The following is a 140,918-nucleotide window of genomic DNA, read 5'->3' on the forward strand; positions in this document are numbered from 1 at the left end:
TGGGGACACCTCACTTTGAATCGTTATGCAAGATAAAACGGTATCCAAAACCCAGCTTCCAGCAAAGCGCTTTATGTTTTGGTAATTCCGTTGAAGTTTCACACCAAAAAAAATCATTCATAGATAAAGCAAAGTAGCTATTTGTCTTGAAATAGTTATTCTAATAAAACCCTAAATAACACCGCTTTACGACGCTGAAGCAATAATACTCAAAAGAGAGTATTTTCTGCGCCGCAGACAATTTACAGCAGCGGTGCCCGGAGCGCCCCCGCCGCCAGCCCCGCCCCGGAGCGCACACACACCGACCGCCCCCGGGGCGGGGGGACCCCGCCGCTCCCCGCCGCTCCCCGCCGCTCCCCGCCGCTCCCCGCCTCACGGGGCCGGCGCTCGCCTCGGGCCCGCGGGGGGTGCGCCGGACCCGGCTTCCTCCGGCGCCTGGCCCGCGCGGCACCGCGCCCCCGGACAAGACGTCGCCTTGAGGGCGGCGCGGGTGAGCGGCCGGGACGGGGGCCGGGGCGGGCGGCGGGTGCCGGGGCGGGGGCTCCCGGGAGCGTGGGCGGAGGCCGCGGGGCCGTGGGCTGCCCCCGTCCGCGCTCCGCGGCGTTTGTCCCGCTTCCGCGTTACCCCCGCGGGGTCGCGGGCGCCGCCCTCCGGCGGAGCCGCCCCGCGGTGCCGGAGGCCGCGCTGCGGAGCCGCCGCTGCCCCCCGAGCCGGGAGGCGGCCTCAGAGCTGCGGGGAGGGAGTTCGGGGTGCTCCGTACAGCGCTTTCCTTGAGCACAGCGCGCTGCCCCACCCGGGCTAGTGTTTTTAAATACGCGTCATGTGTAATAGTTGTTTCTGCTGAGTACTAATGTTCTGCTACATCAAACCGCCGGCAACCTCCCGGCTTCAGAGCAGAAGTTATTCAAAACTCGGGTAGCACCTTGTTTAGCATTTACACAGGCCTTTCTCTGGTTTCCCATGTCCAGAGTCACTCACAAGCCTGAATTAGCCAAAGGGCCCTCTTCAGCTCTCCGGGCAGCGGTGGTGGTGATGGTGGTGGTGGTGATGGTCCGCTGCCCCAGAGCCATGGAGCCTGGCCACGGGTCCAGAGTGCTGCTGTGGCAGTGTCAGGGAGGAAAGCAGTCTCTATCTGGGCCCAGCTGGTGTTTCATAGATCAAAATCATGCTTTTGACAAGGCAAGCTGACAGTTAGTCAATGCCCACCATAGGGCATTGGTGTTTCAGGTTCAGCCTCCTGACGCGTTAACCCCAGCAGCAGACTGCTCTTGACAACTCTCTTCATGTTTGTCCTGAGTGATGTGAGGATCAAGGTTAGTGACCTTAGCTTATTGTTGTCCTATCATTTTCTGTGATGGGCAGCTTTTTGAACAAATTCCATAGTTCTTCTGGGATTAAGGCAATAAAGATCGCATCACTTACATGTGTAACCTTGTCCCACCCTTTTCCTGGCAGCAGAGTATTCCAGTGTTCGTCATGCCACCTTAGCGATCATATTTCTGATGGTGCCAGAGCTTACGCAGTAGTGCCAGGAGGTGCAGTAGGAGTGACATCCGAGCATCGCTAGCAGGAGCTCATCACTGAATCCACTGAACCTCCCTGCTCCTCTGGGACAAGCAACAGGGAAGTTGTCAGCTTAGACAGATGGTCACCCAAATTCTTCTTACATGTGGCAAACCATGATCCTTTGTCACTTGGTCACTCACACAACTTCCAGGTATGAATCCAGGAATCCCAGCTGTCCAGTTTGTATTTCTGTTTGTGGGGGGAGTGTTGAGTTTTTCCAGAGTAACCCTCGGTGTTTACCTTGCACACCTTCTGGTACAAAACCCACAATAGACGTAAGTTCTCGACTATAAATGTGACAGCATCTTTCGTATAGGTTATCACTTTAGTTTGAATTCACTACTTTTTCTAGTGTAGGCAAAACTTTCTGGTGGCAAAGCTGTGTATGATTTTATCAACAGCTGCTCCTTAAAAAAAAAAAAAAAAAGAAAGAAAGAAAAAAAAAATTATTACAATGATCTGGCTTTTTTTCAACCTTGTCTTTTTTCCAGATAAGGTATAAAACATTCTGGAGGACTGAAGTCTTTCTAGATGTTTGTTGGTGTTTTTTGTTTATCCATACAAGAATGGTAGCAGTAACACAAAACTTAGCAAGATGCCATTTTGCAATGTCCATGGCTTGTGAAAACTTGAATAATATATTGCCTACTGGACAATGCCATCCCAAATTATTAATAAGCTGACGGAACAGTTCAGTGCTCAGCTGTGTCATGGCCTCCCCCTTCTTCTACGCCCGGCAGTGATCTTTCTGCGTTTCAACTTTATAGATGTTTTCAGTGTCCTCTGGAAGTGCTTTTTTCACTGTGGTGTTACCCGTTATTGCCTGTGTTCTTCTTGCTTCTTGAGGTGTGACTTTGTAACCATCTCCGCATAGCATTCTTATTTATAAGAGCACAGTTACCTACCACAACTTTATTTTGAAGTTACTTGTTGCCTCCCCAGCGTGTAACTTTCTGTAATGTCCTTGTCTTCTAGAGTTTCCAGTATAATTTCTGTGAGATTTTTGCACTATTATGATTAATTCAATCTTTTTTCAATGTTATGAAATAAGTGACTGGTCTGATCACGCTTTTTTTTTCTTTCTACATTTTCAAATAAGAAGCCTTTACTTAGTGTTTAGGCTAATTTGTTTTTGCACAATATTGATTTGGGTCTTTCTAGAAATTTATGCAATCAATATTTTTCACTTTTTTTTACAAACATTTCAGAGATTCATAACTATTGAAGGAGGAAAGAGAATAAAACAACCTTTTAAAATCAAATTCAGACATGTATTTTCACAGTGTTAAGGCATTCTGAAAATACCTGTAACAATATTTGTGTGCACTAAACTTAAAAAAGCAAGGAAAGCACTTACAATAAAAAGAATAAATTTGTGATAAGTATTAGGAAGAAAAATAAGTTCAGTCTGCTGAGTTCCGTCCTATTTGCAGTATAATAACAATAATCACTTCCAGTGTCCATGGCAGCAGCTTCTTAAAAGAAGGCAGACATGAGTCTGGGACGTTACCGAGATATTCTGATAGATAGGGGTTAATAGGTAGGTGCTTCTTAAAGTCTTGCTGCGTCTGCACGTAGGTATCCATTGCATACATAGAGTATTCGCTAGTGGGCGAGAAAATCAGGTTTGATGAGTGTGTGTATAAATGAAAGAAATATATATTGCTGTGTCTCTGTGAACACTTTAATTACGCTCAATTGTTTTAAAATTATCAATCGTGCAATACTTGTAAGTGTACAGGGCAGTTCCCTCGTGCGCACAGCTGTTGAAGCCCCGTATTCCCGACCGAGCTGCTGGTTCGTGGGAGCTGATTTCACGGGAACGGCACTTGAGGGAGCCAAGAGTCCTTTTAGCACTGTGGTATCTGTTAAATACTGGACATGATATCATTTCTGAAGAGGGATTTTACATTTCAAGTTGTGCTGTGGTCAGGCTAGCAGCTTTGGGAGACTTGAGCTGTAAAGATCTCATGCCTCATATGCTTTTTCTCTTTAGTGAACGCTTCAAACCATCGCGGGGTGTGGGTGGAGGTTGCGTTCTAGTAAACCTGCTCCAACTTACGTGTAGGCAAACCTGGAGCTGGCTTTAGCTTTGGTAAGTACTACAGTTTTTGAAAGAAACATAGCAATTCAGGGCAAATTGCAGAGTTAAAAAAAATAAAATCCTTTATTACAGTTCAACATGAATTTAAAATGAAGGTGCTATTTCTAAATATATTTCTATTCCTATAAATAAATGTTCAAAAACTGAAATTACTTTCTTCCTCAGCTCAGGCAAGTCAGGTATGCCTGTAGTGTTTGTAAGATTTTCTTCTTTTTTTTAACTCATGTCTGTCTTAAACTTTTTTTATTGCCAAAGTGCTTTGAATAATTATCTCACATTGCTGCTTACAATGTTAAAGTAACTAAATGTAGTCATAGTTGAACTTGGTTATAAAGAAATGGTATAGAGAAATTCATCCTCATCTTGGCATATTATATGCATAAAGCAAATTATAAGGGGTCGGCAGCTAGATGTTCAAACTGAATAGCCAGGACCCTCAGACAACATCTGCCTCATTCTCCTAATTTTAGGAGTATTTTCCCAGGAGGAAGAGGAAACTGAACTTTTTTTGCTTCCTGGAGAGGCCCGAGAAGTGGTGGTTTGGGTTGTCCTGGAAGGACACACTTGTTTTCTCTTTTCTCATAGTCTGACAACTGGCAAAATTAAAGATAGTAGAGAATTTGTGACCTTTTTCTTTTCTTTTCTTTTTTTTTTTTTTTTTAATAGAACTTACTGATTAACAGAAAGAATTTCAAGCTGCTGCTTGTAAATTTGCTGTGGAGGAAATTATTCCTGTTGCTGCACAATATGACAAAACTGGAGAGGTAAATCTACCCTGGTGCAAGCAAAAAAATAGACTTTTGTCTTAACCTGCATACAATTTAAAGTGTTGATTGTGATGAATCAGAAGGTGATTTTTTCCCTGTCTGTTTCAGTATCCCTTTCCACTTATAAAACGGGCTTGGGAACTTGGTCTTATGAATTCACATGTACCAGAAGGCTGTGGTAAGTAAACATTCTTTTTATCTGTAAAATGAAACAAAGAAAAAGCATTAGGTGAGATCTATATGTGTAATTATGGGTTCTGTATAAAATAAACAGTTGCATACTTGAATAATCTAAATTTAATCAGTAGGCAGGTTGACACACACAAGTGTTACTAGGTGTGGATGTAATCAGGAGACAAATTAGACAGATTATGATTTAGTAATTTATGATCAGATTTTCCTACCATGATTACAACTGCCTAATGTTTCCCTGGTGCACCGTGTCAGCTGATTAGGCAGAGAAATTAGAAGGTCATATTTTGTTCTAGTCTCTGACAGAGGCTGGAGCAATTTAAGAGCTTATTCCAGAAGGACAGTTTTTCAGTTTAGATTAGGTGCAGTACGGCAGTGCTTTGGCAGCATTTAGGTAAATGAGTAATCATGGGGGAAAAAAAAGTTAAATTATTTTCTTTTTTGCATTTGTATTACCTGAAAAAGCAGTTAGGGAAGTGTCTGTAGCAGACCCCTTTTTTGCAAGACTAATCAGAGGGTCTATCTTGTATCAAAAATTTAATAAACGAGCTTAAGGAACAAAGTGACAAAAGAAGCAATTGTGAGGACTCGATTTATTCAGCCACGAATTCTAGAGAAACTAAAGCCTGAAATAGCTGGATTACTGCTGTGTATAATCACTTGGTTATCAAATGACAAATTACAAGTGGCAAACTGGACACCACTGCTTTAAAAGATCTCCAAGGGAGATCAGGGAAAATAAATACTAGTAAGTCTGCTATACTGTATAAATTAAGAGGATGTAAGATGAAGTACAGAAATAATGGACACAGGTGAACATGATATGCTGGAGAAGGGTTTTTGCGAAAGGAACTCATGCCGCATGAAATCACTGGAGTTCTCTGAAGCAGCTAATAAGCGTGTGAGCGAGGGATGTTTGCCTGGTATACAACGCTTGAACTTCCAAAATGAGTTTTAAAAATCACCAGGTTTCATAGTGGAAAAATTAGCAGCACAGCCTTGCTGAGTCTTGTGCTGTTTGAATAATATCATTATCCATCTAAAAATGAACTGGAAAAAGGGGTCAATACTGAGGTGATAGAGTTTACTGATAATACGAAGTTATTCAGTGTAGAAAAGACAAGGCTGGTGCAAAGAGCTGCAGGAGGAGGTCATGAAACTGAGGGACTGTTAAATGGCAAATGCAATTCCAAAAAGGAGAAGTGATGCACATGTGAAGGGAAAGAAGCCATCCGAACTTCACAGAGAAATGGTACCTTCTGAACTAGATTTTGGTGTTTATAATACACAGTTCTGTGGGTGTCAGCGTAATGCTCAGAAGTGATCAAAACCATAAAATTTAAGGTCAGAAGAGACTTTTAAGGGAATGAAATAAAAAGCAGAAGGCATAATTATGCTGCTGCTTGAATCCAGATTGCACTTGCTTTTTTAAGGTAGTAGCTTCATTAGGTAGTCAGATCCTTCCATCTCAAAAGAGTATTGTGGAATAGGGAAAGGTTCCTAAAAGGATGACAAAGATTATAAAAGATGTATCTTCTGTGTGAGATGTAGCTTCTGTATGAGAAATAACTAAAATATCAGTGTCATGGAGAGTATGAAAAGGGATTGATAGTTCACTATAACTAGAAGGCATCAAATTAGGCCAGTAGATGGCAGGTTCACAATAAATGAAAGGAGATGGTGAAATTTGTGAAACTCATTGCCCCTGGATGATATTGATGCTAAAATTTTATGTAGGTTCAAAAAGAGACTGGGCAAATTCATGTAAGAATTGTCTGTCAAGGGTGAGCATAACAAAGACACCAAAGAGAGGTACCTCTTTGGCTGAGGAAGTCACCTGAAGGCTCGGGAAGATATTTTTGAGCAAGTATAGTTGTGCTGTTATTGTATTTGTATCTACTTCCCCAAGCGTTGGCTTCTGTCAGAAACAGGTTACCGAGCTGGTGGTCTGACTAATATGGACGCTTTTTATTTTTTTCCCCGAGGTGCTGTGGTGGCTCGGGAGCCCCTTCTCTGCTTCCTAGGAACTCTTAATTCTCAAACGTAAAGTAGTCAAAAAATTTGAGTGGCGCATTCTTGCACCATTGTGCAACTTGTCCTGCGTTAATCACACGATAAACCTGGAACTGTGATATTTAATTTTCAAACCACCTATTGCTCTTCTGACAAAACTTTATTTAAAAAGCTTGTATGACAGTGTCTAATCAAACACAGTACACAATCAAATGTATGTGGGGGAATACGCTTTTGTTAATTAATTTGTGTAAATCACAAATATGTTACAATTTAAACCCGTTTTAGTAAATGAAATATTTCACCTGTAGGTGGTCTTGGCCTTGGCAGCTTTGAAGCATGCCTTATTATGGAAGAGTTAGCATACAGATCTACGGGGGTTCAAACTGCCATCAAAGCAAATTTGCTAGGGGTAAGTTCTGTCTTTTCCCACATCCCTTAAACTGGAATCTGTGCCCTTTCAAAAGATGGATTAACGGTCTAAATATTTTCTTTCAGCAAATACCAGAAATCATTGTGGGAAATGAGCATCAGCAGAAAAAATACTTGGGAAGAATGACAGAGGAACCAATGATGTGTGTAAGTATAACTGCTACGCTGCAGAATGCTCCTAAACCATATTAATCACTACTACTTTTTTTTTTTACTTTTTTTTTGTCTTTTTTTTTTCCCTAGGGAACACTAATATGTACTCACAACTCAGTCCACTTTGCTTTGTAAATAAACAGTGCCGTTTACTGAAAGTCAGAGAATAGCTAATGAGATACATTCAATAAGCAAATAGAAGATATTACTTGGAAAATTGTCACCATCCTAAGTCACTTACCAAAAATTAATACCTTTTATTTCCCTTTCAAGAGGAGGTGTAGGTGTTTAAGAAATATACGAGGTCTGTATAAGGAGAAACTCAACTTGGATGGGTATTAAACTCTACTTGCGGTCTTACTTACATAAGCAGTACTTGTTACATTGAACGAAGTAAAGATTCATGTACAATGCATTAAAATCTGAACAACTAAGCCTCATAAAATGAAGGACATGGTAAATATAAAATGTTACTCAGTGCTCTTATTTTCAGATTTTAAAGATCCTCAGCTTTCACATCAGAGTTTGTGAAGCCCGAGGAAGTGATGACTGAAGGTTACAGAATGGTTCTGTTTGATTAAAAGACAATTTTATGTATTATTATTACAGATTTATAAAGAAAATTAACCCATATATGTTTGGATTCTTGCTCAGACAGCTGCTGTGGGGGGGTTTGGGTTGGGTTGGGTTGTTTTGGGGGTTTTTTTGATTTAATGTTTTGGCTTTTACTGTACAGTTCACTTAAACCTTCTACAGATCAGTCTGATGCATATAGTCTGCAATAATTTGTGGTTACCTTAAAATAGAACTTATTTTATTTTCTCTTAGGCTTACTTTGTAACAGAGCCTGGAGCAGGCTCTGATGTGGCCGGTATAAAAAGAACAGCTGAGAAGAAAGGAGGTGAATATCTTGTTAATGGTCAGAAGATGTGTATCACAAATAGTGGGAAAGCAAACCAGTGTGTTTGTTAACTCACATTATATTTCTGTTGTTACGCTATATAGTGGCTTCCTCCCCCAAAGTTAAAGTCTTTAAAGATCTGTTGTAAATCTGAATGTTCATGGTGTTTCAAGACACTGCACTTTAATCTCTGACCAGTTTACCAGTATATAAGAATGCAGTCTCAGCGCTGCGCAAAGCCTGAAAAGGAAAATGAGCGATGACGTGACAGCTCGCCACTCAAGAAGGCCTCTCCAACCTTGCTGCTATCAAGCAGAATTAATGTTGCTTTTTCTTCAAGGCAGAACAGCAACGGTATGATTTAACTGACAAAGTACTCCAGAGACTGATATGACTCGCCACCTTCCTTTGTGCTGGTGGTGACTGGGATCAGTCACTTCCGATTCTACTAGAAACAACTCTCACTTCTCGTGAAGCCAGGAACATGTCGGAGGGTGGTGTTAAATTTCATTTTCTTTTTTCATTTTCTTTTTTCATTTTCTTTTTTCATTTTCAGCTGTCAAAGAATTCAGATACTGCTGTGGTGTCTATGGAGCATGCGTTACGATATAAACCTCTTTCATTGTGTCTCGCATCACACCGATTCGCAACACACAAATTCTTCTTAATTATAGTGGAAAAACTTTATATGTTTATCCAAAAGCTGAATTTTCTAGTTATTTATTTTCTTGTTCAAGGCAGATCCATCAAAGACAATCAACCAGATATCTTTTGACATTACTGAACACCGTAAATGTGATTTACAACTGTTTAATTTCTAAGAGAAATACTTATTTGCAACTTATACTTAGAAGAATAAAATTAAGATCTTTGAAATCGTGTGATAACATTTTGCATGCAAGAATGTATTTCCTAAGCATTAATTTTTATGTACGTGCTGTGAAGAGGTTTCCTTTGTACTATTAATGAAGCTGATAATATCATAAAGACTTACATGGAAAAGGTGGAGAATCTTTGCATGTTGATCTGAAGTAATTTTATTGAATTTTATGAATCTTGAATCTTTAAAACTTCCTCTCTTTTGGTCCCTCTCAGTTTATTTTTGGGAGGCTCAAGAAAAAGGTGTTGTTAACTTACAGATAGAGTTTATTATATGGAAGAAATGCATATAAAAACATTAAAAATGTTAGCTAAAATAGTATCTGGTTGTTAATTGTGAGGATAAACTGCATCCCTTTTCTTTGTTTTACACTGGGTACTTTTTGCTAGCTCGCACCAATCCAGATCCAAAAGCTCCTGCAAGCAAAGCCTTTACTGGATTCATTGTGGAAGCGGATAGCCCTGGAATCCAAATTGGAAAAGAGGTGGAGACTGTATCTCGTATTTAACAAGCCAGAAATTGTTCTATTCTAAACCAATAATGCAACAAATCACCATTAAAGAAAAAAGATTCTTAGTCAACTGACCATTTTCATACACTCATGTACAATGATCTTTTCATTTTCACAACGTACAGAAATATTAATTCATCTAAGGAACTATTCAGAATGGTCTAAAGTAAGATGACTTTGAACAGCTGCAAAAGAATCTTTGAGAACTATTTTACTGACAAGTGCCAATAAATGAGAAGTAGTGTGCCTTGAAAGGATAAGAAGCAAGTTGGGCAATTATAACCATAAATACACACATAGTGAGTTTTAATTTTTGCTACTGCTGGTTGAGGAAGGCACCTTGGAGACTCTGGTGCTATTCTCTCTTCTTTTAAAAACAAAAAAGTACTGTTTTTAGTAGTAGGCAAAACTGGATGTTGAACATTAGGAAAGGAATCCGAAAACCTGAAAAACTCATTTATTTATTTACTTGTAGTACACCCAGTACTGCCTGCATATTAGATTAGTTAATTTTTCCACTCCCATCTCAAAGCATATAGTTGAACCAGAGAAAGACAAAAAGACTGATTACAGCTACAGAACTGATTTCATATAAGGAGGAAGTAAACTGCCCAGCTTGGACAAATTAAGGGCGTGCTGGTCTGCAAGTGCAAAGCTATTATTTGTCATGCGTATGGTCGTTTTTGGATTAAGTGTTTTGGAGAAAAAAAACATACTTTATGCTTTGAGTAAACTAAAGAATGAAAACGTATCGTACCTTTGAATAATCCAATTTAGTTGCACCTCTGTAAATTTCCCTTTTCAGGAAATGAATATGGGTCAACGCTGCTCAGAGACAAGTGGTATCGTCTTTGAAGATGTAAGAGTCCCGAAAGAAAATGTACTAATAGCTGAGGGAGCTGGCTTTAAAATCGCAATGGGAGCTTTTGATAGGACCAAACCACCTGTAAGTATCAGAAATAACTTATTTATGAAATATATCAGGAATTTCTGATTTTTTTATTCTTTGCTGTATCCAATTCAGGTAGCAGCTGGTGCTGTTGGATTAGCAAAAAGAGCACTTGATGAAGCTACTAGATACGCTTTGGAGAGAAAAATCTTTGGGAAAGCAATTGCTGAAGTAAGTGGGGGGAGGAGAGAGAGAGAGAACATAAATAAAAGCTACGCTTTCACACCAGGTGTACGCTACTGATTTGTCATGGTTATTGCTTGATTTCTTTAGTTCCTTCATTTTTGTATTATATCTCTGCCATTTTGGGGTTTCCAAGTATATGAGTCAGCACCATTTAAATAAACTTAGCTATGTGGTAACTTCAGGAATTTTTCTATAATTTATCAATGATAATAGTAAAAGCTGAAAGAAAACTCTGCCCAAAAACCTGAAACTCATGTACTACCAGGACATACTTAAATTCTTCAGTGCTAATAAACAGGGATTTTCAGGAAAGCAAAAAACCTCTGAGGTATGTGAAACAAGATGCATGGTATTATTAATAATATAATTCATTTCAAATCACACCGCTTAGCAGTTTTAAAAAAATATGAATAAACAGCAAGGTAAATACCCATCTCATAAACAGTAAAGAACTACTTCTTAATTCGGTATTTAATCCCTCTGACTGTATGGATTTAAGAATTGGAAACTTAAAAGTCTAATTCAGCATACAATTAGGAGAGCCTGATCCATATTCTGTAGAACCCCTCTAGTACAATTTACTGAGTTTGTTGAAGAGATCGCTGTATTAAGAAGATTGTATTTTTCTGGGTTGTCATAGAGTTTTAAGCTGGCAATGTTAACCGAGTTTACGTCCTCATTCGTAGCACCAAGCGGTGTCTTTCTCGCTTGCTGCAATGGCAATGGAAGTGGAGCTGGCTCGTGTGGCGTACCAGAGGGCTGCCTGGGAAGTGGACGCTGGTCGCACGAACACCTACTACGCCTCCATCGCAAAGGCATTTGCTAGGGACATTGCAAACCAAGTAGCTACCGATGCAGTACAGATTTTTGGAGGGAATGGATTTAATACTGAGTATCCTGTAGAAAAACTAATGAAAGACACTAAAATCTACCAGGTAAGAAAATGAGAGACTCTTGTCACCCGCAGTCCCCAGGGTTTTTTCTGCAGTGTTACTGACAAGAAGTTATTCCATGTTATGTCATAATTCTTCTATTAGCATATACCATGCTAAAATTCTTTATTCAACACCAATATTTTAATAGCGTTCAGCAAAACCAGTAATCTTTGTTGACATTATGACATTGTATGACATGAATAGCGACTAGATAAAATATATCAAAGTAGATGATATCGAGAAGTGCATACGGACCGTGACCTGGAATGTTAGTTAGCTATAACACCTGTCATTCTTAAGATTCTAGGTAGTTAATATTTATCTTACAGCTGTCTTTAAAATTAAAACTATTATTCTCACTAGCCAAGAATTTATTTTTCTCTATTTAAGGAAAGACAACCACTATTTTGGAATCTAAAGGTTCTTAGAACTAATTGCGCTCCTGTGAGTGAGGAAATGAATGATTAATTGAACTTTATTATGATTGGGCTTTTTTCCTGTCAGGTTGCATGCTTTTCTGGAGAAAGATGGTGCGAGGGTTAGAACTTTATTTGGAAGCTGAGAGTGATTTTACAGGATCCCAGATACTTAGGTTTTCCATTACACTGATGCATCACAAATGCATGGCTAAGTAGGTTGGATTTTTTTTTAAATTGTTCAGATTAATCAGATTTAGTATTATATTTTTGGTTTTTTTTCTGTTCTGCTTCATCCCTAAAAGAATTCAGGAAAGGCTTTTGATTCTACGATTATTTTGTCCATGTCTCTTGTTTATACTTTGCACTTCACTGTGCTTTACTGTATTGCTGCCCATTTCCAGCTGGTATAAGCTTTTGGCCATGTGTTTCACATACAAAAACTTGGTTTTCCAACTTTTCGTCCATATATTTGATCTTTTTCGGTATTACACAATTCTGTGTTTACTGGTAACATTTTTACTGTCCTTACTCCGCTCTAGGTTTGTCTGGCTACAAGTCTAGGCTAGTCTGGTAGAAACTCTAACTTAGTTTCCTTTCTCAAATATGGAAAACTGCCCTTCTTTAATTGTCAATGATTCTTGAAACTATTTCCATTGAAGCCAATTTCCATTGGCTTATAAACCAAAGCCTTTCTTGTTAGTACTTAAGAGTGAGTTTTGTGGGTTTTGATGTCTTTACGCTTGAGGTCCCTGGCTGTCTTCATCAACAGGTAATCCAGTGCCGGTGGCGTGGATCGGTAGATTGCAGGAAGGGCTGCCGAGGCCCCACAACTGCCCCAACAAGGCATTTGGGCAGGTTGAGTGAACAGCAAGCCTCTTTGGTCCCTTGGACTCTATGTCCCCGATATGCACGCCATTGCAAGGGTGCAGCTGTAGGCTTGGGCCATTATGTCTTCGTCAGGGCTTGATGGGTGTTTGGTACACAGAGAAAGCAGAGTTTCCATTCCAGTTCACTCCAAAAGGCATTGAGTATTCACCAAACACAATCTGCCCTACGCACCAGGTCAACACAGGGTAAGCAGCACCAGTCGGAGAATTTGCTTTGTGAATGATCAAGTTCTTCTGAACCAAAAAACTAATGTGAACACAGGTTAGAGCCTCTTTATTTTCAAAAAAGCTTTGTAAGGTTCTTGGGAAGATTATTCCTATAAGTGAATGATAAAGTGAATTTGAGCAATTTGCCAAACCAGGTTCTGGCATAACTGGGCGCTGAAACACTTAAAACCCCTAAACTGTGTTGCCTCAGCCCTGGCATTACATCGCAGTATACCTGTGGAGCATCCTTCTGCATGAGAGCTTCCTATATGCCTTGTTGCCTACCTTTGACTTTGCTGACAGCAAACCAATAGAACAGAGGAACGATGCAAACTGTTTCTAGAAGAAAATGCAAGAATGCGTGATTAAAAAAAACAAACAAAGCTGTATGAGAGAGAGCACTAGTTAACAAGAAGCAATGGAAATAAATGGATCAAAGAGAACATTGGTATGACCTTGAAGGGCTAGTCAAAGGAAATACAGCAGTTTCAGCACAAGTCACTGCCTCTCGTCCACCTATTGTTCGAAATCCTACTTTGCAAAACCGAAACTATGAATTTTCTTCCTCAAATAAGAAATTTTCCTCATCCTTTTTTACTCACCATGTCTTTTTTCATGAGAACCTTATTGAGTCCAGATAAGAGCACCTAAGAGAACAAGGCTGTCTCTCGGTATCTTGTATGTGATCTATTCCATTTAGCCCACTAGTTACTCTGTCACACTGGAATTTTCTGTTTTTCTGTGTCTTTCTGCACATCCTAATCCCCACTGGATTAGTGCCATGAAGGTTTAAAAGTGTAGATCTGTTAAAACCTTTTAAAAATCATCAACTAACATTATTGCAATTCTTGTTTTCAGATTTACGAGGGAACTGCTCAGATTCAAAGGATGATCAAAGCTCGTGAACATGTTGGCAAATTTAAGGCTTAAAGTGTGTCTGGTGCTGCTGTAGTGTCCCGTCTTCTCATGGAAGTGGATTTTAGTGCATTTCTCAATAGAATTAAAAAGGCACGGAGGAAAAAAAGAAACCTTTCCTTCAAAATGTTTTTATTCTGTACATTATTGAGCACTACCTCTGTTCTCTTTGTCCACTTTCTCACTTCATTCCTGACTAACAAAGCTGGTATTTTCAAAACATTCTGAATTCCAAAGTGATTGGTTGTTCAAATACAAAATGGGAAAGGAGAAACTCACACTGCAATGTTTTCTCACTATAGAGGATCAGACTGTTATTCCTGACAGTTGTTGCTGCATTCTAATAAATTTTTTTTAGGAGGTGTGGTTGGTTTTTATTCATTTTTCTTGTCACATCACTTAAATTGTATTTTGGGTAAGTTGTCCAGTGTCTGAAATACGTGAATAGCTGTACTTCACTTCCTACTCTGCCTTTCCAGTTCAGCCGTATGAAGGCCTGTGCCGCTGTTGTTGGCATGCGTCTGTTCCAAGGACTTAGATGCTGCCCAATAGTAACAATATCGCTTGAGAGAACGTGGCCTATTACGCTGTTAGACTCGCTTAAGCAAGTAGATGTTCAGTTAGGATGATTCACTTCAAGTGAAAGTGTGTACCTTTTCCTTAAGAATAATTTACAAGATCATGTTTATTTCAGATCCGGTATATTTAAGTGTATTATTCCTTTCCATCAGTGTATATACTTAACTATGTTTGCAGCAAGAACAGCTGAGAAGAAGGAATTGTAAGATCATTTTTTTTCAAACTTGGATAGACACTTCTTGTCAGTGCTGGCAGAACGGACGTTCCCTGGACCTCCTAAGCAAATTCCTTGGCACTGGTGAGGCTGTGCCTGCAGAACCGTGTCCAGGTCTGGGCTCCCCAGCACAAGATAAGGACTTAACTGGAGGGAGTCCAGCACAGGGCCACAAGGATGATTAAGGGCCCGGAGCATCAGTCACGCGAGGAGAGGCCGAGACTCTTTAGCCTGGACCAGAGAAGGCTCAGGGGTCATCTCGTGTGTGTGCATAAATACCTGATGGGACGCGGTGAGGAGGAGGGAGCCAGCCCCTCCCTGGTAGTGCCTGCTGACAGGAGAAGAGGCAACGGGCACAAATTAGAACACATGAAATTCCACTGGAACACAAGAAAACACTTTTTTTTTTTATCGTGAGGTTGTGGGGTCTCTGTGGAGATACTCAGACCCCACCTGGAGGCGGTCATGGACTGCCTGCTCTGGCTGACCCTGCCTGGGCAGGGGGGTTGCGCTCGATGGTCTCCAGAAATCCCTTCAAACCTCAACAATCCTGTGGATTCATTTGCAATTTCTCACCAAAACGTCCTTTCATTGCTGTGGTCTCTTTCCTCCATCATCTGAATTTAGTGCTGGATGGCACAATTACTGTCATCAGGTATTAGTTTTGCAGAAGTCTCAGGTAGGCCACCTGGGAAATTAGCTCTTTAAATAGTGTTTAATCACTATAAATCACCAACCTATTTACCTGCAGGAAGACCAATAATGTAACATCCTTGATAAGTACTTGACACATGTAAAAAATAGACCTTATTTGTGACAGTTCTATGCAAGCCAGCATTATACCTAATATTTCTTGTATGGAATCAAAATGACGTTCCTGCCTGGCGTGGTTCCATGGGGTACGTGTGCCAGCATCAAATGTTGGTAATCAATAATATAATCACCCTAGACAGCTTTAATTGGGAAGCAAAGGGGTTTTTTTGAACGAAAGGACAGTAATTCTTACCTACTCTGTCACTAAATTATTGTATTTGCTTTTCCATAGAACTGAGGGGAGAGAAGGAAACCGCGGCTACTTCTATAGTTGTCCGGTTTGCTGCCGTCCCGCACAGCCGAGTCACCGCCCTTTACGTTACCCCTGGCCTGTTCCAAGACACCCTTCAGCTGTGCCCGGCCCGAGCCCCCGCGCACCGCCAAGGCTGGAAGCGGCTCCTCCAAGGGTCCTGCCCGCCGCCCGGCAGCTCCAGGCGGCCGGGGCTCCTCCGGCGGCCGGCGCCGGCCCAGCAGGCTCCCGGGCCGAGGCCATAGCCGCGGCGAGCCGGGCTCCGCTTCCCGCCCCGCCCCGCCCCGCAGCGCGACGCTCCTTCCGGTGCGGGCGGCGAAGATGGTGGGTGCCGCCGGGCGCGCCGGGGACATGGCCCGGGCCGGCGGGACACGGGGCCTGCGGCGCACAGGGCACCGGACGTGGAGCCCGGCTCAGCGGGCCGGGGGGCGGCCGCGGGCCGGGGGCTGGCGTCCGGGGTCCGCGGCGGCCCGCGCCGCTCCGGCTGCAGAGCGGGCCCGGGGCGCGGCTGCCCTGGGCCGGGCCGGGCCGGGCCGGGCCGGGCGGTGGCGGGCGGCGCGGTGGCGGGCTCCTTCGCCCGGGTTTTCGGTTTGTTTCTGGCGAATCGGTGATTTTTGTCAGCCTCGCTGAAAGGTGCCGTTCGCAGCCGTTCCCGGGAAGGGTTTAGCCGGAAAGGGCGATGTGAGACCGAAACCTGCCCCGCGGTCGCGGCTGACAGAGATGTGTCTGTGTCAGAGGCACCGCCACCAGCGCTGACTGAACTGTGCCTGCGCACGGAAACCTTGAACTGACACCGCAACTGACGTTTCCTTGGTGCTTTTTACAGGGGACACCACAGAAGGATGTTACGATAAATCCCGATGCCCCCAGCACGCTACTTTTGGAGAAGCATGCGGACTATATAGCTTCCTATGGAACAAAGAAAGATGATTACGTAGGTATTGATTTGATTCAGTACAGCCGCGCCTTTATTTACTTGCTCAGATAAGGGTTAGATGCATGTTTGCAATTGTTCCTTGCCCTGCAGTCCAAAGTACAAAAGAAAGATGTCTTTGTTAATTTTCCTAGGTCCATGATGAGTTTTGGCATGTATTATCTGAGTATAAATTTGAACATTATCAGTTTAGCTCTAGATTTACTCTGAAACCTGGGAAATGAGCTACTTGTTGCGTCTTCCTCCACTGGAATGCACAAGGAGTATCGCTGCATTTCCATGCTGCTCTTTGATGGGACGACACACAGAACCTCACCGCAGCACTGCTTCATGCTTGCTAGGTTTGATAAACGCTTTAACTAGCAGCAGTCTTGTAGTCGTAGGTTATCAGATGTAGCCCACAGCAATAGGATTCCAGTTCCAGCAGGTGAAAAATGTCAATAATTGCTTATGTCTGAAGAAAAGTTGCAGTTCTCTTTACTGTCCACAAAAGAGCTCCGAGCACTGTTGCTTACGGTTGTTGTGCTTAAAAAGTACCACCTGTAGAAAATAATTTTTATGGGTAGTGTGGGTGATGTGATCAATGTAAGAGAATTCAATACGAGATTTCACTTCCCAGTGCAACTTTAGATTGTGTCAGTTTGGCACTTGGATGAAAGTTTCATTAAATGTTAGACTTGTTATTTTTGAGACTAGTTGGGTTGGTAATTTGAGTGGTGGTTCGGATGCCAAGATAATAACTGATGATCTGAAGTGAATTGGTGCCTGTTTACTTTTACGTGTTGAATTTGACATCGAGCTTGATACTTTGAACTGGGAAATACAGGGGAGGAAGGGAATGTAGCACGTGCAGATGTCTGTGTGTGCCTGCATGTATGCGTGTGTATATGTATACACACGTGCGTGATGCGCAGAATATTTGTGGGTGGCTGATACATAGTAAGATGTTAATGGGATGGAAGATGGTTGACATATTACAAACTGTTTGTAAATGTTAATGAATGTATTTTCATTGCTCTGTATTGATGATGTGCTTAACTGATTAAGAACTAAAATAATGCGCTACTTAGGAATACTGTATGTCGGAGTATTTGAGGATGAGTGGTGTTTACTGGGGGCTCACAGCGATGGATCTCATGGGGCAGCTGCACCGAATGAACAAAGAAGAAATTCTGGCATTCATCAAATCGTGTCAACACGAATGTGGTGGAATAAGTGCCAGCGTAGGTCACGATCCTCATCTTCTGTATACCCTCAGTGCGGTCCAGGTAAGTGTAACAGGGTAATTTTAGAAAAAAAAAACATTTGTAAGTAATGGTTTTGATGATTGCAGATTTACAAACCGGATACTGTTGGATGCCCGTGGCAAAAACTATTTCAGTCCCTTATTAAAAAAATAAAATCTAATGGACGAAACTTTAGGATATAGCTGTATCATTTCCTAAAAAAATTGTCAGATTTGGGAACGTTGTGCTTTTAATGATCATTTAGTGGTGATTCTATTCTTGATAAATTTTCTAACAGTCGTCTTGAAATAATTCTTAGCTACAGGTTTTACTGGATTTTTTTTCTAAATAATTTTGGATTTTATAAATTCTTAGTGTACATTGAGGTGAAAGATATGTATGAACAGAATACGAGTAGTTTTTGATTTTATTTTTTAATGAATATATTAGTAGCTATTATGATTGCTATATATTATAACATTAATAAATAACTATGTAACATTTATGTAACATTTATGCAATACATATAATTATGTGTAGTGTGTTTACACTTTAGTACTGTACAAAAGAACACAACAAGAACTGGCTGCTACAGTGTTTCCTCAAATCTGGGGTTTTTTTGTGTATGACTTAAAAATGGTACTAGTCTGTTGAGCATTTTATTTGTTTATTTGGTGTGTACTCTTCCCCTGACAAAACGTAATTCTCAGTCTTGTTTTTTCACCATAACTATCTCCGTTATAGATTTAATTTCTCGCTATCTCTTGTGTATGAGGCTTGGGTTGTTTTTGTTTTGGGGTTTTGGGTTTGGTTTTTTTTTGGTGGTTCTTCTCGTTCAAATGGTCATGTAAAAAAAGTACTGAAAAGGCTCATATGGTTCTGAACAATTGCTTGATTGCTTGCATAATGTATCTCTAGTCCAATCTTATGGAAGAAATATATAAATAGTGTTAAAAATAAATAAGATAGCATCCTGTTTTAGGAAGAAAGTGTGTTGGATTTTAAACCCTTACGCAGGACAGGAGAATGCTGTTTTCTTGGTGTTGGCTGTGATGAGTGTTGGCATGTATTATGTGCTCTAAAGTTAATATTTATCACCACTTAAGCTCTAGAATTATTCTGAGTACTCTCAAACCCAGGAAACTAAAGTTTCGTTAGGCTATGACGTTTGAGCTTTTCCAAACTTTCCAATCAAACTCCTTTCACGAATTCTAATCCAGTTTAAGGAGAAGGGGGTGCAATTTGAGGTCGTTTGTCTAGGAAATATTTTCACGTTAACTGCGTGCAGCTCTAGATGTGCAAAGCTGAAAAGTGTTAGCAAGTGCTGATGTAAAATTTTTGTGTTAAACTTAATCAGCATGTCTTAATGAGCATACATGTTGTTAGTGAACAAATACCATTTAGTCCTATCTACATATCCAGAATGTTTAAAGGGTCATGTGACATCTTCCTTTGATCACAATTAAGAGTAATTTGTTAAGATTTGCTTTTTAAGGAGCATGCTGTGATTATATATTTTCTGTTGGAGTTGTACATTCTTTTTTGCATTTCTGTAAGACTTAAATTTTATCTAACAATTTTTCTAACAATTGAAAGATTCCAGGTAACTCTAGGTGTTCAAAGACATAGTTGTTAGTATTTTTCGGGATTGACACTATAATGTTGCTTAGTTTCAATTGTTCTTTCTATTATACTATTTGTAATAAATTCTTAATTATTCTCTTTACAGATTATGCAAGTTATGAGTAAAATACAAAGCCAGCTGGGGCTCAGAAACAGTATTTTTTTTTCACGTGACATTGTGTCACGTGGGTTTACTGTTCAAGTCAGTGCTAGCTCAGAAAACTTTGTATTCCCTACTATGACCTTCATTTTTCTTCCAGGATGTATTAGCTGTACAGTTTGTGTCTAATCATATTGTTCATACTTTTTCTTAAATTATTGCAATTTGATTCTACTCATTATACTTAAAAATTGAATGTAAATAAAAATGTTGTAATTCAAAACTAATCATTGCTGACTGAAACTAATCATGGCTTGGACCACAAGTGGTGTTAGTAACTAGCTGCTTAACTTACGCTTGCACAAATCCAAGTGGCAGCAGCGCAAAACTACAAATTTGTAAGTCTACGATGTCATTATCCCATTACAAAAGTAACCATAATCAAAACTCTGCTCGACATAATGCTAATGTAAAAATAAATAAACCCAATTATGCTTTCGAAAGAAGAGCTTGAAGTTGGAAAGTAACAAAGCATGAAAGAGTTAAGCTTGAATTGCCTGTATTTTCATTTGAGATTTTCTTAAAGTTTTTAGGCAGAGATAATGAACTGCAGTGAATGAAATCTTGTTTTAATAAACCTTACCAAATAGTATTCGTAGTCAATTAAATAAAGTCTTTTATGAATCTAGGATTTTTTTTAAAGAAATAACTTTTAAAAATTTTTGCCTCTCTGATATTTACTATGTCTTTTTTTTCCCCCCCAGATTCTTATCTTATATGATAGTCTCCATGTTGTTGATGTAAATAAAATTGTTGAATATATACAGAACTTGCAAAACGAAGATGGATCATTTGCTGGAGACAAATGGGGTAATTCTTAAATCTTTAAAATTTAATGACTAGGTTGACGTGTGTACGTCAGTGAACATAAGTTCCCTTGGGTGATCTTTTTGCTTATGTATTGTAGGTGAACACTCTTATTTTCTGAGTTATGAAAAAGGAGGTTTTGTGAAGGACAGAGTTGTGTTTCATTCCTTTCATAAATATTCTAAACTTCAGTTCCATTCTTGTAGTAAAAATAAATTGTCCAGCTCTTAAAGATGAAAACCTTTGTCCATTTGTAACTTGACAGTACTTTGATATGCTAGAGAAGCTATTCCATAAGGAATGTTTTATGCTTGCTATTGAATAGCAGGCAGTTGTGATCATTATCCATGTGGGCTCTGAAAGGATCTTTCACTATAAGGGAATGAGGAAAAACTGGTTTTGTACTCATGAACTTCTGTTAATACTGATTTTGTTTCTGCACATAAGTTCTTTATGAACAAAGATGGTATTTTTAAGCTGCAGCATAAATATTTAGTCACTCTAAAAATACTTATCTAAGTATTTAAGTGTGTAAGTAATACCTATCCAAGTAAATACTTAACTAAGTAAGTATCAAAGTAAAAATACTTATCTAAAAATACATGGAATGCTTAAACTCTTAAAAAAATCTATTGCATATCAGTCATGTTATTGTTCTAGTAAAATTCAGCAATCAACATCATGGCAGTATATGTCTGCTACCGTAAAGGCAGCAGTTATGCGTTAAAATGGTTCGTAGTTTGCTGCATCCTTTTTGTTGAAGTGTTGAAACAAATGTACTGAATGCACAATGGATTGGCGTTATTTCTGAAAGTTAGTTACAGCACAACTGGAGGAGTGCGATACCTGACGTAGTACAAAACAGTGCATGCATGGTTTATGTGTTTCAGCTTGTGGGTTGCTTAAGAAGAAAAGTCTTACATCAGTTTGACCAAAAAAATGAATGTTTGCAGCTGGGTTCAATTTTAAATTTTGACTTCAAGTATTAATTGCTTGGAGTTTGTGCTAGGAGAGTTACATCGGTATGAACTTCCTGAGCGATGATTCTGATGTGGGTGGAGCGGTTTTTGTGTAGGTTCCAGGTGCAAGTATGCAAAAGAAAACTTGCAAACAGAAATGGCTTCTTCTGCCTGAATTTAAGGCAGATCAAGAGTTGCGTCCAAATATTTTTGAGTCCACTGCTCTGCAGTCATCTAGTAGAACATCACAGATAAACTCTAACATTAAATAATTACTTGTAAATTACCACTAGTTGAGTTGATTTGGATATATATCTGACTGTACACCAGCTCAAAATGAGTTGTTTGCTTTTATATGCAGTAAACATACAGATTGCTTTAGTTTTAATGTACGCTTTCTACATTACTGAAGAAATAATCCATAGGCTGGAAAAGGAAACAGCATAGGCACAGTTTTTGGCTGATTTTTGTTGTTCAGGGTAAAATCTAGTATTTAAACATTTTGTTCCATATTTTCAGTGGTGATTTAAATATATTTTTGTTGTTAATAAAAACACTCTAATTTCATTCCCTACCCTCCATATTCCAGGAGAAATAGATACAAGGTTCTCCTTCTGTGCTGCGGCAACTCTTGCACTTCTGGTAAGTCCTAAATCATTACTTGCACAAGTCAGAATCTCCTCTTTGCTACTGCTGAAGCTTCTGTAGTTAAAAAGCTTGGTAGAGTTTAAAGTGCGTTAGTTACTTTCCTGACTTGCAGGGAAAGCTGGATGCCATTGATGTGGGGAAAGCAGTAGAATTCGTTTTGTCCTGTATGAACTTTGACGGAGGATTTGGCTGTAGACCAGGTTCGGAATCACATGCAGGACAGGTAACTTTTTCTTTATATGGCGATGTTTTAAATCAGCAGGCATCACATACTGCCTATAAATGTTTCTTCACAACATCTATCAGTAATGTCAATGGATATACCTTTCTTGTTTCCCAAATGCCTGATTCTAGTACCTTAGTTAAAATAAATGAACAAATAGGGAGGTAAATCTGAGAAGATGAGTAGAGACTTGGGAGGTTATAGTCTGGCCGGGGGGGAAGAAAAGATTGTAAGGGAATAACTTTTAGGGTTGTATTTCAGTCTTCACATAATGTTGTTGGAATAGAGTAGCCTGAGGACTTTTAGAGAATTTCAAATGGGTATTAGTGGAGACATTGGACAAGATCCATCACTGCGTCTGCTACAAATCATAATGAAACAAAGGTCAATTATATAATACGTTTGATGCTTATCAGCTGATGAACTGAAATAAAAATGAGGCGTGAACCTTCTGAAGGGGGAAGCTTGGTTAATTTTTTGAGGACAGTCAGTTTTAAGATGAGATGCCTAACTCAGGCATGGGAACATTTATTGTGTTTTGTTGTAAGCACTAAAGAGTATTTTACTAGTGACCATGAATTCTGAAAAATGCTCAGTAAAATCTAGTTGAGAAGAGAATGCAGTAGTATAATTGGAACAAATGAAGGGATCTTTCAAGGAAGAGAATCTCAATGACTTCTTTCAGCAGAAAATTTACATAAAAACTACCTTTCCTATTTTTTTTTTTTCCATGGAAGGGATTATTGCACTTCACCTGAATTTATTAATAGAAACCAATTAATAAAGTATTTTAATGCTGTTGCAATCACCTGTTTATTTTGCATAATTATGGTGATCAATGCCATAGCCAGGATTTACCTCAGCACGTGAAAATACTAGAGGTATCTTGTTCAGAAAAAACGTTGGGTTTTTTCCTGTCCCCCTCCCCTTTTTTTAAATTGGGGGCGGGGGGGGAAATTAAACCTTGTACCTGTGCCTTACCTTATGAGTTTTATCTACAATAGCATTGCCCATATGGTCTAAATGGCTGGCCCATGGTCTAGCGTTCAAGGGAGAGAGATAAGATAGCTGAACCCCCTCTGTCTGCAGATGGCGTTTCCTGGGAGGATTAGGTCTGATGCGCGTAATCACATACTCCTTAAAACTTCTTCACCTGCACAGTAGTTCAAAAGTTTTCTAGCAATGTCACATCTATTTTGCAGTATTCTTGGGTGGGCACATCCCTGTTGATGTGTGCTTTTTGTTGTCTTTTTGGGGGGGGTGTTTTATCAGGAAAAGATGATTATGAGCAGGCTTCAGTTGACATTGCGGTTTCTTGCGGTTTGTGCCTGGCTGCTTTCTTAGTGACCACATGAAATGTGATGGGAGTATGCTGTTCCACTCTACATGTTATTTCCCAGGAAAAAATAAACAGGGATTAATCTGCACATACGTTGCATGGCACATTGAAAGTGAGCCTGACATGAGTAGATGTACGTGGGGTTGCCAGGATAGTTAATCAGGGTGATCAGGGTGAACTTGTTTCTGCCAGAGAATTCATTTGGTCTTCAGTTTGCTCCCCACAAGAAGGGTGAGAGGCAAGTACAGGAACAATCCATCGCCTGGATGCAAAATTGTCAGAAAGGTCATATCCAGCCTGCAGAAATAAGTTTGCGCACTCTGGCTTGAGAGTCTGTGTTTTTAACATAAAAATGTATGGGTCTGCCTGATCTTTTAGGAGCCTTTTCCAAACCTTGCATTACTGTCTTATGATAGTAAAATCTTACTGTTCTGTAATCATGTTGTGTACTTTTATACAAAAGCAACTGTAACAGTAACGTACTTTTCTAATGGAAAAGTAAAACTAATTTGAAACTAAAAGTTGAAATGCGTGCTTATTTTGTATTGTGTTTGCATGACTGTATTCCTGCTTTGAGATCTTCCTGCATTTAGTCTGCTAAACTATACTCAGTTTTTAAATACACAAAAAATTTATGTCTGTAATTTTAGATCTATTGTTGCACAGGATTTCTGGCTATAACAGACCAGCTGCATCAAATAAATGTTGACTTGCTGGGTTGGTGGCTTTGTGAACGTCAGTTACCTTCTGGAGGTCTCAACGGACGACCAGAGAAGGTATTATGTGGCTGCTTTTGTTTGTTCAAACGTCAATAGAGAATATTTTTTCTAAAGCTGAAGTACTTCGGAAAAACGTCATGACTTCTGTGAAATATTTAGTAAACTTTTTGAAGAATTCAGGCCTTCGTTTTGATTCTTAATTTTGTCACTAACACTTGCCATGTAGTCCTTTGCTGTGCTTAGTGTTAGTCCTCAGTTTAGGAAAGTACCTGTACTGAAGTATGTCCTGCTGACCACTTGAACCAGTATCCTGTTAAATCAGGGCTTCAATATTTTCTGACATTGGGAATGATCTCTTCTGTAGGATTTGTACAACAATTACTTTTTTAGTGGGTGTAAATCCTGGGTGTAAGTGTGTTCCGCATAACACTAGGAAACTGTGTAACCTCAAATAATCTCCACTGGCAAATAGATAACCAACCAACAGATTTTTTTTTCCAAAAAACTGAAAGTAGTTGATAAGAAGTTCTTTGTACTTCTGAAAAAGATGCTGTGTTCTTTTAGCCTCTACCATGGAAGGTGAAAGCTCTTTCAAAATTGCATTCTTGTGGTTTTGTTTCTTGAAGAAGGAAATAGGTTTGAAAAAGAGACTTTCCCTTCCTGAAAAAGGGAAACCCTCTGAAGAGAGACTGTATCCAGGAGCTTTCTTCTCTTTTATCCCAAAGAACGCTCTTTAAGTGTTGTTTCTCTGCAGTAGTATTATGACAGCATACCTAGTAATTTTCAAAATTGCCAATAAAATTTGCAACAATGTTTTCATGTTTAAAACAAAATGAAATAACAATCTGCTTCTCTGCTTGCCAGTTACCTGATGTATGTTATTCTTGGTGGGTGCTAGCATCCTTGAAGATGATTGGTAGATTACATTGGATTGACAGAGAGAAACTGCGCTGCTTTATTTTGGCTTGCCAGGATGAGGAGACTGGAGGGTTTGCTGACAGACCAGGAGATATGGTAAATAATCCTTTACTAAATAAAATATACTTAATTGAAAATTTCAACTGAATAAGTAAATTTTCTCATTTCAGTGTAACTGAACTCGTGATTCAGGTATAAGGATTTTGCGGAGCCTGCAGTTTACTTTGAAGGAAAGAACGGGGTAGATTTGCTTTCGAAGGCTTACTTGGGGAGCACATGTTTTATGTTGCACTGGCACTGTAGTGTCCCCACTGAAGTCGGTTGCCACTCCTTACAAATTCTGGCTTGGTTCCCATAACACATACCACACAAATAATTTCTTACAAGACCACTTGGAAGATCTCTGTAAAAACACTGGGTTTGGTGGTGGGCTTTTTGGGTTATATGGGTTTTTTTGGGGTTTGTTTTGTTTTGTAAAAATAATACGCAAGCTAGAGTCCAGCACAGGTTACATAGTCTTCAACTCTCTTGGTGTTTTTGCCTGATCTAAATGAGTCATAAGTTTTTTATTAAGAATACACTAACTTTTGTTCTGTGCCAGCCCAGCCACTGAATAAATCCTCTCACTGGCATTTGTCTAGATGAGGGAGGAAGAAGCGTTTGTGATAACATTACGAAGAGGCTGGTGGTATGGATTTTCTGCTTGGTTGAGAGAGCAATTATGGTTTAGCTGGTCTGTTCTTTCTGATTTCGAGGGGAAATAATTGAGAATGTCCAGGTAAAATGGCAAATAAAGTTTGGGTCTTTCAAGGGTGCTGGGCAGATAAAATGAAAAGTATTATGAGACCTCAGTGCAATTCCTATAGAACACCTAGCCGCTTATTTGTCAAAGGTCGGAGGGAAGTCGTAGCTGTTTTTGTTGTAGCTGACCATGTCTTCACCTTCCTCCACAAGCACAGTAAAAACTGAAGTAGCTTTCTGTTTCTTTGCAAGCTGATACATTATTCCCACTTGGGCGAGAAATCTCTACTCTGGTCTGTCATTTGGAAAGTGTTTTGGTGTTCTTAAAATGGGAAGGTTTTCATATTTCTAAGGAGCCCACAGAAGGCCTTTTTCCCTTTTCAGAATTCTCCAAGAAAAGCCTAACACTTAAAGTCTTAATGCTTTTCTGGCTTCAAGATTAAACTTGTACCTATCTCTGTCTTGCTAGAAGAGCAACTTTGCAGAGCCTTTCCTCTATATCTAATTCAGGCACCTTGGGAAGATTTTTTGCATATTATGTTAGCAGTCATTTCATTATTTTTTTTTTTACTTCTCATCCACTGCTGAAGTGGCCACTGCCATAGAAATGTTGACACCTACAGGTTTTTGCTTTGTTCCTGCAGAAACTCATTCCTGACAGACCCTGTTGTTTTAGGGGTTCTGCAGGGGTGGAGGTTTTTTGTTTGTTTGTTGGCTTGGGTTTTTCTGTCTGTTTGGTTTGGGGTTTTTTTGGGGGGTGGTGTGGTTTGGAGTGTTATTTTTTTGTTTGGGGGGGTGTTGGGTTTGGGGAGTTTTTTGAAGTTTGGTTTTTTGTGGTTTTTTGTGTGGTTTTTTTTTTTTTACTTAGTTCTAGGTTCTAGTCTCTTGATTTGACATTGTGATTGTATTTCAGGTTCTGAACCACTTGACAATAAGACAGCTCCATCATCTTTTTTTTAAAGCAGCTGCTTTTTTTCCAAGCAGCTAGTTCTTGATAACTTAACTTACTAGCTGTGCTTTTTAGTTCTTAGTTGTAATTCAGTAGGTTTTTCCTTTTTTATTTGCTTTAAAGAAAATTGCAGAAAAAAGCAGACAACATAGCAGTAGATAGATCTTCTATAAATCTGGGTTTCTCTGAACATACGTACTGTTCATGAAGAGGTTGAATATGTAACTTGCACACTTACCGTTAGGCACCATGTGCCCTTCTGGGCCGGTCCTTCTGTAGAAGTAAATTCTGTCTTGCCATTCCTAAAGTGTACTGATTATTATTTTGCTACGTACTTATTTATTTTACCCCTCCTCTGATGGCCATGTTCTTATTCTGGGAAGGAGCAAGCAACATGTCTTGAGTTTGATCACACCTGTAGTGTGGTTGCCAAAGCATTGAGGAGCAAGGCTCGCTATGCTAGTGTGGTTTGAACCTTCTAGGCGGTCATCAGCGGTTAGAGATCCTGTGTATGGCTATAACGTGGTAATTCAGCTTAGTTTACTGCAGTATAGAACCTTTGCCGTAAGATCCAGAAGTTCCACTAATGCAGAAAGGATGTACGCTGCACCAGACAGCACAGGTACTTTTGGATAGGATTTGTAGAACGGCTAATTAATGCCACTGACAGGGTGCTTATGTCATGAGACTTCATAGCCTATTGCAGTTATGTGCTGATACATGCTTTTTGGGAAGGTTTGCACTGTGAAGGAGTGCTTGGATACCAAACAACTGCTCCTGTCTCTTCTGGGTTTTTTCTTCCTCACATTTTTTCCTTTCAGTTTTCTAGCACAGTAAGTTGCTGCTTTCCTCTCCAGATTTTACAGCCCAGCTCTGTGTTCAGAGACCGTTAAAGAGCATTCTAACATTGCTGAAGAGCAAACAGGGACTTTATGGAAGTGGTACTTGTAGATGATGAAATTTACTTTTAAAATTTTTATTCTTTGCTTCTCCTACCCTATGACATTGCCTGCTAATGGAGACACACGAGTGCTTCCTGGCAAATTCAGAGTTGAAAATCATCTTAGCAGCAGACAATCTACAAGCTTCTCTGAGTAAATCGTAGTATTGTAAATGCATGCTGGGGAAATTGTCTTGCCTGTCACACGTGTCAGCACAAATGAAAGTTTGTTCAGTTGCATTGTCTTCTCCAGCCATGGAGATTTGCTTGCTAGCAAATAAAAGCTTCATTCCATACAAATGAAATGCTAATTGATTTTTGGAAATGGACACAAACTTTCTTTCTTCTCCCAGGTGGATCCATTTCACACCTTATTTGGAATTGCTGGACTATCTTTATTAGGAGAAGAACAAATTAAGGCCGTCAATCCTGTCTTTTGTATGCCAGAAGATGTCCTTCGAAGAATAAATGTACAGCCTGAGCTTGTGAGCTAAGCCTCGTAGAGACAGAAGGATGGTGTGACCAGTTGCTTTGGGTTTACTGATTTAAGTCATCTCATCTCTGAAACTGTTAGCATAATCTTCTTTGAGATGCGTTTACATTACGAACGTAAAGCAAGAGCTTTACTGTGGGCTTTGTCACTTTGTAAACTCTATCAGAACAGGCTGGTTCTAATAATCAGAGTGTAACATGTTCTTTGGTTGTATATAAGAGATGTAGAAACATTTCTAATCTCTAGCTAAATATATGGGCCTTTGCATTTTTTTTAAATATTCAAGTCAAAGCAATGGTGTGAATGCTTAATTTTTGTCCTTCTGTGATATCAACCATGCTAGCATCTGCCTCTACACAAGCATGTTTCGATGGTGGATCTCACAAAGCACTTTAAAAGAATATGAAGAAAAATCCCAAACAAAACCCTACTTAAGCTACGCACTTACTGCCACACACTTGAGTATTTAATTCTTCCTGTTCATGTTTGCCATCACTGTTATATACTGAGAAACAAGCTTTTTCTTCTGATAGGAATTGATACCAGTGAAAACAAAAATTATGGTTTTATTAAGTATATAAATGTCTTCCTTTACTGATGAGTCCCTTAGACAAAATTTCGTTGATATTTGAAATAGAGCATACCTTGAGTAGCTGTAGAGAAACTTGCTAACATTGAGCATTTTAGAGAAGATCTCTATAGGACAGTGATGTGTAACTGAATATAGAGTTGATCCTAAATTTGTTGCTGGGTTGAAATCCTGCTTTTGTAGCTTTTAAGACAATAATTGCCAACACTTGATTATGGTGTAATTGAGAATAAAACAAGCTGTGGAAAATACTTGTTCTCTGAAGGATGGAGTCCTCTTTGTCTTCACAGAAGCCCTAAAATTGCCTCTTAATTTACGTTCCGCACACCCTGGCTGAGACTGAATGGTATTCCAGTTGAAATATACAGTAAAAGGTAATTGTGAAGGGGAGGAAGTCTTTGATAATCTCTGTGTTTATGCTTAAGGAAGGTCTAAAGTTGTTTCAAACACAATTTTAAAAGCCAGCTGATTAGTTTTATCCAGCCTATTCCTGTAAATAGAAAGTAAGATAGAACTGGACGAAGTAACTTTTTGGTAGACTTTTACTTGTAGAGAATTTCAAGGAGAGAATGTGTATTTGAATGCTGAAGTATTTCTAATGATTAAAAAATCATTAGGCTTTTAGATAAGGTAAAAATGCTATTCTTTTTAGCTGTCCAGTTGCCTGATAGATTCTTTGGTCAAATCCTGGAGTTAATTTATTTTTCAAGGTTTGGACAAAAGTTATGGGAGGATTTGTGTTGAGTGTGAGGGAATGAGAGCCCTGATCAGGTTTTTAATCTAACTGTAAAGTTCAACAGAAAATTTTAAGATAAATTTTTCTCATTCCAGGTTACAGTAGCAAGTGCTGCTTCTTTTCCTCTAAGGAAACACTGTTCAGTACATGGGAATTTGCGATTTTTTTCTGTGTTGTGGAGACAAAATGGAGTCCTCTTCAGAATTTCTAGTTTAGTGTAGACTGAGACACCCTGGGAATCAATAGGTGGGTGATATTGCATGAGAGTGTAAAATGTTTCACTGTAGGTTGAAATCCTATTAATATTATTGGAGTTTTTCTCTGAAGATGGTCTGGTCAACTTCATTTCCGAAATCGGCTGTGATTTGTAAAGGTCTTACGAGATTATAGGTTAAAAAAGGGGTGAGTATGTGCACAAACTAAAAACTTAAGGATGTTCCTCCATTCTTTACATCAGTTTTTTAAAATACTGTATTTGTAGAAAGAGAATCATCACAATTTTTCTTATGCAAACAAAATCACACTTTCTGTTAAACATACTGTGGAAAAAAATTAGTTGCCTGGTTTCTCTATGTTAAGACTTCTGTCAATTTGATGCAGAATACATTGTTACCGTCTACCTCTTATTTTGTTCAAAGTGCTGATAAGATTTTTTTTCTGAGCTTACATAGTTAGAAACTTTGCCGTAATTAATCTGCTGTTCTCAGTCTTCAGTTACAGGTCCTTTATTAAAGGCTTTCAGAAATTTGTACTTTCCTAACTTTTTTTTTTCCCTGTGGAAATCTTTATATGGATACATCAGACGTTTTCTTAGTACTTGATTTTAAGTACTGTAGTGTAGCCAGCACTCCCAGCAATAAATTTTGCAAGATCCTGTATGAGAATTTGCGACAGAATAATGAATAATGAATAATTCAGGTACATAAAATTGTGTGTCTGGATATGCTTATTAAAAGAGAATGAGGGAAGGGGTGGGGAACCGACAGCCATTCTACTCCTTCTCAGAACATGGTCTAGACCAGAGGTATGTGCTTTATTCCAAAGATGCTTCCTTTTGGTTTTGTTGAGATGGCTCGGTTAGGCAAATTCAGCCGTATGATCTGTGAGTGGAAGGAAGGAGGGTGGAAGATGGACGTTCCTTTTGTTTCTGCGTGGCCCACTCCCGGCCAGGGCCCAGCAGTGCTGGTGTTGTCCGAAAAGTCGGATCCTTTCCCCTATCTCACACGCCAGGATCAGACATTTATTCAGCACAAGGCTGGGTGCTCGGTGGTTTCCACAAATCAAGAATACCCATCAAGACTCTCCGTGCGATTTTTATACACATTTTACAAAGTCATTATAATATTAGTACCTCCTATGTATATTTGATTGGTTAGTAATTTACATACGATTACACCATCAAGTTACAGCTACCATGTGTGCTCAAGGGAAGGGTCTTCACCTGGGCAAGGGTCTGCTTGATCTACGGGCATGATTTTTAGTAGTATGAAGGTAGTTCAGCTTAGGACACTAAAAATTTTCACTTTCCTGGCAAGTTGGCTAAACTTCTCAAAACGTGTAAATTAGTCCCATCTTCAAGGTCCTTATGCTCATATGTTCCAGGATGTGCCTCCTCGAGAGTGATGCAATACTTGCCTCCGATTAGGAGTTCTTCCATTAGCTCATGCTTGATAGATTCAAGGATAGAATCCTCATTATTCTTGAGAATACACGTATGGCCTTTCAATACTAGTTACTAATAATGTTTCAAGGATATGCTTTGGTAACAGAAGGACATATATTTAAAACAATTCTACATCTAAAGTTTTATGGTTTTTATTGGGACCTTTTGGTATTTAAACTTGAGCAGGGGGAAAACTTCTGTGAAGCTCCTGCTAAAAGAGTCTCTGAATGTTGAAGAATGGATGTGGGACATACTGTGCTTAGATACTTTACTCCTGTTTTAAAGAGCATAGCAGACCATTTCTTTGTGTTCCTGTGTCACCGTTGTATTGTCTGTAGTTGCATATTTATAATGACACTCGTTGCGTGCCCAGCAATGTATTTACTATTGAATCATTTGTAGTCGTACTAGTAACCACAGCTTTACGCTTTTTTTTTCCTTAAAGCAGAGCCCCATCTCGCCATGAGGCGGCGCCGCCGCCGCGCGGGAGCGAGGGCCGCGTTTGCCGCCGTGTTGAGGGCAGGCAGGCGGGCGGACAGCGGCCATCGCGCCTCAGGCCGGGCCGCGCGCGGCGGGGCGGCCATGCTGGGAGAAAGCAGCGAGGGGAACGCGAGCGGGCGGGCGGCCGCCTCAGAATCCTATACGGGCCGCGGCTCTTCCACCTCGGTGCAGGGCGGGCGAGTGGAGCGGGTGCCCCGCTACACTCTCGGGCTGCTGCAGACGCCGCACAGCTCGGCCGACAGCACCGGCGGCTGCTCCAGCGGCGGCGAAGGCCGTGCTCCCGGCCGGGCTCCCTGTGGCAGTGGGGCGAAGCCGCCGGTTCCTGGAAGAGGAGGTGGGGTGGGGTGGGGTGAGGCGCGGCATTGCCGTCTCTGCCCGGGTCTTTATCCCCTTTTTTTATCTTGCTGCCCTCTTTGCTTGGGTCAGGCTTTGAAAGAGCAGTTGCAAGCGGTGCTTGTATTGAGAAGGGGAGAGCAGTGTCTCTTTGTCTTGGCCACCTCTTTTTTTTTTTCATTCATTCCGTCAGAACAATGATAGTCGTTCGTCACATTCCTTAACTGTATCACTTTCTTCATGTAGCTTTTTAGATAGTATCCGAGTTCCCTGCAGGGGTCAATACATTGCTTTGAATTGCAACACAATGTTTGCTTTGCTAGAGACCTGAACCGTGTTGAGTTGGTTTTACGTTTTGGGTTGTGTTTGGTTTCTTGTTTGGTTTGTGTTTGGTTGGGGTTTTTTTGTTTTGTTTTGTTTTGTTTTTTCTTTTTTGTGAGGTTTTGTTTTGCTTGCCTGTTTGTTGTTTGGGTTTTTTTGGCCTGGCCTTTAAGGTAGTTTTAAGTACTGTTATCCTTGATGTGTTGTAAGAACACTGTGGTCCTAGGATGCTATTTGCCAGCCTTTGCATAAAGCTGCTGTTAACACTAGCCTCCTGGCTCTCCCCTGAGGAGGAGACCCCTCAACAACTCCTCCATATGGAGCGTGTACATCAGCCAGTTCAGAAGACTTGATCCTGCTTCCAGAGTCTGTATCTTGGCAGGCAGAGAAAAATGGTTCAAATTGTATTTTTTTCAGTGGAAAAACTATAACAAGAATTGGAAATTATTTTTAACGCTTGCTGAAATGCATTCTGAAGTACATACATCTCCATTATGCATAAGTTGGGAAGAAGGTAGCATGGTTTTGCATAATGTACGTGATCAGTCATGAATCCTAAAAAAACCCACAGACAAAACTTAGAATACGACTTTGAGTAGATTATAACTTATTTTTTAAATGTTGATTTTAAAAAATACCTGTAGATGGTTTCGTTCCTCTGGCCTTTAAATTATGTTTTTCCCCGTGTTATGCCAGATTCAGTACACTCTAAGATAATAGCAAAGTCTCTTCTGCCAGACTTCTGAGTAAATTTATGCCAAAATCTAAGTGAATGCTATTTTAAAAAATCACCGATGTGCATTGCAGTGCTGATTGGTCCACTTTAAAAAAAAATAAAAAATTACTCTGCACTACCACTGTTTTTTTTTTTCCAGATGTCAGTTTTGTAAGACTTAAAAAACCAAAAAAAACCCCAGTACTGTAAATATTTTTGTACCAACTATAAGAAACTGTCATGCAATTAATGGGTCATCTGGGAAAAACACTGAAGTATTTTTGTCTTGTAGATCAGTTTTTAATGTAATAGAAGGAACAGAAACATTTGGGTTTGTGTTACTCAATACCTGTAGTTTTGTAAGTTTTAAGTCAAAAAACTCTTTATATTTTAATTCATTTTTTTATCTTAAAAAGCAATTGCCCAAGGTAGATTAAGGATTTGGTGTTGGTTTTTGTCATCTTAAGAGAACTGAAAGTAGGTAAAGTACTTCAATTTATTGAAACTATAGAATGATATGAGAAAAAGAGATTTTGCAGGACTTAAAATGTAGATAAATCATAGGACACGTGTGTAAAAGAAACGGCAGATAACAAACAGGTCCCAGATTATTGTACGATTTCTGAGAGTTGAACCCCATAAATTCAAAGGGAGATAGATCATTCTCAAGTGGGAGAGTTTTTGAGCATGGTTCTTTGTTTTCTTTTATTGTCCTTTTTTTAAAAAGCGGGCTTATCTTTAAAAAATATATTCATAAACACATGCAGTTTCAGATAGGGATTTTAAAACTGATGGGCAAATGCGAGATAGAGCTGACAGAGAATTCTTTAATAAATCTAGAATTCATTAGAGTGTGAAATTTTGCGTTGTAAAGTGACTTCGTATTATTTCAGTTCAACAATGTAAAGAAAGATTTTTATTGGTGCTGCAAGTAATATAATTATGTAAAATAACCATATTGATACAAGCTTGTTTTCAAAAGAGACTGATTTTTGTTACATTTTATACTTTGGAGAGCTTTTATAGAATGAAATTAAAGGTTATTGCTTGGATGTTGCTTTCTGGTAAGAAAAATAGTTTTCTAAGCTGTACATTTATATATTGCTTGCTGAATAAAACTTGATTCAAATTTTTTTTTTTTTTCAGTTAAATGATATCAGTTTAGTGTGTCTGTTTTCAAAAGTTAATTTCTCTTTTCCCCTCCCTCAGAATCATATTTTGGGGACAAAAGTTCTTGTGTAGAAAATGCTAGCACATTGAATTTCACCAGTTCTTCTTCTGTGCGAGGCCTCAATAGCACATGTATAGGAAAAACACCTCTCTCTTCCAGTAGATCTGTTTGCAGAAGCCGTACCCCTCTTATGGGATATTCAGGTAAGATTAACAGCTCTTAAAGGAAATAGCCCTACTTACATTTCTAACATTATTTTATTAAACATACTTTATTTTTTAATGTGGTACAGTAAGATACTGAAATATATTCAAAACACAAAACATAATGTGTTTTGTACTGCAGAGGATGCCTGCCAGTGAAAGATGCACCCGCAGGGGAAAATACTGCTTTAGATACTGAGCAGATGTTTTGGTACTACAACCTGTTGTCCCAATTCAGACTTTTTTCAGATTGTCCAAAATTGAATTATTTTTGTGGACGTGTTGGCTTGTGTGTTAACTGAACTGAAAAGCCCAAATTTATGCACATTTCTAATCATGGGGGTTTTTTAGGCTTGTAATGCATTGTACGTTACATATCATGATGTCACTCCCAAGTTTCTTGATGCAAGTTTTATGCATTTTATGTTCGCCTCTGCAAAGGTGTAGAACACTGGTTCTTCAGAAGAACACTTGCACGGTAGCTCATTGAGTGTACATTTCGCAGTGCTTCTTATGAACAAAGTTGTGTTACGGGCTAGTGATGCCTTGTGCCACGTTACGTGTATCTGTGTGCTCTGGTAGTGCAGAAGTAGTGGGATTCAAAGTTAGTTCTTTCACAGTCTGACCAATTATTATCAGTTCAGTCTTCAGCATTCTTAAAGTTATTTAATGGCAATTCTCTGAAGCAATGACATTATTTAAAAATTGATTAAAAAAATTATCTGTTCCTGGTAAGAATACAAATTAGCTCTTCACTTGCTACGGAATTGAATTTGCAAAACGTAAGTAAAGTGAAGTTTGTAATTTCCTACAGCTGTTGTGACCCACAGTTTTCTTTGTGACCACTGCAGGAATTGGAGAGTCAGAGTAACTATGATGTTAAAACCCACAGAGCAGATTCTCTAGACTTTATGCAACTTAGTGAAACAAACCCACGTTGTCAGTTTCCTTTGATTTTACGGGTGTGGTTTTCAGCCTGGAGAAAAGGAGGCTGAGGGGAGACCTTCTCACTCTCTACAGCTCCTGGAAAGGAGGGGGTAGCCTGGGGGGGTCGGGCTCTTCTCCCAAGGAACAGGTGATAGGACAAAATGAAGCAGCCTCAAGTTGCGCCAGGGGACGTTTAGGATGGACATTAGGAAAAATTTCTTCCCCAAAAGGGTTGTCAAGCACTGGCCCAGGCTGCCCAGGGCAGTGGTGGAGTCGCCATCCCTGTAGGTATTTAAAAAGCTGGGCAGACCTGGTGCTGAGGGACATGGGGTAGTGGTAACTTGGCAGTGCTGCTTTAACGGTTGGACTCTACGATCTGAAAGGTCTTTTCCAACCTAAACTATGTTTGTGTGTGTGTGTCCGTATGTTTGTTTATGCTTGTTGTATGGTGTGTGACATTCCTCGATCAGTCTTTCATTGATCTGTATTGAAGAGAGCATATCCAGAATATCACGTTCTGAAGAACGTTGGTTGCTCACTGTATTTTTTTTTAGTGTGACAAACTGAAAAACTAACCATCTTGCAAATAAAGTTTGTGTAATTACCATACCTAATCTAAATATACTTACTATTATCTTCACCTTCTAGTTGCTTTTAAAAGAAGAGTTAATATTTTGATCAGCTGATGATGGTGGGCCAGGGCTTGTTTAGAGTAGAAGATTCAGAATAACAATTACCTTTTCAGCAGGCCTCAGATGAAACTCTATGTGAATGCTGTTGCTGACGTCTTGTGGCCTACAGAACATAGGTAGAATAAATGAAGGTTCAGACTCAGTTGTGTGCAGCATCAAAGATTTCGCTCAGGTGGTACCGAGTTGCAGTTCAAACAGCCTTTTAACCTTAAGTTCTTGGATAACTCTGATTCTGATCTTGCCCTTCTGGATTCCTGGTAGGATTAGTTTTGATTCTTGGGGTACAAGTTGAGTTTGCTCAGAAGAAAATGGCAGGTTTGGTGTATTATGCCTTCTCAGCAGGATCATTCTGTTTTGAGAATACTCTTATTTTGTTGCATTTTGGGAGCAAATTCTGTGAAGAACAAGGGAAGGTAATGGTGGAAGAGAATGTAAATAATCACTACAAAGCAGGTCAAGTTTATTGGTGTTTAAGATCAGTAAATACATCTATGCTATCAAAATCCGATACTGTTAAGATGTTTTCGAAAGTGTAAATGGGGCATGCCTGGTATATGCAAGTATTTTACTTATTTTGAATGCTTTAGGCTTAATGGTTATTTAATAATGGCATCTATTCTGAACATTTAAGTGAATTCAAGAAGGATTAAGTGAGGAATGTGTTAAATTCAGATATTGTAAGGTTTGGTTTGGCTTTCAGCTGAAAGTTAAGGAGGTTGAGATTGAGAAGGGTTTTTCCAGTTTGTCTGAGAGGTTACACCAAAGCGTATGTAGTAGCTGCTTTTCATAGTGTGGTCATTACTTTAGTATTGCTCAGCAAGTTACACATTTGCTTGTTTGAATAGCACAGTCTCGCAGTCTCTGGTTGTGGGTTTCCAAACAAAACATCGTTAGTAGCTTCTCCAGTAGAATTTGGAAGAATGTAGCACCATTTTGCAAACATGAAACAAAAGTTAGCTGAGATACTAAAAGAAGTGCTATATACATATTTTTGGTCTTTCATAGATAAAAACCAGTTCAGTACACCAGATTTAAATGGCATCACCCCATTAGTAAAATGTCATATTCAGGAAGTGCTGAAAATGTGATTAGTTCTGACAATCTCAAAGGAACGCACTCAGTGTTTTAATGTAAGAGTATGATGTTCATACTTTGGAAAGTGTGCCTGGTCTGCATGATATGGCAAGTAAGGAGTTCAACAACCAGGATTTTTAATTTTTAACTAAGTTGGGTGAATTGAAAGGGCTTTGCATGGATATGGAAATATAAATACATATTTCACTGGGAATGTGAATGTAAGTATGTTTCTGTGAATGTAAAGTAGCGGCTTGTAACTGAATATATGCAACTGTTTTACAGTTACATCCTCATCTGCAGTCTCTGCTCACAGTGTTGCTTCGGTTATTGTGGCTGTAGTAGAAGGAAGAGGCCTTGCCAGAGGTGAAGTAGGAATGGCCAGTATTGACTTAAAAAATCCTGAGGTGATACTATCACAGTTTGCAGACAATACGACTTATGCCAAGGTATTGTAGCATACTTAATTGCCGTATCCCTTACAGGCTAATTATTGTGACTTCCTTTCTTAAAATAAAGCTTATGACTAATGGGAAATTGAATTTTTGGTTTGTAGAAGAAATTTCTGAAAAGTGAAAGTTACAAGTTCTAGAAGATGTGCAGTATTGAAAGGACTGCTATTTTCTTTAGTGTGCCTCAGATTTTAGATAAAGAGGAAAGAACGTTTTGCAAAAGAAAAACAGCCTTTCTGAAAAAAATAAGTGTGTTTGAACTATGTTGAGAGTGAGATGCCTTGTTTGGAAGAGCATTGGGCAGTACATGGTAATAGAACTTGCAAATATTTTTCGTCAGATAAAACAACTCTGAGAGCAAAACTGCAGAAATGTGAGGGGTAGGGTAACTGCAGGGCTGGCTTTGTATAGTTGCGTAAGTATTCCTTCTCAGTTGGTTTGAAATTAAATTCACTCAAATTTACAGCCAGGTGTTCTGCCCACCAGCACTGCACACTCTACATTAATTTGTAGAGTAATCTCTCTGGTTTGTGCAACACCAGCATTAATAAAACATCTGAGTTAATGGTTTTGTTTTAGTTATGTGTGCTAGAAAATAATGTGGTTTGTAGCATCTTTACAAATTCAAAGAAATAAAAACTAAATTTAATTAGAAGAATAAGTATCAGAATATAAAGAGCTGTCAAATCTATTTGCTAAATTACGTATTTTATAATGTCTTCTTTTTTGTGATCATTAATGCTTTTAGAGCTTATCCTGGTCTTAACACACACAAGTAGATATGGAACCTGGCAGCTACAGAAATACTTCTGTAATACATAGTACTAAAAATCGAAATGGGTGTGCACCTTGAAGATGTGGGTGCATGAGAAAATGCAGACATTCAGAAGACATGTCAACTTAAATAAAAATTCACTTAAAGGTTTGAAAGTCAAATTGAAAGTGAAAAATTGATTTGCTTGTACCTAGGAAAAAAAAAGTCCCTTGTAATCAAAAGAATTAGACCAGAATTCTGCAAGGAAACTTCAAATCATTTTTATGGAAATTGTTTACTAATTTTAATGGTTTCATAAAGAGTACAGTTACTTCTAAGAGTAAAAGGCTTTCTTTTTAGGCAGCAGTAGCTGTGTTCATAGTCTGGAGTCTCCCCTCTTCTACTGCAACAGAGTTAAGAACTGGGTTATTGTCCCATTGAGAAATTTATCTTTCTCAAACTGAGAAGTATTTTAGCTGCCCAAATTCCTCTGCCACCTCTTTACTTTTTGTTTTGTCTTGAATTTAATGATAAAATACAATTACTTCTCTTAAGTCTTTAATATTTGACTTTAAATTCTGAAATATTTGACTTTAAATTCTGATAACATGACTCTCCTCTGTTACTCAGGCTTGTAACTTGTTAAGTTTACATCTTCTGTAACCACCTGTGAGGTCATGGCCAGATTGTTCAGTGTTTTCCTCCCTTACCATTCTAAAAGATGGCATTTTTATTTGTACGCATATATTCCTAATTTACGATTATTACTGAGTTTTCCATTCTGTGGGCATACCTGATACTGTATTGACCATTCAGTCCAAAAAAAAAAAAAATAAGGAGAGGAGAGCTGCTAATATACAACTACTTTTTCCCAAATGCACTGCATGGCCTAGTTTCTTATCTTAATATCTAACTCCTTTAACAGTACTGTCTATCTGCTGATCAGCTGGTTTCTTACGGAGTCACTAGTGTTTTGCTAGTGACCGATATCAAGCTTATTGTTTTTTCTTGTGCACCCTTTTTTTTTTTAATATTCTGTAAAGTAATTCAGTAACGATTTCTTGTATTCTTTAAGTTCCTCAAGGTTTTTTGTAACTGTGATGCCTCTGAAAAAAACGTCCTAATGATTATGAGATATGATGTGGAGCAACAGCGCTCCCTCCCAACCCCCAGTACCCTTAGATGATTTATTTTGTGCATTTTTTTATGCTTGCTCACCTTTCTATTGTTATCTGTCCCTTCTTTCACATCTAAACTTCTAAGGACTTAAAATATAGTCTGTTTTTTCATGTTTCTCCCTTGAGAATTTGTGGATGATGATATAAATGCATAATGATGTGTCCTTTCTTATACCGTAACCAAATAGAAAAGCATATAGTGTGCTTTAAACCCCTACAGCAGTTGTATTTAACATAATCAAAGCAAAGCTGATTTAAATACGCACATTTTGAGCAATATTGAAAACCGTAAGGCTGAGACATGTTAGGAGGTTAGAACAAAGTCTAAACCAGGTCTCAATCAAAAGATTATTAATATTCAGACCTGTTGCATTTCCTCGTCTTCCACAGCACCATTAACTTTTCTGCTGCAAGCCCAGAAAGCTGCTGTCTGTTGAAAATAAGTCCCTCTCCCATCATAGCCATGGAATATAGTTTTGGGTGTTTATCTTTTGCTTTGACTACAAGCATGTTTCTGTGCTTAAATAACAGGGGATAGATACCTCTTTTTTTTTTTAATTAATTTAGTTTCATGCATATTTCTGTACTTGTAACTATAGATACAGATAAATTTGACTCAGTGTAGAAGTTAGCAGAAAATTTAGTCTTTATTTACAAGACTGGAACTGTGATTTTAAAATACAAGGATTCTGTAATTCTTTATTGCTGGTTCATTATTGTGTAAAAATATTTTAGATGGCATATTAATTTTTATTGAATTATTTTGATTTTTTTTCTTCAGGTTATTACTAAACTCAAGATTTTAAGACCACTGGAAATAATAATGTCAAACACTGCTTGTGATGTAGGAAACGCAACAAAATTGTTCAGTCTGATAACAGAGCATTTCAAGGTAAGCTCTTAAATTTCATTACGTATTTTAGAGTTCTTGTTGATCGCTTTTATATGATTGTTGATTTGAGAGTTTTCCACAACTTCTAAAACCTTAAATGCAATCAGATTTTGTGTTTCCTATGATTTTTCATGCCTAATTTTCCCATGGTAAAGAATAATCTAAATGCAGCTACAACAGTGCTAGTTCTAATCCTGACAATTAAAAAGATAAGTATATTACTGAATAAACTCGAAAGTTTTGAATTTGTGGCATTGAAGTAATTTGAGCGATACTGAACCTAGGAAAGATTCAGAGATAAAAACCCAAACGTTTTCCTTTGCTGCTTCTTTGTTCTGTCAACCTAATAAATAGATGGGGCTGATATATCACAGAATAGGAAAAAGAGCACTGGCAGCGTAGAAGAGGGCGAGATGAACTAGTGTATGTAACTTACGAACTTACAGAAAAGTGTATGTAACTTATAGAAAAGCCTCAGAACTTTTAAAAAATGGTATTAATTACAACTTGAATTGCTTCCATGTCTATGCTGATGGTGGCTTCTTCGCAAGTCCTCTCTTACTTCCTGACCTTTCTCTTGCATAAATCAGTCGGACATTGCACGCGTTCAGTTACGTTGACCTGCATATCTCTATTCCCTATTTACCGTTGAAGGTTTGATAATGATGCCTTGGGCTTAAACCTTGGCAACAGAAAACTACAGTTTGAATGTGAGCATTGATGCTAGCACGAAAATAACTCTTCCCAAAAATTCATTAATTTTAACCAAATCCAGGTTAAATTCAAAGTCTGGAGTAGCCAGTTCTTGAGAGGAAAAACAATATCCAAGAAAAAGTCTATGTTAATTTGCTCAAAACAGCAGAGTGAGCGTTTTTATATGTACTCATTACCAGAAAGAAGGAAAAATGTGTGACAACAGTGTGGCTTGCCTGTGCTAATAAGCTAGAGTGAATACTTTTATAGTGACAGATTGCTGAATCAGTTGATAGATTTTCTTGGAAATGCTGTCACTGGAAAAATAAAGAAGTATGTCTGATGAAAAATCCTTTGTAACTTTTTAAACTATTTGCTTTTCCCCCCATCTTCACAGAATGTGACTTTTACAACTGTCCAAAGAAAATACTTCAATGAAACAAAGGGTTTGGAATACATGGAACAATTGTGTGCATCTGAATTCAGCACCGTTTTCATGGAGGTTCAATCAAAGTATGTTTAAATTAGGAAAAAGCATACTGTGCCCAGATAAGTTTCCAATAGCTTTGAATGTACTTAGAACACAAATCTGTGGCTCGTTGCAAAAGTTAGAAAATCATAACAGCCGTTCTTTTATTTTGACCTCCAGTGTTTCTGATACATCTAGAAACTTAAATAGAAAGCCCATTACAAATTTTTTTTTTTTTTAGTGTTCACAGCTTTCCCCTTTCTCCTTTTCATTCTTTCCTTAAAGGTACAACTTAACAGCTATGATTGCCTGCCTTTCTGGCCTCAGCAAATGTTTTCCTTGTACGAACAATTTTAGGTAGTGATACTTGGTGGCCTGGGTTTTCATTTCAAGTCACATGTAACTACTGCAATATGTATGTTCACAATACCAGCTGTATAGTGTGGGGTGTCAAGCGTGCAGACGTTTTCACAAATATTTGATTTACATGCATATATGTGCACTGTACGTGCGTAAGTGCATACTTAAAACATACTGGTTTTTCAGTGCTATCAGTTCTAGTAATTGTCAAGCAGAAGTGTGAATGTGATTTCTGTAGTACAGTGCTCAGTTTTCTGGTATTTAAATAGCACTATTCAGCATTCATTAAAGATTATTTCTTTCCAAGGTACTACTGTCTTGCAGCTGCTGCAGCTTTGCTAAAATATGTTGAATTTATTCAAAATTCAGTTTATGCTCCTAAATCACTCAAGGTGCATTTCCAGGGAAGTGAGAAAACAGCTATGATAGATTCATCATCAGCGCAAAATCTTGAACTAGTAATTAATAACAGAGATTCTCGGTAAGAATGCTTAAGTTTACAAATTACGCGTTTTTAAAGTTGTCTTTCACCAGGTTTCCTTGACATTTGTGTCAGAGATGACCATTATGTTTATTTCCGTATGACAGAATTTATATACCATTCAGAGCTTTTAAAAAAAACATATGGACAGAAAAATGCATTACAATTCAGCACAAAATTTCTGGCATAGGAAATTCTACAAGAAAATTGTGGGAAGAGATGATACGTAGTTATATTTACATTGATGTCTCTGTTTTATTCAAACTTATAAATGATGCAAAATTTCACAGATTGTGAAATGGAAGGGGCAACATTTCTGCAAGAAGTTGCTTATGTTGGATTAAAATGACTAGGTTTTATTAATTTTACACAAGATAAACACTCCAGGCTTGAAAGGTTTTTTTTGGTTTTTTTGGTTTTTTTTCTTTTAGCTCTAAGGAGGAATAGTAGCAAACAATGTAATTTCTGTAATGATGGTCACGTGCAGTGAGGTCTTTGATTGCATGGTGGTTCTCTACAATGAGAACAATGCTTGGAGTGCTTCCTTCACCAGGAGTTACTTGCCTTGTAGGCAGAAGAAGCTGCAAGGCTTACCTTCTCAAGGCTGTTACGCTTCTGGCTAGGAAGACTTGGAACTTGCATTTTGCTGCCTGCCAAATTCTGAGATCCACCTCTGTTTAGAAGTCCCCGTTTATATCATCACCGTGATATAAAAAGGGGAGCCTGGAGATTCCTTACTCTCCAAGTATTACCTTGTAAGGACTTTCCATTTGGAGAGATGTCACAGAATCATAGAATGGCTTGGATTGGAAGGGACCTTTAAAGATCATTTAGTTCCAGCCTCCCTGCTGTGGGCAGTGACATATTTGACTAGACCAGTGCCCGGTCCTGTACTTGGGCCACAACAACCCCATGCATCGCTACAGGCTTGGGGAAGTGTGGCTGGAGAGCTGCCCGGCAGAAAAGGACCTGGGGGTTCTAATTGACAAACGGCTGAACATGAGCCAGCAGTGTGCCCAGGTGGCCAAGAAAGCCAATGCCATCCTGCCTTGTATTAGAAATAGTGTGACCAGCAGAAGGAGGGAGGTGATTGTCCCCCTGTACTCAGCACTGGTGAGGCCACACTTTGAGTATTGTGTCCAGTTCTGGGCACCTCAATATGAGAGAGATCTTGAGGTGCTGGAGCGAGTGCAGAGGAGGGCAACAAAGCTGGTGAAGGGCCTGGAGAATAAATCTTATGAGGAGCGATTGAAGGAGCTGGGACTGTTTAGTTTGAGGAAGAGGAGGCTGAGGGGAGACCTCATCACTCTCTACAACTACTTGAAAGGACATTGTAGAGAGGTTGGTGCTGGTCTCTTCTCACAGGTAATTAGTGATAGAACAAGAGGGAGTGGGTTCAAGCTGCAGCAGGGGAGGTTTAGGCTGGACATTAGGAAAAAATTCTTCACAGAAAGAGTGGTCAGACACTGGAATAGGCTGCCCAGGGAGGTGGTGGAGTCACCATCCCTGAATGTGTTTAAGACTCGTTTAGATGTGGTGTTAAGTGATATGGTGTAAGGGAGAACTTTGTAGAGTGGAGTTGATGGTTGGACTCGATGATCCCAAGGGTCTTTTCCAACCTAAATGATTCTATGATTCTATGACCAGTTGTTCTTACCCTTCTACCACTGCTCTTTTTAATTTTTTTTTCTTTTTTCTTTTTTAAAATTTTTGCGGGGATCGTGGAGTACACAGTTAGATCTGTTCTTCACAAGTGGGAGGTAACTATGGGGTTTTTTTTGCTCATCTGTCATACTCTGCCCCCAGTTCCTTGATGGCTCTGTTGCTTCATGTGTAACTGCAGGAGCCAGCCACTCCAAGATTGTTACCCTCAGAGCAACATTTCTCTGAAAGCTGCTCCTACTTCCACAGATGGTTTTGAGGGGAAGGAGATCACAGGAGGAACTGAACAAAACCAAACAGCTTTAAGATTCTCTCATTTTCTTTTTTTTTTTTTTAAGCATTATTACTGCAGAATTTTTGCTGACTCGGTGGCCAGTTTGAGTCAGGTCCCACACAGCTATTTCCATTACATAGACCTTAGCCCTAAAACCTGGTTAGGTCTCTCTGTATCAGATATTAACAGGTAAAAGTTAATAGTAGAGGCACACACCAGAAACACCTAAACCAAGTTCTTGTGCCAGTGTTAATTCTGAAGGGTCTTGTCTCTCTTCATTTACTGTATAGGAAAATGAGCCCTCAGTTGCTTAAAGGTAGGCAGTGTGGTTACTATCCCAACTGTAGAGTTACCCTTAAGTGTTGTCATGAGTTGCATCTTATGGTAAATATGTCCTTAATACAGCTCGTTTTTAATTTCCCCCATTTTTAATTCTCTTGACTGTTGCTTTGCTCTTTTATACCATGGTATTTCAGGAGTTGCTGTACTATCTATTTTCATGTTGTTTTGTATACTTGTATCAGATTTCTTCTTGTTCAAGTTCTGTTTTCAATCAGTGTGTTTATGTGGCCTCACTGTTCTCGTCACCCTTCTTTCAAGCCAATAGTGTTGAAGGCTTCAGGTTTCTAAAACCGTTTAGGTATGTACTAGATGTAAATATTGTAGGCTGTTTACTTTAAAAAGATGCAATCAACCCTTAAGTGTGAGACCCTGGGATGTGTAACATGTAAAAGCCATGAACATGAAAATAATATTTATAAATCATAAGCATGTTACTTTGCTCCTGTACTGACTGTAAGTCCTTTACAAAAATAAAAGCAATGCTTATTTGTCTTGGATTTCTTAAGTATTTTAAATAATTTTCAGAAATGTATTTTAATGAAAATCTTCTGATTAGAATTTGAATTCAGATTATAATGTGTCTCCTTTTGTAGGGTTAATTTGTTTGGATTTAAGCAGTTCAATTGAGAGGAAAAATATGAACTGCACCACTGCAGTATGAATGAAATATTAGTACAAAAAATGAGGAAAATACTAAGTACAAATGCATTTCTGTACTTTGGCAAATGATATAATGAGGGCTAATATTATATTAAATTACATTAAATTACTTGACTTCCTAAACTGCTGTAGTTTGTATAATAGGCAAATAGGGAGGTGCTAAGCATCCCAAAAGCAAGACTCAAGTTTGTAGTTTGTAAAATAAGTTAGTAGTTTGTCAGGTATGTTTGTAATCTTACCTGAAGATGTCACTTGACGTTTACCATCTTTATTTTTGTGAGTGTATTTGTCACATCCATTTTATTTTCAAAGGAATGGTCACACGCTTTTTGGTGTCCTAAACTACACTAAAACTCCAGGTGGAAGTCGAAGACTTAGATCCAATATCCTGGAGCCACTAGTTGATGCCGAAACAATTAACACGAGACTGGACTGTGTTCAGGAGTTACTCCAGGATGAGGAGCTCTTTTTTGGTCTTCAAGCAGGTAGTGGTTTATTTTTTTTAATATATAGTATTATGTTTATTTTTAAACATTTCTTCTAATTTATGAAAGTATGCAGTGTGATTCAATGTGTTTGAAAAGTATATTTTTATGATTTGTCAGGTGACACATAGCGGACACTTAATTTTTTTAAGTAATCTTTATTACGATAGTGATATTTTTCTCAAGTATTTTGCTAAGAAAAGCAAATTTCAATGGTAAAGAGGATAGTCAGTGAGCCAATAGCTTTTTTTGAAGAATTTGAGTTTGTCTCTTTACCTCTGTGGCTAGATACACACTATGTTGGAAGTATACAAGTGTACATAATGTATACATTAAAAACAAATAAAGGCATTGCTGATGTAATACTTGTTGTGTATGTATATTTTTTTTCTGTTGCTTCATAAAACATAGTGGTCTAGACAAATGTAAAAAAAAAATACAATACCAGAGTATAAGTTAGTCCACCTGAAGGTGAATCATATAATTTTAATCTTTATCACAAGAGAAATATGATTCAGTCTAACGAAAAGAATATCGCTGAATTGATATGTATGTACAAGAATCACTACCTGCTTAGGTATAGTAAGTATAGTTGTGACAAAATAATTTAAGTAGCAGCTATTTTTAACCTGTTTTTTTCCCTGGTAGATAATTTGTGAAGATAGAGTGAAAGAAAAAGATTAGCATAAGTATAACTAAATAATTGCGTGCATTTAAAGAAAATAGATTTTATTACAATTTCAGTTCAATGTCTGATCTGTTTACTTTTGTTTTACAGTTATCTCAAAATTCCTGGATACAGAACAACTACTTTCAGTTTTGGTACAAATTCCAAAGCAAGATACAGTATGTTACGAAATACACCTTACACGATCAGTTATCTGGCTATAACATGCAATATATAAATGTGATACCTATAAGTATGCATGATATGATAAGAAAAAGACTGCACCTTAAAAAGACATGGATTAATGTTATCGTAGATTGAGAGTATGTCTTGTTTTACAGCAGTAGGAGATTCTTATAGGAGAATGTTAGAAAAATTTGGCTTTGCTTCAAAATCACATTCATCTTATTTTATGCAAATTGAATGCCAAAAATGTTTACTTTTTCATCACTCCCTATCTTTATTCTTCATAAGTGTACATCCTACTCGACGGCATTAGGATGAGAGAGAGGAATTTTCTTCACATCAGCATAAAAGTAAAAAGCGTATAACAGAAATTTACTCTCTTATTTTTGGAGGTTAATAAAATTTTGTATAGCCTAAGGAAAATGAAGCATCTTTCTTACTAGAAATTAAATAATTTCTTAGTTTTCATGTAATACAATGCAATAGAAATTAGTCTTTATTGCCTGAAAAAATATTTTTAAAAAAAGGTTCTTAAGAACCACTCTGAATTTGCTCAGCTGTGCTTGTAACATAGATAAACTGAAATCCATATTCAGGTCAATTGTGTAAACATACAAAGCCAGAAATGGGAATTACTTACCTGTTAGTTTCCAAGACACAGACATTTTATGAGCTAAGCACAATTTTTTCATGCAGGAATTAAGTGTTTCCTCTGAACAACAACTGTCTGACAGAAAACAATATACTGGCTTGCACAGCATAAGCAGGACCGAATGAGACAGAAGGTTCCCTCACGCTGACTGTTCTCATAAGCAGAGAACCTTACGTCTCAAGCACACAGGGAGATATCTAGGTTATGAATAGCATCTGGAAGTCCCTTCTGAAGTTCTCAACTTCAGCCGCGCTTCTCTGTTAACCTTTGAATGCAAGGAATAAGTAATATATTGGAGAAAGTATTAAGTTTTCTCAGGGTCCTGTCTTTCGGCTTGAAAGAGTGCCCTGCTCTTATCTGTTACCTTAAATCACACATTTTACAAGGCAGATTAAAATGAAGTGCAGATAAATGCATTTATTCATGTAAGTGTAACTAGACAATAAAGCAGTAAATTACATAACAACATATAACAACATAATTCATCTGAAAGACAAGCAATACTTTATCTGCATATGCTAAGACTTCATTCAGCAGGAAGGTATTTTATCCCTTATCCGCTTGACAGTGGCAGCCATGGTTTCAGTGTGCGTGAGTGCCTTATGCCTCGTGTTGTATCCTTTAGAGTGCATTTAGGAACTTGACTGACAGAGAAGGATTCCATCACAGATCACCTTTGGGACAATTACTGAATATACCTTCAGATTCAGGTTCCTTAGAACTCATCTTTCCTCCTCAGGATTTATAGGGAAATTCCATATACAAGTAGGGAAATACAAATGCAAAAGTTTTTGAAGAGCAGTCATTATTGGAAGCAAAATTTTTAAACATTTTTTGAATTTTTTTTCAATTACACGGGCACATGTTTAAGGATATAAACACATTAACCAAAGATAAGTCAAGCAAATCAGGTTATGTTGTGTTTAACAGCATTTATGAAAAGGTCTATGCTAATTAATTATGATGCATAATGTATTCACTTTGAAAGACTTGACAAGCTATGTGGAGCTTGCATAGAGCTGTGTATACAGAGAAGTTTACATGGCTTGGGTTAACAGAGTGTTCTCAATCATTATCAGTGCAGACATATGAAAATATTATCTGCTGGTGGGCGAACTATCACATAGGCAATGTAAAATTTAGGTAAATGTTTACCTAAAGTTATACATCAAGTTGTCAAAGTGAGCTTATAAAGTATTTTAGCAATTTTCATTAAAAGTATAAACCTGTTAAGAGTTAACAGTACTAGGTCTGCTAGTTCTTAAGTACTTTTTTAAACAGGGAGACATACAAACATCTCTGGTATTTGTAAAATTTTTCAACAGGTTAAAGCTGCTGAATCAAAAATAACGAATTTAATCTACCTGAAGCATACTCTAGAACTTGTGGAGCCTCTAAAAGTAACTCTGTCTTTTTTTTTTTTTTTTTTATAGGGTACAGAATGTTTTGTCCTTACTTTTTATACGGTGCAGTTTGTTAAATTTCATAGAATATAAAATAGAGTATCTCGAGTTGGAAGGGAGCAATATGGATCATCAAGTAAAAAAAAAAAAATAGTATTTACTTTATATCTTGCAGAACACGATACTGCCAACAGAGTTTGTTAATCCTTAAGCCAATTGAAAATACGCACTTGAGTTTAATACTTTTAAGAACTGGATTCTTACCATTACCTGAATAATTGATTTGATAACGAATATTTAACTGAAACTCCTGCTCAGATTCCATAAGCTGCTTATGCGACCGTTAATAAACCTCTGTGCATCTAAGAACTTTCAGTCCTTTAAAAGGGCTACAAAAAGAAGTAACTGTTCATGTCCATATTTTAATCTTCAACAGGCTGCTTTAAGAAGCTGTAACACACCTCTGCTAAAAGCTTATTACAGTTCTCTTGAAGATACAAGGTATTTATCATAATACTTTAGCTAGTATGTTAGAAACTCTCATCTTTCTTAACAATGTAAGATTAAAGATGTTGCATCTTTGTAGTTAGAAGTATAGCTCAATTCTTTTGCCTAAAAGCTGATTTTAATTGTCAAATTCAAATTTTCAACTAAAAAACAAATACAGGGGAAAAAAAGCAAAACAAAGTTAGCTATAATACTGCAATTGTTGATGAACTGTAGTCCATTAGAAATAATTCTGAAAAGACAGGAGTAGTGGTTTCCTAGAGTCCCCATAGTAATGCAAAAATCAGCTGTTGCCTGTATATTTGAAAAATAATTTATATCCCCCAACGGTTTGAATCGTGTCTTTGGTTGGATTTCGGTATAGTCATACTGCATTCTGAGGCAAAAATAGACATGAAATTTAGTGTTTGTGTTTAACAGTAGGTAATTTGCTTCTGTTATTTGTAATACTTGTAGTCTTGGGATGATACTGCAAATAAAAATCATAAAGTATCATGTAGCTAATTAGAAATACAACTACTATTGCAGATTTGGAATTATACTTGAGAAGATTACAACTGTCATTAATGATGATACAAGGTACACAAAAGGATGTCTGAGTATGAGGACCCAGAAATGCTATGCTGTTAAGCCTAACATCAATGAATTCCTTGACATAGCTCGCAGAACATACACAGAAATTGTTGATGACATAGCAGGTATTTCTAAACCAAGACTTTTATTTATTTGGAGTTCCAAGTACATCGCACCTGGCATTTAGAAGCCGTGTAATTGTGTGTATTGTAATCTTCTCATATGTAAAAAGTGTTTGGTATTAGTATACTTTTGAGATACACATTGAGATTCTCCTTTTGTAGATAAAACCTCAGTTTTATTTTAATGAAGTTGACGGTTATATTGTGATTCCTGTAATTAAAACTGTTGCTCCTTATCCTCTAAAAGTACAAAAAAGCTAAAGTAACATAACAGAATTATTCCAGCTAAAACATTCTGCATGAAACATGAGTCTTTGTTTTAGCTTCTTGAATTTAAATATCATAAAATCATAGAATGGTTTGGGTTAGAAGGGACCTTAAAGATCCAATCTTAGTTCCAACTCCCTGCCCTGGGCAGGGACACCTCCCACTAGACCAGGTTTCTTCAAGCCCTGTCCAGCCTGGCCTTGAACCCCTCCAGGGATGGGGCAGCCACAGCTTCTCTGGGCAACCTGTTCCAGTGCCTCACCACCCTCAGAGCGAAGAAAACTTTCCGAGTTCCTTGTTCTTTATGTTTTAAGCAGTCTTGATCTATCTGTGGACTACTTTGTAGCCAAGCTATTAAGAGTTGGAAAATACAAATGAAAGGGATTTTAGCATAATGTCTGTTACTGTGCTTTAGTAGCCTTCCTGTTTATCATTAAGTCAATATAGGTGAAAAAAAAAATATCTTCTGGAGTGGTTCTCCTTTTTTTAGTGTAAAATGTTGATTTCTTGCTAAAGCACCATTTTCTTAGTTTACTATGTAATTGGAAACTTAAAAGAGCATCAGAAGCTTTAGCATCTGTCATATGTTGTGAGCTTCCTGTTTCCTTCTAGTCTTACATTCTACATTCTTATATTCTACAGTGAAAAGTACAGACGCTATTGTTGTTTTAGTTATTTCCTAAACCTTCCAAAATTTGGTAGCTGCTAGCATTCCAGAAGGTGTGAACAGATGTGTTCCCCTTAGTTGTTTTCACTGTAGCCCACATACTTGCAGAAAGGCTTCTTCTCTCTTTTCTTCTTTACTGGATTAAACTCTTAAGTGACTCCAAGACTGAAATACATGTTGTCTACATGAACATCTGTAAGGCCTGTGATATGCCGTTGCAGTCAATGGCTCACTGTCCCAGGTGGAAACCAGTAAAACGTGGTGTCCCTCAAGAGTCTGTGTTAGGACCAATACTATTTAATATCTTCATCAATGACACAGACAGTGGGATTGAGTGCACCCTGAGCGTGTTTGAAGACACCAAGCTGAGTGGTGCAGTTGATTTTCTAGATGGAAGGGATGCTATCCAGAGGAACCTTGACAGGCTTGAGGAGTGGGCCTATGCGAACCTCTTGAAGTCCAGCAAGGCCAAGTGCAAGGCCCCGCATTTTGGTCAGGGTGACCCCCAGTATCAATATAGGCTGAGGGAGGAATGGCTTGCAGAGGTGGCCTTGGAGATACTGGTGGTTGAAGAGTTTGACATGAGCTGGTAATAGGTCATCGCAGCCCAGAAAGCCAATTGTATCCTGGCCTACATCAAAAGAAGCGTAGCCAGCAGGTGAAGGGAAGTGATTATTCCCCTCTGTTCTGCTCTGGTGAGACCCCACCTGGAGTACTGCATCCATCTCTGGGTTCCACAGCACAAGAAAGGCATGGGCCTGTTAGACCAGGTCCAGAGGAAGGCCACAAAACTGGTCAGAGAGCTGGAACACATCTCCAGTGATGAAAGGCTGAGAAAGTTGGGGTTGTTCAGCCTGGAGAAGAGAAAGCTCTGGGAGCCTTTCAATAAATAAAGGGGGCTTAAGGAGGGAGAAAGACTTTTTTTTTTTTTTTTTTTTTTTTGACCAGGGCCTGTATTGACATGTCAAGGGGCAATGGTTTTAAACTGAAAGAGGTTTAGATTCGACTTAAGGAAGAAATTTTTAATGATGAGGGTGGTGAGATATTGAAACAGGTTTCCCAGAGAAGTTGTGGATGCCCCATCATTGGAAGTGTTCAAGGTCAGGTTGGATGTGGCTTAGAGCAATCTGATCTAGCGAAAGATGTCCCTGCCTGTGGCAGGGGGATTGGGCTAGGTGATCTTTACAGGTCCCTTCCAACCCAAACCATTCTATGATTCTATATACAGAATGTCCCAAGTTGCTAGTCTATGTCATGAGTGGTTGGAACACGAGAGTGGGCAAGCTAAGAGCAATGAGCAGCAGGGAAACACCACTAAGTAACACCATCCTTTCTTCTTACAGGAATACCACATTGTTACAGTCTTTGCAGTATTCAGAGTTCCCATGATCTTACAGTACATATTCTTCTAACAGTTTCCTGCATACGGTATCTTTTCAGCTAGGAACAAGATGGGTCTAAGGGGGATATTACAAATGTAAAGCATTACCCTCAGCCTGGGGAAGGAAGATTGCTTAGAATCATGAACTGGTTAAAAACAGAGTCCCTAGCCTACAGTTCATATTCTGTCTATGGAGTAGACACTGATGCTGAGTGCTTGAGCAGACTTCCCCTTCCCTAGTTAGGCCCACCTGGGAGTTGGTCAAATGCATGAACTGTCTAAAGAACACATGAATTGATCTGATTCTCCGCTGGATTTTTTTTCCCCAATGGCCTTATGCAGCCAGATTTATTACATTAATATGTTACTTAAGTAACTCTCTGGAGACCCACCTCTAAGGGCTCTTGTCATTTTACTTACCTGACACATTCAACACCTATAAATCACATTAACTATGCAACTTAGTACCAACACAAACCTATGTTATTTGTGTATGCACATGAACGTATATAATTTAGGTCAAATCTTTATTTGTGGTACGTAGGTATGATAACACAACTTGCAGAAAAGTACAACCTACCAATGAAAACAAGTTTCAGCTCTACACGTGGGTTTTTTATCCAGATGAATGTTGATTGTTCAACATTACCCAATGGCCAACTTCCTTCAGAATTTACAAAGGTATCTATACTAGATAGGGTTTTTCATAATATGTTTGTATACCGAATGTATATAAAATGTATAATACATTAATAAAGTACATATTACATAGCAATTTAAGCAACAGTGAAAATAATTTCAGTGAATATATCTAGAAGTAAATGAAGGTATAACTGGTATGTTTTCATAGCTGCCCTATTTCTGGTTATAATTAATATATTCAGAAATGTGCAATTACATGCAATTATGTTGTGTGTATGCTGATAACTGCATTCTCTTATATGGATTTTTCATAAAAATGTATATGGGAAAAATGAAACCGGGCATTATTTTTTCCGCTTTTTTTCCTTGATTGTTCCCAGTTTGCTTTTTAGAAACTATTTTTGTTTCTGATAACATGGCAAGTTCTTATTGTTGGTTTGAATTCCCTGTAGATCACTAAAATGAAAAACACATACAGCTTCACTTCAGCAGATTTAATAAAAATGAATGAAAGATGTCAGGAGTCCCTGAGAGAGATATATCACATGACCTACTTGTAAGACCATTAAAACTAATATTTGCTAAGTACATTTATTTTCTCCAATTTACAGCTAATTACACATTTTCTTAAAGCTGTCTTTCTGTTAAGTGGCTACTTACAGAAATAGTCCAAAGCAACACTGATCCAGTGTACTTCCTGAGACAAAAAAAACCTACAAACTGTATATTGTATTAAATGTGATTACAAATATATAGGCATTTATTAATAAGGGTGGCCATCATATTTATTAAATTTTTATGGGTGAATTACACAAAATGACCGAATGAATGCATTCGTTTTGTAATGCAGAATCTTTACTTTTAATCAGTTCCTTGCATTTACAGTAAACTGTCTTTTTCTGTATTTTGTCCTTACTGCATGTCACGTTGCTCTGCTATTTCAGAAGAGTTGCTAAGTGTAATGTTGCATGTCAGTTTTAAGGAAATTCTTTCTAGAAACCATGTGGGGTTTTTATTAACATGAAGGCCTAAGGGAATTAGAGTTGTATTTGACATGTTAATAAAAGATACTTGATTCCATAGCTATATTTTTGGTTCATTCTCTTTGTGAAGCTTTCTTAATGAGGTGTTGGTATTTGATCTATGTGTCTGATATCAGAATTTGATCTGAGATGATGGTATAAGATCTTAATTTCCTTTGAAGAAATTTATACATTTGCTTGCACCTGGCAGAGGTGATTGCATTTTATGAGTAACCTGCTATCCTAATGTATGCCACGTGTACATTCTTAACTTGCTTTATTTCTGTAACTTGTATAGAGTGCCAGTATGTACTATTTAACAACTAAATCAGTGTCTTATTTCAGAATAGTGTGTAAACTACTGAATGAGATTTATGAACACATTCATTGCCTTTACAAGCTGTCTGACATTGTGTCAATGCTGGATATGCTGCTTTCATTTGCCCATGCCTGCACTCTTTCTGATTATGGTAAGTTTCTTCTTTGATTCTGGCGTGGGCCAGATAAAGACCCTCCTGTTGGAGAATATCCAGGCTGTTTTGTCTGGTTCTCCAATTGTTAAGACAACGTCATTTATTTTTCTGGGTCTTAATAGGCTCTAGGTTAGTGTCTCTGGTCTGTCCTTGCCAGTTTTGTGCTGATGTTCTTTTTGTTTCCATTCATTGAAATTACATTCTGCTATTTAGCTGCTGTAAGCCTTCACAGCCAGTCTTTTCAAGATATCCAGTGTGAGCATATTCTATTCAAAAGCACGAAGTCTGTAAACATTCTGAGCTTACACTTCTGTTCTGAAAGGGCACAAGATAATATAAGCAGATCAACATTAATTATATACTGTAAAATTAAAATATGTGGCTACCTTTGTTTATCTGCCTCAATTTCTGTAGCATTTTTAGACATTTCTGGAAGTACAGTTTTCTAAGGAATCCGGGATCATGTGCTTACCTGCGTATTGTTCATCCTGCTTCTGTAGCCTAGTTCTGCAGTGTACAAATCGAGTGCGTTGTCTTACATTAATGCTGACCTGAGATACTTACCTACAGTACAATATGGTGTAGATACTAATTCAGGTCTGGAGGCCATCTCAGGAGATGTACGAGATCATCATTACTGATTCTGCTATGTAATTTCCAGTTTGTGAGCAGGATCTGTTTACTTTGCAGTGTGGGCTGAGAATCTTCACGTGCTGATGATTCCAGTCACAGCACGTGAATTCATATGTAACTGAACAGTAGCTGATACACTTGAGGCATCACAGCCTTTTCCTGCCACATGAATCAGAGCACAGGTTTTCTTCAGCAGTAATAGTAAGACCAAAGCCACTTAGCTTTTTCCATAAATCTACACCTGCAGTTTGCACTGCCAGGCATGAATGTGTATCCACCAAAATAAATGGACTGTCACTGTAGCTTTCAGTCCCCTTTGACACTTGACTTTCTCATCTAAATCACTAAATGACTAAAATCCACACCAGGTATTAGAGTTCCCCAATGATTAAACTTGAAAAACCATTCTGGCGCTTCTTTCTTGAAGGCTGCTCCATTTAAACAGACCACCAAATTTAACAATGCTTCCTTGTTAGCCTGAGGTGCTGCCATTGAGGTAGACAAAGAGGAGCCATATGGAAAAGGTTCAGAAAAGAACTGTGTTTTGACAGAATACATATAGATAGTCCCAGTATCAAATGGATCTGGGTAGGCATAGTATACAGTCAAATAATCAATATGATAAAATATAACCAAAATAGAAGAAATGATACTTCCTTGTTTCCAGTGCTTATGTAATAAGATGTATATGCAGTAGTAACAGAGTTCAGGACCCCTGTACTTTATATGCTCATAGCAGTATAAAAATAAATTGTTAAAAATGTATTAGCTATGAAACTGGCTTTCAGGTTTTCTGCTTTAATTACTTTTCAAGTTTTGCTCTTTGTATTTTTCTTTATTACTGGAGTCCAACCCTACTTACTACAGAACACAAACACAAAATTTTAATTTAGAAATTAAGTGTGAGTTATGGGATTCTTTTTGTAGCAATTAATCATGAAGACTTGCATGACAATCAGAATCTATATCTGAAAGTGGCTGGTAGTTCTCCTCAAGTGCTGGATGTTAGTCTTGCTCAATATAGGAAAGTAAAAATCGTGGAATCAGCACCACAGAGTTTGACTTCTGCTCTGCAAAAATTACTTTATTTCAAAATGCACCAGTGAAGGTTTCTGCGCTAACTTTGCAATGTTCTATATCCTTTTTCTCATTTAGTTCGTCCAGAATTTACGGATACTTTAGCAATCAAGCAGGGATGGCATCCCATTCTTGAAAAGATAGCTATGGAAAAACCTGTGTCTAACAACACGTATCTGACAGAGGGTAACAATTTTGTCATTATTACAGGACCAAATATGAGTGGAAAATCAACATACCTAAAACAGATTGCTCTCTGTCAAATTATGGCACAGATTGGTGAGTAAGAGTGTACCATATTAGTAATCTTCTGCAGCACGTTTATTGTTTTCTAGTTAAAAATATTTATGAAGTTGAATGATTTGGCTTCTAGAATAAGATTCTATCTACATAGTAACAGGTAACTGTTAGTCTGTTTGCTCCTACTATCTCTTGTTTTGCTGACCGAGGCCACTGCGAGGTTTTGGGTCTGCCATTGGAAACTTAGGGGACCCCATCTGTGTACCTGGAAGCTTCTCCAATCTGTCTTTAGGAGAAGCACTGCTGTATTCTTTAATTCTTTGGAGCACCTTAAGCCAATCTATCACCTTATACTACATTGATAGTGACTGTCCTTGAAGTCGGGCTATGTGTGTGTGAATTTGAGCATACCTCACTTATGTAGAGAAACATGCTTGCAGACAAGTAAAATTAATAGATAAATAATCATCTACCTCAAATAAAAGTAGTAAAAATACTACAGGGTTCTATCACTAAAATTAGAAAAGTAAAAAAACTATTTGTAAAGTCTGTGACTCGTCCCTGAACTCAGGAATTCCTCGTGATTTTTACTTAAAGGTATGGCTGGTAGCACAGGAGAAAGACCTTAATAGGCTGACACTACCTCTTACTAGAATTAAAGTATTTAGCAATGGGGAATAGAATGTTTGTGGGTCCAGTCCCCAACAACTGAAAGTTCTTCTGGAATTGCTCTCAAAAACATGAGTCTAATATGAATAAAGGAGGACAGTAAAGCCCATTGGCAGGTTTCCTGCCCTTCTCTATTCAATAAGAGATTGTAGGCATTTTTTTTTGTGTGTGTGTGTATGGTTGGACTCGATGATCTCAAAGGTTCTTTCCAACCATGAAGATTCTATGATTCTATGATAAAACTAATAATCCTCAAAGTCTGATAAAGGCAATACAATCTTGTTTTAAGAATCTTTGGGATTAGTAAATCAATGGCTTCAGAAATGTAAATTAATCCTAGTGTTTATTCTTACTTTTTCATCTCTTTAGACTGACACACAGCTTCAGGCATATGATTTCTTAAGGTTTTATTGATAAGCTTCTTTAATTACGGTATTTATATAGTTTTTTTTCTTATAAAGTAGAACATAATCTTATGAAACTTTATAGAATGAGATGCATTCTCTACAGTGCATAAAGACCAAGTGTAACATTTTTTTTTTTTTTTCCCCAAATTGGCATTTGTCACACTGGTATGAGAAAACTCATATTTTACTTGTTTTGTAGGTTCTTATGTCCCAGCAGAGTATTGTTCTTTTCGAATTGCAGAGCAAATTTTTACCAGAATAGGTATGGATGATGATATAGAAACAAATGCATCAACATTCATGAAGGAAATGAAAGAGGTATTAAAAATAGGCCATACAGGGTCCAAGGCCCATTTTTATTCTTAAGCTAATAGAAACTGTGCAGGTATCTTTCTACTGAAAGAGCGTACTTTGAAAAGTAGTCAAAAATTCAGCCTTCATCTGTGACCTTGATGATGAATCCCAGAAAACCAGGTATATCTTAAATAAAAAGATACCCCAATATGAGTAAAAATCAGTGCTCTGTTGGAAGGTAGTTTCAATGTTTTGTTATTTCTTAGACCTTAAATAATTATTTGTAGGAGCCTAAGCCCTCTCAATTCTCGCTACCAAACCGATATGACTTTGAGGGAAAGTGATATGTTCAATGGAAAAGAGAAGGAGTGCTGAGTATCAGTCTTTGCTTGATTAGAATTGACAGCTGTTTGAAAGCTGTGAAAAGGTATAATTTATGGATCTGACAAGGTTTTTTAAAATTTCTGCAGTAAATTTAATGTGAGTAACACAAAGTATTCCTATTAGCAGCAGTATTCCTATTAGGGTTTTTAAAAAATGAGTTTATACGAATGATAACACATTACATATTTCCCTAGATAACATACATCATGCAAAATGCTAATGACAAATCACTCATCATAATTGACGAACTTGGCAGAGGTACCAGTGCTGAAGAAGGTATTGGCATTTGTTATGCTGCCTGTGAATATCTCTTGAATTTAAAGGTAATTCTGTTTTGAAAAAAATTTAAACCTAATAATTATTTTGCCATGCTGAAAGTAAATATAGTATTTTCTCATAATTTAAGTTCAGTTTTGTAGAGATTTCTTGCCTAAATATGATATTTTTCATAACTGGTGAATTGGAGGAATTACAGTGATAGAGAAAAAATGCTGACATAAACGGCACTTCTGTTCACTGGTTGGTGTGGTTTAACCCCAGCAGGCAGCCAAGGCCCACCCAGCCGCTCGCTCTCTCTCCCCCTGTGGGATGGAGGAGAGAATCAGAAGGGTAAAAGTGTAAAAACGTGTGGGCTGAGATAAAGACAGTTTTGTAGGTAAAGCAAAACAAGGGATTCATTCACCGCCCCCCATCGGAGGCAGGTGCTCAGCCATCCCCAGGAAGGCTGGGCTCCATCACGTGAGATGGTGATTTGGGAAGACAAACGCAGTAACTCTGAATGTCCCTCCTTTCTCCTTTTTCTCCGCAGCTTTTATTGCTGCGTCATATGGTGTGGGACATCCCTTTGGTCAGTTGGGGTCAGCTGTGTCCCCTCCCAGCTCCTTGTGCCCCCCCAGCCCATCGCTGGCGGGGTGGGTGAGGAGCAGAAAAGGCCTCGAGGCTGTGCAAGCCCTGCTCAGGGCTAAAGCATCAGTGTGTTATCAACGCTGTTGTAGCACATTCCAAAACATAGCCCCGTACCACCTACTACGAAGAAAATTAACTGTCTCACAGCCAAAACCAGTACACTGGTCACCATCTCTTTCCAACTTGCTCGTAAGCTTGCATTTCTGTCTAGAAAGAAAATAATCCATTCTCTTTAGTTTCACTTAGTACAGCTTTGTTTGCCTGAATGTTAAAGGTGAACCTCTTTACTTGGCTGTTACCTTTCTAAAGTACAGTGGTAGTTCTGCACAACTTATGAATTGGTCACAGAGGTTAGAGGCTTGTTTAGAAAAGTGGAAGATGGTTTCAGATGGGTTGAAAGTTTCACTTCTACTACTAGTTATATGATCAGCCTCAGGTTGTTGTCAGTTTCTTGAAATAAGTGTGTAGGTGTTCAGTTTCTCATCAGAGTTTATTCAGAGTACTTTTGTGGTGTAGTTTGGTTCAAAAAGCTCAGATATTTTCTGTAGCTTCTACTTTTGGCAAAACATTCCTAGAGAATATTAAGGCAACCATTTGACAATCATTCACATTAACCCTAATCAAATTTTGTAAGCATCATGGATTTTCTGTTACTTCTGATATTCTTTTCCTTCTTTTGAGAAAGGAGTGGGAGAATCCCCAGTTGGAATAGATATCCTTGCCAATGGTAGAACTCATCGCTTAAAGATTTTAATTTGCTTCATGTGAGAAATAAGTTCCGGTCCGAATGAAATAGGCTCAGGCAGAATCCTCTGTGAAGTACATTTTTATTCACGTTCTTGCAAGAGCAGGTGACCTAGCAAGTAGGCACACTTTCAGTTCTTGAAACGCACCTTTTTATTTCGTAATCCCGGCCGAATTTTTCCCTCCCCCCTGAATTTTTCCCTCACCCCTGTTTCCCATTGGTTAGGTACTCCAGGGTTCACAGTCTGTCGAGGTGCCTAAAATTCTTCCCAGATGTCCTGCCTCTGTTTACTTCTCTTTATCCTACACCTAAAGGGATTATCTGACTAGTTTATTTCTTTCCCTTTTGGTAAAAAAATTGCTCAATGTCATTAGCCCTGGTTAGATGTTTGACTACCCTTCTAGACACTAATCCAGTATGAATCAGTTTGTCCTTTTGTCTGTGTGACAAGAGATGTTCTACAAGCCTTTGCTGGAGCCTCTTTGTCTTAGTCATTCCCTTATCATGTCACTTCTGGTGGAAACGGCTTTTCTCCTCTGCAAAAGCAATACCTGCCTTTCTTACACTTCAGTAATTTAAAGACAGCTTTTCCATGTTTTGGAGGAAAACCTGGACATCTGTGAGAATACTTGAGTTTTCTTATTTATTGTAATTTATTCCAGGATAATTTCCAAAATAAATTTTCTTTCTTGTTTCCTTATTTAGGCATTTACATTGTTTGCTACGCATTTCCTGGAACTGTGTCATATAGATGCTTTATATCCCAATGTGGAAAATTACCATTTTGAAGTGCAACATGTGAGAAGCAGTGCTGGAAATAAGGAGAAAATTGCTTACACTTACATGCTCTCTAAAGGATATACAGAGGAAAAGAACTATGGTAACGGATTCCACTATGGCTTTAACTTGGCAAAGATTATGTAAGATGCTATTTCAGTTATTAGGCATCTAACAGTATTTTTCTACTGACAGATTTCTGCTGAGTTTGAATCTCTCTCATAGAGTAACAACTGCATCTGTAGAATGTTCCAAATACTTGTGAGTTTTAAGTAGCCATGTAGTTAGATAGTACTTTGGGGTAGTACAAAGAACTTACATGAAATTTTGTAGTGAAAAAAGCATTTTAGTAATGTCAGTAGCTACTTGATTCACCTCTGATGAGCCGTTCTGAGCAGGCAGTACTTGAATTGCTTTAATCCCTGCTTGTGGAAGCAAGTGAAAGTTCTGGAGCAACTTAAAGCTGTGAGTGCTGAGGTTTGTATTATGTAAAACTCAACTATGTGTCTGCCATAAATACCGATATATCAGTGAAACAGCATCTTGGCCCTTTTTGATTAGCAAAAAGAAATCAAATGTCTTTGAAAAAGGACAGGAATTTTACTGTGTATCAGCCTAAGGCTATTTTTCGAGGTTCCATTAAAGCATCAGTGTTCTCAGTTAAGTGGGTTTACTTCTCTTTTGACTTTAGAATAAATCATACTGAAGACTGTACAAATTGATGGATTAAGGGTCAATAAAGAAATGAATGAGTGACGATAAGGCATAACTACATGTTTTAAAGTGTTACAGAAATCCTTATGTTTCCAAATACTAGATTCTGAAGTTGGATCTTTGATTCAGTTGATATTAAATCAATAGGAAATTAGTTACACGTGATTTTTGCAAGCTAGCGGTAACTAAAGACTGCAAATTATTCCAGTCAAGCTTCAGTTAACTGGACTTAAAACATTTATTTATCAGAATTTCAGAATAAGTTCCTTTACCTTTGGCAGCACAAGGTCAATTTCAGATGCTACAACACCACTAACTCAGAAAAATCATATTTAGAGAGTATTCTCAGAGAACAGGAGACCTTTAGTAACTCAGTGCTGGTGTCTTGGCTTTACCTTACTTGAGCAAAGTTACATTCTAAGAAAGAGTGTAAGGGCTTCTCTTGACCCTTTTTAATTTTTGACCCTACAGTATTAAAGTACCCGATGAAGCACAGAATTTCCTCAGGACAGCCGGGGCCACAGGCAAAGGAAAAAGTAAAAAAATCATGTTAAAGTGAAAAAAATATTTTGCATCTCTTTCTTACTCTGAGTATCTGGCAGTTTGGCTAGTGGCAACAGAGTATAAGCTGAAACATGATGTCTGGGTTTAATGGAGAGCGCGTTTAGCATGACATCAGTATTTTCCAGCCTGACAAATTACTAAACTAAACAGAGAAAGCTGTTAACATCCCTGTGCCATTTTTTTCCTTTAACCCCTAATGTGCTTCATCCTGCACAGTTAGAGTATACCAGCAGTAACTTCACCTGGAAGTGTATCTTACAGGAAGCGCTACAACAAAGCAGACATTTTATTTTGTAACTCTCAAAAACAGACTTTATTAAAAAAAAAAAAAGACACACAAGGAGAAAATGTATATAAAGACTATTTAAATAAAAATGAAAACGTCACCCTTTAAAAAAATCAGCTAAATTAATTCTGGCAGACATGGTGTGGGAGTGGGAGGTCGGAAAAACAATTACATAATTACATCAAAAATCCTGATTTGTGTTTTATATGTTTAGGATTAAAAGCTGCAGAAGTTTCCTCACTGCCATCAGCCGTAATTCTGGATGCAAAGGAAATCACAAATCATATTGCAAAACAAATTTTGGTATGTAGTAGAAAATTATAATACTGTAATTCACAGTTTTTATAAAACTAAAATTTTGAGATTCTGAAAGGATATAGGGTAAGCACTGTCTGTGGTTTTATGAAAATAGATTTCATTAAAATTGGTGTTCCTGGAACCAGTTACAAAAGATTATACTGAAGATCACTGTTAGGTGAGAACACAAAGCAGTGCTTAGGGTTAAGGAGTATTGCATGTAATGTTAGTGGACAAACCAAGAATCATAAGATCAGAAATGGGCTGGAAAATAGCTAATATTATTATTTTAATAATAGAACATAGCTGATTTCATATTTTAATGCATGTGTATGTTTCTAAGAACAGCACAGGCAGAAGAGCACTCCTGAGATGATGAAACAGAGAGCCGTATACCATTTAGCAATGCGACTGGTTCAGACTGCCAGAAATTCTCGACTGGACCCAGACAGTTTGCGTATATATTTGAAAGGCTTGAAGAAAAAGTATGAAGCCAGTTGTCCTGCACCCAGACAAAACGATGAGCAACAGTAATGTGCAATATCAGCTGTTGCTCTAATTTTTGTGACTGTAAGAGGATTCTGTTTTTTTCCATAGCATTAGAAAACATTGCTTTTCACATGTTTTTAAATTCTTAATTCTTAGTCTAAATTATACGTACTACTGAAAGACCATATCCTTCATGGTTATTTTTCCCCAAAACATACCTGAAATACAAGCATTTACTTTGTATGAGGAACACAATTCTTTTTGATAATAAACTATATCCCTTTCATTATTTTGGAGAGAAAAAAGTAGTATAATATTTAGTATTTTCTGTATGATATATCTGGTATTATGGCTCTTACATCTGATACTGAAAATCTTGCCAAACAAAAAGCAGTCTTTGAAACAGATGGTCCGCTTGTCTTGCATAGGCAAGCTCTGCTTGCACGGTTGAACATGCATCCATAAATCCTGCCGTTCCCTACTCAAGGAGAGTTCTAGCTCACTCAGTCATTATGCTTCATCAGACATAATGTAGGCAGTCCAGGACTGCTTCCCCTCCAGAACCTGGCAGCCAGAGCTTTTTTGTAACACAGTAACAGCAAATTACTGTTGATCAGTTTTTGTTTAGAAAGTTATTAACAGGAAGTCAATAAAAAGTTGAATATCCTTCTTCCTTATTTTTTTGGAAACTTCATTAACTGAGAGCAGCCACGTATCCCAGCTTGAAAGAATTTATCTTTCCTCGCTCCCTTCTAACCAACTTTGGCCAAGCATTCTTATTTATTTCTTTTTTATATAGATGTATGCATGAGCGTATATATATGATTTATTATGCATGTATCTATAAAACTGGTAATACACAACAGTGCAATATCTAACAGCAAATACATTTTTATATATACCTATATTTCCTACCGTATTTGTTGTCTACCCCAGTGAGGATCATGGCAGAAAAGAGTATTCTGTGTTCAGTTTTCTTACCCAGAGGAACCAGATGGCGGGGAATGGACGTTTCAGACACAGACTCAGAGGGTGCAGGTCTCCCTAGCGGGGTCAGGGCTGCAGCACCGGAGGGAACCGTTCTGGGAGTCCTGCCTGGGGCCGTTTGACCCCGACAGAGCTGTTCCCTGACCTGCGCATCTTATTTCAGACCCTTCCGGTTGCTTCCAGTCAGCGCAGCGGTACTCTGTGTGTGTACGGATGTGTAGTGCACATGCGCGGTATCCGGCCTGCTGTGTGGCTGTACTGCGCATGCGCACCCCCGTCGCCTACAGTGCTAGGCTCCCATTGGTCTGAACGCAGTGCCACTGTCCCATTGGTCGGATCGCCTAGCTAGGGGTGGGGCGCGGTGAGGATTGACGGCGGCGACGGACCAATGGGGCGGTGCTGCCCAAGGAGGGGGGCGGGCGGCGGGGCGGTGGCGGCCAGTGGACGCCCAGTGGACGCCCGTTGTGGCCAGGCCGGGCCGGGGGAAAGCGGAGGGGGCCGGCGGAAAATGGTGTCTGTCTCAAAATCGGAACGGGGCGGTCCGGGCGGAAAGCTGGGCCCGGCGGGCAGGTGCTCAGGCCGGGCCCGCGGAGCCACCCCGAGCACGTCGTGAGGCAGTGGACCACGTCAAGGTGAGCGGGGGGCCCCGAGGGGTGATGGGGGGGCGGGAGGGCCCTGAGTGAGGCTGGGGGAACAGGGGGCGCGTTGTCGGGTCGGAGCGGGGTGGCTGGGCCCGTCTCCCCGCGGGGTCCCTTCGGTCTGGGGGGTTTGGGGGTGCGGTTCCGGCGATGGCGGGGAAATAAAGCCCAGCAGGGCGGTAAGAAAGCAGCTTCCGGGCAGTGCCAGGGACGTAGGGCCGGGCCCTCTGCAGTTGCCCAGCTCTTCCCCCAAAGTGCCTGTGGAGCCCTGGGGGTGCTGCGCCCTGGCGCGACTGTGCTCCACCTGCCCCTCAGTGTTGTCCATGGGGGCTGCAGAGGGGGTGAGGAATCACAGAATGGTTCGGGTTGGAAGGAACCTTAAAGATCATCTAGTTCCAACCCCCCAGGGACACCTCACACTAGACTAGGCTGCTCAAAGCCTCATCCAGCCTGGCCTTGAACACCTCCAGGGATGGGGCATTGACAGCTTCCCTGGGCAACTTGTCGCAGTGCCTCACCACCCTTACAGTAAAGAATTTTTTCCTGATATCCAATCTAAATCTACCCTCTCTCAACTTGAGGCTGTTACGCCGTGTCCTATCATAACACTCCCTGATAAAGAGTCCCTCCCCATCCTTCCTGCAGGCCCCCTTTATGTACTGGAAGGCTGCTATAAGGTCTCCTCAGAGCCTTGTCCAGGCTGAACAACCCCAACTCCCTCAGCCTGTCCTCATAGCAGAGGTGCTCCAGCCCTATGATTATCTTCGTGGCCCTCCGCTGGACACGCTCCAACAGGTCCATGTCCTTCTTGTGCTGAGGACTCCAGATCTGGACGCAGTACTCCAGGTGGGGTCTCACCAGAGCAGAGAAGAGGGGCAGAATCACCTCCCATGACCTGCTGGCCACACTTCTTTTAATGCAGCCCAGGATGCGGTTGGCTTTCTGGGCTGCAAGTGCGCATTGCCTGCTCATGTTGAGCTTCTCGTCCACCAGCACCCCCAAGTCCTTCTCCTCAGGGCTGTTCTCAAGCCATTCTTTGCCCAACCTGTATTTGTGCCCGCGATTGCCACGACCCAGGTGCAGGACCTTGCACTTGGCCTGGTTGAACTTCGTGAAGTTCCTACAGGCCCACCTCTTAAGCCTGTCAAGGTTGCTCTGGATGGCATCCCTTCCCTCCAGCATGTCGACTGTGCTACACAGCTTGGTGTTGTCGGCGAACTTGCTGAGGGTGCGCTTGATCTCACTGTCCATGTCACCGACAAAGATGTTAAACAGCACCGGTCCCAGTACTGACCCCTGAGGAACGCCACTCGTCACCGGTTTCCATGTGGACATTGAGCCATTGATTGCAACCCCTTGAGTGTGGCCATCTAGCCAGTTCCTTATCCACTGAGTGGTCCATCCATCAAATCCATGCAGAGAGGTGGAGCCAGTTTGGGGCCTGACACGCAGACCGGGTCTCCTGCTGCCGGGGCTGGTAACCAGGCTCGTGTGTCTGGTTTTGGGGCTGAGAAGGAGTTGTGTGGCTTTGGGATCAGGAAGAGGGCTTGAGATGAAATCCATGCCAGGCCCCATCTCTCTGCACGGAGGGTCTGTCCCAGCCCCGCCCCCGAGGGCAGCAGTGGGTTGCGGGTTCCACTGGCTTGTCCCTGTTGTCTGGGTGTGACAAACAGGCTCATTTCTCTGCTCTTCTTTTCACAGGGTCACCTTTTGTGGCACAGAGGAAAATCCTGCACAGCTGATTCCACTTGCTGCTCAGGTAGTTGCACACGTGGGGCTGGGGGAGTGGGGAGACACATTTGTGAGTTTAGGGATGCTACAGATAGTCCATGTCAAAGCTGCAGAAAAGGCAAATTTGCTGCCAGTGAAGAAAAGCTGTTGAGGAGTTGCAGTGAACAGAGCGTGCCTCCTGCCTGAGCAGGTCCATTGGTAGTTAGGAATGGTTTCCTTTGGAGTCAAAGCCTGAACTTTCATCTGGGATAAATTAAGAGCTGCCTGTTACCTTCATTAGGGTCAAGCGTTTCTCTTCTGTTTGTGCTTACTGGTTCCAGGGGCAAATGGGAAATAGCCTTTTCTTTTCCTACACGTAACTCGATTTTGACTAGCCTGTGGTGTTGGTCTAGTTAACGTTTGAGCCCCTAGATGCCAGTAGAAATGTAATGAATGAAACGTGATGGAAACTGATGTATCGCTTGATTTTTATTCTTTTTTATTATTATTGTTTGACTGTGGATGGCATGTTTTTCTGTGGCTCAATTCATCTTGTTGCGTGGAGCCTTCAGTCTAGGACTTTGAAGCAAAAAAAGTTTGTCGTTCCAGAAAAGGACTGGTCCTTCCTAGGACTGAGGTGCAGACTCGGAGGGTCTCTTAAGTACACGATCCAGATTTCACTGGATGTTGCTGCTGTTGGTCTTCACTTTTGTTAGTGTCCCTGCAGATCCCTCATGGGTGGGAGCTCTGAATCATAGTTTTCTTTTTTTCAGTCTCTTAACACATTTTTTCCCCCCAAGGAGAGGCTGCATTTAAAAGTTAATTAGTTTTCTCCCAAACGTGCCAGTGAATAAAATTGAGTTATGATTATTAAAACCAGAAAAATGACACCACTTTTAGAGATCCCGGGCTATTTCTGAACACGTATTTGTCACGCGCAAATGTTCTCGAGATACGGATCGTGGCTTTGTGCTCTGACAGACGCTGAGACAGGGATAAGCTCCGTCAGACAAAAAAAGATACAAGGCCCTGTTTGTTTTGTTTTCCTTTGTGGGGGTGTGGGTGCGTGTGCTTTCAAAAACAGAGTGCACTGTTGACTGCAGGTGGCAACCTGCAGAGCTCTTTTGCTGCCTGACCTCTCCTTTTCTTTGTCACTCCTCTTTTGTGGCTGCAACTTTCATTTGCATCATTTTAGAAGAGCAATTAAGGGACTTGCCTGTGTAAAAGTGCTGGCGATATCGGGAAGGTAAATGCTTGAACCCGTAGTGACTAACTTGGTGAATGGGAGCACCTGGCTAAACCGGTTTCAGAACACAAAAGGTGAGGTGCAGGGAGTTGTCATTCAATTCAGCTCCATTTTGCCTCTGCAGACGCTTACTGATCCCTGTCTATTCGGAGATAACCTGGGGGGAGCTGTGGAAATGGCTCAGCCCGGGGTGGTCTCAACACTGCATTACAATAAGAACTGAAACCAGAACTGAAACCCGAATGGTGCCTTTAACAAACAAAATGCCCTGAGTCAAGTCCCAGCAATATTCAGTGAGTGTGAGACCAGACATCACGAAATAAACATTGCTGTCTGAGGGGCCATCAAACTGTTATAGATTGAGGCCCAATAATTGACAGGAACCAGTCCAATTAATCAAATTAGTTTATTAAGCAAGCGGCAGCAAGCAAAACAGCGCTGGGCGGCCGGGGAGTCTTTGCTCCGCCAACGGCGCGCCCCCACTTCCCGAAAGTAGTTGATTATATACTCTTCTGGTTCCCGTATATGTGTCAGTCCTGGTATATTCTGTGTCTGAGCGACGTGTTGCTAGGGGGTCGGTCTTGTCCCGCCTCCTGATGGTCGTGAGGCTGAAGGCTCCTCATCTTTATCAGTGTCCTTGGGGAGACTCTTTTCAGCTTATCTCACAACTTAGCTCTTCCCTTTGAAGTGTTAAAACACACCAGATGCCTGTGATTTAGGCCTTGAGGTATCAAAGTGCACCAGATAGCACGCTGGATGCCTGCGATTTAAGTATGTGAAGAGTCGAAACAGTGTAAGTTTTCACCAGCCTTTAAGAAAGCCTGATTTGATTAACAAACATGATTCTATTTATTACAAAACCACCGGAGATAACCATCCCAGATAGTGTAATCCATTCAAGCAGAGTCCCGGAAAAAGGGTATTTAAGTCCAAAGTTTTGGTGAGAAAAACGAGGGAGGGAATCTTCCAAAGATACAGCTGGCCTGTAGGAGATTCTGCCCCACCCTTGTCCAGGACGCTGTGCAAGGTAACTTCCCGGGATTGAGCGGCCTTACCTGAGAGAGAGAGGGTAAGTGATTTAATAACGTATGTATGATGTCTAGCATGCTTTAAGATTTGTGCACTCGTTTAAGGTATTCATATCTAGCGCGCTGGTGGTTTGTGTTGTTACTTTTCGGGATCACTTGTTAGGTGGTAATAGTGTATTCTCTGAATTGTTTTGTTCTTTTCCCCTTAAATTGCAATAGTGCATTCTTCCATTGTATCCATAAGAACTTGCAATAGTAGTGTATCGGACCTGTGAGTGAAGTCCAAATAAATTGTTAATTTGAACTTCTCAGTGAAGTCGTCTTCTCTCCGTCACACTTGGCTACAAGTGGAATTTCTGAAGGAAAAATAGCAGCAGCAGCAGCAGGAAGCAAATGGCAAGTTCCCCAAAAACTGTGTGTGTCTGGCACATCCAGGTTTAACTGCCAAATGTTGTTTGGCAGTACGTTCCACATGGCTGTTTTTGGTAAACATAAGCTTTCAGGAAATTCAGGGTTGTGTGTGGCAAAAGAAGTGCCTCTGTCTGTGTGTTCTGCTCTGTAAATGTCTGGCGACAGGGCCGTTGTTCCCTGCTCTCAGTATGGCCGCGGTAGTGCTGCGATATTTAGGCCTAACAGACGGGTTTAGAAAGGGAAGGAGAATGCCCGTTTTCTGTAAGGGCTAGCAACGCTGACCCTTTTCTCCATCTTCTGCTTTCCTGTTCACCAGATGAAGCTGTTTTATTTTTCTCCCTTGTGCCCGGTCTCTGAAGCCGCTGTCGATGCGGGTTTGCAATTTGTGTCGCTAGGTTTTTGTGGCGTTCTCGTTGCAGATTGCTTCTGCTGTGGCTGAGTGTCAAGATGCGGTCTTCAGTTCACAGCTTCAGAAACCACATGCTCTGAAATGGGTGCGGGTGAAGCTGACTTTGGGTGTGCAGCCTGCACTCGAGGGGACGCTCAGGGGCTCCTCATCAAAGCGACCGAGCATGTGCGGGCACCCGCAGGGTTATGCTCTGGTCTGAGCACGTGCCATACTTTTGATGTTGGGAGGTGGAAGTAAGCACGTGCCTGGTAAATCCAAGGGCAGCCAAAAGCTGGGAGAGACCCTGAGCAGGTTTGGTGGCAGTTTGACACGATTCCGGGCCGTCAGGAGAAACGTCCTGGAAAAACCCACTGCTTTGTTCCAAGGCGGCAGTTTAGAAGGACAGGTGGGTTGCCGTACCCTTTAACAAAAATATTCAACTTGGGATGCGTAGGGTGAGGAAACCCTGGCTCTATGTAGGCTCGAGAAAACATACGTAGGCATCTGTGTCTGTCGCAGCGTGTATCTGCATGTATCTGGGAAAGTGGCTCTAGTGCAACTGAAGCTGCCATCGAGTCAAAAAAAGGCAGATTTGTCTAAAAACCGCAAAGGCTCTAGAGGCCCACATCAACAGCTGTGCCAGAGATGATGCCAAATGCTTTTTCCTCTACTCGGCTGCAGTCTTTGCAAACCTTCAGGAAAGAAGGAAGCTTTAGATTCCTACCCAGCTTTGTGCTAAAGGTTTTTTTCCTCTCTCGGCAGAATGTCAACTGCCAGCGTTTGTCCGTGGTCGCCCTTCTGTTGTGCTGTGACAGTGCAGGAGAGATGGAAAGGATCCAGAGTGCTCTGTGAGTATGAGGTACGTCTGTGATGCGCGTCTGCATTTTTCCTAAGGTCCTTGTTGTGTGGACTTTGAAGTTAACATGAAGGATTTGCCAGCTTTCCTTCTATAGTTTTTCTATGAAATATTTTAACCAAATCCTAAAAGTAAAATAAGGTCTGTTCTGGAGCACGTTACACCCATGCAAAGCGTACTTCCCTGTGTTTATTTTTCTCTTCCTGAAAGCACAATCTTCTCTTTCTGCGTGCTGTCTATTAAATGATACTATGAAAATAACTGTGTAGTAAAAGAGGGAATAAACCGTTCACAAGGGTTCATGTGTTCGGCAGCAGCACACTTTATTTTCAGATAAAAGCATTATGCTTTTCCAGTCAATAAATTTTAAAAATACCTTATGGTATTACTCAAAAACCTTACTGAGATACTGGCGTCTGTCCTAAAAGCAGTCAAGGTCAAAGAAGAGACATGGACCAAATGGGACAAAGCAGCATCGCTCCTGCATGTTTTCTGGTCTCTGCCACAAAGCATCAGCAGCCTCGTAAGTAGTGAGGGCGAGTCCCAGTGTGGTTTTGGCAAGTTGTGGCTTCCAATAAGGTCCTTTGTCCATGACCTACAGTGTGTCCTTTTGACTTCAGTTGGAAAGAGATTCTTCCAAAACCAACTGTTACTCATTCAAAGCAGTTGCCTTTTATGAAGTTCCCGTCAGAGCAAGTCCTCAGAGATGAAGCCTGGGCAGTAGAAGTCATGAGCAACCAGACTTGTGTTGTGCTCTCTTTGCACCTCTTTGCCGGCCTTTGTGTTCTCAGTTGTTACAGTCAAGATCTCATAAAACCGTGTTCCTCCACAAAAACAGTCGCCGATCTGCCGGTGCTTTTTGGTAGCTTGATGGATTGCAGCCCCGGGGATTTGATCCCCCTGCCCCCCCCCGCCCCCGCCAGACCCTCAAGAGTAAAACCATTTGGGAGGGATCTCTTGTCTCACTGATTTTTCTATGCTAAATGAAACTTTTAAAAAAAGAAAAAAAAAAACAAAACTAAAAGTTGTATAACTTGCAAACTGACTTGCGTTCTTTAAACTGCTGCTGCCAAATAGCTGTGGCGTACGTTTTATAAGGCGTACTGAAGCAGTTAGGTATTTGTTGTACATGTTTAAAATGAGAGGCGACTGAATGTAACGGGCTATTTTCCTGTGATATTTTGCATCCCCTGAAGTTCTGCATTTCTGTCTGGCTTTCAGTGGCGTGTTTTTTTCCAGCAGCCCGGGGAGTTGCCTGAGAGTGGACGGAAGGGAAAAATTATTCCCCGTGCAGGAAAAAAAATTAATCTTGTGGGGTTTTTTTTTGGGGGGGATGAATTCCCCAGAAAAGCATAGAGCACCAAGGTTTTTGGGGGCAATGAAAGTGCTGCCAAGGGACAGCGAGGACAAGCCACAGCTTTGCCTCCTGGCACCTCTGGTGTGGGAGCCGTCGCTGGAGGTTTGATATTTTGTCCCAGCCCTGGGAGAGTGAAATAAGGTGTTTTTGAGGATGAAGTTGCCAGGAAAGTGACTTAAGAGCCCCAGGCTACCTGGGAAAGTGGCTCTAGTGCAACTAAATTTGCCAGTGAGTCAAAAAAGTCAGGGTTGTCTAAAAAAAAATGCGAAGATCTAGTGACCCATATCGACGACTGTGCCAGAGATGGTGCCGAATACTTTTTCCTCCACTCGGCCGTAGTCTTTGCAAACCTTTGCAAAATAAGGAAGCTTTAGATTCCTACCCAGCTTTGTGCTCAAAGTGGGTTTTTTTTGGGGTTTTTTTGGTTTTTTTTTTTTTTTTTTTTGTTGTTGTTTTTTGATTTTTTTTTGGTTTTTTTTTTTTTCCCCCCTCTCTCGGCAGAATGTCAACCGCCTGCGTTTCTCTGTGGTCGCCCTTTTGTTGTGCCGTGACAGCGCAGGAGAGATGGAAGGGATCCAAGTATGAGGTATCTCTGCGACGTGCGCCCGCTTTTTTCCAAAGCGTGGACTTTGAAGTTAACAGGAAGGCTTTGTCAGCTCTCCTTCTATAGTTTTTGTATGAAGTATTTTAAGAAAACACTAAAAACAACATAAGGTCTGTTGCGGAGCATGTCACGCAACCAAAAGCATTTGCCCATCTCCCGGTGCTTTTTGGTAGCCGGATGGATTGCGGCACCAGGGATTTGATTTCCCCCCCGACCCTCAAAAGTAAAACCATTTGGGGGTTTTATGTTGCTGATTTTTCTATGCAAAATTAAACTTAAAAACCAAAAAAGGTAACACTGTACAATTTACCCACTGACTCGCATTGTTTAAAGCGCAACTGCCCAATAGCTGTAGCATACAATTTATGAGGCGGAGTGAAGCGGTTAGGCGTCGGTTCTAAAGGTTTAAAAAGAGAGGTGACTGAATATTACTGGGTTTTCCCCACTATCATGACAGAGTGCTCTGATGTACTTTATTTCTGTCTGGCTTTCAGTGGCACGTTTCCCCGGCAGCCCGGTAGCATTTCTATTGAGCAGTGCCGCTGGCCAGATGTCCCTCCTCCTTGTGTAACACCCAAAAAACCGGCAGTCAAATGACAACTGTGTTTTTTGGAGAGGGGTAGTTCAATGGTATCAGTTCACAGCCGTGCAAGTTGAACCAGTGCCACAGGAAAGTCAAATACTTTTATTTTTAAAGAGCATATGTAAACGCAGGCACCCCTTTTTAGCATGGCGTGAATGACCGAGCTTTGTTCTTTATTGCTCCTTTGGCTCTTCAAAGTTTGACCTGTCCCTCTCGGCTGCATTGACCCAGCGAGTGAGGTGAGCAGCGCGAGGGCCATAGCTGCAGCGGTGGCTCCGTCAGCATCGATTCTGGTTACAGCCCAGCTCGGTCCTGCCGCCCCGCACGCAGGGTGATGGATCTCCCTGCAGCCGCACTGGGAGGAAGGGTCCAGGCGTTTCCCAGCGCTGGCCAGAGTGTTTGCCCTTATGCTAAGAATGTGTTCAAAATGGCATCGGTTAGCCTTAATCCTGACTTTAAGAGTTGAGCTGGCGCTGTCTTTTGAAGGTTGTGCTGTATTTGGAGCTGAGGCGTTTCTCTAGAATCCTCCTGTAGCTCAGCTGCTGTCCCGTCCCTCAGTCTGAGGGAATTCCTCTACTCTCTCCTCTTCTGTGCTGCTTTTTTAGCACGCTGAACTCTAACTGGGGATTTTTGTTTTCCAGGTGCCTCGTTGTAGGCGTCTCGTGCTGCTCGAGGTTTGCAGCCGGTTGGCGGAGCCCATCTGAGGGGAAGGGGCCAGCCGGTCTGGTGACAAGTCTCCAGAGAGTGGCGGCCAGAGGGCGAACCAGGACCGCTGGGACTCCGGCGAGCTCCGCGCCACCTGAAGCGTGATCAGGGCTGCCTGCCCGGCCTCAAGAGCTGCCGTATGCGGTGCAGTATCGGCTCTTACGCATTACCGTGCCCCCATCAGTGTCCGGCAGTTTTTCGGGTGTCCATCTCTATGGCAAGGCCCCCTCTGGTCCAGCGCGCGTCTCTATGACGCTTTAGTCCTCCAGGAGCCCCCTCAGTCCTCCGACGTGCGACTTCATGGCACTTTACTCCTGCAGGAGCCCCCTCAGTCCTCCAACGCGCGTCTCTATAGCGCTTTAGTCCTCCAGGAGCATGGAAGTGCTTTCTCAGTCCTCCGACGCGCGTCTCTATGGCACTTTAGTGCCCCAGGAGCCCATAAATACTCGTCAGTCTTCTGGAAATCATATGCTTCTAGCACTCTTCCAAAACCATAAAACACGATTAACAGTTAAACACAAAAATACCTGAAGATCGCAAAAATAAAGTGGCCCCTGCATAACTCTCTTCTCCACAGCCACAACTGGGCAGAAATCAAACAAAAGTGGTAAGAGAATAGGCGCCCCCGTGTGCCGTAAAGCTGTACCGCGCATGCGCGCCCCAATGCCGGAGGGCTGTACCGCGCATGCGCGGCCCCTAGTGCCGTGCACTTGCGCTGCGGGTGTGCGGCGCCGTGTGCCGTACAGCCATACGGCGCATGCGCGCCCCCTAGTGCAGTGCAGCTGCACTGCGCATGTGCGGCGCGTTCGGCCGTACGGCTGCACTGCGCACGCGCGTCCCCCAGTGCCGTACAACTGTACTGCGCATGCGCGCCCTTTAGTGCCGTAAGGCTGTACAGCGCATGTGGGGCGCCTTCCGCCGTACAGCGGCACCGCGCATGTGCGCCCCCATGTGCCGTAAAGCTGTACGGCGTATGGCGGCCCCAAGTGCCGTACAGATGTAGTGCGCGTGCGCGGCGCTCTCCGCCGTACAGCTGCACTGTGCATGCGCGACGCTTTCTGCCGTACGGGTGTGCTGCATTTGCACCGCGCGTAGTGCCGCACCGCTTGGTTGGCGTGGCCGCTCGGTCTGGTCTGCCCTGCTTGGCCCCCGTGAACACGTTATGAGGTACCTGGGTTGCGTGAAGGTGAGCGGAGGGCGGTGGGGAATGTGGCAGGCAGTGGCGGGGGGCTTGAGGGGGCCCCGAGGGATAATTGGTGGGGTTCGGGGGGATCCCCCGGGGGATTGTGGGGGCTGGGGGTCGGAGTTGAGGGAAGCTGTGGGGAGTGGAGGGGCTGGGGGGACCCCGAGGGGTGTTGGAGGGAGCTGAGGTGGGGGGACACGAGTGTTCTGAGCAGGGATGGGGGCGCTGAGTTGTCCCTGGGGAGTGACTGGGGGGGGACAGGGGTCCTGAGGGTAATGGGGAGGCCTTGAGAGGGGCTGAGGGGTGCTGAGGGGTCCCCGATGGGGAATAAGGGATGATGGGGGGGGGCTGAAGGGACTTTCGGGGGGGGGCGGAGGGAGGGGGAACTTTTGGGGGGGAATGAGGGGACTGAGGGGGACCTGGGGGGCCGAGGGGGCCCTGAGGGGTGAGGGGGGACCTTGAGGGGGGCTGGGGGAACGGAGGGGCTGAGGGGGCCCGGACAGTGGGGAGGGGGGTCCTGGGAGTGTATTAGGGGCCAACGGGGAGGTCTGAGGGGGTGGCTGGGGGGGTGGGGAGACTGCTGGGGGAGCCCTGAGTTTGGGGAGGGGGGCTGTGGCCTGAAGTGGGTGCTGAGTTGGAGAGGGGCTGTGAGGGGGAGAGGGGTACAGGCTGAGGGGTGATGGGGGGCAGGGCTGGGGGTGTGAGGGGAAGGTCGAGGCATTCTCCAGTGTTTGGGGGTCCCCGTGACCCTCCACTGTGTCCCATCCTGCACGACAAGGAGTCCTACAGTGAGCTGTACTGGAAGGTCTGCGAGAGACTCAGCACCTTCTCCGAGGTCATTGTCTTTGGCTTCAAGGGAATGTCCCCCATGACTGGCATGTTTCCCCCCCCCAGCGCAGGCCGCCCCCTCACCAGTTGTTCCTCGGGGGCCTGTGCCGTCGCCATCCATGTCACAGGTATGGGGATGCTGGGACCCCTCCGGAGCTCTCTGAGACAGTCTGGGACCCCCCAGAGCCCTCTGATATCCCCTGGGATCCCCCAACCCCTCCAGGATCCCCCTGAGACCCCCTAGAATCTTCTGGTACCCCTGCTGCCCCCACAAGAGCTCTGTGGGATGTCCTGCTTCATCTTTTCCCAGGACGCTTCTGGGACTATCTGGGACCATCTAGGACCTCTCATGTTCCCCCCAGGGTTCCCTGGAGCCTTCTGGAATCCCCCACATTCCCCCCAGGACCCCTCTAGGACCTTCCCACACCCCCTCCAGGACCCCACAGATCCCCCCTGGAGCCCCCCAGGACATGCCAGAGCCCTCTGGCACCCCCTGGAGCTCCTCCCCAGTACCCCCCATGTCCCCCTGGACTGTCGTGGGAGCACCCTCTTACCCCTTGAGAGCCCCCCAGAGGCCTCCAGGACCCCTGGGACCCTTCTCCACACCCTTCAGGACCTCCTTGAGCCCCCCCGGGCCCCACAGAGCCTTCTGAGAGCTCCCCCGGTACCCCCCACATCTCTGTGGGACCCCCTGCACCCCCGGAGAGCCTCCCAGGATCTTCTGGTTCCCCTCATGTTCCCCCCAGGGCTCCCTGGAAACTTCTGGGACCCCTCCAAGCCTTCCAGGATCCCCTGGAGCACTCTGGGTCACTCTGACACCTGCTCTAGGATCCCCTAGAGCCCCCCAGAGCGCTCTGGGACCCACTGGAGCCCACCCCTGGTATCCCCCACATCCCCCTGGGACGCTTCTGCGACCTCCCCCCAACCCCATGAGAGCCCCTCAGACTCCTCCAGGACCCCCTGGGACCCTTTGTCTTCCCCCAGGACTCTCTGGGACCCTCATGGGACTCCCCACATTCCCCCAGCACTCCCTGTAGCCCCCTGGGACCCTCACACACCCTCTCCGGCACCCCACACATTGCTGCCAGGACACCCTAGAGACTTCTAGGATCCCCCTGGAGCTCCCCCACCGCTACCCCTCACATCCTGTTGGGACCCCCCGCACCTCCCGAGAGCGCCCCCAGTGCCTTCCAGGATCCCCTGGAGCCTCCTGGGACCCTCCTGCACCTTTCCTCCAGAGCCCTCCAGGACCCCATGGACCCCTCATATTCCCCCAGGACTCTCTGGGGCCTGGGAACCCCCACATTCACCCCCGGGACTCCCTGGAGCACCCTGAAACCCTCTCACCTTCCCCCTGGGACCCATCCACACCCCCTCAGGACACCCCAGAGCCCGCTAGGACCCTCCTGGGACCCCCCATTCCCCACTGGGAGCCCCTGGACTTCTCCATGGCATGCCCCACATGCCCCTGGGAGCCCCCACGCCACCGGAGAGCTCCCTTAGAGCCATCTAGGATGCCCTGGGACCCTCCCACACCCCCCCAGGATCTTCAAGGGAGTGTCCCCCATCACTGGCATGTTTCCTCCCCCCAGCGCAGGCTGCCCCCTCACCAGTTGTTCCTTGGGGGCCTGTGCCGTCGCCGTCCATGTCACAGGTATGGGGATGCTGGGACCCCTCCGGAGCTCTCTGATACCCTCTGGGATCCCCCAACCCCCCCAGGATCCCCCTGAGACCCCCCTAGAATCTCCTGGGACACCCTGCCCCCCCCACAAGAGCTCTGTGGGATGTCCTGCTTCATCTTATCCCAGGACGCCTCTGGGACTATCTGGGACCATCTAGGACCTCTCATGTTCCCCCCAGGGTTCCCTGGAGCCTTCTGGAATCCCCCACATTCCCCCCAGGACCCCTCTAGGACCTTCCCACACCCCCTCCAGGACCCCACAGATCCCTCCTGGAGCCCCCCAGGACACGCCAGAGCCCTCTGGGACCCCCTGGAGCACCTGCTGGTACCTGCCACGTTCCTCTGGGACCCCACCCCCTGAGAGCCCCCCCAGGGCCCTCCAGGATCCCCCTGGGACCTGTCGTGTTCCCCCAAGACTCCCTGGAGCCTTCTGGAACCCCCCACATTCCCCCCGGGACCCTCCCACACACACCCCCCGGGACCCTCCCACACACACCCCCCAGAACACACCAGAATCCCCTGGGTCCCCCCCAGGATACCCCAGAACCCTCTGGGATCCATTGGAGTCCCCCCGGTACCCCTCACATCCCACTGGGACCCCCATTACACCTGCTTCCCCCTCCCAGGGGACACCAGCTCCTGCCAAATGCTCTGGGAGCGCTGGAGCCTGACAGCATCTCGGCAAAGGAGAGATGAGCAAGGAAGCGAGCGGGGACCCCCTGGATGCAGAGAGGAGGATAAAGGAGCTGCGGAGCAGAGACCAATGGGGGCTCAGATGGGATGAGAGAGAGGGAAAGAGAGATGAATTGCCACAAGGTGCCCCAGGTATTTGCTCTAAAGCTTTAAAAAGAGGGAACTGAATGTAACGGATTTTTTTTACCCCTGATATTTAGACAGCATGCTCTAAAGTACTTTATTTCTGTCTGGCTTTCAGTGGCGTGTTTCCTCGGCAGCCCAGTAGCATCTCTCTCAGGCAGTGCTGCTGGCCAGATGTCCCTCCTCGTTGCGTAGCACACAAAAAACCTTGTAGTCCAATTATAACTATGTATTTTGGAGAGAGATAGTGTTATGGTATCAATTCCCAGCTGTGGAAGTGAAATCAGTGCCTGAAGAAAGTCAAATACTTTTATAGCGTAAGTATTTTTATTCGGTGTATATAAACCTAACGCACACCTTTTCACCGAAAGGGAAGGGACAAGGCATTTCCCAACACCAGTGAGAAGGTTTACTGTTACGCTAAGAACGTGTTCAAAATGGCATCGGTTAGCTTTAATCCTGACTTCAAGAGTTGAGCTGGCGCTGGCTTTTGAAGGCTGTGCTGTGTTTGGAGCTGAGCTGTTTCCACAGAATCCTCCTGTAGCTCAGATCCTGTCCTGTCCCTCTGATGGAATTCCTCTACTCTCTTCCGGGCTATTTTTTAAGATACTGAGCTATAACTGGGGATTTTTGTTTTCCAGGTGCCTCGTTGTAGGTGTCTCGTGCTGCTCGAGAGATGCCCCAGGCCAGGTTTGCAGCCAGTGGCGGAGCCCCTGTGAGGGGAAGGGGCCAGCCCTGGGTCTGGGAGTTCTGGGGCTTTTTTTGGGGGGAGTAGAAGGGTGTCTGTCTGTGTGTGTGTCTCGGGGGGTGATGGTGTCATTTGGGACACTGCAACATCACTGGGGCAGCGATGATGCAGCAGAGGAGCAGGTGAGTGGGGGACGTGGGGTTACGTGAGGGTCTCCCAAATGAGGTGGTTCACAGCCCCAAAACATCTGAAAATCTTGGAATGCGTTAAAAAAATGTGAAAACCTGTAACTATGGGCGCGAGGCACTGAAATAGAGAACAATCTCTCATTTATATATGAGAAATATATATACTGAGAAATAATATTATGTATGTAAAATAACTTCAAAATAAAAACCTCTATGTCTAAGGATTCTATGATTCTGTGCTTGTGTTATATAAAAGATCCTAGAAATAAAAATATTTTAAAAAATGTATTTATAAAAAGATATTAGTGTCAAAATAGATGTGTAAGCAGACAGTCTAAATAGATATTCCGTATCATAAATGTTAAAATCTAAGCAGATTTTCTACATAAGTGCAAACAGGCGATATAAATTCCCTAAATAGATAATGTGTAAATAACTAAGGGGGTGCTGCCGCCCGGCGGCTGAAGGCTGCTCCTGCAGGTGTGCGCTCCTCCGTGCGCTGTGGCCGCGCCGCCGGCTCGCCTTGGCCCCCGCCCCCGGCGGCGCTGTGCGTTGGTTCCGCAGCTCGTGCGCATGCGCGGTTTCGCGGGGGCCGTTCCGGCGCCGGTCTCGAGAGCGCGGCGGCCGGAGGGCGAACCAGGACCGCCGGGACTCCGTCGAGCTCCGCGCCACCTGGAGCGCGATCGGTGAAGCCCGCCCGGCGTCGAGAGCGGCCGTCGGCGCTCCAGTGTCGGCTATTACGCGTTACCGCGCCCCCGTCTGTGCCCGGCAGTTTTCCTGTTGTCCATTTCCATGGCCCCTCAGTCCGCCGACGCGCCTCTCTATGGCACTTTAGTCCTCCAGGACGCCGCTCAGTCAGCCGACGAGGCTCTCTATGGCATTTTAGTCCTCCGAGGTGCCGCGCAGTCAGCCGACGCGCCTCTCTATGGCACTTTAGTCCTCCGAGGTGCCGCTCAGTCAGCCGACGCGCCTCTCTATGGCACTTTAGTCCTCCGAGGTGCCGCTCAGTCAGCCGACGCGCCTCTCTATGGCACTTTAGTCCTCCGAGGTGCCGCGCAGTCAGCCGACGCGCCTCTCTATGGCACTTTAGTCCTCCGAGGTGCCGCTCAGTCAGCCGACGCGCCTCTCTATGGCACTTTAGTCCTCCGAGGTGCCGCTCAGTCAGCCGACGCGCCTCTCTATGGCACTTTAGTCCTCCGAGGTGCCGCGCAGTCAGCCGACGCGCCTCTCTATGGCACTTTAGTCCTCCCAGGTGCCGCGCAGTCAGCCGACGCGCCTCTCTATGGCACTTTAGTCCTCCGAGGTGCCGCGCAGTCAGCCGACGCGCCTCTCTATGGCACTTTAGTCCTCCGAGGTGCCGCGCAGTCAGCCGACGCGCCTCTCTATGGCACTTTAGTCCTCCAGGACGCCGCTCAGTCAGCCGACGCGCCTCTCTATGGCACTTTAGTCCTCCAGGACGCCGCTCAGTCAGCCGACGCGCCTCTCTATGGCACTTTAGTCCTCCGAGGTGCCGCGCAGTCAGCCGACGCGCCTCTCTATGGCACTTTAGTCCTCCAGGACGCCGCTCAGTCAGCCGACGCGCCTCTCTATGGCACTTTAGTCCTCCGAGGTGCCGCTCAGTCAGCCGACGCGCCTCTCTATGGCGCTTTAGTCCTCCAGGACGCCGCGCAGTCAGCCGACGCGCCTCTCTATGGCGCTTTAGTCCTCCGAGGTGCCGCGCAGTCAGCCGACGCGCCTCTCTATGGCACTTTAGTCCTCCGAGGTGCCGCGCAGTCAGCCGACGCGCCTCTCTATGGCACTTTAGTCCTCCGAGGTGCCGCGCAGTCAGCCGACGCGCCTCTCTATGGCACTTTAGTCCTCCGAGGTGCCGCGCAGTCAGCCGACGCGCCTCTCTATGGCACTTTAGTCCTCCAGGACGCCGCTCAGTCAGCCGACGCGCCTCTCTATGGCACTTTAGTCCTCCAGGACGCCGCTCAGTCAGCCGACGCGCCTCTCTATGGCACTTTAGTCCTCCAGGACGCCGCGCAGTCAGCCGACGCGCCTCTCTATGGCACTTTAGTCCTCCAGGACGCCGCGCAGTCAGCCGACGCGCCTCTCTATGGCACTTTAGTCCTCCAGGACGCCGCTCAGTCAGCCGACGCGCCTCTCTATGGCACTTTAGTCCTCCAGGACGCCCCTCAGTCGGCTGACGCTCGTCTCCACGGCACTTTAGTCCTCCAGGAGCCCGGAAGTGCCCGCTCAGTCCTCCCAGGCTCGTCTCTATAGCACTTTAGTCCTCCAGGAACCCTCTCAGTCCTCCCACGCGCCTCTCTATGGCAGTTTAAGTCCTCCAGGACGTCCCGCAGTCCGCCGACATGCGTCTCCATGGCGATTTAGTCCTCTAGGATCCAGAAAGTGCTCATCAGTCTTCTGGAAATCACCTGCTTCCAGCACTCTTCTAAAACCATAAAACATGATTACCAATTAACCACAGAAATATCTGAAGATCGCAAAAATAAAGTGACGCCTGCAGAACTCTCTTCTCTACAGCAACAAGTAGACAGAACTCAAACAAAAGCGGTAAGAGAATCACCAGAGGCAAGTGCCCAATAGAAATAAAAATGACTGTTGCTTTGCCTGCTGGGAACTTAAGGCATAAGAAAAGGAGCTCCTACCCCTGTGGCCACCTCTTTGCCTTCCGGGGGGGGGTTGTCCCCGCCCCTTTCTCCAGGGGATTGTGGGAAGGGTGGTGGGCGGGGCCTGATGGCAGTGGGCGGGGCCCGGGGTATATGAGCCACAGGCTCGGCTCAGGAGCTTGTTCTGCTGCTGGGCTCCTCTGGGGTTGGTGCTCTGCTGGGCCTTCATTTGGCTGCAGCTTTGGGGCAGGCATGTTTTGGTATTTAGGGAAGCAGAGGTAAGAAGGCTGAGCTAAGACCTTCAGGACCAGTACACATCCTGCCACCTGTATAGTAGAAAGTTGACTGGTATGCAGCTTTTTTGTTTCCTTTTTTTTCAGGTCAGTAACTTTGTGATGAGTGTTTAGGGGATGCCCAGATGGTTTAATAGTGTGCTTTCCTCTATTCTAGGAGTGCTGCATTTTCCTAGAATTCCTAACTTTATTGAAGATGGGCCAGAGGTTTTTTCCACCAGTTTTGCAGTATGCTGTGTGAGTTGCTGATCTTGTTTCTCTTAATTGGGTTGATGATGAGATTATATTGTTGGGGTTAGGGTGAGCATTTTGTACGCATCTGCATATTGTACTTTAGCACTTCTCAAGAAAGCAGCAGGGATGTAAGGCATAGTGTCATTCAGGGTATGGCATGGCTCATCACCTTTCCCCATTGCCCAAAGAGTGCCGTGGTGTCCCTAGAGTTTTTGCAGCTTGCAGCAGGCCCCTCGTAGATTGTGTCAGGGCATTACTTATTTTGTGGGTCTATAGCAGAGCCCAGAGTCCGTGGGAAGACAGAAGATAGGAGGTGCCTGCTGAACACAGGGTATGGCTCAGAAGAGCAGCTCCTTAGGAGTGGCTGACACAGGGGTTTCAGGGTTGCAAATATAGAATGGGAGCTGTCAAGAAGAAGTGGGGGTCCTTCCCTGACAGTTGAGGAGAAGAGAAGGGGTTTCTAAAGTTTTGGCGCTGGGGGTTGGCTAGGAAATGGAGGCAGGTTCATCAGTCTTTATCATATCGGTTTTGCATTTGGATTTGGGTGTCAAGAGGGTCTGGTCTGTTCTAGTCCCTTGCATTTGAGGTGAGCTGGATAGTATTGAGGAGGAGCATGGGACTGGTGATTTCACAGAAATGCAATGGTAATTTTGTGTTTGTTGGTATCTTAGGTGTCATAAATAATTGCTGCTGCAGCCTCCGACTCTAGAATCGGCGTGAAACAGGTGAGCGGATTGCCATGGCACCTCTGAGGATGAGGGTGCTGTAGAAGAGGTTGGCCTCTACTGTCAGGGTGGTCACTGCTGGAGCCATGGTTTCTTTTTGTTTTACAGTTGAAGAGGAACCTGGTGACTGCAGGAACACATCAGTTAGCTGTTTGTTGTGGGTTTTTTGTCAAGGATGAATTCAGACCCCTGGCTGTCTGAAAGCTAAGTAGAGGCACAGGTGCTGGAGGGGGGGCCAAGGTTGACAGTTTCAGGGAGGAGTTTTCAAGTCAGGGTAGAGCAGAGGGCTATCCAGGAGGAGTGTCCTCTGAGTAGGTAAAGGGAGTGGGTTACTCTTCAGCAAAAAGCTAGTGTGTGCTGGGCAGGGCAGTTCTGGCCTGTGTCTGTTGTTGTGTAGTTTGTGTGCTGTCTTCCGTGTCTTGGACTTTCCTTAGGTTTTGATATCCTCGTTTCTCTTTGCACTCAAGGGGCACAGCATGTGCCTTGGGCAGCCCCTGTAGAGTCTCGAATGCCTGTGCTAATTGGCAGAGCGCCCAATGGGCACTTCTTGCATAACAATTTTAAAGTGCAGATCGGACTTGCCTCTTGGAAGTTTCTAGATGGTCCTCTTCTGCAGCATCGTTCGTGGCTGCATGAGCAGCTCTGTTCTCTGAGCTATAGCAGCTCTAGCCATCTGCTTTTATGAACTGGGATTTCTTCCCTGCATCCTTACATTCTCAGGTCTTGAAGCCAGGCTTCCTGCACATATGTCATCTCCATTTTGACAGGAACTTCTTGGAATGGGCTGTTACATTTGACTCTCTTATGATTTTTATGACTTTGCCACAGAGCCTCCTCACGTCCGTGCTGTGGCCATTGGTCTTCTTGCCCAACAGCATCTCTTGTCTGAAAGTCATTCTTCTTGTGGAGAGTTTTCTCTCATCTTGGAGTCACGTTGTTGTCTATAGTGCTGCGTGGTGTTGGGCTGCACGTGGGTGTGTTTGGCGTGGAGCTGCCCTGCCTGGGGGTGTAGAGTCAGGGGTAGGTGGAACAGCAATAAGAGTCTATGGGTAATATGTTGATCTGCCAAGACTGTTTAGCCAAAGGTTGTACAGTCATCTGGGATCAAGCAGCCATTGGCAGGGACAGTCATTTCCATAGTGTGTTATGGGGATGATTGGAGCCTCCTGGGAGGGCCTGTTTGGCAGTAGCGAAGCAGATTGAAGGTGTTAAGGCTTGTATGTGTGGGGATTAATGTTGGGTCCAATTTTTTTTAATGGCAGGTTGTAGTTGGAGCCTAGATGATATTCCTAAATGGAAACAAGACCCCTGGAATTATTCAGCTACTGATCAGCATCTGGGTGACTTGTTTACTAATTTTTTCAGATGCAGAGGGACAAGATGTGCACCAAAGAGTCATGGAGAAGGCAAGCGGGACCCTGTAAGAAGGTGGGTCAGTTCACGGTGCTGGAGGGAAGATGTGACTGGTGGCTATATCATTATATTATGGCTTGGTGGTGGGGTGTGGGTGGTTTTTTTTTTTTTTTTCATTTTGAAGGTATGAAGTGATGAGTAAAGCAGGATATTGGCACCGGATGTGACTCTCGGGCAAGGTGGTCAATGAATAGTGGGCTGAAGCAGCAATTCTTCTCAGATGTTATATTGTGGGTGAAGTTTTTAGTGTCCTTTGTGTCTGTTTTACAGGTAGTCTGTAAGCCTCAAAGCAGCAGCCCAAAACCATGGAGGGCAGGTGGGCGAGAGGCCAGGGTAAAGGAGTAGGAGACAGGAATGGCTGTAGGCAGGCTGAGGTGTCAGGCAGTATGTCAGCATATGTCTTTTGGTTGGCTTTTTTTTTTCAGGTGCAGGATGCAGGCTCAGAGGGACTAAGCCGCATGCTGATGAGCGTGCTGAGAAGGTGAGGCGGTTGTGGGCCACATTGGTGTCTTAATAGTGAAGTATTATACGGCAACCTGGTTAATTATTTATCTTCTGGTTTTGCAGGTGCCCTGTGAGCCATCTTTGGAAGTGGGTGAGCATTAGAGGTGAGCCGAGGCAGCAGTGAGGAGGAGCTTGTGGCTGGTGATTTCTCACATGTGCAACAGTAATTTTGTTTCTTGGTATCTCAAGCAATGATGGCCACAGCATTTGACTCTGGAAGGAGCAGGTGAGTGGAATCCCATTGCGCTTTTGAGGAAGGGGAAATTGTGGAAGAGGTTGGCGGTGGCCTCTCTGAAACTTCTTGCTGTCACTGTTTGGTTTTCTTTAATTGTAGATGATGATGAACCTGGTGACTACAGGAATGTCCCAGATAGTCGATGTGCTGTTTTTTTTTTTTTTTTCTGTCGACATCGGATTTAAGACCTCCAGCCCTCTGAAAGCTAAGTTGAGTGGCCAGGGCTGGGGAGGGGCTGGAAAGGGAGAAGTTTGTGATTTGCAGGGAGGCCTCTTAAAGTTAGAGAAGGGCAGAGGGCTGTCCTGGAGCCATCCCCTTTGAGCCAGGTAAAGGGAGCAAGTTAGTCTTCAGCATAATGCTAGCATGAGCCGGGCAGGGTGGTTCCAGCCTGCATCTGTTGTGTTGTTTGTGTGGTCTGTCTTCTGTGTCCTAAACCTTCCTTGGGTCTCGATGCTCTCTTTACACTTGAGGAGCACAGCCTGTACTTCAGACACCATCCCAAGAGTCTTGAATGCCAGAACTCATTGGCACTGCCCCAGTCAGGCCCCACTTTTCTTGCATTATAAGCTTAAACAGTGGATCGGCCTTGCATCTCGGAAGTTTCTGAGCGGTCCTCAACTGCAGCATTGTTCCTGGCTGCATGAGCAGCTCTGTTCTCTAGCCATCCATTTTCAGTGACTGGGACTTCTTCCCTGCATCCTTAAGTTCTTAGGTCTTGAAGCCAGGCTTCCTGCACGTACATCTCAGTTTGAGTCACTTGTTGTCCCGGACCATTACATTGTACTCATTTCTTGGGGTTTCCCTAGAGCCTTCTCGTGTCACCATTGTGATCTTGCAGGTCTTCTTGCCTAACAGTCGCTTATGTTGGTGTCATCCTTCTTGCTGAGAGTTTTCCCTCATTTGTGAGGTGCATTGTTTGTAGTGTTCTGTGTAATGTCGGTCTGTGCTTGTGTGTGTTTGGCTCGGAGCTGCTCTGCCCGGTCATGTAAACTCTGGGGTAGGTGGAACATCAATAGGAGTCTATGGTTAGTTTGTTGATCTACCTAGACTGTTGAGGCAAAGGTGGTACAGTCAACTCCCATCAAGTAGCCATCAGCAGGTTGTGTGGGCAGCTCTTTAATTAATGCGGTTGTTTTGGGATGAGCAGAGCTATGTGGGAGGGGCTGTTCAGCAGTAGTGAAGCAGACTGCATCAGGAAGATGTTAAGGCTGCTTTGTGTGGGGTGCAGTGTTTGTATGTTGTGTGGTTTTTTTTTTTTTAATGTCAGGCTGTAATTGTACTCCAGATGGTACTTCTAAGGCAAAACGAGACCTTTTTGAGGGTGTGCGCGTGTCACATGGGGTTCCCCCTAAAAGAGGCAGTTCACAGCCCAAAAAATGCCTGAAAATTCATGTGGGGAATGTGTGTTTAAAAAAACAATAAAACCTGTATATATGGGTATGAGGCATTGAAATAAAGAACAATTTCTCATTTTTATACATATTGAAAAATATGAGTGTATGTATATAAAAAGGAGTTCAAAATAAAAACCTCTATCTACTATATTATATAAAGGATGTTACTGTATTAAAAGATCTGTCCCATAGCCAATTTTTGCCTTCATGGTTCTCTCTCTGTCTCGCTCCCTGTTGCTTCCTCCTGTCTGATCCGTAGCCCATAGCTGTTTTCTTTCCCCTGTGGCTCCCTTTCCCTGTTTTTTCACCGCCCACCCTTCTCTGCCCTGTAGTAGATTGCTGTTGCATTGGGTTTAAGTGACAAGGTTTTGCTGGCTGAGTTGTGGCGGGCAGGGGTGGGTTCTGTGAGAAGACACCAGAAGCTCCCCCCATGTTGGGCACAGCCAGCTCAGAGAGGGACCTGCCGCTGGTCAAAGCTGAGCCCATCAGCAACACTGGCCAGGAGTGGAGCAGAGAGTCCCCGCAACAGGTGGCGGCCCTGCTGTTGGAGCGGAAAAAGAGTGCGAGGAGGAAGGAGCAGCACAGACAATGTGAGATGAACTGACCACAATCCTGACTCCCTGACACCTCCATTGTCTGGGGGTACGACGTAGAGAAGTCATGAGTGAAGATGATCCCAGAAAAAGAGAGGGGTGGTGGGAAGGTGTTTTTTTTAAAATTTGTTCTTATTTCTTATTTGATTGACAATAAGTGAATTTCCCCAAGTTGAGTCTGTTGTTTTTGTGACTATGAGCGATCTCTTTGTCCTTGTCTCAACCTACAAGCTTTTTCATTTTAACTTCTCCCCTTGTCTTTTTGAGGAAGGGCAATGATAGAGAGGCTGGGTGGGTACCCAGGGGCCAGCCAAGGTCAATCCACCACAGATTACTTCTATTAAGCTTTGTGTCCTTGTCTTTTAATACTTGACTATGTTTCTTTTACCCAATCTCTTTTGAAACTTTATTTCTCTCTTTCCATCCCTTTCTCTTAAATTCTTGCTTAGGTTTGTTAAACCCAGTTTGTTTCTAAATTTTTCTTGCTACTTTTCCCTCTCTCTGTCTCCCCAAATTAATTTTAATTTATTTCCCATGTTCTTGCACCCTGTCGCTTTTCATAATTCTCTTCCTCGATCTCTTTCTATGCACTTCTGCATACCTATCTTTTAAGTCTTCGGTAGGATTCTCATATCCTATGCCTTTCAAAATTTTGTGTCTATATCTCCTCCTAGCCATCTCCCTGCCTATAATTCCCAATTCTCCCCTCTATTTTCAGCACACTGTAACTTTTTTCATTTTTTTTCTGCATCTGCCTGTCACTTTTTTGCTTATGTTTCTTGTACCCTGTCGCTTCTCAAAATTTTCTTTCAATGTGTACTTCTGCCAGGGTCCCTGTTTCTATTTTGTATTTCTTGATCATATTTCTTTTCCCCTGCTCCTGTGTGTTGTCTCTTCTTATCCTGCTGGTTACTTCCACCTCTCTCCCCTGGTCCCCGTCTGTCTCATCTATTTCTCTATCTCTCGTGGTTTTTTTGCTGCTTTTTTCTTCCCTTTTGTCCCTCTGTCCTGCCGCCTTTGGGCATTGAGCCTTGTAGCCAACTCACTGCAGGGATTTCTTGGGCACGTTAAGGAATAAACACTTCCTGCCTCCTCTGCGCCCCTGGAGGCACTTGCTGCCCCCAGGGTGCAGAGCTCATTGCCAGGGACAGGCTCAGGGGAGGGGGTGATGTGCTGTGGGGCTTTGGCAATGGCCCCTCTTCCCAGTGGGCTCCAGCTGGGGCTGAGGCAGCCCAGGTGAGACCCATGAGGGGAGGATGGGCTGGGCTGGGCCAGGCTCAGGTTCAGCCAGTGAGGCTGAGGTCGCAGCTGGCTCTGCTGTGCTGAGGGGCCTGCCTGGCCATGGCTGCCTGCTGGAGCTGGCTGAAGAGTGACACAAAGGGGGTTCCACAGGCGTGTGCCTCCAGCAAGGCACAGACGGTTCCCACGGCAAGGAAGGATCCCTCCCAGCCATCCCTGACGGAGCGCACCACCAGCACAGAGCGCCAGGAGCTCGCTGCCTCTGTCGTCTGCATGTGTGAGCCACCGTGCCTCTGGGAAGCATAGTGGGGGAGGAGTTTAATGGTATGCTTTTTTTTTTTTTTAAATTCCAGGTACACTGCATTTTGAGGAATTCACAACTTTACGGAAGAGGGAGCTGTTTTTTTTCAACGGGTTTGCTGTATGCTGTGTAAGTTGCTGATACCGTTTTTCTTTATACGGGTGATGGTGAGATTATTTAGCAGGGGGTAGGGTGAGCATCTCGAGTCCTCCCTTTCCCCCTTACTTTCCCACCATCCCCCACTTCCTCATTTCGAACCCCCCTGCTCGCTCTCACCTCTTTCCCCATTTCCCCTTTTCTTCTCCTGTTTCCTCCCCCGTCCTCTGTCTGCCTTTCTACTCTTTCCACATTCTCCCCCTTGTTTCATGTCACCCCTTTTCTCTCTCTTTGCTCCTCCACGTCCCACCTTTCCACTTCCTTTACCTTTTATTCCCCCTGTTCCAAGTCTCCCCTTTCCCCTTTTCCTCTTTCAGCCTTCTTTGTTCCCTCTCCCCCACATTCCTCTCTGTCCCCTCTCCCCCCTTTCCCTATGTGTCACTCACTGCCTCCCCCTTTCCTGTTCTCTGTCTCCCTTTCCCTTCTTTTCCCCATTCTACCCCCAAGTGCCCTGTCAGCCCTTCCCCCGTCTTTGTTCCTCCTTCTCTCGTGTTCCCCCCTTTCTACTTCCTTTACCCTTTCTTTCCTCTGTTCTGTCTCCCTTTCCCCACCTTTTCTCTTGCAGCCTCCCCTGTCCCCCTTTCCCGTTTCTTTTCCCATCACCCCTATCCCCTCATTTCCCCTGTCTTCCCCCCCAGTTTCCCCATTCCCCATTTTCCTTTTCTTCCCCCGTTCCCTTTCCCTTGCTCCCCTGCCCCCAACCTGGTCCCCCATTTCCCTTTTCTTTCTCCCCTGTCCCTCTTTCCACTTTCTTTCCCTTTGGCCTGTCCCCCTCTTCTCCCTTGCCCTTTTCTTCCCCTCCCATGTCCCCACTTTGCCCTTTGTTCCCCGCTTGTCCCACCTTTTCCCCTTTCTCCCCCAGGTCCCCATTCCATCTTTTCTGCCTCTTTCCCACCCCACATTCTCTCTTGCCCCCTCCCTTGTCCCCGCTTTCTCTGTTGTCCCCCATGTCCCCTATCCATCCTTTCTGTTTCTTTCCCCGCGTGTCCCATCCCCGCTTTCCCCTCTTCTCCCCCCGCCATACCCCTTTCCCCCATGCTTCCTGTCCCCAGCTTTCTGTCTTTTTTCCCTGTCCCCTTTCCCATTTCTTACCCCTGCCCCCTCTTTCTCTCTTGCCCCCCTTTCCCCCTGTCTTTCTCCTCTTTTGTCCCCCCTTTTGTCCTCCCTGACTTTTCCCTTCAGACTCCTCCTGTCTCTACCCTTTCCCCGGCGTTCCCCTTTCTCGCACCCGTCCCCTATCCACCTTTTTCTTTTTCCACCCTGTTCCCTCTCACACCTTTCTTCCTTTCTTTCCTCCCCATTCCCAATTTTTCCCCTTTCTTCCCCTCTACCCCCTTTCCCCCCCATCCCCCCTTTCCACTTTCTTTCCCTCCCGTCCCCTTTTCCCATTCTATCGCCCCTGTTCCCTGTCCTTCCTTCCCCCCTTCCTTCCCCCCTTGTCCCCCGCTTCTTTCTTTGGCCCCTTTCTTTTCCTCCTGTACCCCTTATTCCTTTCCCCTGTCTGCCCTTTCCCCTTTCTTCTCAGCCAGTCCTCTCTTCCTCCTGTCCCTCTTCCCCCATTCTTACCCTGTTGAGCCCTGTTCCTCCTTTCCTCCTTTCCCCATTCTTTGCCCCTCGTGCCCTCTTCCTCCTTTCCTTCTTTCCCTGTTATTTACCCCTTGTCCCCTCTTCCTTTTTTTATTTCTTTCCCCATTCTTTTCCCCACATCACCTCTTCCCCCTTTCTTTCTTCTCCCATCCTTCCCCCCTCTACCCTCTTCCCCCTTTCTTCCTTTACCTATTCTTTCCACCCCGTCCCCTGTTCCTCTTTTCCTTCTGTCTGCTTTCTTTCCCCATGTCCCCTTCTTCCCCCCTTCCCGTTTCCTGCTATTCCATTCCTTCTTTCCCCATTCTTTGCCCCTTCTCCCTTGTTTCTTTTTCCCCTTCCGTCTCCATCCTTCCCAGCCACTTCTCTGTTGCATCTTGATATTGTTCACCATTCTTTTTTCCTCATTGTTCCTGTTCTTTCTTTCCTTCTTTCCCCATTCTTTTTCCTCTGTCCCCTTTCTGCTTTTCTTTCTTTCCTTCCTCATTCTCTTCTCTCTGTCCCCTCTTCCTCCTTTCCCTTCTTTCACCATTCTTTCCCCCATTCCCTGTTCTTCCTTTCCTTTATTCCCCGTTTTTGCCCCCTCTCTCCCTCTCGCGCCCCCTCTCTCCCTCTCGCGCCCCCTCTCTCCCTCTCGCGCCCCCTCTCTCCCTTTCTCCCTTCTTCTAGCCCTCTCCTTTTCTGCTTTTCTTTCCTCCCCTTGTCCCTTCTTTCCCCCTACTTCCCCCACTGTTCCCTGTTCCTCCTTTATTCTTCCCCATCCACTCTTCTTTCTTCCCTTCTTTCCTCATTCTTCCCCTTTCCATATTTTCTTCTTCCCCTTTCTTTCCCCTGTGCCTTGTTCCTCCATTCCATCTTTCCCCCTCGTACCCTCTCTTCCACCCCGTCCCCATTCTTTTCCCCCATTCCCTGTGCCTTATTTACTTCTTTCCTTCCCTTTCCCACCACCCATCTCCTGTTCCTCATTTCTTTCTTTTCTCCATTTCCCCCATTTCCTGTTTCCCCTTTCCTTCTTTCCTCGTTCTTTCCATGTCCCATTTCTTCTACCACAATATCGTTTCTCCTTTCATTCTTTTGCCTCTGTCCTGTTCCTTCTTTCCCCATTCTTTCCTGCCCATCCCTTGTTCTTCCTTTCCTTCTTTCCTAATTCTTCCCCCCATTCTGTGTCCCCTTTCCTTCTTTTCCTGTTCTTCCCCCATATCGCCTGTTTTCCCTTTACTTTTCCACATTATTTCCCCGTATTCTGTGTTTCTCCTTCCTTTCTTAATCCATTTATCCCTCCTGTCCCCTGTTCATCCTTTCCTTCTTTCCCCTTTCTTTTTCCTCCGTCCCATGTTCATTTCCTTTTTCCCCATCCCTTCTGCCTGTTTCCTCTTCCTTCTTTCTGCCTTCTTTCCTTTCTGTGCCCTGTTCCATCTTTCCTTCTTCCCCCATTCTTCCCACCCTATTCCCGTATTTAGCATTTCTTCCTCCTCTGTCCGTTTTTTTTATCCCCCATCCCCTCTTCCTCATTTTCTTTCTTTTTCCTCCTCCTCCTCTTTCCTTATTTCCCCAATCTTCTCGTTTGTCCCTTGTTCCTTTTTTCCTTCTTACCTCTTTCTCTTCCTCCTCATTCCCTGTTCCTTTTTTTCTTCTTTCCTCATTTTCCCTCCTGTTGCCTGTTCCCCTTTTCCTTCTTTCTGTGTTATTCTCCCCCTGCCCCCTATTCCTTCTTTCTTTCTTTCTCTGTTCTCCCCCTGCGGTCCCACACTTCCCCTTTATTCCTCGCGTGGCCTCTTTCTTCCCACGTGTCCCCTGTTCTTCCTTTTCTTCTTTCCCCATTCTTTTGCCACTGTCCCCTGTTCCTCCTCTCCTCCTTACCCCATTTATCCCTTCTTTTCCCTGTTTTTCTCTTCTTTTTTACCTTCTCCTCCTCCTTTCTTTATTCTTTCCCCCCATCACCTCTTCCTCCTTTCTTTCTTTCCCCATTGTTTCTTCTCATCACCTGTTCCCCATTTACTTCTTTCCCCAGTCTTTCCCCACTGTCACACATTTTCCCGTTTGTCCCTCCCTGTTCCTTTTTTCTCCCCGTCCCTTTTCTTACATCCCCATTTTTCCCCCGTCCCCTCTTCCTCCTCCCCATTCTTGCAACCTGTCCCTTTTTCTTTTTTCCCTTCTTCACCATTCTTCCCCCACCTATCCTGTTCCTCTTTTCTTTCTTTCCTCATTCTTCCACATCCCATCCCATCCCCCCTCTCCTTCTTTCTTTTTATCCCTGTCTCCCCTTTTCTCCTTCTTCTCTCCATTCTGTTCCCCTTTTTCCTTTTCCCTTTTCCCTGCTTTTCCTGCTTTGTACCTGGTCCCCCATTTCCCTTCTCTTCTTCATCTGTCCTCTCTTTCTCCCTTTCTTCCCCTCCCATGTCCCTGCTTTGCCCCTTATTTTCCCCCCTTGTCCCCCCTTTCTCCTACAGGTCTTCTATCCATCCTTTCTGCCTCTTCCCCGCCCCGTGTCCTCTGTCCCCCCTTCCATCTTTTCATTTCCCCCCCAACATACCCCCTTTCCCCATTCCCCCTGTTACGCCACTTCTTCCCCCTGTCCTCTGTCCCACCCCTTCCCCCTTTATTCACCCCCTGTGGCCCCTTCCTCCCTTTCTTGACGCCCTGTCACCTTTTCCCTGTCTTTTACCCCCCCCCCCCCCTTTTTCTCTCTGCTTTTCTGCTCCCCTTTCTCCCCTGTACCCCTTGTTGCATTAAGAGGCAAAGTAGTTTTGGCAGAAAATAAACTGCCTTGCATTCTAAGACTCCTCACTGAGGTGGGAGGCTAGGTGTGGCTATGTTTAATTTCTGAGTAATGCTCAATTCACCACTATCAGTCCAGTCGTGTTTAATATATTAAACTGTTATGATTCTGGATACACTAACAGCGGACTGCACCTTCAGTCTAGTCATGCTCATGAACTAACACGGCCACTCTCAAGTCTTTGGTCGCGTTCGATGAGAAACTGAAAGGACTAGCTACTTAAACAGTGCAGTTTATTTAAGCAACAGATATATAGGTTCTTATGGGTTGCCGGCAATAAAGACGCTGTCTGCAAAGCACCTGCAAATAAAAGTATTGTTAATTATACAAAACGCACGACAAAGTTATAAACTGGCTATAAACGTAGGAAACAAACCCTTTAGAGAGATTTCTAAGTTTCCCGAGGAAGCACTCGGTATAGTCTAAGTCTTACCCACAGGCGTCCCTATGTGGGGGAAGAAAGGCTCAGCTTGTCGATGGGTCCCAGAAGTCAAAGGCAGTCTGTGATGGAGTCCTCCTTGATTTGTTCATGATGGTGTCTTCCCTGATATCCCCCCTTTCTTGGGCTATTTTTATACTATATTTTACCTTCAAGGTGGAGTTTGAGTGACTCTAGTCATAAATACCTTTATCATGATTGCTGTAAAATTATCTCGTCTCACATTTAAAGGTATAGTTTACGAAAAATTCAGGGCACAGACTCAAGGAGGAGCGGTCGCACCTTGGAAGCGGATAGCCTTTGGGATGGAGGTGTGTTTTGGTGTTATAATGACACTATAATGAGCAAAGTTTGCACAAAGGACACATTTTGTCAAAATTTGACAGACTGTTGGCTCAGGGTAGTAAGTATGCAGCTTATCAGTTCCATAGGACCATCTCGTTCCCGTATCTGCTGCATTATCACAGAGCTTGGCTGTAGAATCTCCACCCTACTCCATCCTCCGTGTTGCTTTGCACGCAATATTGTACAGGGACTTGCAGATGTAGTGGATTCTTTGTATACCAGCTGCGGCTGTATTCTACCCTAGAAACTTTTTGATTTTATACCTTTCCTTAATGTGTGAACAATACTGTTTTTTGATTATTTTAGTAGTTATTCCAGACCCCTTATTCCCCTCCCCTTTCTGCTGATTTCCCTTTGTTCTCCCCCCATCCTCTCTCCACTTCCTTCTTTCATTATTCTTCCCCCCCATCCTGTCCTCCCTTTCTGCCTTTTTTTTAACCCCGTCTACTGTCCCCCCTTACCGTCTGCTTCCATTATTCTTCCCCTTTCCCCCATTTCCTTTTTTCTTTCCCACTGTTGTTTCTTGACACCTTTCTGTCCCCCCTTTCTTCCAGTCCTGTTCCCTTTTTCCCTTTCCACGTTTTTTCCCCCTTAGTCCCCTGTCCCCCTTTCTCCTTTCTTCCCCTCCCTATCCTGTCCCCCTTTCCCCCTTGTGCCACCTTTCTCACCCTTGTTCCCTATTCATTCTTTCTGCCTTTCTTTCCTCTCACTTTCCCCCTTTCCTTTCCCCCCTTTTTATTCCCCCCCTCCATCTACTTTCACCATTCTTTCCCTTGGTTCCCTGTCCCCTCTTTCCCCTATATTTGCTTCTCCTCCTCCTTTGTCCCCCCTTTCCTTCAGCCTCCCCTGTCCCCCTTATTCTGGTCCGTTCCCTGTCGCTCTATTCCCTTATCCCCCAACTCCCCTTTCTTCCTCTTCCCCTTTCCCTGCCTCCTTCCTCTCCCCCCCCCTTTCTTCCCTTTTCTCCTTCCTATTCCACTATCTCTTTTCTTCCCCTTTTACCATTTCAGTGCCCTTTCCCCTTTCCTCCTTCCCATTTACCCTGTTTTCTTCTCCTTTCCCTTTCCTATTCCCCTATTGCCTGTCCTCTTTCCCTTTCACCTTTCCAACTTCCTGTTTTCTATTTTCCCTTTCCTTTTTCCCAAATCACTTTTTCACCTTCCCCGGTCTCCTTTCCCCATTACCCTTTCTATTCCCTGTCCCATTTCCCCTTCCCTATTCCACCATGACCTCTCCTCTTCCCCTTTCTGTATTCTTATTACCCTATTCCCCTGTTACCCATCCCCTTCTTTCCCTTTTCCCTCTCGGCAAGTCGCTTCGGGTAGCGATATGGATTGCAGCATCAGGGATCCCACCATCCTGGCGCCCCCCTTCCCCCCCAAAACAAAGTTAAACCATCTTAGGATCTCTTATTTTGATGATTTTTTTTTGGGTAAACAAAACTCTAAAGAAAGTTAAAATTGTACAATTTATAAACTGACTTGCATTGTTTAAATTGCAACTCCCATATATCTGTAGCATACAATGTATTAGGTGTACTTAAGCAGTTAGGTATTTTTTCTATATCTTTACTAAAAGAGCTAACTGACTGCAATGGGCTTTCCCCCCCCCCCCCCCCCGATATTTTGTCAAAGTGCTCTACAGTACTTTATTCTGTCTCACTTTCAGTGGCACATTTCCCTGGCAGTCCAGTAGCATCTCGCTTGGGCAGTGCAGATGGCCAGATATCCCTCCTCATTGCGTAACACACAAAAATCCGTAGTCAAATTATAACCATGTATTTTGGACATAGATAGTTTAATGATATCAACTCACAGCTGTGCAAGTTAAATTAATGCCAAAGGAAAGACAAATACTTTTATACCGTATTTTTATTGCCTGTATATAAACAGAGGCACATCTTTTCAGCAAAAGGGAAGGGACAAGGCATCCTTTTCTTTTAGTTTTTGCGCATGAGCCCAGTTGCTTTTTAAATTTTTTCCTACTTTTTCCTCTGTCTCCCCAACCTAATTTTAGCTTCTTGCCCATGTTTCTTGTATCCCGTCCCTTTTCATCGTCTTCCTACATCTGCCTCTCTGCAGTTCCATGTACCTGTTTTAATTCCTGCGTATGATTCTTGTATCCTGTTGCTTTCAAAGTTTTCTGTCTCCCACTAGCCATCTATCTATAATTCCCAGTCCTTCCCTCTCTGTCCTGCACCCTGTCACTTTTTACACTTTCTTTTTACATATCCTTGTCCCTATTTGTTAGTTCTCACCTATGTTTCTTGGACCTTGTCGCTTTTCAAAATTCTTTTTCAATGTCTCTGTCCTGCATCCTGTTTCTATTTTCTATTTCTTGCCTTTGCGTCTTTTTCACAGTCACGGTAGAATTTTTCTGTGCCCCTTGTCTTGTCTCTTGTCTTCTTGTCCTGCTGGTCCCTCCCACCTCTCTCTCCTGCTCCCTGTCTCCCTCATATATTCTTCCATCTCTCTGTCGCTGTTTTTTTTGCACAGTCTCTCCTCTCCCTACGTCGCAGTCCTGCTCCCCACTCCTCTCTTGTTTGCGGCATCCTGTTTCCTGCCTTCCTGTCCTACACCTCTTCTCCATGTCCCTCTGTCCTTTCTGCTGCTTTTTTCTTCCCTTTTGTCCCTCTGTCCTGCCGCCTTTGGGCATTGAGCCTTGTAGCCAACTCACTGCAGGGATTTCTTGGGCACGTTAAGGAATAAACACTTCCTGCCTCCTCTGCGCCCCTGGAGGCACTTGCTGCCCCCAGGGTGCAGAGCTCATTGCCAGGGACAGGCTCAGGGGAGGGGGTGATGTGCTGTGGGGCTTTGGCAATGGCCCCTCTTCCCAGTGTGCTCCAGCTGGGGCTGAGGCAGCCCAGGTGAGACCCATGAGGGGAGGATGGGCTGGGCTGGGCCAGGCTCAGGTTCAGCCAGTGAGGCTGAGGTCGCAGCTGGCTCTGCTGTGCTGAGGGGCCTGCCTGGCCATGGCTGCCTGCTGGAGCTGGCTGAAGAGTGACACAAAGGGGGTTGCACAGGCATGTGCCTCCAGCAAGGCACAGACGGTTCCCACGGCAAGGAAGGATCCCTCCCAGCCATCCCTGACAGAGCGCACCACCAGCACAGAGCGCCAGGAGCTCGCTGCCTCTGTCGTCTGCATGTGTGAGCCACCGTGCCTCTGGGATGCCTCATGGGAGAAGAGCATCGAGGCACCCACCACCCACTCCTAGGCAGGCAAGGGTCAGGCTGCCAGCACCACTGAGGAGCAAGGGGCAGAGAGAGAAGCCTCTGGGCCATAAAGTCTCCCACCTGCGCCAGGAGCTGTGGTGAGTCACATGCCCTCTCATGTGTGTCCAGGCCCTTCCCTGCCATGCTTCTTGTGATCTCTGCCCGTGTCCTTGCCTGTCTTAAACTCTGGCTCCCCAAAAGTTTTTGCTCTTCTGCCAATGCCACCCTGTACTCCATCCCCTTCTCCATTTCCTTTCTGTGCCTCTGCCTTCCCAGCTCCCTATCTGCTATTATTTCATTCTTCCCACACTGCCTTCTTCACTATTGCTTGTGAAAATTGCATTTGTAGGTCTCCCTCTACTCAGTGACCCATCTCTATTTCCAGTGACTCCCTCTGCTCCACCCCCCCATCCCTCTTCCACTGTCCTCTGTCTGTGGCTGTTGGTCCAACTCTATCTCCTGCTATTTAACTTTCTAACTACCTGTATGGCCAGTGCCCCGTTGCTTTCCAAATTTTCTTTCTGTGTCTCCACTTACCCAGGTCCCTGTCTGTGTTTTTTAATTCTTTTTGCCTGTCCTCTACTTTGTTACTTTTAAAATTTTGTTTCATTGTCTTTATTTATTCAGGTTGCTGACCCTATTTTTTTCTCCCTCTTTTCTTGATCTGTTTGGTTTTTAAATTTTCTTACTATGTCAACTTTTATCCAGTTTGCCATCCTCACCTTTTAATTTTTCCTGTCTTTCTCTTACCACCTCACTTTAAAAATTCTCTGTCTACTTTTAGGAAGCTGCCAATACCGATTTTTCTTTGTTCTGCATTGGTTTTGTACTTCGTTGCCTGTAAACATTTTTATTTAGTTTGCTGTCCCTATGTTTTTATCTTTTTTTCCTTTCTTTCCATAACCACTCTTGCTTTTAAAAGGTTCTTTCTGTCCACTTTTATCTCATTCACTGTGTATATTTTTAATTTTTTTATTTCATTAATGCAGAGCCTTTTTAGAATTTTCTTTCTACATCTCCATTACACTTTGCATTCCATATTTCCTAGTTATTTCCTTTTGTTTCCCCAATCCCCATCACTTCTTAAATTCCTTATTTTTATCCTGTTTATCTTTATTGCTTATCTTTTCTTTTAATTATTTCTTGTCTTTTCTTACTGCCATCGCATTTAAAAACTTCTTTCTATATCTGTTTTTGTTCGCCATCCCTATTTTGTAATATTTCTCTTTATTTACCCTACCAGCTAGCACTTTTTAACTGTTCTTACTATGCCTACTTTTGTTCCCTTTGCTGTCATTTTAAAATTATTTATTGTCTTTCCTTAGTGCTGTTGCTTTTTAATTTTTCCTTCTACATCTCCGATTTAGTTTGCCATTGTTATTTTGTAATTTGTTTCCTTGCTTCTTTAATCATGGATGCTCTTAAGATTTTCTGTCTACATTTATCTCCTTTGCTGTCTTTAGTTTTAATTATTTCTTGTCTTTCCTTAGCACATTCTGGTTTTTGATTTTCTTTCTACACATTTTGACTTCACTGTTTCTATTTTTTAATTTTTTTTCCTTATTTTCTTAATCCCTGTTACTTATAAAATTATGTTTGAGCTCTTTCCCTCAGAAACCCGTCCTCAGGTTGGTTTGTGCCTCAGAGCACTCCTATCATCCTCTGCGCCATCTAGGATGCTTCCATTTGGTCCCCGGCCTCCTGAGGACGTCTGTACTCCGTTGCAATCCCCCCCGGACTTCCTCCTCATGTCCCTGTACCTTCTTCGGTCTCTCTGGCCCATTCAGGACCCCTCTCGTGGTGTCACAACCGCTATAGATGCCTTCAGGGTTGCCCTTAGTACATCTTCAGCTTTGTCGTGGACCTCGCACACCCCTCTCCTTCCCTCAGAAGGCTTCCTGACTCCATATCTGTGAGCCGGTGTCCGACACTGAAGTTTTGCTTAGCATAAGTACCTAGACCGGCGAAGCCTTACCTGCAAGATGTAACCCAGCAACATAGCAAACTTTGGCTGAACTCCTTCTTAGTCCTAGAAGGATGGATAGTAGTTTTATTTTACTTTGATACATTGTAACTTAACTAACACAATGAAATTGCATAAGTAACATTAAGGAAGATTATATGCTTAACATTATGAACTACAGTGACCGTTATGATCAAAGGAAAGGGAACTCTAATTCTTGGAAATGAAGAAAGGGACCATTCTATCCCGAGTCAGCAGAAGGAGGATAAAATACAGGTGCAGATGTGACAAAGAGGTCACAAAACCAGGTCAGAAGGTGTCCTGGTTCTGGCGGGGATAGGGTTAATTTTTCCTGGTATTCCATGCCATGTGAGCCATGCCCACCCTGAGCTGCCAGGGGAGGGGGCAGGAAGTCACCGTTTGGGAGCAGGCTGGGGCGTCCCAGGGTCTGGTTGGTGAGCGGCGGTTCCGTAATCGTGTTTGTATATTTCTCTATCCGTGTTATTGTTGTTTTTTTCTTGTTCCCTTTGCTGTTCTGTTAAACTGCCTTTGTCTCAACCCAAGAGTCTTGCCTTTTTCTTCTGATTCTTCCTGTATTGGGAAGGCCCAAGCGAGCAGCACAGGGTTCTTTGTTGCTGTCTGAGGCTAAACCACGACAGTCCTTTTTGGTGCCCAATGTGGGGCTCGAAAGGTTGAGATAACGACAGAATCCAACTAGAGCTTGGAAAAACAAATTTCTTATACGCATTTATTTTATTAGGTAAATAGTTGCTGGTCATCATGTTGCTTGGTTTGTTCTCATGGCTGTGTTATGTGAATTCCTATATGGTTTATGTACTCCCTGCAATGCTGTTTATCGGGCCTGGAAAAGGGATGAGGATTATCATTCTGCTGTTCTGTGCGATATCTGTTTATGATATGATAACATTACTGTTCAGACAGCTATTTTGGGGTGTTTATGTGGTTTTGCTGTCCTGTCTGTACATTGGGCACTGTCTCTCAGAATTTATTAATAATTACATCCAGTCTGTGGGGGAAACAGGGGGGGACGCTTTCCCCAGCTCTTTTGCCTCCCTTTTCTCCTTCAGGTCAGGTATGACAGCTTTTGAGAATTTTGAATATCCTTGGGATACTCAAACCAGCCTGGTCCTATTGTTATGTCTGTTGAATGTGTTCCAGGTGCTGTTTAAGGTTAAACAGCTACTTAAGACTACCACCCGGAGATCTGTTCTGAGGCTGGATAGTCAGGGGTGGCACGGCATGTGGGAGAACATGGGCAGGTACTTAGAGAACTACTCACCTCCAATGGTCTGGGACTTCACCCCTGAACAATTACAGGACCCTGATAAAGTGGTAGAATATTTGAAGGGAAAATGCTGTGGCTATTCTAGAGAGGTACAACTCACCGCACTGTGCTGGGCCCTGGCCAGTATCTATCAGGCACTGCTCAGTATTATGCAGTACCCTCAGGGGGAAGAGATGGAAAGCAGACCAGCGGCTACTGCAACCCCTGCGACAGCCACCGTGGCTACTGCAACCCCTGCGACAGCCACTGCCGCTGAACCAGGGAACCAACCCATGCCAGTATCAGTTGCCCCCATACAGAAGAAGTAGTACACAAAGAAATCAGTTCGCTTAGTAAAAGATGATGATGAACCAGGGTCATCATGAGAGCAGGAGGAAGAGGCAGAACCAGAGATAATTACTCGATCCCTATCCTCGAGTGAGCTGCGGGATATGCGAAAAGATTTTAGCTGACTTTCAGGTGAGCACATTGTCACCTGGCTGCTCCGGTGCTGGGATAATGGGGCCAGTAGCCTGGAATTAGAGGGTAGGGAAGCCAGGCAGCTGGGATCCCTGTCTAGGGAAGGCCGCATTGACAAGGCAATTGGGAAGAAGACCCAAGCCCTCAGCCTCTGGAAACGACTCCCGTCAGGCATGAGGGAGAGGTACCCCTTCAGCGAGGATGTTGTATGTCAACCAAGCAAGTGGACTACCATGGAAAGAGGTATCCAGTACCTGAGAGAATTAGCCGTGCGGGAGATGATTTATTATGACTCGGACAATGCAGACTTACCCACAGACCCTGATGAGGTGCAGTGCACAAGGCCCATGTGGCGGAAGTTTGTACGGAGCGCACCATCGTCATATGCCAACTCACTGGCAGTAATGGAATGGAAAGGTGAAGAGGGACCGACGGTGGATGAGGTGGCTGGCCGGCTCCGGCGATATGAAGAAAGTCTCTCTTCCCGCCTTGTCTCAGCTGTGGAGAAACAGTCACGGAAGGTCCAGCAACTTGAAGAGAATATGTCCTACTCCCCACCTGTACGGGCCAGCATCTCAGCTATTAGAAGCAGGCATTTCCCCACTCGAGAGAGAGAGTACAGAGGGTACACACCACGAGGCACCCTGTGGTTCTACCTGCGTGACCACAGAGAGGACATGAGGAAGTGGGACGGACAACCTACTTCGACCCTGCAGACACGGGTACAGGAGTTGCAAGGAAGGACAACCACAAAAGGGGATCCCTCCAGGAAAAGTGCCGCCCCAGTTTCCAGTGGGCAGTTCCCCAGACAGAGCAGAAGGCCTGATCTTGCTTCTGATCCTCTTGAAGGAACTTCCAAGTAATTTCTGCAAGAAGTGAGTAATGGATACTATGACCACTATTAGAGGGGCCCTGCCTCCGGCCAGGTGGAGGAAAGGGATAACCGGGTTTATTGGACGGTGTGGATTCGATGGCCTGGCACATCAGACCCACAGGAGTATAAGGCTCTAGTGGACACGGGTGCACAGTGTACTTTAATACCATCAAGCTATAGAGGGACAGAACCCATTTGTATTTCTGGGGTGACAGGGGGAACCCAAGAGTTGACTGTACTGGAGGCGGAAATGAGCCTAACTGGGAATGAGTGGCAAAAACATCCCATTGTGACTGGCCCAGAGGCTCCATGCATCCTTGGCATAGATTACCTCAGGAGAGGGTATTTTAAGGACCCAAAAGGGTACCGTTCGGCCTTTGGCATAGCTGCCTTGGAGACGGAGGAAGTTAAACAGTTGTCTACCTTGCCTGGTCTCTCAGAGGACTCTTCTGTTGTGGGGTTGTTGAGGGTTGAAGAACAGCAGGTGCCAATTGCTACCACAACGGTGCATCGGCGGCAATATCGCACTAACCGAGACTCTCTGATTCCCATCCATAACCTGATCCATCAACTAGAGGTTCAAGGAGTGATCAGCAAGATTCGCTCGCCCTTTAACAGTCCCATACGGCCGGTGCGAAAATCTAATGGAGAGTGGAGGCTAACTGTAGACTATCGTGGTCTGAATGAAGTCACGCCACCGCTGAGTGCTGCCGTGCCGGACATGCTAGAACTCCAGTACGAACTGGAGTCCAAGGCAGCCAAGTGGTATGCCACGATTGATATAGCGAATGCATTCTTCTCAATCCCTTTGGCAGCAGAGTGCAGGCCACAGTTTGCTTTCACTCAGAGGGGCGTCCAATACACCTGGAATCGACTGCCCCAGGGGTGGAAACACAGCCCCACCATTTGCCATGGACTGGTCCAGACTGCACTGGAGCAGGGTGAAGCTCCAGAACACCTGCAATACATTGATGACATCACTGTGTGGGGAAACACAGCAGAAGAAGTTTTTGAGAAAGGGAGTAAAATAGTCCAAATCCTTCTGAAAGCTAGTTTTGCCATAAAATGAAGTAAGGTCAAGGGACCTGTGCAGGAGATCCAGTTTTTAGGAATAAAATGGCAAGATGGACACCGTCAGATTCCAATGGATGTGATCAACAAAATAGCAGCTATGTCTCCACCAACTAGTAAAAAGGAAACACAAGTTTTCTTAGGCATTGTGGGTTTTTGGAGAATGCATATCCCAGATTACAGTCTAATTGTAAGCCCTCTGTATCAAGTAACCCGGAAGAATGATTTTAAATGGGGTCCTGAGCAACGACAAGCTTTTGAACAAATCAAACAGGAAATAGTCCATGCAGTGGCCCTGGGGCCAGTCCGGGCAGGACAAGATGTTAAAAATGTGCTCTACACTGCAGCCGGGGAGAACGGCCCTACCTGGAGCATCTGGCAGAAAGCACCAGGGGAGACTCGAGGTCGACCCCTAGGGTTTTGGAGTCGTGGATACAGAGGATCCGAAGCCTGCTACACTCCAACAGAAAAAGAGATATTGGCAGCATATGAAGGGGTTCGAGCTGCTTCGGAAGTAGTTGGTACAGAAGCACAGCTCCTCTTAGCACCTCGACTGCCGGTGCTGGGTTGGATGTTCAAAGAAAGGGTCCCCACCACACATCATGCAACCGATGCTACATGGAGTAAGTGGACCGCACTGATCACACAGCGAACTCGAATGGGAAACCCCAGTCGCCCGGGAATTCTGGAAGTGATCATGGACTAGCCAGAAGGCAAGGATTTCGGAATGTCACCAGAGGAGGAGGTGACGCGTGCAGAAGAGGCCCCATCATATAATAAACTGCCAGAAAATGAGAAGAAATATGCCCTGTTCACTAATGGCTCCTGCCGGATTGTGTGAAAGCATCGAAAGTGGAAGGCTGCTGTGTGGAGTCCTACACGACGGGTAGCAGAAGCCAGTGAGGGACAGGGTGAATCGAGACAGTTTGCAGAGGTGAAAGCCATTCAGCTGGCTTTGGACATTGCTGAGCGAGAAAAATGGCCAGTACTTTATCTCTACACTGACTCATGGATGGTGGCAAATGCTCTGTGGGGGTGGCTACAGCAGTGGAAGCAGGGAAATTGGCAGCACAGAGGCAAACCCATCTGGGCTGCTGAACTATGGCAAGATATTGCTGCCTGGATAGAGAATCTGGTTGTGAAAGTACGCCACATAGACGCCCATGTACCAAAGAATCGGGCCACGGAGGAACATCAGAACAACCAGCAGGTGGATCGGGCCGCTAGGATTGAAGTGGCTCAGGTGGATCTGGACTGTCAACATAAGGGTGAACTATTCATAGCTCGGTGGGCCCATGACTCCTCAGGCCATCAAGGAAGCGATGCGACATATAGATGGGCTTGTGACCGAGGGGTGGACTTGACCATGGACACTATTGCACAGGTCATCCATGAATGTGAGACATGCGCTGCAATCAAGCAAGCCAAGCGTTTGAAGCCTCTTTGGTATGGAGGGCGATGGCTGAAATATAAATATGGGGAGGCCTGGCAGATTGATTATATCACACTGCCACAAACCCGTCAAGGCAAGCGCTATGTGCTCACAATGGTGGAAGCAACCACTGGATGGCTGGAAACATACCCTGTGCCCCATGCCGCTGCCCGGAACACTATCCTGGGCCTTGAAAAACAAGTCCTGTGGCGACATGGTACCCCAGAGAGAATTCAGTCGGACAACGGAACTCATTTCTGAAACAGATTCCGAAACTTAGTTCAACGGAGTTGAGTTCAACTCAGTTCAACGGAGTTCAGACAAACGGAACTCAGTTCCGAAATGGCTGGGAGAAGTCTCAAGATCGCGAGCTCTTGTCCTCGTGGGGGACTTCAATTTGCCGGACATCTGCTGGGAATACAATACAGCAGGGAGGGAACAGTCTAGAAGGTTCCTGGAATGTACTGGGGATAACTTCCTGACACAGCTAGTGAGAGAGCCAACTAGGGAAGGTGCCCTGCTGGATCTGTTGTTTGTAAACAGGGAAGGTCTTGTGGGGGATGTGAAGGTTGGAGACTGTCTTGGGAACAGTGACCATGAAATGATAGAGTTTTCGATTCTGCGAGAAGCAAGGAGGGGGGTCAGCAGAACTGCTACCTTGGACTTCCGGAGGGTGGACTTTGGGCTTTTCAGGACCCTGGTTGACAAAGTCCCCTGGGAGGCAGTCCTCCAGGGTAAAGGAGCCCAGGAAGCCTGGACGATTTTCAAGAAGGAAGTCTTAAAGGCACAGGAGCAGGCTGTCACCATGTGCCAGAAGACAAGCCGTCGGGGAAAAAAGGCCGGCCTGGCTAAACAGGGAGCTAGTGTTGCAACTTAGGGAAAAAAAGAGGATCTATGGCCTCTGGAAGGAAGGGCAGGCCACTCAAGAGGACTACAAAGAGGTAGTGAAGCTATGTAGGGAAAAAATCAGGAGGGCCAAAGCCCAGCTAGAACTAAACCTGGCTTCTGTTGTCAAGGACAACAAAAAAGTTTCTATAAATATATTAGCAATAAGAAGAGGACTAAGGATTATCTCTGTCCTCTAGTAGATGGGGCAGGCAACATAGTGACCAAGGATGAGGAAAAGGCTGAGGTACTTAATGAAGTCTTTGCCTCAGTCTTCAGCAGTAGGACCAGTTGTTCCCTGAGTACCCAGACCCCTGAGCTAGAAGACAGGGATGGGGAGCAGAATGAAGCCCCTGTAATCCAAAGGGAAACGGTGAGGGACCTGCTCAAATCTATGGGGCCGGATGGGATCCACCCAAGGGTATTGAAAGAGCTGGCGGAAGTGCTCGCCAGGCCACCTTGCATCATTTATGAGCAGCCCTGGACAACCGGGGAGGTCCCAGCTGACTGGAGGTTAGCAAATGTGACACCCATCCACAAGAAGGGCCGGAAGGAGGATCCGGGGAACTACAGGCCAGTCAGTCTGACCTCGGTGCCTGGGAAGGTCACGGAACAGATCCTCCTCAGTGCCATTACACGGCACATGCAGGAGAACAGGGTGATCAGGCCCAGTCAGCATGGGTTTGTGAAGGGCAGGTCATGCCTATCAAACCTAATATCCTTCTATGATAAGGTGACCCACTTAGTGGATGAGGGAAAAGCTGCGGATGTTATCTACTTGGATTTTTGCAAAGCTTTTGACACCGTTTCCCACAGCATTCTCCTGGAGAAACTGGCTGCTCATGGTCTGGACAGGTGTACTCTTCGCTGGGTAAAAAACTGGCTGGATGGCCGTGCCCAGAGAGTGGTGGTAAATGGAGTTAAATCCAGTTGGTGTCCGGTCACAAGTGGTGTCCCCCAGGGCTCGGTGCTGGGGCCGGTTCTCCTTAATATCTTTATCAGTGATCTGGATGAAGGGATCGAATGCACCCTCAGTAAGTTCGCAGATGACACTAAACTGGGCGGGCGTGTGAGGGTAGGTTGGCTCTGCAGAGGGATCTGGACAGGCTGGGACGATGGGCTGAGACCAATGGTATGAGGTTCAACATGGCCAAGTGCCGGGTCCTGCATTTGGGTCACAACAACCCCATGCTGCGCGACAGGATTGGGGCAGAGTGGCTCGAAAGCTGCCTGGCAGAAAAGGACCTGGGGGTGTTGGTTGACAGCCGGCTGAATATGAGCCAGCAGTGTGCCCGGGTGGCCAAGAAGGCCGACAGCATCCTAGCCTGTATCAGGAATAGTGTGGTGAGCCGGACTAGGGAAGTGATCATCCCCCTGTACTTGGCACTGGTGAGGCCCCACCTCGAGTACTGCGTTCAGTTTTGGGCCCCTCGCTACAAGAGGGACATTGAGGTGTTGGAGCGTGTCCAGAGAAGGGCTACAAAGCTGGTGAGGGGTCTGGAGGACAAACCTTATGAAGAACGACTGAGGGAGCTGGGGTTGTTTAGCTTGGAGAAGAGGAGGCTGAGGGGAGACCTTATCACCCTCTACAACTACCTGAAAGGAGGTTGTAGAGAGATGGGGGCTGACCTCTTCTCCCTGGTGACAAGTGATAGGACGAGAGGAAATGGGTTCAGGTTACGTCAGGGGAGGTTTAGATTGGATATTAGGAAACATTTCTTCACTGAAAGGGTTATTAAACATTGGAATAGGCTGCCCAGGGAGGTGGTGGATTCACCATCCCTGGAGGTGTTTAAAAAAAGGGTAGATGGGGCACTTAGGGACATGGTTTAGAAGTGGCTTTTGTCAGGGTAGGTTAATGGTTGGACTCGATGATCTTAAAGGTCCCTTCCAACCTCAGCAATTCTATGATTCTAACAGCCTCATAGACACTTGGGCCAAAGAGCATGGTATCGAGTGGGTATATCACATCCCCTATCACGCACCAGCCTCTGGGAAGATAGAACGATACAATGGATTGTTAAAAACTACACTGAGAGCAATGGGTGGTGGGACTTTAAAACATTGGGATACACATTTAGCAAAAGCTACCTGGCTAGTTAACACCAGGGGATCTACCAATCGGGCTGGCCCTGCCCAATCAAAACTTCCACGTACTGTAGAAGGGGATAAAGTCCCCGTAGTGCACATGAAGAATATGCTAGGGAAGACAGTCTGGGTTAGTCCTGCCTCAGGCAAAGGCCAACCCATCCGTGGGATTGCTTTTGCCCAAGGACCTGGGTGCACTTGGTGGGTGATGCGGAAGGATGGGGAAGTCCGATGTGTACCTCATGGGGATCTGATTTTGGGTGAGAATAGCCAATGAATCAAATTGTGTGTTGTTAATTACTAAGTAACACTGTCACTGTATGTCCTCATTACTATAATTGCTATTAGTTGTACTACGAGTAAGGCACAGGGATGATGGGATAAGAACTGACCTCAGCAGCTGGCGCCCAGCAGCTTCCTCAAGATCTACATCTTCAGCCCACGGACTGTGTGCATGAGCCACACCGGGTGCACCAGTCACAAGCTCCGAAAAATACAGCATGCAACAGACAGCACCACAGAGCATCTCACCTGCCCTGAGAGACTGTTCTAACAGACGGAGCCCAAAGCCATGGATTAAAAGAACTCAACGGACACTTTGGAGGGATGGCCCATAAACTAAGGGCATTATATCTGCATGAATATATGTGTGTGTATATATATGACAGGGGAAAGTGGTGGCAATTCATTGGAACCTGTAAGATCTGCGCATGGCATAGACAGTATGGAATAAAGGGTGGACAATGTCGTGGTTCTGGTGGGGATAGGGTTAATTTTTCCTGGTATTCCATGCCATGTGAGCCATGCCCACCCTGAGCTGCCGGGGGAGGGGGCAGGAAGTCACCGTTTGGGAGCGGGCTGGGGCATCCCGGGGTCTGGTCGGTGAGCTGTGGGGAGCAGCGGTTCCGTAATCATGTTTGTATATTCCTCTATCCGTGTTATTGTTGTTCTTTGCTTGTTCCCTTTGCTGTTCTGTTAAACTGCCTTTGTCTCAACCCAAGAGTCTTGCCTTTTTCTTCTGATTCTTCCTGTATTGGGAGGCCCGAGCGAGCGGCATGTGGTTCTTCGTTGCTGTCTGAGGCTAAACCACGACAGAAGGTAAAAGCATTTGCACCAAAACTCCAGTCATTAAAGAGGACACGTAATGGCTGAACAATTTTATCAGAGATGAGACACACGCTTGTCATGTGAACAGGGGCACAAACTGCTTACGTCATAGATTTTGAGGCTTTACAAAGCACAGGAAAAGTATTGAGGGGGTCCCTCTTCTGAGGTACCCAGCTCAAGCCGTATTAAATGGACTCTGTGACAGAACCCGGGTCCGAATTGTCCTTTACAGTTGGAGGCTAAGACTGGATCCAGCCGCACCTGGACTCCTCTCCGAGAAGGAGTTTAGAAAGCAAGGGGGTCCAGTCTGAACCTCGCTGCTCGTCAGGAGGGTCTTCCCGGGCTCTTCTTCAACACCCAGCCCCATTCTTCTGTCTTCTCCTCCTTCTAGTCCTGCCTCTATTAGTTCCCTGGCCTCCAAGGCAACATTTACTCAGTTCAGATTCCCCCTGGATTTAATCATCATGCTTCCTATCATTTTTCTGTCTCTCCGGCTCCATCGGGACTTTTCTTCTCCTGGTCATGATGCCCCCCAGGAGTTTCCTGGCCCTCCGCATCCATCTCGTAGCATTTTAGGTGGGTCCATCTTTGAGTTGTAGAGCTCTCATTTGTTCCTCTATGCCTCCTAGGATTCCTGTGTTCAGTCCCCAGCCACATAGGAACATCCATACTCCCCTCAGATGATCATCCGAGTTCCTCCTTGTCCTCCTCAGCCTTCTTTTGTCTACCTGCCCCGCTCGACGCCTCTCCACTGTCACAAAGCTTCCCAAGACCTTCCTCAAACTCCACAGCCTCTCCTAGCATTTTACTTCCCTATGTCTTTTGTTCCATCAGAGCCTCTCGTCTTTCTTTGCTACATGGCGCCCCGTCACGTTTCTCTCTGCCATCGAGGGCATCTCCGTTCAGTTCCTTTCTCATTCATTCATGTAGTTTGCCTAGACCCCTCCCAAGACTCCTAAGCCCTCGCTGCATCTCTGAGCCTTCTTTTCCTACCCTGCCCCCTCATAATGCCCCTGCTTTCTAAAGCTGTGTCCTCTGAGTCCTTTCTCATACCCCACAGCACTGTCAGCACTTCAGCTCCCTTTTGATTTTGGTTTTTTTTGCGCTCTTCAGAGTGCCCTTAACTTCCTCTTTGCTGTTTAGGATGCCTTCATTCTGTCCCCGGCCCCCTAACATCATCTGTACTTTGTCAAAATCCCCTTCAGAGTTCTGCCTTGTTATCTCTGAGGCTTACCGGTACTCTCCCGCTCCCATCGCCGAGCTCTCATGAGACATCCCCTGTGCCCCAGAGCCCTGTTTTAGTCCCAGAGGGCACTTTGAACCCCTCTTTTCCCCTCAGAACCTTTCCAGAGTCCGCAACCATTAACCCCATCAGTCTTTTGGTCCTCTCATCTTTTTGGTGCACTTGCAGTCTGTCCCCTGAGGGCAACCATATTTTGCTCGATTCCCTTTTGAGCTCATCATATCCTAAGACATCTTTGGTTTCTCTGGCCCCTTTGGGACCTCTCTAATCTCTCTGACAAGGCCTCTCATTCTGCCAGAGCCTTTTCCAAAATCATCTCTGTGCTCTAGAGAAGTCTGTTTGGCTTCTGCATTATATTATGTTTCTATTTTGTATCTGGTACCCTAACAATGTCTATTGTAGGCTCGGATCTTTTCTTAGCCTTTATCTACTTCTATCAATATATCTGCCATGATTATTTTTGTTGCCTTTTACAACTTATTTTTGTTCTAGCTACTTAGATGTTAATTAATGTACTTAATGCAGTTTCAGGTACATTACTTATATTTCCATGCTTTTTTGTTGCTTTCTGTCTTTTGTGTCTGAAGTAGCACTGTTGAGTAAGTAAGTCAAAAAGATCATCAATATGACTCAAAATTGCTGCTAATTTAGAGTAAATAACTTGTTTTGCAGAGGAAGATATTGTTGAGAATGTTTTCTAATGGAATCTGATTCTGTTTTGTCATTCAGTCCCATCCAGAATACAGTTCTGGCAGAAGCTCAGTAACACACATGGTCTTACTAGAAACAAAGAATAAGCCCATAGTAGTATGTTGAGATTTTTTTTTTTAAATGATACGCCAGTACATAAATTGTGGTGGTTTTTTTCTATGTATGTTCCACAAAAAAAACAATCTAATTGCCTACCTGGTCATGTTGTTGATGCAATAGATAGAGTTGTAGTAAAACAGCAGGTATCTCTTCTTCTAGTAAAGGTCACTCTCCTTCTTTGCCGCCTCACGCACTGTAAACTTAAGGCAAATAACAAAACACGCTGCTCCTCTGGGCACTTTTATGCTTCTGCGGGGTTGGCCCTGCCCTTTACCCAGAGGATTGTGGGAAGGGCAGTGGGCGGGGCCCGGGGTATACAAGCCACAACCTCGGTTCAGGAGCTCATTGTGCTTCTGGGCTTTCCCAGGGTGAGAGCTCTATGGTTTGTTAAGTAAAGTGCAGCTTTGGAGCTTTTTCAGCTGTTTGGGTAGCTCTTTTTTAATATTAAGACTAGTATAGGTAAGAAATTAGAGGTAAGACTTTTCAACTCATGTAAGGCTTAATGCCATATATAGTAGAAAATGGACTTGTATGTTGCTTTTCTTGTGTGTTTTTTTTTTCAGAACAGTGGTTTTGCAATGAGTGTTTAGTGTGGCTAGGTAGTTTAATAGTATGTCTCTTTTCTTTTGTTATTCCAGGTGCTGTGTGTCTTACTGTAATTCCTCACTTTGTTGAAGATAGAATTCTGTTTTTTTTCTAGTTTTTACACCACTCTTTTAGTAATTGTTTTTATTAACCTTAATTGGGCCAGTTATGAGATTATTGAGTGGGAGTTAAGATGAATGTTTTGTATGTGTATATACATTAGATTTTAGCACTTTGAGGAAGCGGCAGGGATGTAAGGCATGTTGCCTTTCAGGGTATGGGACAGCTCATTGTCTTCCCCGGGGGTATACAGAGTATCATGGTGGCCCTAGAGCTGTTGTGGCTTGCGGCAGGCCCCTGGTAGATCATATCAGGGCTTCACTGATTTCATGGATTTGTAGCAGAGCCCGGAGTCTGTAGTAATACACAAGATAGGAGGTGACTACTGAACACAGGGCAGGGCTTGGAAGAGCAGCTCCCAAGGAGTGACTGATGCAGGGGCTCAAGCCAGCCAACAGAGGGCAGGAGCTGTCAGGAAGAAGTGGGGTTCTTTCTTTGATGGCTCAGGAGAAGAGAAGGGGTTTCTAAAGTTTTGGCTCTGGGGGATGGCTGGGAAAGGGAGGTGGGTTCACGATTCTGTCTTAGACAGGTTTTGCAGTTGGGTTTGGGTGTTGATGGGGTCTGGTCTGTTCTAGCCTCTCACATTTGAGGTGAGCCCAATAGTAGCGAGGACAAGCACAGAACTGGTGATTTCACAGAAGCGCATTGGTAACATTGTGTTTCTTGGTATCCTAGCTGCCATAAATAATTGTCACTGCAGCTTTGGCCTCCAGAATCAGTGTGGAGCAGGCGAGCGGAATGCCACGGTGTTTGGGAGGATGCGGGTGTTGTGGAAGAGGTTGGCATCTCCTCTCAAGATGCTTATTGCTGATGCTGTGGTTGCTTTGGGGATTCACATTTTTTTTCCTTTTGCAGAGGAAGAGGAGGAAGCTGGTGACTGCAGGAAGATATCGGATGGCTGTTTTTTGTGGATTGCGTCAAGGATGGATTCCGACCCCTGGCCATCCACAAGCTAAGTTGAGAGACTGGTGCCCGAGCGGGGCCAAGGGGATGAGGTTGACAGTTGTTGAAAGGGGTCTTTGAAGTTAGCATAGTGGCGAGGGCTGTCCCGGGGCACAGTCCCCTTTGGGCAGGTAAAGGAAATGGCTTACTGTTCAGCATGATGCTAGCGCATCCCGGGCAGGGCAGTTCCAGCCTGTGTCTGTTGTCATGTCGTTCGTGTGGTCCGTGTTCTGTGTCTTAGACCTTTCTTGGGTCATGAGGTCATCTTTAAGCTCCGGGAGCACAGCATAGTGCCTCAGGTGCCATCCCTACGGTCTTGAATGCCTGCACCTGTGGGCGTAGCACCAATCATCTGCTGCTCTTCTTGTGTTACATGCTTAAAGTGTAGATCGGTCTTGCAGGGAAGAAGTCCTAGTTGTGTAAGTGGGTCATTTGGAAACTTCTGAGATGCATCATTATGTTCTTAGGTCTTGAAGCCAGGCTTCCTGTGCATATGTCCGCTCAGTTTTGAAAGTCACTTCTTGTCTTGGGCCATGTCATTCTACCCATTTCCTGGGGCTTCTCTAGAGCCTCCTCATGTCACCATCAGGGGCACGCAGGCCTTCTTCCCCAAGGGTGACTTCCATTTAGGTGCGTTCTTCTCGATGAGATTTTTCTTTCATAAGTGTCACTTTTCCTGCTGAGAGTTTTCCCTCGTTTTGGAGACACATTTTTTGTAGTGTTCTGTGTAGTGTTGGCTCGTGCATATATGTGTGTTTGGCTCGGGGCTGCCCTGCCTGGGTGTGTAGCATCAGGAGTAGGAGGTGCAGCAACAACAGTCTGTGGTTAATATGTTGATCTGCTTAGACTGAGTTAAAGGTTTTTGTAGTCATCAGCAGGCTGTGTGGACAGGTTCTTCATTAATCTTTTATGGGAAGAGCAGAGCTATGTGGGAGGGGTTGTTTGATAGTGAAGGAGATTGAATCTCAAAGATGTCAAGGCTGTTTTGTGTGGGGCTTAAAGTTAATTGGCTTTTTAATGTTAGGCTGTAGTTACAGCCAAGGTGGTATTTCTAAATAGGAAGAAGAATTTCAGTGTTATGAAGGTACTGATCTGCATCCAGCTGACTGGTTTGATATAGTTATATCAGATGCATGAGGGACAAGCTGTGCAGAACGACATAGGAGAGCCGAGGGGAGCATAATAACAAAGGGGGTCAGTGGGTGGTATTAAAGTGAAGATGGGATGTGTGGATCTATGACTGCAGTATGGTAATGTATTTTTTCAGTTTGGAGCTTGAAGCGATATTGGATTTGGCTGCCAGGGTTGACTAGGGCGAGGTAAGCGATGGGCTGAAGTTGCAGTTATTTTTTCAGGTGTCGTATTGTGGGTCAAGTTTTAAGCAACCTGTTTGATGTGGATTTTACAGGTGGTGTGCAAGCCTTCAGGCAGCAACCCAAACTGACGGAGGATGGGCCGGCAAGCTGTCAAGGTAAAGGGGCGGGAGAAGGGAATCGGTGCATGCAGGCTATGGATTTGGGCAGTATCTCAGCATGTACTGTCTTGCTTGGGTTTTTGCAGGTGCCCCACCCAGGCTCAGAGGGGTGATGCCACATGCTGATAAGGGACTCAAACAGGTCAGGTGGTTTTAGTACAATCGGTGTCCAGCAGCTCAGTGGAGTGCTTGTCTTTGGTTTTCAGGTATGTGTGGGCAGCCTATGGAACCGGATGAGTGTTTGAGGTGAGTGGGGTAGTAGAGAGCAGGTGCAGGGGGCTGGTGATTACTTTAAGTGCAATGATTATTTTCTCTGTCTTGGTCTCTTAGATGGCACAACCAAAGATAGCCTGTGGGGGACAGTGAAAAGGCAATGTTGGTGAGCACGGTTCTAAACATGCTCAAGTGACTTAGAGGTCATTCTAAGGGTGGGGTGTAGAAAAAGATTTGTATCTTAAGTGGTATTCAGTCTTCTGTGCTTAACAAGTAGAACACCTGTTGACTTATAAGAGGCCTGTTGTAGGCTCAGAAGCACCCTAAGGAACACACTTGAGACCCCTGCTCTGCTGTGGGAAAGACTGAAGCACAGTCGTTAAACTCTACCTGTGTCAATCCCTGATAGACCAGTGAAAACAGGGTGGTTGGCAATCAGCTAGCATCAGCTGAGCTCTGCGGCACCTACAGCGTCGCTTGTGGGCCTTTGTCCAGGTGTCGCTTTTGGCATTCCTTTGTTGATGATGTAACAAAACCACATTTATTCTTTGCAGTTTTTCTGTTGTTTTGTGGTTGTTAACGTGTCCTGCCTCTGCCAGCTCAGACACAGCTGCAGCATCTGACTTTGGAGTTTGCACAGTGCAAGCGAGCAGAAGGCCAGAACCTTCAGAGGAGCGGGTTGTTGGAGGAAGGGTCCGTGTTGGCTGATGCGTTGTTGACTGACCGCCCTGTTGCGTGTAGACTCTTTTGTAGATGATGAAGAACCTGACAACTGAAGGGTTCATCCTGTTGGCCGATTGTGGTTTTCTTTGTTGAGGATGGAGTCAGACTCCCCGCTCCCCAAAAGGTAAGTTGAGGGACCACCACTGGATCGGGGTCAGGGGAGGGAGGGGACAAGGATGGCAATTGCAGGGAGGGGTTTCAAAGTCAGCATAGAGCAGAGGTGTTTCCAGGGGTGGTCCCCTCGTGGCAGCTAAAGGGAGCGGGTTAGTCTTCGGCATGATGCTAGGTTGCGCCGGGCAGGGCAGTTCCAGCCTGTGTCTGTTGTTGTGTAGTTGGTGTGGTCTGTCTTCTGTGTTTTAGACCTTCCTGGATTCTCCGTGTCCTTGTTGCCCTTTGTGCCGAAGGGCAACAGCATGCACCTCGGTCACAGCCCCTAGGGTCTCAAATGTCGGTACATATTGGCCGAGCATCAATCGGGCAAAGCTTTTTTCGTTGCATTACAAGCTTAAATGATGGATCGCTCTAGAGTCTGGGAAGTTTCCAGTCGGTCCTCTTTTGCAGAGCTATTCCCGGTTGCATGAGCAGTTCTTCTCTCTAAGCGGTCCATTTTCAGGGACTTCTGGGATTTCTGCTGTGCGTCGTTACGTTCTTAGGTCTCGAAGTCAGGCTTCCTGCGCACACATCCTCTCATTTTAGAGAGTCTCTTCTTATCACGGACCCTGACATTCTACACTTGGTTTCAGGGAGTTCCGTAGAGCCTCTTCACATCACCATCAGGGACCCGCAGGTCTTCTTGCCCGATGGTGACTTCCATCCTGGTGTCATACTTCTTGCAGAGAGCTTTCTCTCATCTCTGCGGCACACTTTTTATAGTATTCTGTGTAGTGTTGGTCTGTGCTTGTGTGCGTTTGGTTTGGAACCGGCCTGCCCAGGGATATAGAATAAGGGGTAGGCTGAACAGCGGTAAGAGTCTACGGTTAGTATGTGGATCTGCCTAGACTGAGGCCAGGGCGGTACAGTCGCCTCAGCTGGAGTAGACATCAGCATGTTGTACGGACATGACTTAGAGTAATGTTTCATGGGGAAGAGCAGAGATGTGTGGGAGGGGCTGTTCAGCGGTACTGAAGGAGACTGCATTTCAAAGATGTCAAGGGCGCGTTGTGTGGGCCTTAAATTCAGTGGGGTTTTTAATGGTAGGCTGCAGTTGGAGCTGAGATAGTATTTCTAAATTGGAACAAGATTTTTTGTATTACGAAGGTATCGCTCTGCATTCAGGTTATTAGTTTGATATTGTTTATCAGAAGCATGAGGGACAAGCTGTATCGGGCAACGTAGGAGAGCCGCGCGGTAAGAAGGTGGGTCGGCGTGTGGTCTGAGAGGGGCGATGTGCTCGGTGGTTCTATGACTACACTGTGGTATCCTATTTTTTTGATTTGAAGCAATGGGCAATATTCGATATGGGCACAGGGGCTGAGTGGGGCAAGGTGAGTAGCAGTGGGTAGGGCTGAAGTCACAGTTCTCTTTCAGGTGTTGTATTGTGGACAAAGTTCTAAAAGTCCTTTGGTTCTGTCTTACAGGGGGTGCGCAAGCCTCAAGGTGGCAGCCCCACAGTATGGAGGCCAGGTGGACTAGCGGGCAAGGTAAAGGAGTGGGGTATAAGAACTATTGCACTCAGGCTGAGGTTTTTGGCAGTATCTCAGCTCATGCCTTCTGTTTGGGTGTGTTTTTTTTTTTTTTTTGTCAGGTGCGGCACGCAGGCTCAGAGGGGCACAGCCACATGGGGATGAGCGGGCCAAGCAGGTGAGGCAGGTGTGAGCCATGTCAGTGTCTCATAGTGAAGTAGAATATGGTGACTCGGTTAAGAATTTAACGTTTGGTTTTGTAGGGGCTCTGCACGCCATCTTTTGGAATTAGAGAAGCATTTGAGGTAAGCCGGGGCAGTAGCGAGGAGGATCATGGGGCCAGTCATTACTCAAAGTGCAATGCTAATTTTGGTATCTAATGTTAATTTCTTGGTATCTCAGGTGCTAGGAGCTGAGATGGCCACAGCATCAGACTCTGCAATGTGCTGGTGAGCAGAATGCCGTTACACTTTTGAGGAAGGGGGAGTTGTGGAAGAGGTCAGCGTTGACTTCTGTGATACTTCTTGCCAGCACTGTTTAGTGTGGTTGCTTTTTTTTATTATTTCAGATGATGAAGAAGAACCTGGTGACTGCAAGAAAGTCCCAGATAGCTGATGCATCATTCTTTCATTGACAGCGGCTTTGGACCCCCGGCCCTCTGAAAGCTAAGTGGAGGGGCCAGGGCTAGGGAAGGACCTGGAGGAAGCGGACGAGGTTGACAATTGCAGGGAGGGGTTTTAAAGTTAGCGTAGGGCAGAGGGATGTCTGGGAACGGTCCCCTTTGGGCAGATAAAGGGAGCGGGTTAGTCTTCGGCATGATGCTACGTTGCGCCGGGCAGGGTGGTTCTAGCCTGTGTCTATGTAGTTTTGTTGCCTCTTCTGTGTCCTAAACCTTTCAGTCTTGATGTCCTCTTAACACTCAAGGGGCAAGGCACGCACCTCGGGCACCATCCGTAGACTCTTAAATGCCTGTATTTAGGCGCTGATTTTCTCGAGTTACAAGCTTAAAGCGTGGATCGGTCTTCTGCAATGGAAAACTCTGAACGGTTCTCACTTGCAGTTTTGTTCCCAGCTGCATGAGCAGTTCTGCCTTCTAGCAGTCCATTTTCAGGGACTGGGATTTTAGCCCTGCATCCTTAATTTCTTAGGTCTTGAAGGCAGGCTTCCCAGGCCTACATCTTCTCAGTTTTGATAGTTGTTTCTTGTCACAGGCTATGATCTACACATTTTCTGGGGCTTCTGCAGAGCCTCATCAAGTCACATTTACAGTCCTGCAGGTCGTCTTGCCTGATAATGACTTCTATTCAGGTGTCATCCTTCTTGCTGAGAGTTTTCTCTCATGTTTGAGATGCGTTCCATGTACTGTCGGTTTGTGCGTGCGTGTGTGTTCTGGCTCTGAGCCACCCTGCCCAGGGGCGTAGCATCAGGGGTAGCTGCGGTAGCGATGAGAATCTACTGTTAATACGTGGATCTGCCTAGACTGTTGAAGCAAAGGTGGTATGGTCATTCCAGCTGGAGTAGCCATCAGCAGGTTGTGCGGAAAGTTGTTTCATTAGTGTTCTTTAGGAAAAGCAGAGCTATGTAGGCAGGGCTATTCAGCAGTAGCGGAGGAGTAGGGATCTCAAAGTTATTAAGGCTGCTTTGGGTGGGTCGTAATGTTTGTGGTTTTTTTTTTTTTTTACTGGCATGCTGTCTTTGCACTCTAGATGGTATTCTTAAGTAGAAACAAGACCTTTGGAACTGTTAAGCTATTGATGTGTGTCTGGGTAATGTGTTTCTTGTTGTTTTTCAGATGCAGAGGGACAAGCTGTGTAGGAGGAGAGCGGAGTAGCAAAAGAAGGTGGGTCGGTGTGTGGTATTAGAGAGAAGATGCAACCAGTGTTTAGGTGACACTAGGGTTTTTTAAGTTTGAGGTTGCAAAGCCACGTGCAAATGTCCTGGTTTGAGGTTAATCTGAATGAAAATTTTCTAGTTATACTTGATAGCTCAGCTTCTAATTGCATTCCTTGAGATTCACAGCTTATTTTTTAGATGGTATGTGCTTCTAGCAGATAAGGTCGGACTCTTACAGTGAATACCAAGGAATGGTTTGCAGAGAGGCTCACCGCTCCTCCAGCGGACTCCATGCCTTGCAGCGGTCGACCTGGCCCCTTTCCCCGGTGGTTGTGGGAAGAGCGGTGGCGGGTGCCTGGGGTACATAAACCATGGCCTCTGCTGGGGCAGCTCATTCTTCTGCTGGGCTTCTCCAGGGTCAGAGCTCTGCTGGTCCTTCCATCGATTGCAGCTTTGGAGATGGCTCAGGTCCACATTTGAGGCGAGCCAGATAGTATCAAGGAGGAGCATGGGACTGGTGATTTGGCAGAAACGCAGTGGTAATGTTGTGTTTCTTGGTATCTTAGGTTCCATAAATAATTGTTGCTGCAGCCTCAGACTCTGGAATCGGTGCAGAGCAGGCAAGCAAAATGCCACGATGTTTGGGAGAATGAGGATGTTGTGGAAGAGGTTGGAATTTCCTCTCAAGATGCTTATAGCTGGTGCTGTAGTTGCTTTTGGATTTTTGTTTTTTCTTTTGCAGAAGAAGAGGAGACACCTGGTGACCACAGGAATATATCAGATAGCTGTTTTCTGTGGATTGCGTGAAGGATGGATTCGGACCCCTGACCCTCCGAAAGATAAGTTGAGAGACCAGTGCTGGAGAGGGGCCAAGGGGATGAGGTTGACAGTTGCAAAAAGGGGTCTTTGAAGTTAGGATAGCAGAGAGAGCTGTCCTGGAGCACAGTCTCATTTGGGCAGGTAAAGGATGCAGGTTACTGTTCAGCATGATGCTAGCACATCCCAGGCAGGGCAGTTCCAGCCTGTGTCTGTTGTGTTGTTCATGTGTTCTGTGTCTTAGAGCTTTCTTGGGCCTCGAGGTCATCTTTAAGCTGAAGGAGCATGGCGTGGCGCCTCAGGCACCATTCCTAGGGTCTTGAACACCTGCTCCTGTGGTCATAGCACCAGTCGGGTGCTGCTCTTCTTGTGTTACACACTTAAAGCGTAGATCGGTCTTTTGTCTCAGAAGCTTCTGGATGGCCCACTTCCACAACTGGGACTTCTTCCCTACATCATTACGTTCTTAGGTCTTGAAGCCAGGCTTTCTGAGCATACATTTTATCAGTCTTGACAGTCCCTTCTTATCACAGACATTGACGTTCTGCACTTTGTTTCAGGGGGTTTCATAGACCGTCTTCACATCATCGTCATGGTCCCCTAGGTCTTCTTGCCCGACGGTGACCTCAGTCTGGATGTCATCCTTTTTGCTGAGAGTTTTCTCTCATCTTTGCGGTGTGTTTTTAGCATTCTGTGTAGCGTCGGTCTGAGACTGTGTGTGTTTGGCCTGGAGCCTCGCTGCTTGGGCATGTAGAGTCCAGGGCAGGCAGAATAGTGATGAGAGTCTATAGTACATATGCAGATCTGTCAAGAAGAAGTGGGGCTCCTTCCCTGATGGCTCAGGGAGAAGAGAAGGGGTTTCTAAAGTTTTGGTACTGGGGGATGGCTAGGAAAGGGGTGTGGGTTCACGAGTCTTTCTCAGACAGGTTTTGGGTGTCGATGGGGTCTGGTCTGTTCTAGCCTCTTGCATTTGAGGTGAGTCAGATAGTAGCAAGGAGGAGCACAGAACTGGTGATTTCACAGAAATGCAATGGTAACGTTGTGTTTCTTGGTATCTTAGGTGCTGTGAATCATCGTTGCTGCAGCTTTGGCCTCTGGAATTGGTGTGGAGCAGGCGAGTGGAACGCCATGGTGTTTGGGAGGATGCGGGTGTTGTGGAAGAGGTTGGTATTTCCTCTCAAGATGCTTATTGCTGGTGCTGTGGTTGCTTTTGAGATTTTCTTTTTTTTTTCCTTTTGCAGAGGAAGAGGAGGAACTTGGTGACTGCAGGAAGATATCAGATAGCTGTTTTTTGTGGATTTCATCAAGGATGGATTCTGACCCCCAGCCATCTGAAAGATAAGTTGAGAGACCGGCGCCTGAGAGGGGCCAAGGGGATGAGGTTGACAGTTGCAAAAAGGAGTCTTTGAAGTTAGTGTAGTGGTGAGGGCTGTCCCTGGGCACAGTCTCATTTGGGCAGGTAAAGGATGCGGGTTACTGTTCAGCGTGACGCTAGCATGTCCCAGGCAGGGTGGTTCCAGGTTGTTTCTGTTGTTGTGTCGTTCGTGTGGTCTGTGTTCTGTGTTGTAGACCTTTATTGGTTCTTGAGGTCACCTTTAAGCTCAAGGAGCATGGCGTGGCACCTCGGGTGCCCTCCCTAGGGTCTTGAACACCTGCACCTGTGGGCATAGCACCAATCATCTGCCGCTCTTCTTGAATTAGAAACTTAAGGTGTAGATCAGTCTTGCGTCTCGGAAGCTTCTGGATGGCCCACTTCTGCGACTGGGGCTTCTTCCCTACATCATTACGTTCTTAGGTCTTGAAGCCAGGCTTCCTGAGCATACATTTTATCAGTCTTGACAGTCCCTTCTTATCACAGATGATGACGTTCTACACTGTTTCAGGGGCTTCCATAGAGCCTCTTTACATTACCACCATGGTCTCCAGGTCTTCTTGCTCGACAATGACTTCAGCCCGGGTGTCATCCTCCTTGCTGAGAGTTTTCTCTCATCTTTGAGGCGCATTGTTTTTAGCATTCTGTATAGTGGTCTGTGATTGTGTGTGTGTCTGGCTTGGAGCCCCCCCCTGCCCAGGTGTGCAGAGCTCAGGGTAGGCAGAATAGCGATGAGAGTCTATAGTTAATATGCAGATCTGTTGAGACTGAGGCAAAGGTTGGGTAGTCATCTTGAACTGATTAGCTCTCAGTAGGTTGTGTGGATGGGTGTTTCATTAATGGGTGTTGGCGTAAGCAGAGCCAAGTCAGAGAGGCTGTTTATAGTTAGTGAAGGAGATACTATCTCAAAGGTGGTAAGGCTGCTTTGTGTGGGGTGTGATGTTTATGGTCTGGCTTTTTTTTTTTGATGGCAGGCTGTAGTTGGACCTAGTTGAACAGGGTTTCTAAGTAGAAACAAGACCTTTGGCATTAAGCTACTGCTCTGCATCAGGGTAATGTTTGAATATTGTGTCTTTTTTTTTTTTTAGATGCAGAAAGATGAGATGGGCAGAGCGACGCAGGGGATCCGAGAGGAGTGCAGTATGAAGGTAGCTCAGCACGAGGTATTAAAGGGAAGATCTGACTGGTGGCTCCATGAATACAATTGGGCACTACTTCTTATTTTTCATGTGAATGTGAGGGTGCGTAGCCATGTGCTAATGTGCTGGACTGAGGTACAACAGAACAAGTTTTCCTTTCAGTAATTCTACTTTTCAGGTAAGTCTCTTCCAACTAACTGAACTGTCTCTAAAATAACGACATATTTTTCAGGTAGTATCCACTTCCAGAGTGCAAAGACCTTATATTTACACTTAATGCGAAGGGATGCCATGCAGAGAGGCTCTTGCTTATACTTATTGCTATAACAGCGCAGCTCAGCTAACTTTTATACATGCCCTGTTGGTGGGTTGGAAGCAGAAAAGCGTAGAGGGGTCGTAGCCACAGTGGAGAGAAGACAGGAATGGTGACCCGAATCTGGCTGATGGGTTATTGCATCCCATCCTCATCATGCTCAGTATAAAAGCAGAGGGATCGGAGGGGTTGGTACATTTCCTTCAGCAGGTGGCGTCCGAGGACTCCTCTGTCTGTTCGGCATCCTTTGATCCCGATCTGTGCACTTACGCAATCAGATCCAGAATCCGGTTCCAATCCGTCACCAAGTCTGATCTCGGACTTTGCCCGTGCCTGCTGGTGAAGCGATGGTCATCCTGGCAGCTCGATACCGGCTTGTGTATATATTCTATCTATTTTATTGTTTTCCTGTTATTGTTGTCTCTCCTCGGTATTACTTTTCTGTCTATATTTCATTATGAAAGAGCTCGGTTTCGTTTTCAGTTCCTAAGTCTTCCTCACGTTCTTTCCTTCCTCAGGAGAGAAGTTAAAAGGTAGCATATGTCACTTGGTTTAATGCCCAGCCTAAGCTGCAACAGCAATGACAGATAGGGCAGTGGAGGAGACTTGGCTGAGGAGAGCGGCAGCCTAGAGCATTGGTTCTTTCTCAGCTGCTGTATTACAGGCGGCACACAAGCCTCTGCTTGCACTCTGTCCATTGGTCCTATCCAGAACATAGTTCTGGCAGAAGTCGGGTAACACGCGGGGTCTCAGAAGTGACGTGTGACCCCCGCTAGCATTGTGGGTTTTCTTTTAGAAGAAACTAAAGGACACTGTATCTTGATAAAAACGTGGTTATTTGGCTTAGTGATCTATGTGCCTATGGAGGTTAGGATGATGTCTTTCTCTTTCTGTCTATGCCCTGCAAAAGTTTAAGTTTACTTACCTACCAGGCCCTGTTGCTGACACAATTGGTGCAGTTGTAATAAAAGAGCACATATTGTCATTTCCTCTAAGGGTCGCTTTCTCTGTTTTGGCGTTTTGCATGCTGTAATTTTCAGGCCTGTGAGGAAAGGAGCAGCTGCTCCTCTGGCAGGCTCTATGCCTTGTTGCCGCAGCCCCTTTACCAGGTGCCGGTGGGAAGGGCTGTGGGCAGGGCCCAGACTATATAAACCACAGCCTCTGCTGGGGCAGCTCATTCTGCTGCTAGGCTTCTCTAGGGTCAGAGCTCTGCCCGTCTTTCTGTTGCTTGCAGCTTTGGAGGTGGCTCAGCTACTTGGGCGGAGATGTTATCCCATTTAGAGAATCGGAGGTAAGAAGCTGGAGGTGGTAAGACCATCAGGACCAGGTGAGGTTTGGCAGCATGTATAGTAGAGAGGGGTGTTGTATGCTGCTTCTCTTCCTTGTGGTTTTTCAGGTCAGTCACATTGTAATGAGCATTCGGGGGTGGTGAGATGGTTTAAGGGCATGGTTTTCTCTTTTCCAGGCATGGTGCATTTTCCTGGAATCCCTGACTGTATTGAAGATGGAACTTTCTTGTTTGTTTATTTTGTTTTCCCCACTGGTTTTGCCATATCCCAGGTAAGACGCCAATAGAATTTTTTCTCAATCGGGCAGATGATGAGATCACTTTGCGGGGACTGGGTGAGCATCTTGTCTGCAGCCGTAGATGGAGTTTTCGTATTTCTCAGGAAAGCAGCAGGGAAGTAAGGCATAACGTATTTCAGGATCTGGGGTGCCTCGTCGCCTTCCCGCACGGTGCGCAGGGTTTTGCCATGTCCCTGGAGCCACTGAGGCTTGCGGCAGGCCCCTGGTGTAGGTCGAGTCAGGGCTTCACTGACTCTGTGGGTCTGTAGCAGAGCCTGGAGTCTGTGGGAAGACAGAAGATAGGAGGTGGTGGCAGAACGCAGGGAGAGGCTGGGAAAAGTGGCTCCCGAGAAGCGTCCAACGCCGGGTGTTTGGGCTGGCAAATAAAGGGTGGGAGCTGTGGGGAAGAAGTGGGGCTCCTTCCCTGGCAGCTCAGGGAGAAGAGAAGGGGTTTCTAAGGTTTTCGCACAGGGGGAGGGCTAGAAAATGGAGCTGGGTTCGTGAGTCCTTCTCAGACAACCCTTTTGCAGATGGGTTCGGGTGTCATCGGAGCCTGGTGTGTCCTAGGCTCTCGCATTTGAGGCAAGCTGGATAGTATTGAGGAGGAGCACGGGACTGGTGGTTTGGCAGTAGCACAATGGTAATGTTGTGTTTCTTAGTATCTTAGGTGCTGTGAATAACTGTTGCCGTGGTGTCAGACTCTGGAACTGGCGCTGAGCGTGCGAGCAGAATGCCTTGGCGTTCATGAGGCTGAGGGTGTTGTGGAACAGGTTGGTATCTCCTCTCAGGATGGTTATTGCTGGTGCTGTGGCTGCTTTTGGGATAACTTTTTTTTTTCTTTTGCAGAGGAAGAGGAGGAAGCTGGTGACCACAGGAACGTACTGGATGGCTGTTTTCTGTGGACTGCCTCAAGGATGGATTCGGACCCCTGACCCTCCACAAACTAAGTTGAGAGATTGGCGCCCGAGAGGGGACAAGGTTGAGAATTGCAAAAAGGTGCCTTTGAAGTTGGCATAGGGGAGAGGTTTGTCCTGGAGCGCAGTCTCCTTTAGGCATGTAAGGGATGCAGCTTACTGTTTGGCATTCCTGGGCAGGGCGGTTCCAGCCTTTGTGTGTTGTTGTGTCATTTGTGTGGTCTGTGTTCTGTGTCTTAGAGCTTTCTCAGGTCTCAAGGTCATCTTTAAGCTCCAGGAGCACAGCATGGCACCTCAGGCGCCCTCCCTAGGGTCTCAAACACCCGCGCCCATGGGCGTAGCACCATTCGGCTGCCGCTCTTCTTGCGTTAGAAGCCTAAAGCTTGCATTGGTCTTGCGTCTTGGAAGTTTCCAGATGACCCACTTCCACAACTGGGACTTCTTCCCTATGTCATTATGTTCTTAGGTCTTGAAGCCAGTCTTCCTGTGCGTACATCTTATCAGCCTTGCCAGTCCCTTCTTGTCACAGATGATGATGTTCTACGCTTTGTTTCAGGGGCTTCCATAGAGCCTCATCACATCACCACCACGGTCTCCAGGTTTTTTTTGCCTGACAGTGGCTTCCGTCTGGGTGTCATCCTTCTTGCAGAGAGCTTTCTCTCATCCTTGAGGCACGTTGTTTTTAGTGTTCTGTGTAGTGTTGGTCTGTGATTGTGTGTGTGTGTGGCTTGGAGCCCCCCTGCCCGGAAGTGTAGAGTCCAGGGCAGGCAGAATAGTGACAAGAGTCTATAGTTAATATGTGGATCTGCCAATACTGACGTAACAGTTGGGTAGTCATCTGGAATTGATTTGCTCTCAGTAGGTTGGGTGCGTGGATGTTTCATTAGTGGGTGTTGGCGTAAGCAGAGCCAAGTCAGAGAGGCTGTTCACAGTTAGTGAAGGAGATACTATCTCAAAGATGTTCAGGCTGCTTTGTGTGAGGTGTAACGTTTGTGGGCTTTCTTTTTTTTATGGCAGGCTGTAGTTGAATCTGATTGAACAGTGTTCCGAAGTAGAAAGAAGACCTTTGGAATTAAGCTATCGCTCTGCATCAGGGTAATGTTTGATGTGTTTTTTTTTCTCTTTTTAGATACAGAGAGATGAGATGTGCGGGGTGACGCAGGGGAGCTGAGAGGAGTGCTGTATGGAGGTGGCTTGGCACGTGGTATTAAAGGGAAGATGTGACTGGCACCTCTATGAATCCAATTGAGTGCTTCTTTTTTTTCATGTGAATGTGAGGTTGCGTAGCCATGTGCGAATGTGCTGGTCTGAGGTACAACAGAGCCAGTTTTCCTTTCAGTAATTTTACTTTTCAGGTAAGTCTCTTCTAACTGAACTCTCTGAAGATAATGACGTATTTTTCAGGTACCATCAGCTTCCAAAGTGCTAAGACCTCATATTTACACTTAATGCCAAGGGATGCTATGCGGAGAGGCTCTTGCTTATACTTATTGCTGTAACAACCTGTGTCAGGTAACTGTGTGCACCACGTTGGAGGGTCGGAAGTGGAAGAGCGTAGAGGGGTCGCACCCACGGTGAAGAGCGTACCAGACTGGTGAACCGTATCCGACCGACAGTGTATTTCATCCCATCCTCATCATGCTCAGTATAAAAGCTAGAGGGATCGAAGGGTCGGTACCTTTCCTTCAATGTCCAGCGTCTGAGGACTCCTCTGTCCATTTGTCATCCTTTCATCCCGATTCATGCATTTGTGCCACCAGATCCGGACTCCAGTTCCCATCCATTGCTGACTCCAGTCTCGGACTTTCCCCATGCCTGCCAGTGAAGTGATGGTCATCCTGGGAGCTTGATACCGTGTTGTGTATATATTGTATATATTTCCTTGTTTTCTTGTTACTGTTATCTTTTGTTGGTATTATTTTTCCGTTAATATTTCATTATGGTTCAGTTTCATTTTCAATCCATAAATCCCTCTCATTCTTTTCTCCCTTGGGAGAAGCTGAAAGGGAGCATCTGTTGCTTGTTTTTAATGCCCAGCCTAAACTGCGACAGCAATGACAGGTAGGGCACCCGAGCGGACTCGGGCGAGGTGACCAGCAGCCCAAAGTGTCAGTTCTTTCTCAGCCGCTGTATTACAGGCAGCGTACAAGCCTCTGCTTGTGCTCTGACTGTTGGTCCTATCTAGAATACAGTTCTGGCAGAAGTTGGGTAATATGCGTGGTCTCGCTAGAAGTGCTGTATAACCCATTGTGGGGTTTCTTTTACAAGGAAGCTAAAGCACATTGAGTCTTGTTAAAAATATTGTTGTTGTGCTTAATGATCTGCTTTCCTATGTAGGTTAGCATGACATGTGTATCTATCTATGCCCTGCAAAAGTTTAAGTTTACTTCTCTACACGGTCCCGTTGCTGATGCAACTGATGTAGTTGTAGTAAAAGAGCACGTATTGTCACTTCCCGTAAGGGCTGCTTTCTCCGTTTTGGTGTTTTGCACGCTGTAATCTTCAAGCATGTGAGAAAAGGAGCAGCCACTCCTCTCGCAGACTTTATGCCTTCTGGTGGTGGGCCAGGCCCCTTTCCCCGGTGATGGTGGGAAGGGCGGTGGGGGGGGCTGGGGTACACGAACCACGGCCTCTGCTGGGGAAGCTCATTCTGCCACCAGGCTTCTCCAGGGTCAGAACCCTGACGGTCCTTCCGTTGATTGCAGCTTTGGAGGCATCTCAGCTACTGGGGCAGAGATGTTGTCCCATTCAGAGAATCGGTGGTAAGACTTTCGGGACCAGGTGAGGTTCAGCAGCGTGTATAGTAGAGAGCGGTCTTGTATGCTGTTTCTCTTCCTTGTGCTTTTTCAGGGCAGTCATGTTGTAATGAGTGTTCAGAGGTAGCGAGATGGTTTAACAGTATGACTTCTTTATTCTAGGTGCGGTGTGTTTTCCTGGAATCCCTGACTGTATTGAAGATGGAAACTATTTGTGTTTGTTTTTTTTTTTTCCACTGGTTTTGCTGTATCCCAGGTAAGATGCCAATAGAATTTGTATCAATGGGGCAGACGAGATTACTTTGCAGGGCCTGGGTGAGCATCTTGTCTGCAGCCGTAGATGGATTTTTCGCATTTCTCAGGAAAGGAAGAGGGATGTAAGGTATAATGTCTTTCAGGGTGTGGGATGGCTTGTCGCCTTTCCCCACAGCATGCAGGGTACGGCATTCAGGAGGGTGACGGTGTTGTGGAGGCGGCGTCTCCTCTCAGGATGCTTATTGCTCGTGCTGTGGATGCTTTTGGGATTACTTTTTTTCCTCTCCTTTTGGAGAGGAAGAGGAGGAAGCTGGTGACCGCAGGAATGTATTGGATGGCTGGTTTTTGCGGACTGCATCAAGGATGGATTTGGATGCCACCCGGGCATCCAAAAGTTAAGTTGAGAGTTAGGCACCGGAGAGGGGCCGAGGTGGACAATTGCAAAATGGGGTCTTTGATGTTAGCGTAGTGGCGAGGGCTGTCCCGGGGCACAGTCATATTTGGGAAGGTGAAGCATGTGGCTTACTGTTCAGTGTGATGCTGGTGCGTCCCGGGCAGGGCAGTTTCAGCCTGTGTGTGTTGTCGTGTCGTTTGTGTGGTCTGTGTTCTGCATCTTAGCCCTTTCTCAGGTCTCGAGGTCATCTTTAAGCTCAACGAGCATGGCGTGAGGACTCGGGCATCATCCTTAGGGTCTCGAATGCTCGGATCTGTGGGCATAGCGCCATTCGGCTGCTGCTCTTCTTGCATTAGAAGCTTTAGGCATGCATCGGCCTTGTGTCTTGGAATTTTCCTGATGGCCCTCTTCTGCGACTGGGACTTCTTCCCTGCCTTGTTACGTTCTTAGGTCTTGAAGCCAGGCTTCCTGCGCATACATCTTGTTGGGCTCGACAATCCCTTCTTATCGGGGACTGTGAAGTTTTATGCTTTGTTTCAGGGGGTTCCGTAGAGCCTCTTCACCTCATCACCACCACAGTCCCTCAGGTCTTCTTGCCCGATGGTGACTTTGGTCCTGGTGTCATTCTTCTTGCTGAGAGTTTTCTCTCGTCTCTTCAGGCGTGTCTTTCATGGTGTTCTTAACAGTGTTGGTCTGCGACTGTGTGTGTTTGGCTTGGGGCTGCCCTGCCCAGGTGCTTAGTGTCCAGGGTAGGCAGAATCAGGATGAGACTCTGTAGTGAATAAGAGGATCTGCCTAGACCCAGGCAAAGGTTGTGTAGTCCTCTCAAATCGATTAGCTCTCAGGAGGCTGTGTGGCTGGGTGTTTCATTAGTGGGCGCTGGCATAAGCGGAGCTAATTTGGAGAGGGTGTTCACGGTTAGTGAAGGAGACAGTATCTCAAAGACGGTAAGGCTGCATTCTGTGGGGTTTCATTTTTGCGGGCTTACTTTTTTTTTTTGGATGGCAGTTGGACTTAGGTGTACTTAGTCGGACTTAGGTGAACAGGGTTCTTAAGTAGAAACAAGACCTTTGGAATTAAGCTACTGTTCCGTGTTAGGGTAATGTGTGATATTATTGGTGTTTTTTTTTTTTTCAGATGCAGAGAGATGAGATGGACAGGGCGATGCAGGGGAGCCAACAGGAGTGCGGCACAAAGGTGGCTCGGCACGAGGTAATAAAGGGAGGATGTGACCGGTGGCTCCATGAATACATTTGGTCAGTTCTTCTTTTTTTAATTTGCATTTGAGATTATGTAGCCACGTGCGGGTCTGAGGTACAACAGAACCAGTGTTTTCTTCAGTAATTTTACTTTGCAGGTAAGTCTCTTCCAATGAACTGATCTCTCCGAAAATAACGATCTATTTCTCAGGTAGTGTCCGCCTTCGGAGCACCAAGACCTTGTATTTACTTTTAGTGCGAAGGGATGCCGTGCAGAGAGGCTCTTGCTTATACTTATTGCTGTAACAGTGCAGCTCAGCTAACTTACATATATGCCCTGTTGGAGGGTCGGAAGCAGAAAAGCATAGAGGGGTCGCACCCAAGGTGAAGAGTAGATGGGACCAGTGACCCGAACCTGACTGATGGGGTATTGCATTCCATTGTCATCACACTCAGTATAAAAGCAGAGGGATTGGAGGGGTCAGTGCCTTTCCTTCAGCGGCTGGTGTCGGAGGACTCCTCTGTCCGACAGGGTTTGATCCCGATCCGTGCAGTTATGCAACCAGATCCAGAATCTGGTTCCAATCCATTGCCAAGTCCAGTCTCGGACTTTGCCCATGCCTGCTGGTGAAGCGATGGTCATCCTGGGAGCCTGATACCGGCTTGTGTATATATTTTATCTATTTCATTTTTTTCCTGTTATTGTTGTCTCAGTATTACTTTTCTGTTTATATTTCATTATGAAAGAGTTCAGTTTCTCTTTCAGTTCCTAAGTCTTCCTCACATTCTTTCCTTCCTCATGAGAGAAATTAAAAGAGAGCATCTGTCACTTGTTTTAATGCCCAGCCTAAACTGCAACAGCAAGGATGGTTAGGGCACCGGAGCGGACTTGGCCAAGGAGAGCGGCAGCCCCAAGCCTCGGTTCTTTCTCAGCCACTGCATTACAGGCAGCGTACAAGCTTCTGCTTGCGCTCTGTCCGTCGGTCCTATCCAGAACATAGTTCTGGCAGAAGTCGGCTAATACGCGGTGTCTCGCTAGAAGTGATGTATGACCCCACTAACACTGTGGGTTTTCTTTTACAAGGAAACTGAAGACATGGTGTTTTCTTTAAAAACATGGTTATCGGGCTTAATGATCTACTTGCCTATGGAGGTTAGGATGATGTCTTTTTCTTTCTATGACCTGAAAAAGTTTGTTTAAGTTTACGTACCTACCGGGCCCCGTTGCTGACACAATCGACGTAGTGGTAATAAAAGAGCATGTGTTGTCACTTCCTTTAAGGGTTGCTTTCTCTGTTTTAGTGTTTTGCATGCTGTAATTTTCAAGCCTGTGAGAAAAGGCCGCTCCTCTGGCAGGCTCTATGCCTTGTGGAGGTCAGCCTGGCCCCTTTCCCAGGTGCTGGTGGGAAGGGTGCTGGGCGGGGCCTGGGGTATATAACCCACAGCTTCTGCTGGGGCAGCTTATTCTGCTGCGGGGTTTCTCCAGGGTCACAGCTTTGCTGGTCCTTCCGTCGCTCCCGTCTTTGGAGGCGGCTCAGCTACTGGGGCAGAGATGTTATCCCATTTAGAGAATCGCAGATAAGAAGTTGGAGGTGGAAGGACCAGGTGAGGTTTGGTAGCATGTATAGTAGAGAGGGGTGTTGTATGCTGCTTCTCTTCCTTGTGTTTTTTCAGGTCAGTCCTGTTCCAATGAGTGTTTCAGGGGCAGCGAGATGGTTTAAGGGTATAGTTTTCTCTTTTCCAGGCATGGTGTATTTTCCTGGAATCCCTGAGCGTATTGAAGATGGACCTTTCTTGGGGAGGTTTTTTTTTTCCACCGGCTTTGCGGTATCCCAGTTAAGACACCAATAGAATTTTTCTAAATTGGGTAGATGAGATTACTACGCAGGGACCAGGTGAGCATCTCGTCTGCAGTCGTAGATGGAGTTCTCACATTTCACAGGAAAGCAGCAGGGCCGTAAGGTGTAACCTCTTTCAGGCTGTGGGGTGCCTGTCCACTTTCCCCCACAGTACACAGGGTACTGCCATGTCCCTGGAGCCTTTGCGGCTTGCAGCAGGCCCCTGGTGTAGGAAAGAGTCAGGGCTTCGCTGACTCTTTGGGTCTGCAGCAGAGCCCGGAGTCCGTGGGAAGACAGAAGATAGGAGTTGATGGTGTGGCGGTTTGGCAGAAGCGAAGTGGTAATGTTGTGTTTCTTGGTCTCTTAGGTGCTGTGAATAACTATCACTGCAGCCTCGGACTCCGGAATAGGCACGGAGCGGGCAAGCAGAATGCCACGGCGTTCGTGAGGCAGAGGGTGTCGTGGAAGAGGTTGGCATCTCCTCTCAGGATGCTTATTGCTGGTACTGTGGCTGCCTCTGGGATTATTTTTATTTTTCCTTTTGCAGAGGAAGAGGAGGAACCTGGTGACTGCAGAAATGTATCGGGTGGCTGGTTTTTGCGGACCGCATCGAAGAAGGATTCAGATGTCTGGCCCTCCAAAAGCTAAGTTGACAGTCAGGTGCCGGAGAGGGGCCGAGGTGGACAATTGAAAAATGGGGTCTTTGATGTTAGCGTAGTGGCGAGGGCTGTCCCGGGGCACAGTCGGGGCACATATTTGGGAAGGAAAAGGATGTTGCTTGCTGTTCAGTGTGACGCTAGCGCGTCCCGGGCAGGGCAGTTCTAGCCTGTGCATGTTGTCATGTTGTTCATGTGGTCTGTGTTGTGTATCTTAGCCCTTTCTTGGGTCTCGAGGTCATCTTTGAGCTCCAGGAGAATGATGTGGGGCCCCAGGCATCATCCTTAGGGTCTCAAATGCTCGGGCCCGTGGGTGTAGCACCATTCGGCTGCCGCTCTTCTTGCGTTAGCATCTTAAAGCGTGCATCGGTCTTGTCTCGGACGTTTCCAGACGGCCCACTTCCACGACTGGGACTCCTTCCCTGCGTCATTACGTTCTTAGGTCTTGAAGGCAGGCTTCCCGCACGTTCATCTTAGCGGGCTCAACAGTCCATTCTTATTACGTACCATCACGTTCTACAGTTTGTTTCAGGGGGTTCCGTAGAGCGTCTTCATGTTGACATCATCATCACAATCCCACAGATTTTCTTGCACGACGGTGACTTTGGTCCCCATATCATCTTTCTTGCTGAGATTTTTCTCTCATCTTTGAGGTGCGTCGTTCATAGCGTTCTGTGTAGTGTCTGTCTGTATCTGTGAGTGTTTGTCTCGGGGCCGCCCTGCCTGGGTGCGTAGCGTCCAGGGTGGGCGGAGTCATGTGGAGAGTCTATATGTAGTACATGAATCTATGTAGATCGGGGCAAAGGTGTTAGAGTTATCTCAGGGTAGCCATCGGGAGGCCATGTAGATACCTCTTCTGTTTTGTTTGGAAAGAGCAGAGGTATGTTGGAAAGGCAATACAGCAGTAGTGAAGAAGAGTTCATGTGGAAGACGGTATGGCTGGTTTTGGTGTGGATTTTTTTTTGTAATTTTCTTTGTGTACGGTTGTATTTGGACCTTAAATGGTATTTGTAAAAAGGTGCAAGACTTTTTGTTGTCATGACTCTATTGCTCTGCCTCAGGGTGATTTCTCTAATGTCATTCTTACAGAAGCAACAGGACAAGCTTGGCAGGGCAGCGTAGAAGAGGAGAGCAATGTAAGAAGGTGACTCAGCACGTGGTATTAGAGAGAAGATGTGGCTTTGAGTACTGTATGTATTGGTTCTTTTCAATTTGAAGTTTTGGAGCAATGAATATCATGGGATGTGGGGACGGGGATGAGTCAGTCAAGGTCAGCAGCGGCGGGTGGGCTGAAGTATCACATCTTCCTCAGAGGGAGCAACTTTCAAGTTTTAAGCAACCCACGTCGGTTGGGTTTTACAGGCAGTTTGCAAGCCTTCAGGTTGCACGCCTCGGGAGGATGGGCGGGCAAGGTGAGGGAGCGGGAGATGGGAATTTGTAGGGTTTCGAGCGGTATCTCAGCGTGTGTTTCTTTGGTTGGTGTGACACGCAGGGTCAGAGGGGTGATGCTGCACGCCCACTGAGTAGTCCCAGCAAGTGAGGCGGTTGTGGACATGTTGGTGTCTAATAGCCCAGTACTACATTGCAGCTCAGTGTAGTGTTTGTCTTTGGTTTTGCAGGTGCCACAGGCATCCGGAGCCGGACGAGTGTTGGAGGTGAGCTGGGTAGTAGAGAGGTAGTGCATGGGGGTGGTGGTTTCCCGTAAGCTCAACAGTAATATTGTGTGTCTTAGGTGTTTTAGGTGCCAGAACCAGAGAATGCCACAAAGTCCGAATCCGGAATCCATGAGGAGCAGGTGAGCAGAAGGGTACGGCGCATATGATGCGGGGGATATTGCAGTACAACTTAGTGTTGACGGATGCGATGGTGCCTGATGGCACCATTTTGTGCAAATTAGGGTTCCATTGTTTGTTTTTGCAGATGATGAAGAGGAAACCCAGTGACTCCAGGATGAATCGATTTGATATATGGTAACTTTTTTTTTTTTTTTTTTGTTCAGCAGGGCTCCAGAGTCCTGGCCCTCAGCGAAGTTGAGGTACCAGCAGCGGAGCTTCCTTGGGGAGGGGAGGGGACGGGACAGGGTTGGAAATGGCAGCAAGGCATTTAAAAGTTAGCGTAGTGCCCCAGGCTTTCCAGGAGCGGTTCCCTTTGAGCACGTAAGCGGAGCCGTAATTGTCCTGACCGTATGTGACACTATCTCGCATTGCACTGCCTTGTATTGTGTTTAGCCTGGAATTGTATTGCTCTGTAGTGTTCTCGTCTGCAGTCTCAGACGGTCTAGCATGGTAACGCCTGTATTCCTTTATGTCTTGCGCTGTATTGCTCGGACATCGTTTTGACAGCCATCTGAGACTGTCATGTTGTACCGTTTGCCATGTTGTTACTTTGATGGATTGTTCTGCATCTGTCTGTATTGCGTTGCTGGGCTCTGTGTTGGTTTTGAGTTGCGTTGCTCTGTAACTGTCTTGACTGCTGTCTGAGACTGTCTTGCATTGTATGCTTATGTATTTTTTGCTTTGTGTTGTATTGTGTATTTGAAATAGTATTGCATTGCCTGGCTCTGTATCGGTCTTGCATTGTAGCGCCCCGTACTTGTCTTGACCGGCACGTCAGACTGCGTTGCATCGTATAGTTCTGTATTTTGCGTGGCTTTCCATCAGTCTGTACTTTAAATTGTATCACTTTGGCTGCCTGTATCTCGGTTTCGTGTCGTATCGCTTAGTCATTGTCTTGACTGCCATCTGAGATGATCAGGCATGGTAGCCTTCCATATTTTGTTTTGAATCGCACGGTTGTGTATTTGAACCTCTATTGCGTCGCCTGGCCATGTTTTGGTTTTGCAGCATACGGCTTTGTCATTGTCTTGACAGCTGTCTGATATATTCTGTTGTCATTCTGCATGGTACTAAGGTTTTTTTTTATTCGGTTGTTCTTCCTTTGACCACGTATTGCATTGTTCTGCCCTGTATCACGGTACGTCTCAAATCGTTTCGGTCTGTCACTCTTTTGACTGTCATGTGAGACACTCTGGCATTGTATCCTTAAGTATTTTGTTGTGTATTTGAAGGCTGGGTATTTGAAATTGTATTACATTGTTTGGTGCTATTTCAGTTTTGCATCACATCACTCTGTATTTTCCTTAATCGCCATCTGAAACCATCTCGCACGGTATTGTTCCGTATGTTGTTTCTTTAACGGATTGTTTTGTATGTGACCATATATTGTGTTGTCGGGCAGGGCATTGTTTTTGCATTATATCGCTCTGTAATTTCCCTGATGGCCGTCTGGAATGGTTTTGCAGGGTACTGCCCCGTATCGTGTTTCGTCTTGTGTTGTATTGCCCTGTAATCGTCTCGACTGCCATCTCAGGCCATCTGCCATTGTAATCGCTGTATTGCAGGTTTTTTGATTCATCGTTCTTAAGTTACCCTATGTATCTATCGTATTGCCCTGTATTGTGTTACGTCTTGCATGGTATTGTTCTGCATATATCTTGACTGCCATCTGAGACCGTGGAGTTGTACTGTTCGATATGTTGTTTCTGGAACGGATTGTTTTGTATCTGACCATGTATTGCATTGCCGGGCAACGTGTTGTTTTTGCATTATGTCGCTCAGTAATTTCCTCGACTGCCATTTGAGATGGTCTTGCGTCGTACGCTTAAGAATTCGGTTCTGTGTTATATTCTTGTATATTTGAAATAGTATTGCTCCGCCTGGCTCAGTATCGGTTTTGCATCGTGTTGCCCCGTCACGCTCTTGACTGCTATGTGATCTATTCTGGCATTGTACCACACCGCATTGCGAGTTTTTTTTAATCGGTTGTTCTTTGACTGTGTAATGCCTTGTACCGCCCTCTATTGTGTTACGTCTTGCATTATATTGCCCCGTCATAGCCTTGACTGCCTTCTGATCTGTTTGGGCCTCGTACCACATTGTATTGCGGGTTTTTTTAATTGGTTGTCCTTCATTTGGCTTTCTAATGCCTCGTACCGCCCTGTGTTGTGTAACATCTCGCATTATATTGCCCCATTTTAGTCTCGACTGCATTCTGATCTACTCTGGCATCGCACCACACTGTATTGTGTGTTTTTTAATCGGTTCTTCTTTATTTGACTGTGTAATGCCTTGTACTGCCCTGTATTGTGTTACTTCTCGCATTATAGTGTGCTGTCATTGTCTTGACTGCCTTCTGATCTTTTCTGGTATTACAGTTGAAGGTATGCTGAGTTTTTTAATCGGTTGTTGTTCTTCATTTGGCTGCATGGTGCCTTGTTACCACCTGGTATGGTGCTGCATCTTGCATCGTATCGCCCTGTCATTGTCTCGATGGTCATTTTACACGTTCTGTCCTAGGACCGTGCTGTATTGTGAATTCTTTCATGGGTTGTTGTTTCTTTGACTGTATCGCCTGGTAGGGCCCCGTATCGCGTTACGTCTTCCCTTGTATTGCTCTGTCATTGTGGCGACTGACATCTGATATATTCTACCATTGTATGGCACTGTACCGTCAATTCTTTCATTGTCTGTTCTGCATTTGATTGTATGTTACCTTGTACTGCCCTGTGTAAGGTTCGATCTTGCATTGTATTGCCCTGTCATTGTCTTGCCAGTTATTTTAGACTGTCTGGCACTGCATTGTGCAATTTTTAACCGGTTGTTCTGTATTTGACCGCTGTTGCGATGTCATCCCCCTTTTTCGCCCAGGCTGCTGCTTAAGCTAAAACGACCAGCAGGAGTCGCTATGAGTGGCATTTGAACTTTTGGTGAGGGCTGGCAACAGAGTCAAAACACTAAGTCAGTTAGCTTACTGTATAACTAGCGGACAGACCAAGAGCCCTTTGAGCTTTCCTGCAAGGCAGCAGCCTGTTCGCCATCATTTCCCAGGGACACTCACTTAAGGTTCTGCTCTTCAAGGCTGAGACATGCCTTGCCGCAACAGATTCTGGGTAAGTGACTAGCATGCCAGACTTAGCAATCTTAGCTGAGCGATATAAAGGGTTTGATCACGCAGATATGATCCTTTAAGAGGTAAACCGTTGCCCAAGTCCGGGGCAAAGATCGGATCCAGCCGCACCTAGACTCCTCTCGGAGAAGGAGTTTAGAAAGCAAGGGGGTCCTTTCCGAGCCTTGTGACTCAACGGGGAGGGTCTCCCTGACGGCTCGTCTGACCCTGGCCCGTAGGCAGTAAATAATCTGGGGTGTGTGGCGATGGAATCTGGCAAAGTGCCATCACATGTGCTGCTACCTTTGTTGAATTACTGCTGTTATATTTGTAAGTGTTTCTCTGCCTCTCTCTCAGGAGTGAATTTTATCACTGCGCCCGCCACAACTGCATATTGCCGGTGTTACGTCTTGCATTGTATTGCCCTGTCATCTTGACGGTCACGTTAGAGAATCTGTCCTAGGACTGGGCTGTATTGTGATGTCTTTCATGGATTCTTATGTGGCTGTGTATTGCCTCGTACTGCCCCGTGTGGTGTCACGTCTTCCATTGTATCGCTCTGTTGTTGTCTTGATTGTCATCTGATGTATTCTGCCATTGTGCGCCACCATATTGTCACTTCCTTCATCAGCTGTTTTCTATTTGACTGTGTATTGCATTGTACTGCCATGTACGCTGTTACGTCTTGCATTGTATTGTCCTGTCACTGTCGTGTTTGATTTTAGATGTTGCGTTAAAAATTTCAGTCCACTACAGTCCTACAAGTGGCTGTTTTTTATTTGACTGTGTATTCATTAAAAAGTTCACAACCCCGTGCAGTCCTATAACTGTTTGCTGTTTATTTGACCAGGTATTGGGTTGTACTGACGCGTACAATGTTATGTCTTGCGTTGTATTGCCCTGTCATTGTTTCGTTTGTGATTTTAGATGTTGCGTTAAAAAATTCGCAATACAGTGCCGTGCTATAATTTGCTGGTCTTTGACTGCATATTGCCTGGTTTTGCCCACTATACTGTTATGTCTTGCATTCTATTGACATGTTGTAGTCTGGATTGTCGTTTTACAGATTGTGTTAAAAGATAGGACTGCACCGCATTGTGAATAATTGGTTGTTGTTTATATGGCCGCATATTGGATTGTACTGTCTGGTGTGGTGCTACGTCTCGCATTGTATAGCCCTGTCACTGTATTTATTGTCAGTTTAGAGATTGTGTTAAAAAAAATTGTCAGTACTGTGCAGTCCTACGATCAGTTGCTTTTATTTCACTGTGGATCAGATTGTACCGCCCGGTATATTGTTAGGTCTTGCATTGTATTGCTCTGGAACTGTCTTGATTGATATCTGAAATATTCTGTCATCGTAATGAACTGTACTGTCAGTTTCATAATCGGTTGTTCTCTATGTGATTGCCTACTGCATTATACTGCCCCCTATAATGTTAAGTCTTGGATTCTATCGCTCAGTTTTATCAACCGCCATCTGCGACCGGGATTGCAGCGCACTCGTCTGTGGGTTTTCGATCGGCGGTTCATTATTTGACTACATCTTGTGTCGTCCTGCCCGGTATCGTGTGTTGTCTTGAATTGTATTGCCCTGTAATTGCCCTGACTATCTAATCCGTTCTAGTATGTACTGCTCCATATTCCGTGTTTTTTTTTTTTAAAAGTTTGTTCCTGGTTTGGCTGCGTATTGCCTTCTAGTGCCCTGTATCATGCTGCATCTTGCATTGCGTTGCCCCGTCGTTCTCTTCACTGTCATTGTAGACGCTCTCGGACAGTAGCCATCTGTATCGTGGGGGTTTTACCGGGTGTTCTATCTTTGACCATGTATTGCCGTGTTACCGCCTTTGTGTTGGGTCTCGAATTGTATTGCCGCGTCATTGTTTTGACTGCCATCTGATGCATCTGAGCATTATACTGTCCTCTGTTGTCTTATGTTGTGCGCTGTATTGCTCTGTCGGTATCTTGCCTGCTGTCTCATATCCATTGGAACGCGCAGTGTTGTGGGTCCCTTCGCGGGTTGTTTATTTGACTGACTATTGCACTGTACTGCGCTGTGTAATGTTACGTCTCGGATTCTGTTGTCCCGTAACTGTCTCGACCGCCACGTGACGCCCTGTGGGATGGTACTGACGGGTGTGTAGGGGTTTTGTCAGGTTGTTCTTTCTTTCATTCTGTTTTGCATTGTGCTGCCCTGTGTTGTGTTACGTTTGGCGTTGTATTGCCATGTAATTGTCCTGAGTGATATATTCTGGCAGGGTGCTGCAGTGTGTTGTGGGGTTTTTTTAAGGGGCGGTTGTTTACATGCCTGTGTTTTTTCCTTGTACTGCCCCATATCGTGTTTCATCTTGCATTGTATTGCCCTGTCATTGTTTCAACAGTCATTTTATATGTTCTGTCAGAGGACTGCACTGTATTGTGAATTCTCTAATAGGTTGTTGTTTCTTTGACCGTGCAGTGTCTTGTAGTGCCTTGTATCGTGTTATGCCTTGCGTCGTATTGCTCTGTTGTTGTCTCAACTGACATCTGAGTGATAGTCTGGCATTGTATGGCACTGTACCGTGAATTCTTTCCTTGGCTGTTCTTTATTTGATTGTGTATGGTGTTGTACTGCCCTGTGTAACTTTGTCTTGCATTGTATTGCCCTGACGTTGTCTTGCTTGTTATTTTAGCTTGTCTGGGATTGTACTGCGCTGTATTGTGAGTTTCTGAATGAGTTCTTGGGTTGTGTGTTCCATCGTAGCGTCCTGTATTGTTAGGCGTTGCATTGCATTGCCCCATCGTTGTTTTGACGGTCACTTGAAACATTCTGTCGCAGGACTGCACTCTATCGTGGGTGTGTTGATCGGTTGTTCTTAATTTGGCTGCGTATTGCCTCATGCTGCCCCGTGGTGTGTTATGTCTTGCATTGTATTGGTCTATCATTGTTTCGACTGTTGTTTTAGACTGTCTGGGATTGTACTGCACTGTGTTGTGAATTATTGAATCGGTTGTTCTTGACCGTTGTAGCGGTGTGGTCCTCTCCCCCTCTCCCCCCTTTCTCCCCTCCTCACAGGCGACAGAGTCAACGTGCCATCTGGAGTGGGGACCTAGATATTTTTTTCCTAGGCTGATCTGACTAGAAGTCAATTAGCTGCCTCTACAAATAGTCAACAGGACAAGAGCCCTTGGAGCTCTCTTGCAAGGCAGCGGCCCGTTCACCAGCACCTCCCATTGAGCGGGGATGCTCATGTAAGGTTCTGTTCCTTAAGGCTGAGAGATGCCTTGCCGCAACAGATTCTCAGTAAGTGACTAATAACATGCTAAACTTAGCAGTCTTAGCTGAGTGGTATAATGGGTTGATGGTGCAGATAGAATCCTTTAGAGGTAAACCATTGACCAAGTCCAAGGCAAGGATGGGATCCAGCCGCAGCTAGACTCCTCTCGGAGAAGGAGTTTAGAAAGCAAGGGGGTCCTTTCCGAGCCTTGTGACTCAAGGGGAGGGCCTCCCAGACAGCTCGTCTGACCCTGGCCCCTAGGCAGTAAATAACCCGGGGTACGTGGCCATGGAATCTGGTGAAGCGCTGTCACGTGCACTGCTACCTTTGTTGAATCACTGTGTTTATGTTACTATATGTTACACTACTTCTCTCTTAGGAGTGAAGTTAGTCGCTCTGACAGCCAGAACTGCGTATTTCCTCGTTCGTCCCTCTGTTGTGTCACGTTTTGCGTTGTATTGCCCCGTCACTGTTTTGATTGCCATTTGATCCATTCTGTCGTAGCGCACCGTATTGTGAATTTTTTAACTGCCTGTTATTAATTTGACTTTGAATTGCCTTGTACTGGCCTGTATAATGTAATGTATTGCTTTGTCTTGCTCTGTCGTTGTCTCGATCGACATCTGAGACTCTCTGGCTTTTTAGTGCACCGTATTCTGGGTACCGTAACTGGCTGTTGTTTGACTGCACTATGGATTGTATTGCCCTGTAGACTGTAATGTCTTGCATTGTATTGCGCTGTCACTGTCTTGATTGTCATTTTAGAGATTGCGTTAAAAAAATCACCATACAGTGTAGTTCTGTAATGGGCTGTTTATTTGACTGTGAATTAACAGTATATGGAGCGGTACAAGGTATGTCCTGTGCTGCATTGCTGTGTCATTGCCTTGACTGTCGTTTAAGATACTGTGTTAAAAAAATACACAATGCAGTGCAGTCCTGTAATGGGCTGTCCTTTATTTGACTGCTGTGGTGTTGTCATCTCCTGTTTCCCGCGACACCACCCCCCGCCCCCGACTCCCTTGTTTTCCCCTGGGCTGTGGCTCAAGCCGTAACCATCAGTGGGAGTTCTTATGAGCGACACATACTTTGGGGGATGGCTGGCAATAGAGTCAATACGCAGTCTGGAGTGGGGACCTAGATATTTTTTTCCCAGGCTGTTATGGCTAAAAATCAATTAGCTGCCTCTATAAATCGTGGACAGCCAAAGAGCCTTTTGCGCTTTCCCACACAGCAGCAGCCTGTTCGCCAGCATCTCCCCTTGAGCGGGGAAGCTCACTTAAGGTTCTAGTCTTCGAGGTTGAGAGGTGCCTTGCTGCAACAGAGTCTCGGTAAGTGACTAATAGCACACTAAACCTTGTAGTCTTAGCTCAGTGGTATAAAGGGTTGATGGTGCAGATAGAATCCTTTAGAGGTAAACCGTTGCCCAAGTCCGGGGCTAGGAGTCGGATCCAGCCGCACCTAGACTCTTCTCTGAGAAGAGCTTAGAAAGCAAGGGGGTCCTTTCCGAGCCCCGTGACTCAACGGGAGGGCCTCCCTGTCAGCTTCTCTGACCCTGGCCCCTAGGC

General features: G+C 44.4%; 3 protein-coding genes, 2 long non-coding RNA genes and 2 other non-coding genes across 19 annotated transcripts; all 7 read left to right on the plus strand.

The window, feature by feature from the left end:
* Positions 1-365: 365 nt before the first annotated feature.
* Positions 366-14,366, plus strand: ACADM (acyl-CoA dehydrogenase medium chain). 2 transcript variants are annotated; one of them, XM_054210792.1, is made up of 13 exons: positions 366-490; positions 1,459-1,717; positions 3,563-3,661; positions 4,337-4,434; positions 4,546-4,615; positions 6,954-7,054; positions 7,141-7,221; positions 8,056-8,128; positions 9,398-9,492; positions 10,325-10,465; positions 10,544-10,639; positions 11,341-11,589; positions 13,961-14,366. In XM_054210792.1, exons 5-13 carry the CDS (start codon positions 4,588-4,590, stop codon positions 14,030-14,032), a joined length of 936 nt encoding a protein of 311 aa, XP_054066767.1. In that variant the 5' UTR covers positions 366-490; positions 1,459-1,717; positions 3,563-3,661; positions 4,337-4,434; positions 4,546-4,587; the 3' UTR covers positions 14,033-14,366. The 2 variants fall into 2 exon arrangements, with proteins under 2 accessions (XP_054066767.1, XP_054066768.1); XM_054210793.1 differs by lacking the exon at positions 10,544-10,639.
* A 1,764-nt stretch (positions 14,367-16,130) lies between these two features.
* RABGGTB (Rab geranylgeranyltransferase subunit beta) lies at positions 16,131-29,119 on the plus strand. Its single transcript, XM_054210791.1, has 9 exons — positions 16,131-16,197; positions 16,700-16,807; positions 17,878-18,075; positions 20,521-20,626; positions 22,172-22,224; positions 22,343-22,453; positions 24,443-24,568; positions 25,376-25,525; positions 28,413-29,119. The coding sequence occupies exons 1-9, from the start codon at positions 16,195-16,197 to the stop codon at positions 28,551-28,553; spliced, it is 996 nt and encodes a 331-aa protein (XP_054066766.1). The 5' UTR covers positions 16,131-16,194; the 3' UTR covers positions 28,554-29,119.
* Positions 16,941-17,023, plus strand: LOC128914415 (small nucleolar RNA SNORD45). The gene has a single exon (XR_008468286.1). It is a non-coding gene; the product is annotated as a small nucleolar RNA SNORD45 (small nucleolar RNA).
* LOC128914416 (small nucleolar RNA SNORD45) lies at positions 19,083-19,162 on the plus strand. Its single transcript, XR_008468287.1, has one exon. It is a non-coding gene; the product is annotated as a small nucleolar RNA SNORD45 (small nucleolar RNA).
* Positions 29,120-30,754: 1,635 nt separating the features above from the next.
* MSH4 (mutS homolog 4) lies at positions 30,755-63,268 on the plus strand. The gene is made up of 20 exons (XM_054210794.1): positions 30,755-32,375; positions 34,620-34,784; positions 37,763-37,926; positions 40,643-40,753; positions 41,844-41,959; positions 42,583-42,756; positions 46,007-46,179; positions 46,958-47,025; positions 49,010-49,084; positions 49,524-49,588; positions 50,123-50,292; positions 53,149-53,285; positions 53,699-53,802; positions 54,614-54,738; positions 56,530-56,730; positions 57,967-58,085; positions 58,640-58,768; positions 60,802-60,976; positions 62,652-62,740; positions 63,083-63,268. Exons 1-20 carry the CDS (start codon positions 32,003-32,005, stop codon positions 63,266-63,268), a joined length of 2,919 nt encoding a protein of 972 aa, XP_054066769.1. The 5' UTR covers positions 30,755-32,002.
* A 1,393-nt stretch (positions 63,269-64,661) lies between these two features.
* Positions 64,662-79,344, plus strand: LOC128914028 (uncharacterized). 8 transcript variants are annotated; one of them, XR_008468159.1, is made up of 8 exons: positions 64,662-64,842; positions 66,550-66,607; positions 70,394-70,490; positions 70,916-71,010; positions 72,346-72,430; positions 73,673-74,922; positions 75,698-75,875; positions 78,055-79,344. It is a non-coding gene; the product is annotated as an uncharacterized LOC128914028 (long non-coding RNA). The 8 variants fall into 8 exon arrangements; XR_008468158.1 differs by lacking the exon at positions 70,916-71,010 and adding an exon at positions 77,340-77,401; XR_008468163.1 differs by lacking the exon at positions 70,916-71,010 and having other exon boundaries at positions 78,055-78,253; positions 78,363-79,344.
* A 2,196-nt stretch (positions 79,345-81,540) lies between these two features.
* On the plus strand, positions 81,541-85,455 carry LOC128914333 (uncharacterized). Of its 5 annotated transcripts, XR_008468237.1 has the most exons (7): positions 81,550-81,679; positions 82,186-82,265; positions 82,934-82,987; positions 84,353-84,415; positions 84,671-84,716; positions 84,826-84,881; positions 84,968-85,455. It is a non-coding gene; the product is annotated as an uncharacterized LOC128914333 (long non-coding RNA). The 5 variants fall into 5 exon arrangements; XR_008468234.1 differs by lacking the exon at positions 84,671-84,716; XR_008468235.1 differs by lacking the exons at positions 82,186-82,265; positions 82,934-82,987; positions 84,671-84,716 and having other exon boundaries at positions 84,968-85,130; positions 85,239-85,455.
* Positions 85,456-140,918: the final 55,463 nt, after the last annotated feature.

Source organism: Rissa tridactyla, chromosome 8, assembly GCF_028500815.1.
Source record: "Rissa tridactyla isolate bRisTri1 chromosome 8, bRisTri1.patW.cur.20221130, whole genome shotgun sequence".
NCBI lineage: Eukaryota > Metazoa > Chordata > Aves > Charadriiformes > Laridae > Rissa > Rissa tridactyla.

Excerpts from the sequence above, each read along its gene's own strand:
- ACADM (XM_054210792.1), top strand. The coding sequence starts at position 4,588 with ATGAATTCACATGTACCAGAAGGCTGTG. Across the intron at positions 4,616-6,953 it reads ACATGTACCAGAAGGCTGTG|GTGGTCTTGGCCTTGGCAGC; the intron begins GTAAGTAAACAT and ends TTTCACCTGTAG. Across the intron at positions 8,129-9,397 it reads AACAGCTGAGAAGAAAGGAG|CTCGCACCAATCCAGATCCA; the intron begins GTGAATATCTTG and ends ACTTTTTGCTAG.
- RABGGTB (XM_054210791.1), top strand. Across the intron at positions 20,627-22,171 it reads ATTTGCTGGAGACAAATGGG|GAGAAATAGATACAAGGTTC; the intron begins GTAATTCTTAAA and ends TCCATATTCCAG. Across the intron at positions 25,526-28,412 it reads CTGACAGACCAGGAGATATG|GTGGATCCATTTCACACCTT; the intron begins GTAAATAATCCT and ends TTCTTCTCCCAG.
- MSH4 (XM_054210794.1), top strand. The coding sequence starts at position 32,003 with ATGAGGCGGCGCCGCCGCCGCGCGGGAGCGAGGGCCGCGTTTGCCGCC. Across the intron at positions 32,376-34,619 it reads GCCGGTTCCTGGAAGAGGAG|AATCATATTTTGGGGACAAA; the intron begins GTGGGGTGGGGT and ends CCCCTCCCTCAG. Across the intron at positions 58,769-60,801 it reads AATATCTCTTGAATTTAAAG|GCATTTACATTGTTTGCTAC; the intron begins GTAATTCTGTTT and ends TTCCTTATTTAG.